General features: G+C 35.8%; 1 long non-coding RNA gene across 1 annotated transcript; it reads right to left on the minus strand.

The window, feature by feature from the left end:
* Positions 1 to 23,288: 23,288 nt before the first annotated feature.
* On the minus strand, positions 23,289 to 87,574 carry LOC129061066 (uncharacterized). Its single transcript, XR_008528052.2, has 3 exons — positions 87,524 to 87,574; positions 78,883 to 79,066; positions 23,289 to 23,434 (listed from the first exon to the last, which is right to left on the minus strand). It is a non-coding gene; the product is annotated as an uncharacterized LOC129061066 (long non-coding RNA).
* Positions 87,575 to 144,179: the final 56,605 nt, after the last annotated feature.

Below are 144,179 nucleotides of genomic sequence, written 5' to 3' on the forward strand. Positions count from 1 at the left end.
TTAAATGACTTTAGTATGCAATAAGATTATAAATTTAAGGATAGCAACATTAAACTCCTACAAATTTAAGGGAAATTAATGGAATAATAAAAGAGTATATTGCAATTTAATGGTATCACCATTCGTCCTTTTCTTCAACCACACATACCTGGGGTAGCAGATTGCTGTGCTACGACTATGATTTTTATATTTGCCAACAAGTCAATGGAGAAACAGTTGATACTGGTCTTGTGTTTCGATTCTTCTTTAACATTGTGCTACAGCTCAATGTTACAGCAAGCAGGATTTCTCTTCTCGTCCTTTCATCTGTCAATATCTATTCCTTTAAAATTAAATCCCAACGACAATCCTATTTTGGGTAGAATGAGAGACATGCAGTTTAGTCTTACAATTTAGTTTCCTGCCAAATGAAAAAAATAATGCCATTAACGTGCCTGTGTTTCAATGACATACCCTAACAAAAATTTCAGACTTGTGTATCCAACATTAATGAGAAAAGCTGATTTTCTCTTTTCCTAGCCCTGATGTTCAATACCACTTTCTGTGTATATTCGTTGTGGAAGAAGTCTTGGCCTCTACTTTTATGCCGTGAAATATTGTTAAAAAATCCAATGACATTTAATAGAATTGATATAATTTATTCTTTTAAGAGGTCATACCACAACATAGTAGATCTCAGGTTTGAGTTTTTCTTGATCTATGGAACAGAAGTGATCCTATGATTTGGCCTGTTTCCCCAGAATCCTGGAATTATGGCTATGTGGTTTACTTCTGAATGAGTGTAAGACAGGACGTGGCCTTTTCCTGACATTTAAAAATTTTAGGCCAAGCTCTCTAATAATTTAGTCTTTAAATGCAACTAGACATAAGCATGTTTATCATGTTTCAAACAAAAAACAGATCATTAAAAATCTCTATGGAAGATTTTGTTGAAAAGTTCAGTATTTCACAATATCAAAAATATTTTACTTTTTTAGAAAGTGGCTAGCTAGGAATGTGCATCCTAGGTATTTTCCTTTTATAAACCCTGATTTTCTCAAAAAAGATGACTTTCCATGTCCAAGTTACATGAATACATTTTCTGTCTGTTCAAAACAGCATCTCATTTTTTACTATTGAAAATTATTTCTCGTTGGTTCTTAGTTTGGATAACTAGTGACTATATCATTGATCATGCCATATTTTTGTTTTCCTTTAGTAAGTAAACCATTAGTTCTAATATATTTGCTGTACTTTAAAAAATCCCAGTCCCCTTTTTAATTGCAAAACCTTTTTTTGTTTCTTGGTTGTTTTCCCAGGAACATGATTTTCAGTCACCTTAGGTAGGACCAGGGTCTCCCCTTCCCTCATGAGGCTACAGAACTCAGGTAAAAGTATCATACTTTGGAAAAAGCATGAGAATTTGGTGGCCAAACAGATCCATCTTTGAATCCCTGTTTCACCTGAAAACGTTAAGAATAAATTCAGTAATACAGGTTGGTGCAAAAGTAATTGCGGTTTCTGCAATTACTTTTAATGGCACAAATCAAAATGACTTTTGCACCAATCTAATATAGGCAAAGATTCTGGCACAATTTTGTACAACAAATGTTATTTCCTTTCTTTTTATTTCTGCACACCATTTCTTCTGTAACATGTGGATTATTATTCAAATTTTTGATTTGAACTAGCAAGTAAAGTATTTGACAGTGTCATTAATATAGCATCATTCAACAACTATTAGTCATTATTAAAATTATGACCTTAACTTTTCCACCCAACTTTTTCTTACTCCATTTCTCATGAAGTTTTTTATGCTTTCAGTAGAAACTATATTTATTATTCTCTTCCAAGTATAATACTGGGAGTATTCTTGTCTAGGAAGTAGCTTTTCTTGATTTCCCTTTCAGTAGGCTGAGTTCCTAAAGGTAAAAAGTAAAAGGCAGGTAAAGTGGAAGAAACAATACTGAACTAAATAGCAAGGAAAAATTGGAAGGGCAAAAAAATGAAGCTACATTTGTCTTATTTGAATAGTATTTAAGAAAGACAGTTTTTGAAGAGCAATGTACACGCTCTAATGAATTGTTATGATATTGATATTTTTAGATTCATTATTTCACCTTTTGAGTAATCTATTATATTAATAGTGCATATTTGTATTTGATCAATTTAATCATATTTGAAAGTAACATGATACAATAAATCTACTGTGTGATTACCATCAAAATATGTTTTTATTTTATGAATGATATGAAATGTTTTGAAATTGGAACTTCAGATTTTATGGGGAGAAAAAAATTGTGGTGATATTTTAGAAGGGATGGGTAGATTTATTGTTCAAAATACATTTTGGAGAAAATGGAATAAACCATGACCACTTGTGCTTTCATTAAACTATATGAAGTTAACAGGTTAGGACTTTCTTCAAAAATAAATCTTGTTTGATATCAACATTCTTGGACACCTGTTTTAAGTCATATAATAATTACTTATATCTTCTTGTATCAGTGCTGGCTGTTACCTTCTCTAATTGTTCTTTTCTATATGATCTGTTGTCACAGAATTACTTTTAGCATTTGATTCCAGCCTATTATAAAATCCTCTCCTTACCAGCAATATAGTATTAATAATGGAAAACCAATATATGAAGTGTGTTATTGAGTCTTCTACATTTTTCAGTATTCAGTCAATTTTCCATGTAAGAATACTACAAGAGTCCTCTCTCTGGAGAGATCTCTTTCTCACCAAGGGCTACAATTGCAATCTTCCAGAGTTCCTGGTCTATACAACCAATTGAGGTGTTTCACCTGAATTCTATGGTGCATTCGAAACTGCTTTATTGCTCATCATTACAGACATTTAAATTATAGCTATGAAGAGTAGAGCTTGTTATTTTTCCTTCAAACAAATATTTTATTAATGAAAGGAGGCACCACCACTCATGTAGTTGCTTCTTTTCTTACTGGGAATCATCCAAATGCCTCCCTCTTCATAAGCAGCTCCCATACCCAATGACTGCATCTTCTGAATTCTACCTTCTTAACTGAATCCATTCCTTGGTCTTCAGCCCTACAGTTCAACCATCCTTAGGCCATCATCATTTACCCAGTTTACAGCAGCATCATCCTATTTGTTTTGCCTGACTTTACATAGATACAAATAAAGGTGGGGTTATTTGTGTCATGTCACTCTCCTGATTAAAACAGGAGGAATGGCTCTCCTCTTCCTTACAATTAAAACAGTTTATGCTCATGGCCTGGTTCCAGTTGCCTCCTCCAGCCTCATCTCTCTGTTCTTCTTCCAACATTTTCTGCGACAGCCCCACTGGACCTTTTCCAGCTCCTGCAGTAGCTAATTCACTATCTTGCTTCAGAGACTTCGTCTTACCATTTTCTTTCCCTGAGACATTTCTCTCTCTACTGTACCTTTTTGCTTTATTCAGGTATTCAAAGGATTGGATGAGGCCTACCACAATGGGGAGTGCAATTTTCTTTACTCAGTCTACTGATTGAAATGTTCATTTCATCTAAATACTCTCTCACAGGCACACATCACATAAACATATGTGATATGCATGTATATATACATATATATACACATACATACATATATGCATAGCAAAAGAGATTTATTATACAGAATTTGCTTACATAATTAAGGAGACTGAAAAATCTGTAGCAGGCAAGCTAGTAATCCAGAGATTTGATGGTATAGTTTCAGTCTGACCCCAAAGGCCTGAAGCAAGACAGCTGATGGTGTTAAGTTCCAATCCAAGTATGAAGGAAGAAGAAATCTGATGTCCCAACTAGAGACAGTCGGCTACAGAGAGTGAATTCTTCCTTACTCTACCTTTTTTCTCTATTGAGGCCTTCAACGTGTGTCTGGAGTTTGTTCCTTCCAATGGGTTCTTGGTTTTGCTGACTTCAAGAATGAAGTCGCGGACCTTCGTGGTAAGTGTTACAGCTGTTAAAGATGATGTGTCTGGAGTTTGTTCCTTCAGATGTGTCCGGAGTTTCTTCCTTCCAGTGGATTTGTGGTCTCGCTGACTTCAAGAATGAAGCTGCGGACCTTTGCAGCAAGTGTTACAGCTCTTAAAGGTGGTGCAGACCCAAAGAGTGAGCAGCAGCAAGATTTATTGTGAAGTGCGAAAGAACAAAGCTTCCACAGTGTGGAAGGGGACCTGAGTGGGTTGCCACTGCTGGCTGGGGTGGCCAGCTTTTATTCCCTTATTTGTCCCCACCCATGTCCTGCTGATTGGTTCATTTTACAGAGTGTTGATTGGTGCATTTACAATCCTTTAGCTAGACACAGAGCGCTGATTGGTGTGTTTTTACTGAGTGCTGATTGATGCGTTTACAATCTTTAGCTATACACAGAGTGCTGATTGGTGCATTTACAATCCTTTAGCTAGACACAGAGCACTGATTGATGAGTTTTTACACAGTGCTGATTGGTGCATTTACAATCCTTTAGCTAGACACAGAGTGCTGATTGGTGTGTTTTTACAGAGTACTGATTGGTGCATTTACAATCCTTTAACTAGACACAGAGTGCTGATTGGTGCATTTTTACAGAGTCCTGACTGGTGCATTTACAATCCTTTAGCTAGACCCAGACTGCTGATTGGTGCGTTTTTACAGAGTGCTGATTGGTGCATTTACAATCCTTTAGCTAGACGCAGGGCACTTATTGGTGCATTTTTATAGAGTGCTGATTGGTGTGTTTACAGTCCTCTAGCTAGACAGAAAAGTTCTTCAAGTCCCTACTTGACCCAGGAAGTCCATCTGGCTTTACCTCTCAATCCCCCCTCTAAACAGGACACCCCAACTGCTGTTGGGAATTGGGTGATGACCACTCTAGCTACTTCCTGCTGGATGGGGTGAAGAAGGGGCCCTGCAGTTGTAGTGTCCTCCAGAGGGAAACTCTCTAGGCCAGCCAAAGGGTCAGTGGATCAGTCCAGGGGTCCTTGGTAGAAGTTGTTAGTTGAGCTCATTTGGGGTTCTATTTGTAAGACCATCTGTAGCTTGATGGCCTCAATCCTAGAGGAAACAAATTTGACAAGGAGTTTAAAAATACAGGGCCCAAAGGCAAGTAATAGCAAGATGGCTGTCACGGGACCTAGAAAGGGGAGAAGCAATGTCACCCAACTCCAGAGGTTGGTATAAGAGTTTGAAAGGCATTGTCTGATTTCAGAAACCTTTTCCTGTAAATGCCGGGCAGTATCTTGTACTATCCCTGATTGGTTAGTGTAAAAACAACACTCTTCCCCTAAGAAGGTGCAGAATCCTCCTTTCTCAGCTGGGAGGAGGTCTGTCCAGGCCTCGGCAGTTTTGGAGAGTCACTGCTTGTCAAAGAGTCTATTTGGGATTATAGAGTAAGGATAGATTCTGTTATTTCTTGCAAATTGTCTGAGAAACCCTTTGAGAGTTTGTGGTAGTAGGATAATGAAGTAGATAAACCTGCTATTCCAGTTTCTGTAGCAGTAGCCACTCCTAACCCTATAAGTAGGATTATTAGTTGTACGGCCCTGCACTGATGGACTTGAGCTTTGAGGGGCACAGATATGGTCTGATTTCCACAAGATTAGAAGTTAGGATAATACATGTTACACTGTTAACTTTAAGCAAACTTTACTTTTGTTGAAAACCTTGTAAGTTTGGGATTTCAATTATTCTTTGCTATTAATAAGACCTCATTCAGGCCAGGTGTGTTGGCTCACGCCTGTAATCTCAGAACTTTGGGAGGCCAAGGCAGGTGGATCACAAGGTCAGGAGATTGAGACCATCCTGGCTAACACAGTGAAACCCCGTCTCTACTAAAAACACAAAAAATTAGCTGGGCGTGGTGGTGGGTACCTGTAGTCCCGGCTACTCAGGAGGCTGAGGCAGGAGAATGGTGTGAACTCAGGAGGCGGAGGTTGCAGTGATCTGAGATTGCACCACTGCACTCCAGCCTGGGTGATAGAGTGAGACTCTGTCTCAAAATAAATAAATAAATCAATAAGTCAATAAAAAATAAGACCTCATTCAGTCCACATTAACTTAGAATTGGTATAGATGGCTCCTTCCTGATTCTGTAAGTACTTTAAGGTTTGACTGAGTGAAAACAGCTTGCACGTTTGAGCAGACCAATTATTAGGCAATTTTTCTACCTGCTTCTACAACAGTTCCTTTATCACTTACTGAATACCCATTGTGTCTTTTTCCCTTAATTGCCTGGGAGAAACCATCTATCCTCCTGTCCTGAAGGGAGTTCCTCCTAGGTTTGGTCGAACCTTAAGATTTAGATCCCCTGTTAGGAAACCTGCTGGGTTAAGGATTTTTGATAGGAAGGCTATGGGTTGTCAGTGGCCTCAGTGCTTTCGGGCTATGCCCTTGTTTACACTGACAACAAGGTGGTATTGGAGTTTTATAGGGTCACAGAGAAGACCTCCAATGATCAATTATAGGTTTTAAATTTACCCTGGCTTTTAAATGATAGGGCACACTGTTTTTTCTTTACTACTTCTATCGCTTTCTCTCTCTTTGACTCCTTCTTTGTCTGTCTCTTCCTCTCTTTCCTTCTCCCTCTTTGTCTCTTCCTCTCTCTCTTTGACTTTCTGTCTCTCTTTTTCTCTCTCTCTGACTCCCTCTTTGTCTCTGTCACTTCCTCTCTCTCTCTCTCTCTCACTCTCTCTCTCTCTTTCACTTTCTGTCTCTTTCTCTCTTTTCTTTCTGCTGTTCTTTCCCTGCCTCTGCCAGCCACTCATGCTGCAGTTCTCCCCTCTCCAAAGGATTGGATAAGGCCCACCACAATGGGGAGGCCAGTGTACTCTACTCAGTCTACTGACTCAGATATTCATCTCATCCAAATACACTCCCACAGACACATCCAGAATAATGTTTAACCAAATATCTGGGCACTCCATGGTTCAGTCAAGTTAACACAAAAAACTAACTGTCATATCCTTCTAGTCTCAGTGCAGACATTCATTTTTCCAGGAAAATTTCCATGACCCCCAAGTCTTGGTGAGACTGCACTCTTCTGATCTCATCTTTTCCAACAATATGTTGTTACCCCAGCATAGCAACTACCACACTATCTTGTCATTGCCTGCTTACCTTTCACATAGGACTTTATAACCTAGTCCTGCATTTGTCTTGCTTATTCTTACCTCTGTACTTCCTAACTTAGAAATTACTCTTTGACACTTAGGAGGTGTTCAATAAATGTTTGTTGAATGCATGAGATATTCTATTAACCTTTATCTTGAATCCTCACTAACATTAAAATAATATAATTATTTTAGCTTAATTGCTTATATAAAATCAACATTTACTCCTAGCCAATTATGGTTGAATATATATGTAACAATATTCAACATTCTGGTTTCATTAACTTTCCTCTGGGATTTGTACACTAAAGTTGCTCAATCTGTGGTTTAGATATTTTATGCTGATTAAAGCTGCGGCTACCTTGTTAGAATTCTCTTTGTTGCTCACCACCAGGGAAAAGGGCGTTCAATTTAGCTGTTTCAAATTAGAAAGTAGCATATGAAAGGAAAAGAAGCTTTGGAATAAAAAGTGTCCTAGGCTAGAAGACTAGTGCTGTTTGCCTTCATTTTGTCTTAATTATTGACTTCTGCATATTGAGCATTTAGAAAACTACCCGGCACAAAACAGATTCTTTCTTTTTTTTTTAAGTTTAAATATTTTTTTTATTTTTGTTATTATTATACTTTAAGTTTTAGGGTACATGTGCACAATGTGCAGGTTAGTTACATATGTATACATGTGCCATACTGGTGTGCTGCACCCATTAACTTGCCATTTAGCATTAGGTATATCTCCTAATGCTATCCCTCCCCACTCCCCCCACCCCACAACAGTCCCCAGAGTGTGATGTTCCCCTTCCTGTGTCCATGTGTTCTCATTGTTCAATTCCCATCTATGAGTGAGAACATGCGGTGTTTGTTTTTTTGTCCTTGCGATAGTTTACTGAGAATGATGATTTCCAATTTCATCCATGTCCCTACAAAGGACATGAACTCATCATTTTTGATGGCTGCATAGTATTCCATGGTGTATATGTGCCACATTTTCTTAATCCAGTCTATCATTGTTGGACATTTGGGTTTGTTCCAAGTCTTTGCTATTGTGAATAGTGCCGCAATAAACATACATGTGCATGTGTCTTTATAGCAGCATGATTTATAGTCCTTTGGGTATATACCCATTAATGGGATGGCAAGTCAATCCTAAGCCAAAAGAGATTCTTAAAATTGGTAGGTAAGTGAGCTTACTTTTGATAAGTTACAAAAGTTATTTTAGTCACAGTGTTCTCATTTAGTAAGTGATGATAATTATCTATTTTACAAAGATTTCTGAGAATTACAGCTAAGTTAAACATGCTCAAATTGAGTACAGTAGGTGAAAAATGAAAGTCTCATATTTCTTATTTTCATAGCATCAGAAGACCTGTGAATGTATTTATAAGCATAACGTATTTATAAGCATAAAGTATTTGTTTCATCCATCTGTCCCCAATCTTGCACTTTCCCTCCTTTATTTTTAAATACTTTTTATGGGCCAGGCATCATGCTAAGTGTCTTAAGTACATAATATTATTTTATTTTAATAAGGTATTGTTATCCTCGGTTGATAAATAAAATCTTGTCTCATAAAGATTTAATAACTTGCTCAAGCTCACACAGCTATGGAATTGCAGACTGTAAACTGGCATCTGGGTTTATCTCACACAAAAATTTGATCGGCATTCAACCATTGTATGACCTTTGGATTTGCACAAGCACAGAGTGTGTGATGTTTAGGGGAGCATGGCAAGGGCAACTTAAGAGCATTTGCATAAGAGTATGAGAAGGTGCTTGCTCCAACTGCTCTTGGTTCTTTCTCAGCTATATTGACTGCCTCTTCCACCCACAGTTGGGCCTTCATGCCCAGAGCTGAGCTGGAACAGTGTGGCTGCCATAGAGGAAGTCTTCTCTGGACAGACTTCGAGTTTCCCTGGGCTGCACTGAGAACTGGCAATGGGAAGATTATTTGTCTTTCCTTCTGCTTTGAAAAGAAGATAAGAAAAGACCCAGCTGGCTACATTCAGTTAAACGGAAAATGCAAAGATGAAACTTACTTTATACAGTATGTCTACACCCATCCAGGGCCCATGTTCATCTCAATATATAAATTGAGTCTCTATATTAACTTTCACTCCTTTCCATGTTTCCTCTTCTCATATTTATTTCCACAGTCATCATTCTTCCATTATATCAAAAGTACCTTTTTTTTGTTATTATTGATCTTTTCTACTTCTCTACCTTCAAGAATCTTATTTTTTTCTTCCTTTAATAAAAATGACATGAAATATTTTGATTATAATTTTCTTTCAGTTACCACCCTTATTTTTTCTAATTGATGCAAAACTCTTAGAACATATAGCTATATTAATTTTTTTCCTATTATCTTCCAAGTTCTACAATTTAAATTTTGTTAAAAGAACACTAAAGACATGTTTGATTGAGTTAAATGAAAATTAATTGAATTACATTTACAATCTTATAAATTAACTGAATGGTAAAAAGTGATTTCATTGTTTTCATCTGATAACTTCATATTCAAAAATGCACATTTTATCAACTATGTTGTTGTATTTTACCTGTGAAGAATTAAAGTTTTTCTTTGTAATTACTAGGGGCCATCTTTCCATATTGCAAATATTTAGCCAATTTACAAATAAGTCTGATTTTCCACTCAGGGATTAATAAATTAATCCTTATAAGAAATGTATTCAATTATAGTGGAAAGATATCCTTAATAAAAATGTCAATAATTAAAAAATTAAATCGGTGAGTATCCAGTTAGTTTGTTCTGATTACCTGTTGTTAATGTGCAAACATATGTAGACACACGCATACACATACACACACATAGATATTTTTGCCTACTTTAACCCATATCAAATTTACTAATAGTGTGACTACTGAGATGTGGAAAATTATTCTATTTATAATTAATTTAGTTTTTTGGAAAAATTTTTAAACACTTGGTTCTGACAAGTGGAAATTAACATTCTAAACACAATGTTTTCAGAGAGTGAAGCAAAGTGTTTGGTTATTTTTTAGCCTCAAGAAACAAAAACTTATTATTTATTTAAATGCTAATGTTTTGCAGATTCTTTTGGTCTCTCTCTTCTTTGTCTCTTTATCCCTCATTTATGAGAGCTTGCATAATATATCCAGTAAGTATATTTTTTGGAAGTATAACTATTTTCAACAGATGATATCCTTAATTTTATTGCTTTACATTTACATTAAACCTTAACATGTTTGCCTGAATGCTTCGCAGATTAACATCTCTTTGTTTAGTTTTGTGATTTTCATTTTAAGTGCCGGAGAAGTCTGTCATTGACAAAACTAAGCTAATGTCAATAACCTTATATTTCAGTATTTTTTGTTGATAAACTATGAAATGTTGATAAAATATGCATGCATATAAATTAGATAATAAGGTAGAAATTGAAGCTTCAGTTAGTTACAAGAATCACTCAGTGTACTCTGTATGGTTAAGCATACTACATGAGAAAATTCAAGCCATTATTTCATGTTTTTCACAGTTTATTGCTATTGTAAAAACCCTTTAACATGTTTATTCCTGTTTCTTCAATTCTTTTAAGAATAAAATTGACCTATTTAAATAATGCAAGGTTAAAATAAAATTCCACTTCAATATTTTTTAACCTAGAATTCCTAAGCATTTCTAAGGGTTTAATTAACTTAGTTGTATAAGGGTTAACAGTCAGATATATATCCAGGTCATCTAAGGCTAACAATTGTCAGATGGTTGCTAGGCAACAGATATCAGGTTTGGCTGATGTGTGTTTCTAGGCAAAGCTTATAGTGTGAAGGAAAGAACAAATTACATGATACCTGCATTTTTGTTATGGTTTTTGAAAATAAAGTTGTATTTGGATTAAAACAAAAGCCTTGACATTTATTATGCATATTGTCTGCCTTCTAAATGTCAGGACTATATCATTTGATAGTTAAGTGATAAGGAACAATAAATTAAAATGACAGATGACATTTTATTTCTTATGTGGTCCTAGATATGGGCCTTCCATATAATCCTGTTTTTGTATCTTGTCACCAAGTTAATTAATTTTCTAAATCGTTGTGATTGAAAAGAAGCCACAGATCAAAATTAACTGAAATATAATTAATTTAAAATATACACATTTCAGTGTTACTGAGGATTAGAAATGAAAATTGCACATTACAATGACTGGCACAACATGAAAAACATGTAATCCGTGATAGAAATGATGCTGAGAGACCGCATTTTAGAAATCTAGAGTGAAACTCTAATTTTTTTCAAACCATTTAAAAAATGCCATTATTACTTTAAAAGACAAAATTACCGCAAATTCAGTTTAACAGTCTTAATTTATTTTTATTCATTTCTCTAGAATCTGGCAGCCCTCAGAACCAGAACAGGTTCAAAGAACTCCAGTCTGCCATGTGATCAGACAGCATTTATGGACAGAACAGGGAAATGAGGCACAGAAAACAGAAGTGACATACCAAGACAGCTCAATTGGTTACAGCACCCTTTGTCTTATTTGAGCAGGTTTGAACAGTTGGCAGCTTGCAATTGACTAAAGCTCGGCTGCTATGATTGGCGGAGATTCAGCTATTTGTTACAAAATTGCACTCCTAGGTTAGGCTTTTAGTTAGCTTATGTACTAAGTTCCATCCCAGTTGTTTAAGGAAGAACACATGTTTGGAGACATCCTCAGGCCAAATTTAGTTGAATTTAACATTATATATTACTAGATTAACTTTTATTTTCTATTGCATATAATACTGGGGCATTAATATGATAAGAAGCATAAAGTGTCTAGCAGAATGCCCATCCAATAGTTATAAAATTGGATAAAGTTAATTGTTTTCTCTCTTTTTTATAGTTCCTAATGATTTATTACATAGAAAGTAGGTGAGAATTTTGGTTTTGGTCAAAGATGGTGCAAGGAATATGAACCCGAAAAAGAAAGCCAAGGTTATTATTAAATGGCTAGGAAACAAAATGATCACTTGATCATTAGCTTTCAAAGACAATATTGGTTTTCAAAGCTAAAATTTCAGAGTTCTGATTTTTATTCCCCAAATGAGCAGTTGTGGCAAAATTCATAAAATATATACTTTTCCTAAGTTTAGTTTTTCGTAGGGAATACTGAATTTAAAATTTAGCAATTCCCGTATTTTATTTAATGTAATTGAACGTAGTCTTTCACAGATTAAGAGACTTCCCAGTAAATATTTAGTATTTAGGGTTAGAACAAAAACATAGAAGATATATATTTATATTTAACATTTTTACAAAAAGGGATTTGGTCAAACTTCTCTGTGTAATTATGATCCTTGTACTTCTTTCTGTTTTCTGTTATTAGACGATATGACCTGTCAAAAGACAAAATTACAACAATTTATTTTAAAGATCTTAATTGGCTTTATTTGTGATTCTAAAATTGGGCAGCGTTTCATTCCATAAAATAGAATAAATGTTCCAATGAGCCATGCAGAGGAGCTTGCTTTGTAAAGAGAAGGGCTGAAGAAAGCAAAAACAAAAACAAAAAAGGCAGATTGATTGTTTCAAAGTTCCCTTTTTAGGTGGGAACAGGAAATCAAGAAAATAGGGAAATGACTGATTGATTAATATCAGGTTACCTTTTTTGGTAAAGATTAAAGCAAAGGAAACTTCATTATCGTGCTAACTGAAATTGGCCTGTTTGGCAAATTAGATGTCATCTCTCTCTCTTGATTTCTTGGGTCAGATCACTTTGTTTCTTTTTGGTGACTTGGAAATTCAGTATGAGTGACTCCATTTTGGTTTTTAGTCTTGTCTGTTGGGGCCTAGTGCAGGAGCTTAGTCCAAAACAATGGCTCCTATAATTTTTATTTAGCAAATCTAAGAGAACTCAACTGAAATAAAATGTGCAAGGAAGATGGGTTAGATGGGGGTGTAAAGTGACAATGATTTATCAAGACAACCAAAAAATAATACCACGTTTTCTTTTTTCTAATTCAAACCAAACTTTCTGTCACACAGCCTGAATTCCTGATTCACTTCACAGAGCAGATATTTGCTGTTAGCATAGACTTAAAATATTGACACTAGGATTTATTTTATCTTTTGGAAAAATCATCCAAGCAATGTTACTTATATTCTTCATGTATTCAGTAAGCATGCCAGACCCCACATGAATTTATTGGTGATAGCATTTTACTAACATAACTGGTTATATCTAATATGAAGAGCAATTGTGTTTATGCTTATTATGTCTCCTCTATACAAATACAACAGCTTTTAAAATATGTGACATTCTTCAAGAGCAAACTTTCTGCCTAACACTTTCTAAAATAAAATAAAAAAATACTCAAATAGATATTGTTACCAAACCTAGAAATGTTTCAACATGTTATAAAATAAGCACATTTAGAAAATCAGGGCTATTACAAATTGAAGACTAGATTGCTGAAAAGGTAATGCTGCTTTTAAAATTATATCTTTTAAAACTATTATGCTCAATTTTCTTTTTCTCTTTGACATGCAGTAGCAGAGGCATGTTTGGATGAAAACAGTTTTATTTAAAATACAAGAAAAGAAACTTTAAAGAGTGAATATAGATGCTTGATGCTGTAATATAAATATCTGAGGCTATTTTGGAATTAATTGTGGTTAATATACCTTTGTTCATTTCTTCCATATTTAGGGCCACAAGAAATCAATGGAACAAGATATACAGAAGAGAATCAAATTGTATAAACCCCACCCCTTCCCCATTAATTTAGTGCTAACTATAATTACCTGTATTTTAATAATGGGACTTTTATTAGTATTAGAAATTTTTTTGTCTTACAGCATCCATTGTGTTGTTAAATCTTTAATTGCTTTCTTTTTCCCATATCATTTCTTTAATAGAACATCCATGAACTTTTATACAGATAATCTAGGAAATAATGATAGACTCTTTAGTCCTGAACTGAGGTAGAGTAAAATAGTAGATTTTTGTTAAGTCAATCAAATCATGATATTCATTGCAATTGTTTCATAACATATTTTGATGGAACCATAATAGGATCTTCCTTTTAAGCCATACTTTACTTTCAATCTACTATAGACACAATCTGCTAGAAGCTGACAGCATATCTATATTGGAGAGCAAACAATTCAACTTATACCAAAGAGATCCCAGATTTCCAAATTTGTGTGTGAATCCTGGCATTACAAAGAAAGATTGGTTTAAACAGATGCCTGCCCAACTATAAATAGAAGAACAGAAAAAAATAATTGAGAAGAAAAAAAATTAAGAAAACATTATCATGTCACTAATTTGGCTTATATTATAGTTGAAGTTGGTTTGATTGCATAATTACAGGACGTAAGCATGAAATATGATCATGTGCTTTATGTTAGAAAAGCTTTTGTCAGGAGACTGAGCCAGGAGTCTCAGGAACCTTACTATACTTGGAAAAGCATCTTCATCTAGGGATTGGAGAAGGAAATAGAATAGAGAAGAAGAAAGAACCAACATTTATTAAGTGCCTGTCACTTGATAGATTCTATACAGAACATATGTTCTCCCGTTTGATATGTATAACCCAATAAAGTAGGGAGTGTCATCTCCAACAGATAGATGAGGAAAGGAAAAAAGAAAACTTTGAAGAATAATATAAGTTGCAAAAAAGTCTTAGGCTTTTAGCCAACAGAGAAAGGACTGGAACTCAGCCATGTCTGTCTGCCAGGCCTGAGTTTGTAGCGGTTGCTGAACCTGATGTTGGCAAAGAAAGCAGCACATGTAGCAGAGGACCCATTATTATGTTTGTCACTTTATGGGTTCATGATAACTGCTAGAGAAAGGAACCCTTGGTAATGCAGGCCCAAATTTAGAAAATATTATTTATTGAAGATTATGTTTTGACATATTATTTAATGGAAGTTAAGCCTCAGCTGACTTTATTTCCTAAACCTTGTGTAACACAAATACTTCTGAAACAGTTATTCAGAAACCATCTGAGGGTGTTAATTTTACTAAGAGACACATGCTAGTGTTATGAAAGCACACAAATGGTGAACATCACTTTAAGAGTGATTTTCAAACTTGCGTTTTTAAATTTATTTTAAAATGTGACTCACAGTAAGAAAAATTCACTTTCTTTCATTACCAACACACACACACAAATAAAAAAGTACTAAACATTAACTACACGTATTGCATATTCTATTCTATTTTTATTTTATTTTATTTTATTTTTATTTATTTATTTCTTTTACTTTTTTTATTATTATACTTTAAGTTTTAGGGTACATGTGCACAATGTGCAGGTTAGTTACATATGTATACATGTGCCATGCTGGTGTGCTGCACCCATTAACTCGCCATTTAGCATTAGGTATATCTCCTAATGCTATCCCTCCCCACTCCCCCCACCCCACAACAGTCCCCAGAGTGTGATGTTCCCCTTCCTGTGTCCATGTGTTCTTATTGTTCAATTCCCATCTATGAGTGAGAACATGCGGTGTTTGGTTTTTTGTCCTTGCGATAGTTTACTGAGAATGATGATTTCCAATTTCATCCATGTCCCTACAAAGGACATGAACTCATCATTTTTGATGGCTGCATAGTATTCCATGGTGTATATGTGCCACATTTTCTTAATCCAGTCTATCATTGTTGGATATCTGGGTTTGTTCCAAGTCTTTGCTATTGTGAATAGTGCCGCAATAAACATACATGTGCATGTGTCTTTATAGCAGCATGATTTATAGTCCTTTGGGTATATACCCAGTAATGGGATGGCTGGCTATTCTATTCTATTCCATTCCATTCCAATTCATGCCATGCCATAATATTCTCCCACATTCTTTTAAAGTACTGTTATAGACAATTAGTTTCATAACACATGATGGGTCATGACTTCTAGTTTGAAAATTACTTATTAAAATCTATCATGTAAAGCTTCCCAGAGAATATAAACTTAAATCCATAAACCTAGAGTAAGAAAATAAGTGGAAGGTAGCTAGGCAAAAAGTGGGGGATATGTGGTGGTGTGCAACTGTGCTCCAGGCAGAGAAAACAAAAGGCGTGGAGCTCCAAAATTGGAAAGGAGTTTGCTGAGTTCAGAAAACTAAGAGAAGGGTCAGTGCAACTAGAGTATACTGACAGAGTTGGAGAGGTATATGAGTGAATCTATATGCATATAGCTCACAGCAATGTAGACCATATTAATAATAACTTTTTTCATGGGTTATATTGGAGGAAAGAGTACTAACGTGATTAGATTTGCTTTATGAAGAAGTGATCCTGAAGGCAAAGTGGAGAAAGATCTTAGAAGGGTCAAGAGTGGATATTGTAAGAACAGTTATGAGGCGGTTGCATTCAGCTTGGCGAGAGATACGGTCATTTAGAATAGGCTGGTACAGGAGGGTTGGAGGAAAGTAAATGGATTAAAATATATTTAGGAAATAAGAACAAAAGTTGGTTGAGGAGACACAGTAAAAGAGAATGACGGGTTAAGGACAAAAGTTATAATAATTGCTAAAAATAGTTACGTTTGTCAGACTCTTTCCAATGCAACCTGTGTGTTAAATTGGGCTTTCAAATATATATATATATATATATTTTCTCTGAATGTAACTCACATTAAGAAACATATGTTATACAAACTTATACATGCATCCCTTTATAAAACAGCACCTCTCAGATTTCTAATTTAACAATTGAGTAAAGTGTAGTGCTAGAAACTGAAATAAAATATAATGGAAAATTCTGTTTTTAGACGGAAAATGGGGGATGATGAGTTTGTTTATGAATATAATAAACTTTAGATGTTTCAGTGTGGATATGAGCTCAGAAGAATTATCTAGGTTATAGATAAAATATTTGGGAGTGTTCCTTGCATAGATAAAAATGAAAGCTTATGGACTGAATGATATCACCTGGACAGAGAAGACAGAATGAAAAGGAAATGATGCTCTGATAGTTAATATTGAGTGTCAACTTGATTGGGTGGAAGGATGCAAAGTACTGTTCCTGGGTGTGTCTCTGAGGGTGTTGCCAAGGGAGATTAACCTTTGAGTCAGTGGACTGGGAGAGGCAGACCCACTGAAATCTGGGTGGGCACCATCTAATCAGCTGCCAGTGTGGCTAGAATAAAGTAGGCAGAAGAAAGTGGTAGGAGCTGACTTGCCGAGTCGTCCAGCCTTCATCTTCCTCCCGTGCTGGATGCTTCCTGCCCTGGAATATCAGACTCTAAGTTCTTCAGCTTTTGAACTCTTGGACTTCTATCAGTGCTTTGTCAGGGGCTCTCAGGCCTTCAGCCACAGACTGAAAGCTGCACTGTCAGCTTCCCTACTTTTGAGGTTTTGAGACTAGGACTAGCTTCCTTACTCCTTAGCTTGCAGGTGACCTATCATAGGACTTCACCTTGTGATCATGTGAGTCAATTCTCCTTAATAAACTCCTCTTCATATATACATCTATCCTATTAGTAATGTCCCTTTAGAGAACCCTGACTAATGCAGAGGCTTAGTTTGGAGACTTGGGCAATTCCAATACTTAATAGCCAAATTGAGGAGGAAGATCTGGAAAAGGAGTCTGAAAGGAGTGGCCTGAGACAAAAGATGAGTGTATCAGGATTGGTAATAAAGCATTTCAAATACCACTGTAAAGTTAAATAAAGTAAGAATAATAAAAATCTCTTCGGAACTTAGATATATGAGTGTCAGTGCACTTGTCAAGAGAGGTGAGAACTGTGGTGGAATGTGCATGGGTGGTAAATATGTGATGTAGACAAACTGTATTTATTCTGTTGTTAGGTGAAATTCACAAGCTAATATGTTTTTATGGAAACAATCCCCTTTTTCAGATAGTTAAAACTCTAGCCAAAATTAAAGCAAGGCCCACTAAGTCTAAGGGTGGAAGTCTGTCAAACTGTGAAGACCCACCCTGTCATCATAATAAGCGAATGCATGTAAGAGAAGCCACAGCACAATGAAGATAGCAGTGAAGTAAGGAGGGTCTTCTGACAGCGTGATCAAAGTGTTTCAGGAGTTGGGAGAAGAGAAAGAGTTGGAGGCATGAGGAGTGGAGCAGTGTGGGGAGGAGAAGCTCTCCTTGTAAGGCATGGACGTACATTTGGCCTCCTCGCTATGCTCTTGAGACTGTAGGGTTTCTCTTGGATGATGTGGCAACTACATCAGAACAAAATAGAAGCTCATACTTTTCTCAGTTGCCTTAGACCTGGCCCCTAATGTACAGGAACACAGGGACATTGTCACCCATGCTATGGAACAGATTTTGAGGTTAGAGCAGATTTAAGAGAGAAATGTAAATAAATACATGAGGACTATTATGTACAGAAAACTCCTTAAAGAGGTTTGCCTGTGAGGAGAAGGAGAAGCTAGATCAATATTTGGGGGGGTTTCTTTAAGGTTGAAAAAATATTTTTTCTTTTTGTTTCTTTTCCTGTCATTTAATATTATTCAATTTGATGTATTTTCTTTTTTTTATGTTGGTTCTTTTTTTATTATTATTATATGAACAGACACTTCTCAAAAGAAGACATTTATGCAGCCAAAAGACACATGAAAAAATGCTCATCATCACTGGCCATCAGAGAAATGCAAATGAAAACCACAATGAGATACCATCTCATATCAGTTAGAATGGCGATCATTAAAAAGTCAGGAAACAACAGGTGCTGGAGAGGATGTGGAGAAATAGGAACACTTTTACACTGTTGGTGGGACTGTAAACTAGTTCTATCATTGTGGAAGTCAGTGTGGCGATTCCTCAGGGATCTAGAACTAGAAATACCATTTGAACCAGCCATCCCATTACTGGGTATATACCCAAAGGACTATAAATCATGCTGCTATAAAGACACATGCACATGTATGTTTATTGCGGCACTATTCACAATAGCAAAGACTTGGAACAAACCCAAATATCCAACAATGATAGACTGGATTAAGAAAATGTGGCGCATATACACCATGGAATACTATGCAGCCATCAAAAATGATGAGTTCATGTCCTTTGTAGGGACATGGATGAAATTGGAAATCATCATTCTCAGTAAACTATCGCAAGGACAAAAAAACAAACACCGCATGTTCTCACTCATAGACGGGAATTGAACAATGAGAACACATGGACACAGGAAGGGGAACATCACACTCTGGGGACTGTTGTGGGGTGGGGGGAGTGGGGAGGGATAGCATTAGGAGATATACCTAATGCTAAATGGCGAGTTAATGGGTGCAGCACACCAGCATGGCACATGTATACATATGTAACTAACCTGCACATTGTGCACATGTACCCTAAAACTTAAAGTATAATAATAAAAAAAAAGAAATATTTTTTTCTTAAGGAATAAGGCTGCCTCATTCATTGTAATGGAAAGAAAGGTGGAAAATAGGGAGCTATTTCAGGTAGGCCCACAGCTGTGGTGGTGCAAAGTTGAGAGGGTTGTCTTCTGAAGAATTTTATATTCTCTGTGAAATATATAGAGAAAATAGGTAGTGAGATAATTTCTTGGGAGAGAGAGAAATGGCAGAAGATGAGTGAACAAGCAAAACCTAACAGAATCCCAGAGAAAGGTTGAAGACCCAGTTTAGCTTATAATGGTTTTAATCTTCTCAGTTGTGTAAAATTTCCCTCAGCTCCACAGCTTGCACAGGGGAGGCAGAAGGATGGATGCCTCCCAGCTTAGGATATTGGCAGAGGTGTAACTAAAGGACAATAGGGGAAATTTGGTTCAGCACATTAGCAAAAGGATGACTAAACTAATGAATCATGAACTCTAATTGGTAGACTGGAATTAAAATGAATTCAAATGCAAAAATGTTTCTGACTTTTTAAATTTCTGAATTCATCTTGAGCTAGACTTCTCATTTCTTCAGGGTGGAAAAACAAATTTACCAATAGAGGCTAACTCAATCTTCTCTTTTAACAGTCTCATTTGGAGCAAATTTTCCATTAATTAGTTAAAAAATTCCTTTTATAAATGTTTCTCCTCAACTCAAGAAATCTCATTTTTATTTCTTTCTTTTTTTTTTTTCCAGAAGGCCTTTTGGTAGAGGAGTTCAATAGCAAATGAGTGGGAGACAAGGACACTTAAATCTGCCTTTTTTCTGTATTCTTCTTATTCTCCTCTTTGGCTTTTTTCAGTAGTTGGAAATGTTTATGTCAGTGTCTTGTCTGAATAGGAATGACTACCATATCAGATCATCTTCTTTCTCCAGGAATAATGAGGTAAAATGGAAATCTTGGCAATAACAAGACTGGTCTGGGGTTTGAGTTATCAACACCAACTTGAAATCATCTAAAACAAGCATAAATTGGAGTGGAGATTGAGACCATGATGCAAAAAGCCTTCAATAGATGAGGCAAGTGTTCCAGAGTGGTGGCAAAGAGATTTTAAATACCATTTCAGTAGAGACACTTTAATCATAAAGTAATAAAATTGAAGGGAATGAATATAATATAGATACTTTTTAGAGGTAGGATGCAAGGGAAATTTATAGCTAGAAGTTGATAAAAGATAATAATCTTGGAATTTTTATGCTAAGATTTGCTGAAGAAGATATGATCTCTGACATACTCTGGAAGTTTTTTCATTGATCTCCAAATGTTACAGTGGCATGGAGAAAAATTTTTTCTTCACTTTTCGATAGATAAGGGGTGGAAAAAGTATATGATTAATTTGGAGGAAGGCATCAAGATGCTCTTCCCTCCTTTGTTTCTTTGCTCGTAATCTAATAGCTTTGCAAGATCTGGAGTCACCAAGGTTACTGCCAAAAGCCATGTCTGCTCTTTATTGGCATTTTAAACAACAGGATATGGAAACAAGCTATGAATAGCAATCACTATGATTTTTTTTGTATTTTGACCAAAAAGAGATACTGAAATATCCTTGGGCAAATGGACCTTGCTGAAGGTGGTTTTCAAATATCTTACCCTGCTGTCTTGGGTATAAAATGCAGGAAGGCAGTGGGGCATTGTGAGGGGGTTGAAGATTGAGACATAAGTGATTCCTGGCTATATGTCAACTGAGACATACTTTGAAATTTACTGTGTTATTGTAATTAACTAAACACTTGATTTAATTTGTAGTTCCTTCAATTATGGAAAAGAATCTGGTGGATAATTTTTGAAATTTCCAAGGTTTCATTGAGTGGTAGATTTAATCTATTATAAAATGCATTTACATGTAAGACTGATTAATTTCTTTTTCGAAAATAATTCCAGACGATGCTATGAATAAAGTTCCATATTATGCAAAGCAATCTTAAAAAATATATGAACCAAACTGTTATGATTAATTCAAAGTTATCATGTGGTGGGTGTCTCTTTATTTACAATCATTAGAATTTACGCTGTTTTCAGAAATTATACCTTATTACATGGCTTATTTTTCTCTAATGCTAAAGGTGTTTCCTAATTACAGAATAATTAAATGTAATTTATCAAATAGAAATAAAGACAAAACCAGTAATCAGAGACTCTTCCTCCATTCACAGATATTCATTGAAGGTGTATCATGTAATTAGTTTACCAGTGTTTACTCTAGAACAAGTAGAATAAAATTGTCTTCATTTTTCCTTTCATCATCTGACAACATGCTTAGAATTCATTTGCATAGCTTTACAATGGAAGTCATTACCCTCATCATAGATCCACTGTTGTGTAATCAGCAATAAAAAAGTGAAGTTTATGAAGAAGATAGAGACAAGAAGATGGATTTATTGTTGAATGAAAGAGTTCAAAGTTTCTATTTTTTTGGAGGGATCAAGAAAGTTTTCTTTTTTTTTTAACAGAATGTTAATTTATTTTATATTGATACAGAAAGAGTAAAGGATTTTGAATAATGCAATTAAAAATCTACTATATGCTGTAAAATAGTGACAAACTTTAGCTTGTATCAGAATCTCCTGGAGGGCTTCTTAAAACAGAGATTAATGGGCTCCATTTTTAATTTTTGATTCAGTAGGTCTTGAATGGGGTCCTTGACTTTGCATTTCTTTTTTTTTTTTTTTTTGGTGAGATCCAATTTCATGTTGTTTTTTTTTTTTATATATACTTTAAGTTCTGGGATACGTGTGTAGAACGTGCAGGTTTGTTACATAGGTATACACATGCCATGGTGGTTTGCTGCACCTATCAACCCATCATCTATATTAGGTATTTATCCTAATGCTATCCCTCCCCTAGCCTCTCACCCCCTGACAGGCCCTGATGTGTGATATTCCCCTCCCTGTGTCGTGCGTTCTCTTTGTTCAGCTCCCACTTATGAGTGAGAACATGCGGTGTTTGGTTTTCTGTTCCTGTGTTAGTTTGCTGAGAATGATGGTTTCCAGCTTCATCCATGTCCCTGCAAAGGACATGAACTCACCCTTTTTTATGGCTGCATAGTATTCCATGATATATATGTACCACATTTGGGTTCAAGAAATGTTAACATGGAACTCTTGTAATCTTGAGTTTAGGCAAATTCCCAAGAAGACAGATTCTATTTACTCCTACACATAAGAAAGTGAGATAGAATACTGAGACATGACTTACAAATGAAATAGCCCCAAACTAATGTTGTCCACTTGTTTCCTCACACATCCTCACCCATCCAAAAGCAATAAAGCGATTAAAGTTGGATAGGCTAGGCGTGGGAGATAGATTTCTTCATACATGGTAGGCTTTATGTTCTTCCTCTTCCCCAGGGTGCTAGTGGGCTGTGTGTGTGTGTGTGTGTGTGTGTGTGTTGGGGTGGTTGTTTTTCTCATCTCCTATCTATTAAGAGGCACTTCATGAAACCTCCTGGAAATCCAGATATGTGTATCTGTGGTTTGGAGAACACAGAAGCTGGGGCAGTATCTGCTTACCAAGCAACTAAATGAAAAGTAAGATGTATTTGCGAAGTAACTACACTCATGCTAATTTTTGTCAAAGGTGTATATAACCCAGTTTTGCTCTTTTGACAAAACTGTTATATTTATCTATATTATATACATTTAATATAGTGGATTAGCTTCCCAATTAGCAACTATCTAACTGGTTTGAGTTCAAGGTAGGGAAACATCCCCATTTATCCACCTCCTCACTACAATTCTTTCTCAACTCTTGGTTTCCTATTGTAATGTTTCTCCATTTATAGTGGTTAAAAGCATAGGCATTGGGATCAGACGCACTTGAAACACACACACACAGAGCACACACACACACCACACACACACACACACACACACACACACACGGCGGGGGGCAGACAGATTTATTATGAGGAATTGACTCCTGTGATTATGGAGACTGAGAAGTCCCATGATCTGTTGTCTGCAAACTGGAGACCGAGGAGAGCTGGTGGTATAATTCAGCTCCAGTCTGGAGGCCTGAGAAACAGGGGAGCCTGTGGTAAAAATAGGACAGGCTGAGGGCAGAAGAGAGTGGGATGAGATGTTCAGCTCATGCAATAAAGCAGAAAATAAGAAGCAAATATCTCCTTCAGCTGTCCTTTGTTTTATTCAGGTCCTTAATAGATGATACCTACCAACAATGGGGAGGGCTATTGGTTTTACTCAGGCCACAAATTCAACAAATACCTTCTAGAGACACCCTCATGGACACACCCTGAAACAATGTTTATCTGGGTATTACATGGCCCAGTCAAATTGACAGATAATTAAAATTAAGCATCACAACCGTTAATCTCAAAAGACTCTTCCTGTGTCCAAGTGTTCTCATTGTTCAATTCCCACCTATGGCGAGTTAATGGGTGCAGCACACTAACATGGCACATGTATACATATGTAACAAATCTGCATGTTGTGCACATGTACCCTAGGATTTAAAGTATAATAAAAAAGAATTATATATATATATATATATATAAATCTCAAAACGCTCTGTCACTACATTTCATTGGCAGCTGTCACCTATTATGTGCTAGCCTCTGTGTTAAGTACTTTTGTCCCTAATCTTTCCTATAATTCTAAAAGCATGGTATTATGATCCCTGGAACATACTAGGAAATTATGGTTCAGAGGATTCACACACCTTGCTTAAGGCTGCATAGCTAGTAAGACTTAAAAAAACATCGAAGTTGAAGCCCATGCTCTTTGCATTCTACCGTGATTGCTCAGTTCAGTATATTTTTATTCCCTGAATAGAGACGACAAAACATGGGCATTTCTTTTGAAGAATTAACATATTGATTTCATACCAGCGCTTAAAGGTATTCCTGGAATGAATTTGCCAAAGGAAAAGGGAGAGTATATAGAAAACCTAGAAATAAATGCCAATTAGGTCCACTTCATATTATGGCCTAGAAATTACACTGGTATATGTGCTTAATATTTAAACACATGGAACACAGATCTATCTGCCAGATATATAGAAACCTTAATATTTCTTCTTAGGGAAAGAAAAGAAAATAATTTATCTAGCTTCTGTCCTATTATTGATGTGCTATGTTATATCGTATTAGGCAATTTATCTAATATCAAATAAATAGTTGACCCGATGAAGAGCCTTTTAAATTTTTAACTCCCGATCAGTTTTGTTTTTATTTTTTTTCCTTAAGATAATCCTATGCCCAAAGTTTCCATGTCCTAAAATATGTCAAAATTTTATTCTGGGGACACTATTTTTTGAATCATAAAATATAAGTTATATCTTACTACTTCATCATGTAACATTGTTGTATTAGTTTTGAATATAAATTTCAGATGCACAGAAACATTTAAATGGTATTTAAATATCAAACAGGCCACATATTTTTGTACTGGTTATATGCTCAGGGCAGAAAAATTAACATTTCTTGTCTTGTCTGTGGTTATCGGATTTTTTTTCCCTAGAGGGTACATGAACTAATAAATTCTTCTCCCACTTTTCAAAACTGCAACTAAATAAGCAGTTGTTGGGCTTCAGGATTGGCTAATCTGTGTAATACTCCTCTGCCCCTCAGGAAGCTATCAGTTGCCTATTCTTGTGTAGATAGAACTAAGGTTTTTTCTTAGTTTATATAAATATCGGAAATATACCTTACAAAAACATAATAAAACATGTATATATAAATTATATCATCAAATATTATTTCTAATTTTTATTTTTCTGTTACCTAAATTACACATGCATTCAAAACTAGTCTATAGAGAATGTTTGTGGAATAAATTCAGAGTAAGATCTAGAATATGCATCCCTGATGTGCATATTCCAATATATTATATTAGACCAATATCTATGATATCCATTCTTAACCTTTAAATTTTGAACTTCATTGATATATTGCTTTTGGAATCTTGAAAATAATTTTTATTTCTCACTTCTTGTTAAAATTTGTGGTGATTCTGTAAAGAAAGTCATTGGTAGCTTGATGGGAATGGCATTGAATCTATAAATTACCTTGGGCAGTATGGCCATTTTCATGATATTGATTCTTCCTACCAATGAATATGGAATGTTCTTCCATTTGTTTCTATCCTCTTTTATATCATCGAGCAGTGGTTTGTAGTTCTTGAAGAGGTCCTTCAGATCCCTTGTAAGTTGGATTCCTAGGTATTTTATTCTCTTTGAAGCAGTTGTGAATGGGAGTTCACTCATGATTTGGCTCTCTGTTTGTCTGTTATTGGTGTATAAGAATGCTCGTGATTTTTGTACATTGATTTTGTATCCTGAGACTTTGCTGAAGTTGCTTATCAGCTTGAGGAGATTTTGGGCTGAGACGATGGGGTTTTCTAGATATAAAATCATGTCATCTGCAAACAGGGACAATTTGACTTCCTCTTTTCCTAATTGAATGCCCTTTATTTCCTTCTCCTGCCTGATTGCCCTGGCCAGAACTTCCAATACTATGTTGAATAGGAGTGGTGAGAGAGGGCATCCCTGTCTTGTGCCAGTTTTCAAAGGGAATGCTTCCAATTTTTGCCCATTCAGTATGATATTGGCTGTGGGTTTGTCATAGATAGCTCTTATTATTTTGAGATACATCCCATCAATACCTAATTTATTGAGCGTTTTTAGCATGAAGGTTGTTGAATTTTGTCAAAGGCCTTTTCTGCATCTATTGAGATAATCATGTGGTTTTTGTCTTTGGTTCTGTTTATATGCTGGGCTACATTTATTGATTTGCATGTGTTGAACCAGCCTTGCATCCCAGGAATGAAGCCCACTTGTTCATGGTGGATAAGCTTTTTGATGTGCTGCTGGATTCGGTTTGCCAGTATTTTATAGAGGATTTTTGCATCAATGTTCATCAAGGATATTGGTCTAAAATTCTCTTTTTTTGTTGTGTCTCTGCCAGGCTTTGGTATCACGATGATGCTGGCCTCATAAAATGAGTTAGGGAGGATTCCCTCTTTTTCTATTGATTGGAATAGTTTCAGAAGGAATAGTATCAGCTCCTCTTTGTACCTCTGGTAGAATTCGACTGTGAATCCATCTGGTCCTGGACTTTTTTTGGTTGGTAAGCTATTGATTATTGCCTCAATTTCAGAGCCTGTTATTGGTCTATTCAGAGATTCAACTTCTTCCTGGTTTAGTCTTGGGAGGATGTATGTGTCGAGGAATTTATCCATTTCTTCTAGATTTTCTAGTTTATTTGCGTAGAGGTGTTTATAGTGTTCTATGATGGTAGTTTGTATTTCTGTGGGATTGGTGGTGCTATCCCCTTTATCATTTTTTATTGCATTAATTTGATTCTTCTCTCTTTTCTTCTTTATTAGTCTTGCTAGCAGTCTATCAATTTTGTTGATCTTTTCAAAAAACCAGCTCCTGGATTCATTAATCTTTTGAAGCATTTTTTGTGACTCTATTTCCTTCAGTTCTGCTCTGATCTTAGTTATTTCTTGCCCTCTGCTAGCTTTTGAATGTGTTTGCTCTTGCTTTTCTAGCTCTTTTAATTGTGATGTTAGGGTGTCAATTTTAGCTCTTTCCTGCTTTCTCTTGTGGCCATTTAGTGCTATAAATTTCCCTCTTGAAAAAAACTACTTTAAAGTTCATATGGAACCAAAAAAGAGGCCACATCACCAAGTCAATCCTAAGCCAAAATAACAAAGCTGGAGGCATCACACTACCTGACTTCAAACTATACTACAAGGCTACAGGAACCAAAACAGCATGGTAGTGGTACCAAAACAGAGATATAGACCAATGGAACAGAACAGAGCCCTCAGAAATAATGCCGCATATCTACAACTATCTGATCTCTGACAAACCTGAGAAAAACAAGCAATGGGGAAAGGATTCCCTATTTAATAATGGTGCTGGGAAAACTGGCTAGCCATATGTAGGAAGCTGAAACTGGATCCCTTCCTTACACCTTATACAAAAATTAATTCAAGATGGATTAAAGACTTAAATGTTAGACCTAAAACCATAAAAACCCTAGAAGAAAACCTAGGCAGTACCATTCAGGACATAGGCATGGGCAAGGACTTCATGTCTAAAACACCAAAAGCAATGGCAACAAGAGCCAAAATTGACAAATGGGATCTAATTAAACTAAGGAACTTCTGTACAGCAAAGTAATTACCATCAGAGTGAACAGGCAACCTACAGAATGGGAGAAAATTTTTGCAACCTACTCATCTGACAAAGGGCTAATATCCAGAATCTACAATGAACTCCAACAAATTTACAGGAAAAAACAAACAACCCCATCAAAAAGTGGGTGAAGGATATGAACAGACACTTCTCAAAAAAAGACATTTATGCAGCCAAAAAAACACATGAAAAAATGCTCATCATCACTGGCCATCAGAGGAATGCAAATCAAAACCACAATGAGATACCGTCTCACACCAGTTAGAATGGTGATCATTAAAAAGTCAGGAAACAACAGGTGCTGGAGAAGATGTGGAGAAATAGGAAGACTTTTACACTGTTGGTGGGACTGTAAACTAGTTTAACCATTGTGGAAGCCAGTATGGTGATTCCTCAGGGATATAGAACTAGAAATACCATTTGACCCAGCCATCCCATTACTGGGTATATACCCAAAGGATTATAAATCATGCTGGTATAAAGACACATGCATATATATGCTTATAGCGGCACTATTCACAATAGCAAAGACTTGGAACAAACCTAAATGTCCAACAATGATAGACTGGATTAAGAAAATGTGGCACATATACACCATGGAATACTATGCAGCCATCAAAAATGATGAGTTCATGTCCTTTGTAGGGACATGGATGAAGCTGGAAACCATCATTCTCAGCAAACTATCGCAAGGACAAAAAACCAAACACCGCATGTTCTCACTCATAGGTGGGAATTGAACAATGAGAACACATGGACACAGGAAGGGGAACATCACACACTGGGGACTGTTGTGGGGTGGGAGGAGGGGGCAGGGATAGCATTAGGAGATATACCTAATGCTAAATGAGGAGTTAATGGGTGCAGCATACCAGCATGGCACATGTATACATATGTAAGAAACCTGCACGTCGTGCACATGTACCCTAAATCTTTAAGTATAATAAAGATAAAATTAAAAAAGATTTATCTATTGCTATATAGCGTACCACCCCAAAACTTATTGGCTTGAATAAAATAAATAAAAATTTTATCTAAAAAAAAATTTGCTGTGATTATTATTTTATTGCTTGGTATCAACCAAAAAAGAATGTAATTGAAAAAAAGCCTAGTGTTCTTATTAATATCTGTATGGGTTCATACTATGTCTAGTGGAATTCATTTCATTGATTTGTATCTTTTTTATATCTTATTTTGCCTGCCTTTTTTTTTTTTACTATTACTAAACAATCCAAACAAATTTATATACTTTGCACTTAATTTTATAATTCTTTTTCCCATTTTTGCTGACCATGGCAGTATAGGGGCAGATGAGAATGGGGGCATTCTGGGAGTAGTAACATTCTGGATTAAGACCATCAGTATTATATCAAAAATATTTGAGGAATTACACTTCCATGTGAGTGTTTTCAAGGATTTGGGGGAGACACAGAGGTACTGCTATGAAGAGAAGGTAATTTCCACAAAGGTCCTTAAAACTGGTGTTTTATTTAAATAGGAATCTTTACATATTTAGGATAATGTGTTGACATTTGGAAGTTCTTTGTTTTTGATATTAATGTTTCAGTTTTAATACCTTTTCCCTATAAAAAATAGAAAAGGATTGCTGCATTTTATGTTTGGTTTATTCTGGGATTTAGAAATACTCTACACCACAAACTGAAACCCCCAAATGTTAATGATGAAGTTCAGCACTGTCTGAGTGAGGAAGGCTGTGAGGCAGTTGGGTGAAGTATGTGGGTGAATGATTATTTCTTTTTTTTTTCCTAGACCACAAGGTGTAGAAGCAGGACATTCTGCTTTTTCTCTTGTCTGGGACAACTTGGGGGCCCAAGCCTCTCAAAGTGAGCACTCCAGCAGACAAGTAAGAGAAAACCAATGAGGGGAATGTCATACAGTGAGCTGTGTCTCTTTAGCTTCTGCTTATTGTCCCACTTGATCTAGTACACACAGTAGTATTTTTACAAAACTCAGAACCAACAAAATTGGCTGGAAAGGGCATTGGAAGCTGAGCTTACCCCTCATGATTCCTGTCTCCCAAATTGAAGTCAAGGTTAAAATAACCCAGTGGTGAACATCATATCATCCAAAGCTGTCTGTACAAGGTGGAAATGTTCTCATAAGCAGTTTTGCAGACAAGAAAAATACTGGCTTGTGTAAATTGCTAGCTCAGCCCTTTTGTGACATGATTACAAAATAAGGACTCTGATTTTATTTCTTATGTCTTTTATACCAAGTGAATGAGGGAGTGAAAAACATCTTACAGAATCTGTCTCAGGGATCAGGAGCCTTGCCCTGAGTTCTCTATTTCTAGGATAAGAATAGGGAAAAAACCCTACACATGCTCAATTTTAACTTTAGTGTCAAGGCTAACTCTTAGTTCCTGCCATCTCTTATCGTTTTTTGTTGTTGTTGTTATCTTACCGTTTTTTGCTGAACCCCTTTTTCTTTGAACTCTTTTTGTCTTCTCTCTCTTTTAAATTGTATACATTAAGGTGTACAACATGAAATTTTGCTATACATACATTAGTGAAATGAATACTGTAGTCAAGCAAATTATTCTACTCATCACCCTCCATAGTTACCTTTGTGTATACATGTGTGGTAACAGCTCCTAAAATAAACTCTCTTAGCAATTTTTCTATATACAACAAATTGTTATCAACGATTGTCCTCATGCTGTACGTTAGCTCTTTAGATTTATGTATCCTACATAGCTGCAAATGTATACTCTTTGACCTCCTTCCCTCCCTGTCCCTAGCCAGATTTACATATGTTGTTTTAAAGGACAGGCTTTACTTTTATAAGACTGAACAATATTCCATTATATCCATTTATTTGTCTATTCATCCACTGAGGAACTCTTAGTTTGATTCCATGCCTTAGCTATTGTGAATAGTGTTGTGATAAACATGGAAATGCAGATATTTCTAGAAGGTGCTGATTTAATTTCTTTTGGGAATATACCCAGTAGTGAGATTGGTGGGCACAAATAAGTAAAAAGGTATGTTTATAGATTGATAGAATGAATGTTGTTAAAATGTCCATACTACCAAGGCAACACACACATTCAACACAATTCCTATCAAAATTCCAATCATATTTTTCACAGAAATAGAAAAAAAGATCCTAAAATTCACACTAAATCAAAAAAGCCCTCGAATAGCCAAAACAATCTTGAGAGAGAAAAATGAAGTTGGAGGCATCATACGTCTTGATTTCAAATTATATTGTTACTGAAACACCAGGGGTTTGGCCTAGCTCCTGCTGCTCACTCCACAAAAAGCCAATCACTGAGACAATGATTATTGCAAAGGAAGAAGACTGTAATTGGGTGCTGCAGCTAAGGAGATAGGAGATCAGCCTCAAATCCATCTCCCTGACTGACTAAAATTAGGGGTTTCTTTCTTTTTTTTTTTTTTCTTTTTCTGAGATGGAGTCTTGCTCTGTTGCCCAGGCTGGAGTGCAGTGGTGCAATCTTGGCTCACTGCAACCTCCTCCTCCTGGATTCAAGCAATTCTTCTGCCTCAGCCTCCCAAGTAGCTGGGATTACAGGCACGCGCCACCACGCCTGGCTAATTTTTGTATTCTTAGTAGAGACGGGGTTTCTATAGCAGGGAAGAAATGTAACTATGTATAGGGAAACAGGAACTGGGAAAGGGCAAGGAATCAATTATGAAGAATGAGGGGCAGGGCTTCTCATTGTCTGGGTGTGATGATCTGGTGAGTTTCAGTTATTTGGTATTTTGAGAGGCCTGGGGGTCCTTTCCTGAGAAAGGAAGTCAGATAAAATGAATGTAAGTTTCAAGCTTTAAGAGCAGAAGAGTCAATTTCTATGTTTATGCAAAAAAAAAAACTATGAGACTATTGGGTTGGTTTCAATAGGGCAAAGCTATAGTAATCAGAATACAGTACTGACATGAAAACCGACACACAGACCAATAGAACAGAATAAAGGTTCTGTTTCTAACAGAAATAAATAAACCTAAGCAAGGGTAACTAATTTTCAACAAGGCCAAGAAGACACATGGGAAAAAGAATAGCTTCCTCACTAAATGGCGTTGGGAAAACTGGATATCCACATGCAAAAGAATACAATGGGGCCCTTATCTCACACCATACACAAAAATATACTGAAAATGGATTAAAGACCTAAAAATAAGACCTGAAACTGTAAAACTTCTAGAAGAAAACACAGGAGAAAAACTCCTTAATATCAGTTTCAGTGTCTTTGTCAGTTTGGGCAGCCATAACAAAATATCTAGATTTCTCAAAGCTCTGGAGGCTGGGAAGTCCAGGATGATGTGCCAGCTGATTTGGTGTCTACTGAGGGCCTGTCCCATTGATGTAATCTACTTGGGGAATCCTTGCATGGTGGAAAAGGGTGAAGGGCAAAAGGCAATGAACACTGTGTCTTCACATGGTGGAGGAGATGGAAAGGCTGGGTAGATTTCTGAAACCTCTTATGTAAAGGCACTAATCTCATTCCTGAGGGAGTACTGATGCCCAGTCACCTCCTAAAGGCCCTCCCTCTTAACACCATCACCTTGGGGTGTAAGTTTCAACATATGAGTTTTGGAAGGACACATAGATTCAAACCATAGCATTCCACCCTTGGCCTCCTAAAAGTTATGTCTTTCTTACATACAAAATACATTCATTCTATCCCCATAGCTCCAAAAGTTTTAACTTTTTTTAGCACCAATTCAAAAGTCTAGAATCCAGAGTCTCTTCTAAATATCAACTAAATCAGATATACATAAGTCCCAAAGATGTGTTTCATCTTGAGGAAATTGCTCTTCTACTATAAATCTGTGAAATCAAATAAGTTATATGCATCCAAAATGCAATGGTTAGACAGGCACAAGACAGACATTTATATTTCAAAAGAGAACAGCACAAAAGAAAAAAGAGGTAATAGGTCCTAAGTAAGTCTAAAACCCAACAGGGCAAACATATTAATCTTGAGGCTTGAGAAATAATTTTTGAGTCCATGTCCTGCTTTCCAGACACACTCTAGTGGGGGTTGGGCCACCAAGGCTTCAGGCAACCCCACTTCCTTGGCTTTGCTGGGTGCAGCCCATATGGCAGTTCTGAGGGATTGGAGCCTTGTGACTGCAGCTCTCCAAGGGTGGCATGCTGGTAGCTCTATAGTTCTGAGGTTGCAGGAGTAGTCCTGCTCAATGGCTATAATGGGTATTGTTTTAGTTAGGGCTCTCTGTGGTGGCTTCACCCTTGTGGCAGTTCTCTCTGTGGATCTTGAGGCTCTCTGGTGTATCCTTAGAAATTTAGGTGCAAGTAGCCATGCCTTCACAGCTTGTGCACATTGTGTGTCTGCAGAGTTAGCATCACATGGACACTGCCAAGGTTTACTGCTTGTGACCTCTGGAAGAGTGGCTGGAGTTGTACCTGGGCCTGCTGGAGCCACATGTAGGACAGCTGAGGAGTCTGTGCCAGAATTCAGGGAGCAGAGACTTGAGGCAGTGTAGGACAGCAAGTGCTGAGGTCTTGCTGGTGTCCAAGGCCCGTCTTTTGATATAGTTCTGCTTCTCAGGTCTTGACACTCTCAGCCAGTGATGGTTATAGAAGCCTCAATAATCTCCAAAATGCTTTTGGGGTCATTCTTCTATTGTCTTGCTGAAGAGCATCTGCCTTCCTTCTGTCCATACTAATGTCCTTATGAAACGTTCACTCGGCATACCCTTGGTGTTCTCTCCTGAACATGCCTTTTCATTCATCACAGACTGACTAGGCTAAAAAATTTCCAGTCTCCAAGTTCTGTTTGCCTTTTGACTATAAATTTTGTTGTGAATTCATTTCTCTCTTTTTGCATTTTATTATAAGAAGCCAAGAGAAGCAATGGCACACCCTCAAAATTTTGCTCAGAGATTTCTTCTGCCAAATATCCTAGGTAGCTGCTCACAAGCTCTGCCTTCCACAGAGCCCTAGGACATGGACAATATTCAGCTAAGTTCTCTGCCACTTTATCATAAGGATGGCTTTTCCTCCAGTTTCCAATATGATATTCCTCATTTTCACTTAAGACCTCATCAGAATGCCCTTTACTGTTTATATTTCTACTAACATTATAATCATGGCTATTTAAGTAATCTCTAAGAAGATTGGGGCCCTTTCTACAGCCTGAATCTCTTCTTCTGAGCCCTCACCAGAATAACCCTTTACTATCCACCCCATTACTCAGTTCTAAAGCCACTTACACATTTTTAGGTATTTGTTACAGAAGCACCCCACTTCTTGGTACTAATTTAGGTATTTAGTCCATTCCTGCTGCTATAATGAAATACCACAGAATAATTAATTTACAAATAATATAAATGTAAGTCTCACAGTTCTAAAGGCTGGGAAGTCTAAGATCAGGGTCTGGCAGATTTGGTTTCTAGTAAAAGCCCACATGCTGTGTCCTCACATGGCAAAGGATAGAATGGCAAATGGGATGCAACTTACTGCCTCAAGCTTTTTTATAAAGCACTGTAAGACTATTGAGATTATAGTATTATAAGGGACTATAATTCTATTTATGAGGGTGATATGGTTTGGATCTGTGTCTGATTACAAATCTCATGTCGAATTGTAATCCCCAATGTTGGAGGTGGGAGGTGACTGGATCATAGGAGCGAATCCTTCATGAATGGTTTGGAACCATCCCTTTGGTGCTGTTCTTGTGATGGAGTTCTCACAAAATCTGGTTGTTTAAAAGTGTGTAGCATTTTCCCTTTCTCTCTCTTCCTCCTTCACCAGCCCTGTGAAGATGCCTACTCAAGCTTTTTCCTTCTGCCATGAGTAGGAGTTTCCTGAGGCCTCCCAAGCCATGCTTCCTGTACAGCCTGTGGAACCATGAGCCAATTAAACCTCTTGTCTTTGTAAGTTATCCAGTCTCAGGCATTTCTTTATAGTAATATGAGAATGAACTAATATAGAAAATTAGTACCAAGAGTAAGGCGTTGCTATAAAAACAGCTGAAAATGTGGAAGCAGCTTTGGAACTGGATAACCAGCAGAGGTTGGAGCAGTTTGGAGATCCCAGAAGACAAGAATGTAAGTGAAAATCTGGAACTTCCTGGAGACTTGTTAAATTGTTATGATCAAAATGCTGGTAGTTTAAGTTACAGTGTATATATTTTGGAGGGAAACATTTAAACCAAAGCAGTTGGCAATAATCATTTGATATCACACCAAAAGCTCAGGCTACAAAAGCAAAAATAAACAAGCAGGACTGCATCAAACTAAAAAGCTTCTGCATAGTAAAGGAAATAATCAACAAAATAAAAAGGTAGCCTACACATTGGGAGAAAATACTCGCAAACCATAGATCTGATAATGTGTTTAATATTCCAAATATATAAGAAACATGACCAAAAACCCCCAACACATAATTTTATTGAAAAATGGGTGAAGGACCTGAATAGACTTTATTTTTTTAAAAAGAAAACATAAAAACGGACAACAGGTTATGAAAAGCTTCTCAGCTTCACTAATTATCGGGGAAATACAAATCAAAATTACAATGAGATATCACTCTATATCTGTTAGGATGGCTATTATCAAAAACACAAGAGGTAATAAATGTTGGTGAGGGCATAGAGAAAAAGAAACTATTGCACACTGTTGGTGGAAATGTAAATTAGTATAGCCATTATGAAAAACAGTATGAAGATTCTTTTTTTTACCTTGTTTTTTTAAATTAATTAATTAATTAATTAATATTATACTTTAGGTTTTATGGTACATGTGCGCAATGTGCAGGTTAGTTACATATGTATACATGTGCCATGCTGGTGCGCTGCACCCACTAACTTGTCATCTAGCATTAGGTATATCTCCCAATGCGATCCCTCCGCCCTCCCCCCACCCCACAACAGTCCCCAGTGTGTGATGTTCCCCTTCCTGTGTCCATGTGTTCTCATTGTTCAATTCCCACCTATGAGTGAGAATATGCGGTGTTTGGTTTTTTGTTCTTGCGATAGTTTGCTGAGAATGATGATTTCCAGTTTCATCCATGTCCCTACAAAGGACGTGAACTCATCATTTTTTATGGCTGCATAGTATTCCATGGTGTATATGTGCCACATTTTCTTAATCCAGTCTATCATTGTTGGATATTTGGGTTTTTTCCAAGTCTTTGCTATTGTGAATAATGCCGCAATAAACATACGTGTGCCTGTGTCTTTATAGCAGCATGATTTATAGTCCTTTGGGTATATACCCAGTAATGGGATGGCTAGGTCAAATGGAATTTCTAGTTCTAGATCCCTGAGGAGTCGCCACACTGACTTCCACAAGGGTTGAACTAGTTTACAGTCCCACCAACAGTGTAAAAGTGTTCCTATTTCTCCACATCCTCTCCAGCACCTGTTGTTTCTTAAAAACATTAAAAATAGAAATACCATACGAACTGTTTTAAATATCGGAACTTATAAGTTTTGTCTTTTTGAGTGATAGGGAAAATCCTTTGCCTAAATTTTTAACTGATCCACAGGAAGACTTTCTTAATTGAAAAAATGTCTGTTTCTTTTCTTCTATGTACTAGTAATTCTTTGCATAGATCCTGTGCTGAATCTTTTTTGATTATTACTCACTTGAAAAGACATGAGATCTTCCCATGTGAAAAATTTACAGGAGGCATGGTGTGTGTGTATGGGTGTGTGTGTGTTGTGTGTGTGTGTGTGTGTGGTGTGTGTGTGTGTATGTATGTGTGTGTTTGATTCAGGTGAAATGGGAATCTGTCTATTCCTGGGTCATGCGTTTGAGTTATGCCATCTTTTTCTGTGCTTTAGCTTACCAAGAAGGGCACTATGGGGTCCTCACTTGCTCTCCTCATCATAGCCTGTGCATAGATATTTCTTTCTTTCTTTTCTTTTCTTTTCTTTTTTTTTTTTTGAGACAGTCTCACTTTGTTGCCCAGGCTGGAGTGCAGTGGTGTGATCTCGGCTCACTTCAACCTCTGCCTCCCAGGAGTGCAGTGGTGTGATCTCGGCTCACTTCAACCTCTGCCTCCCAGGTTCAAGTGATTCTCCTGCCCCATCCTCTGGAGTAGCTGGGATAACAGGTGCATGCCACCATGCCCAGCTAATTTTTGTATTTTTAGTAGAGAGGGGGTTTCACTATGTTGGCCAGGCTTGTCTCGAACTCCTGATATCAGGTGATCTGCCCACCTCGGCCTCCCAAAGTGCTGGGATTATAGGCATGAGCCACCGCACCCGGCCAGTTCAGAACATTTTCTGATCCAGGTCCTATCCACATGTTATCTAGTGGCTAATGTTGTTGTAATTATTGTTATTACATAGTTACATTTTTGCATTATAACAGATAATGATTTTAAAAATGTACTGATTATCAATGTCACTTGGAACAGCACAAGATTAAAATCCTGAGGCTGTCATTTTGTATCAGCCCTCTATTGTCATTTTGTGTTGGTCTGTCATTTTAGGTCCTCAGATAATTAGTAATAGCATTTTCCTGAGTAAAAGTATCCAACTATAATAGAAGTTTCTACTTTTAGGTATCATAAAGACCCGTGACTTTTTAAAAGATAACTCTTAGTTTCCTTTGTGGAAATCTGAAACTTCTGTAGCTAACACAGCAGAAAGTGAATGCTGTTATAAATTAAAATTATTTTCTCAAATCATATGTACACATATTAACCAGTCAATGAGATCAGAAGAACTTGTGGTGAAATGTAAAAATTACTAGGCTCTTCTCTCCTAACCCTTGACCCACTGTTCAGGGAAAATCTTTTTGAATTATTGCTCTGCTTCTGATATTCTTAAGTAACTAATATGGTTACATCCGTATTTTTTGCTTTACCAATTTAAAAAATTATCTTTTGATTGCTTATCATAAAATGTCATTTTTATTGTAGCTGTTATTTTCAGGCATTATTCTGAGAATCTAAATGTAGAGATTGGGGGAAAAGCTAGATTGGAGTATGGCCAAGAGAGAGTACAGGGAAAGGAGTCCAAGACAGTGAATCCAGTCAGTTTTGAGGAGTTTTGCTCTAAGGGGATTGGAAAAATGGGGTGTAGTTGACTGAAGTAGGATATATGGTCAAGAAAAGTTTTTGTTTTCATTTGTTTTGTTACGGTGTAAGAACTTATGTGTGTACATCAATGGGAAGGATCCAGGAAAGAAAGAAAAATGATTATGCAGAAGGGAGAAATGGGAATTCAGAGTAATGTCCTTCTTGAAAAGAGGCTGAGTGGGCTCTAGTGAAGTAATGGAGAGGCTGGCTCAGGCAGTGCAGCAGCTACCCAAAGCATCTGAAGAAAAATAGGAGTATTTGGGAGTAGTTCACTTATGTCTCTTGTTCTCCTCCTACTCTTCTTATTTTATTTTTTATTTATTATTTTATTTATTATTATTATTATTTTTGAGATGGAGTTTGGCTCTTTTTGCCCAGGATAGAGTGCAATGGCGTGATATCAGCTTACTGCAACCTCTACCTCCTGGGCTTAAGCGATTCTCCTGCCTCAGCCTCCCAAGTAGCTGGGATTACAGGCCCACGCCAACACGCCTGGCCAATTTTTTTTTTAAATTTTTTTATTTTTGTATTTTTAGTACAGACGGGGTTTCACCATGCTAGCTGGGCTGATATTGAACTCCTGACCTCAGGTGATCCACCTGCCTCGGCCTCCCAAAGTGCTGGGATTACAGGCGTGAGGCACTGCGCCGGGCCTGTATTTTATTTTTATTGTAATTATTTTCTTCTGTTGGTTGCATTTTAAACTTTAAATAATACATTTATCATTCCAACTTCAGTCTCCACTTTTTTCCCTCTACTTCCCACTTTACCTTTATGTTAACAAGCTGGTAATTTTGATATTTTATCCTGAAGCCATTACTAAGTTTACCATTAGATTGAAATGAAAAGTTCTAAACAATATACATAGTATACATTATTTTAACTAATATTGCCTCCTTGCTACAATATAGACAGGTAATTATTTTTAGAGAAAAACAATCATTCAGATATTTTCCTTTATTACCACCCAAGTTTGGTTCACTGCCTGGATCTCAAGTCATCTTCCCTTTCCTCATATTCTTATAGTATTATAGATTCAAAAAAAATTTCCTATAGCAGGTATATTATATAAACATGTCTGAAAATATCTTGGTTTTAAATCTGCTTAATAGTTTTACACTACTTGAAATTCTAATTTTGAAATATGTTTTCCCTTGAGAAACTTGAAGACATTATTTCATTACCTTTGATTGTCTAGTGTTGTTGATGAAAATAAGAGCTTAAACATATCAAGTGGTTAATTTATGCCAGAAATTATTAGCACCAAAGCTACATTTAGATTTATATTTGTACCTACATCATATCTATATGTATGTAATCATTGAATTCTTACAACAACCCTATGCAGTAATATTGTTATACCCATTCTACAAAAAAGAAACTTGGGCACTGACAGGTTAAGTAACATACTCAAGATCACAAAGCTACTAAGTGGCCATGTCAGGATTCAAATTAGAATGTCTGGATTAAAAAACTGGACACTTAGTCACTGGTGGTCTACAGCCTCTGATATCAATTCAGTCTTAATTCTTCTGTAAGTAGCTTCTATTCCCCCCTTGGGTCATTTTGATTTGAAAACTCGTGGCCTGCTCAGATCTGTGGAATTCTCTATTACCATAATAATCATCATCATCCATCATCATTTCCCTTCTGTTAGCTTTCTATTGCTATGTAACAAATTACCAAATATCTGATGACTTGAAGCAATGCCCATGTATTACCTTACAGTTCTTTAGGTCAGAAGTTCAGGTGGGTTCCAGCGGGTTCTACAATTAGGGCCTCACAAAGCTGAAATCACAATTTAGTTAGTAGGGCTATGCCTTTCTGGGGGCTGTAGGGGAGAATCTGTTTCCTTGCTCTTTCAGATTGTTGGCAGAATTCAGTTCCTTTTGACTGCAGAACTGAGGTCCTTGTTTCTTCGATGGCTATCATCCAGGTACCACTCTCAGCTTCTAAAAGCTACCTGTGTTCCTTGGCACACTGCCACATTCCATCTTAAAAGCCAGAGATGACAGGTTGAATCCCCTTAATGCTTAAAATCTCTCACTTCCTTTTCAGTTATTAGCCAGAGAAGATCTTTTGCTTTTAAAAGCCTGGTACCATTAGATTGAGCTCATCTAGACAATATCCTTTTTGATTAACTTGAAGTTAACTGGTTACATCTGCAAAATCCCTTTTGCCAAGGAATGTAATATAGTCACGGGAGTAAAATCTCATCATATCTCATCATATTCACAGTCTTGGGGTAAAATCTGGAATTCTGCCTGATGCATCCACTTCTCCTTCATTTTTCTTTGTTCCCTTCTACTCTCACGTGTTGGATTTCTTAGAAGATTCTTCTGTTTTGTTTATTCTTTCTTTCATATTTTCTCTTTCTGCATTTTTTTAAATATTTTAGGAACTTTCTTCTACTCTATTTTGTAGTTCAATTTTATTCTTTTTTGGAGAATTTTTTTCTAAGAGCTTTTTCTTGTTTATGTTTAAATAAATATCATTCTGTTATTATTTTACTATTTTGACATATTCTTAAAATCACTGATTATATAACTAAAGCTTTTTTTTTTCTTTTTTTATTGTACTTTAAATTCTAGGGTACACGTGCACAATGTGCAGGTTTGTTACATAGGTATACATGTGCCATGTTGGTTTGCTGCACCCATTAACTCATCATTTACACTATGTATTTTTCCTAATGCTATCCCTCTGCCTGTCTAAAGATTTTTAAAGGCTGTTTTCTGTTCTTGGAGTCATATTTTTTTCCAATGATCACTTTTACTATGTTTATTTTAAATTTTAACTTTGATGCTTCTAATATTACATATAGTGATTCTTAATTATCTGTACATATTTAAGACAGCTATTATGAAAGTGTGACTTCCTTGGACTCTTTTTATGTAGATCTGTTTCCTTGGACAATTGAGAACTTTAACTTGAAGCAAGGTATGGGATGGAATGGGGCATATTGACTGATAGATCTGGAGGAATAGATAGTTGTCTGGTAAACTGTGGGCCACACAAATAAAATAATAAGCCTATTTGGAGAGTGCTTACTTTAGTGTCATACTTTGGCTCTTTCCAAACATATTATTTCATAATCTTAGTGCATGCTATCCAGTGTCATAGGTGGGGAAATGTCTGCCTGTTTTTGCTTTGGTTCTGGAGAAGAAATTAAGTTACTAACTGGTAAATTTATTGTATGTAAATATTTTTAATGAATCTTCTTGTTTTCAGTCTTATTTTTCACTTTGGCCCTTTGTTCTACCAGTTGACTTTGAGCCCAAATCCTCCTTGGGCAATTTTCAAGAGAATATGTTCAGCCTACTCAGCAATATTTTTATGACATATTCTGGCCTTTGGTTTTGTTGTATTCCTGCTTTTCATCTGAAAATCTACCTGCATATACCTTCATCTTTGAAACATTTGCTGAAATTTATTCCATTCTCTGATACACCTCTCATTCTTTTCTCTGGTATGAATTAATTAATTACTTTATTTATTGAGACAAAGTCTCACTCTGTCACCCAGGCTGGAGTGCAGTGGTGCGGTCTTGGCTCACTGCAAACTCTGCCTCCCGGTTTCAGGAGATTCTCCTGCCTCAGCCTCCTGAGTACCTGGGATAACAGGCTCCCACCATCACTCCGGGCTAATTTTTTGTATTTTTAGTGGAGACAGGATTTCATCATGTTGGCCAGGCTGGTCTAGAACTCCTGACCTCAGGTGATCCACACACCTCGGCCTCCCAAAATGTTGGGATTACAGGTGTAAGCCACTACACCTGGACTGAAATTATTTATTTTGTATTTCAAAATCCATCAAGAGTGGTTGGGGCAGGTAGGGACAATAAAGGGCAAATACGTTTCCCTCTTGCCATCAAATATTCAAAGTGAGAGTATGCATTTTTTGTTAACACATAGATGTGTTGGCTTACAATCTTTTGAGTTTGCTGATTTCAGCATAGTGATTAAGAACACAAACTTTGGCCTTAAAAAGGTCTAGTTTAGAACCAGCTATATGGTTTAATAGCTGTACTCCCTTTAACTGAATACTTTACCAGGGTTACCTTGAGAGTACAACTGTTGAAACTACTAATTGAGTTAACATAGGACTGAAATTAAGCATAGAGTATATCTCGTGCCAAGGGCTTAAGGAAAACTAATTACTATTTTTGTTAGATAATAACAAAACATTGATAGAGAAATAACTGTGTGATCAAAGTAACATGGAGTACTTAGTATGGTCATTATCATTATCAATATCAAATGTTGATTGAAGCCTCCTAAACCATGGGCAATGAAATAGAAAGCTATACTGATTTTAAATGTTTTTAAATAAACATATTTAAAAATAGTTGTTGCATGTAACATGTAGCCTCCCGAGTAGCTGGGATTACAGGCATGCACCACCACGCCTCGCTAATTTTTGTATTTTTAGTAGAGACGGGGTTTCACCATGTTGGTTTTGAACTCCTGACCTCAATAGATCCGCCTGCCTCGGATTATTTTTTATTCTACTAGGGATAAGACTTTCCTTTGAGGACACATTCCTGATTTTTATAATCCCATATATAGTAAGATGTTTTATTAACAGAAATCATTATTTCAGTCAGATATTCTGAGGTTCTTTGTTCTTTTCCTGTGGGTAAACAAATATTATTCTTATTTATATGGTCTTTTTAAAGGGAATACTGCTTAATATAATATACCTGAAACATAAAGGTAGCTTGAATTTTACATAATTGTCTTTTAACATATATCTATAATCTGTAATATATTCTAAAATATATTATTTTAATATACATATATGTCTATGTATATGTGCACACACACACAACCTAGGCAAAGGGGCTTGTTATTCACCATATATCTGCTTCCCTGTTTAGACAAAATTAATTCTAGTTAATGGGATGCTAGATGATTATTAGCTTTGAGAGTAGGACAACCTTGCTACTGTGAAGTCTTAAGTCATGTATCACTAAGTGCTTGCAGACAGCTCTCAGACTACATATATCAAATTCAAAAAAATAGAAATACAAAGTAAATGTGTTCTGTTTAGAAAAAGCAGAATGTGTAGGTATAGAACAGCAGCCAATTCATCTTTTGAATTTCAATTGTGCTATTCAAAACATGCTAGGTTATCATTTCAATTTACAGGAACTCTAACTTTATTATGACATATCATGTCCATACTGGCATTGGAAATACTTCATGGTTAATGTTACTGACTTTTAGAATTTTCAATTTTCATCTGGGAAGTATGAATATTTTTACACAACTTAATGGCCATAAATAAAATATTATATTAATTTACAAGTTGGAAATCTTACAGTTTTCTTCTTACTTTATCACTTTGGTATTTGTCACATTTGACTTTTGTTTTAGAAATATCTGTTTTTGAACCAACTTTGGGTTCTTTCTTTACTTTGTCTAAATCATTTCTATTGCTAGATCTTCTTAAGCTCAGTAATTTTATTCTCATTCTATATCCCATTTTTGGGAAACCTTATCCACAACATTCAGCTACGACTAAAAAGCATGAATACCTTCCACCTCTGTCTATCCTGCCCAAATCTATTTTCTAAACTAGATTTTTAAATATGAACCCCCTATTATGTCACAGCACATGCACTTTAAGCCCTCAATACAATTACCCTGATTGGCACAAGCACAGAGCAAAGCCCACAGGTGAGAATGGGGTGATGGGGGGATTTGTTTTCCTGGAGGCACATGGGCAAGGATTCCTCCATTTCTGGCCCCCAAACCGACCAGCTATGAGGGGCTGGACTTCTACTTTGCTCAGCTATTTTACTGGATAAGTTTGCCTCAATATCCTGGGGGTATTAAGATTTACCATGTCACAAACCAAGCTTATTTATTAAAATTTTTTAAAGCATATTATTTATTGTTGCCTTTGCAGGTGCCTGGACTGTCCACCTTCCCTTCCTGTCTGCATAACCTGTCCTTCAAGGCTCACCTCAAATATGACTTCCTTAGTGAAATTTTCTGGAGAGAATTAGGGTCTCCATGCTCCCATATCCCCTTCATCTCTAGAAAACACCTCTATTAAAACACCTATCACATTGGAAGTCAACTATTTTTTACATGTTTCTTTATCCAACTAGATTGAGTTTATTCAAGGTTGAGGCTGAGATATTTATTTCTGGCACCTAGCTCAGTGCCTGGCTTAATAGATACTTAATACAAGTTTGATGAATGGATGGATGAATGGGTGGAAAGATGAATGACAAAATATGTCCCTTTTTAAAAATAATTGCTTTGAATATACTATTAGTCTTGTTCTTATTGTAATGCCAACAGTTTAAAGAGATTTCAATGACATGACTTTGCTGACCCTGGAAATAAATTTCTATATTGTATAACTTTAACACAAAGAGCTAAAAAAGGCTTAAGTTGCGTATTACATTATTTTACATTTCTAAGATTTGAAGAGTGCAAGGAGAGCTTAATGGAAATTCAAAGTGGGTTTGAAGGACATCTCAGTAGTTACTTGTAAATGCAAACGTTCTGTGTATCTTCTTCTAGCTCACTAAGGAAAAAAAATAAAGTCAACAACACTGGGGAAAAATAGATCCTGCATTTTAAATCACAACAAACAAAACTAATAAACAGAAAACTACAGAGACCTGTCAGCTGAAAGGAAGATACAGCATTCATTTTATAAACAATTCACTACTGTGTCAACAGTCTGACGGAAAAAGAAAGTGAACAATATTTTTCAAGAAATATCTGTTTTGTTGAATAAATCTTGAGCAATATATTGTGTGAGCTGTATTGATTGGGAGTAAGGGCCGTGAAAATAAGAGACCGTATGTCCAACATGAAAAAATTTTTTTGTTGAGATACATTTCCTTTGAAACTTGAAAATTATTACAAAATAGTTCATATTAAGTTCTTTTCTAAATAGAACATTTGAATAGATGTTTTCTGTTCAAAATTAAAAGATTCTTTTCTTTGTAATGATGAAAAAAAGATACGGTGCTGGAAATAGTAAGATGCATGTAATTTTCTTTATATTAACAGCATGATTGTGGTTCTAAGTAAAGGAAGTCATGAATCTGAAAACAGATTAGGATTATTGACAGGTAGGGAGGCCAACTGATGTGATTACCCACCCAATTTATTTAAAATGCTTTTGAATTATAAAGGTGATCAGATTAAAAATTTTAATGTAATGGGATTCTTGTCATAGTTTGGATTATGCCAAAAGCAAATCCTTGGATTCATATTAGGAACAGATTACTTGGGGGTTGATCCCAGAATGCTGGAGTGAAGGAGTAGGGAGAATGAGACAGGATGGATGAAAAGCTAATTAAAATGGGTTATTGAGCAAAATGGGTTATTGAGCAGATTGTTACTCTAGGCAGTAACAGTCCTGCTGTGGATCTATTGGGAAACTATGTAGAAGGAATCTCAGAATTGTCCCGCTAAAGAATGTCAGTCTGGGGCATCCATCCATTCACTGAGACCCATCTCTGACTGACTGAAGTTGCTTCTAATGTTTATCTACTATACTTATGGACTGTGCCTTTGGAGTAAGATGCCGTAGGAGCTAGGGCAGGGAAGTCTACAGTATGTCCAAGAACTGTCTGCCACAGCTATAGATTAAGGTAGAGCTGCTCTAGGGAACCCCTTGGATACCTGCTAGGTGTGGAGTACCAATAATGACTAATATACATGTATGTGTGCATTTAATGTATATTTTTTTCCAGCTACTACTTTAAATATTAAAATGTATGTTTTTATAACTTAAATTGCTCCAAGGTTTAGGGATGAACTGAAGAAAATAACCCAGTATTAAAGAATTTGTAAAATTTAAAGCAAATCTGAAAAAGTGATTGATAGAGAAGGAGCACCATCATCTCAGACAAACACCACCACTTTAAGTTACAGCTCCCTTTCTAGCCTCATGCATTTTAAGGAAATTACTTCTCTTCTAACTACAAGCAGCCAGAAAGAGCAGACAGTAGAACACAGATAAGACAGCTTTGGCACAGAAGGAGGTTGGGGGAAAGTCTCTTGGGTAACTGCCAAACTTCACCCTCATATAATGGGCCCCAGTAAAACAGTGGGCCTTAAAAAGCACATTCCTTTCCCTTCAGGTGCACTAACATAGGAAAACTAAAAGCAGGCTACAGAAAGATGTATGGGAACAGACACACAACTCTCCCTTCCAGATAAGCACAACAAAGAGACACAGAAGCAGTCCAAGCCTCTGATAAACATTCCCACCCTGAATCCTTAAGAACTCTTAGTCTGTATGAGAGTGTGGCTCTGACCTAACTCGTCCAGCCACCCCTCTCAGGTTTGTTTAAAATAAACTTGTCTCTGTTGACTGAAAAGCCATCCTTCATGTTTCTCTCCTCTTTCTTTAATTCTTACAGTCATAATGCACTAGTAATGAAATAAATACATATAGTAAGGATGTTCTATCATCTACTATTGTTGCTGTTACTATTATTGTTAACAGCTGGAGATATTTGTCTTTAATATAATTGTGAAGATATCATTCCAATAAAGATCTCCTCTTGTCCTTTTTTAAGACTGTTTATTTTGAGCTAATAAAATGGAAAAAAGCTTGTGACATTTAAAGGAGTATCTTTGCTACTCCGTTCTTTTGTTATGGATAGAGCAGAGCTTGTTTTGGAAATTGGAAGTCACTAATTTTTCTTTTTCTTTCCTTTCCTTTTCAATACTAAACAATGTCTTAAATTTTCTACAAATGTTATGTCAGCCAACATTTAACTCATAATAATTATGAAAATTTTCAAGAAATATCTATTTCATCTTGAATAAATCTCAGGCAAGACATATGTGAGCAGAAGGTGCTTACCATGGTTCAAGCACCATTCTAAGGAAAATATCTATATTAACATATTTAACCTTAATTAAAACTCTATGAAGTAAGGAGAATTATTTTCTTTATTATGTACATAATGAAGCTGAGGCACAGTGAGGATAAATAGCTTCCCAAAATCATAGAGAGTAAGCATGTGAACTAGGTATCAGATTCAGCAGTCCAAATCTAGTGTCTGTGCTTGCAACAAAGCTGCAATGGAAGCTTTGCAAGTTTTGCAATAGCATTGCAAGAGGTAATGTCAGGATTTAAATCGGAGTGTGACTTAAGCCTGGATAGGTCTGATTCAAAAGCCTATGTTTTAATGGTTATTCAGTATCATGTTGCTTCAAATTCCTTATTTCATTCCTCCACCTTTTGTCCAACAGTACATTTTTTCCAAGTGCATGTAGTGTCATGTTTCTTCTCTCCATCTGTCTACTTGAAAGCCTTTAGTCATTCCCTATTACTTAAAGGATTAGGCTTATGTAGTTCCTTTTTTACTTGCCAGCTTCACATTATTGCCAATCTTTGAATGCCATATTTCAGTTATATTGATTTTTTTTTGCAATTACTCATTTCATACTTTTACCTTGATGATTTGCACATGATGATATACTCTCTGTTTAGAATGCCCTTTTCTTACTTTTTCATTTGGTTTTACTCCATTTTTCTTAAAAGCATTAACTAAGATATAACCTTCTGATGAACATCATTTATCATCTGAGTGAGGACATGTTTAAAGTGAATTAAGACTATTAAAAAATATATCAGGACAACAAGTGTAAACAAGGACTATTCAGGGCAACTGGGACTCATGGACATTACACTGATGAAGGTTTTCCTATCTTCCAATTTGAGTAAGGTACTCTTTTCTGTTGCTGTATCTTTATAAATGATATGTGATTTAAGTGACCCACTAAAATTAATGCCTTTTGGATGTTCACTGCAATAGAATATGAAATTGTTGAAGATTAGGGCTTTATTTTGTTCCTCTTTGTATCACTTCCCAAGTTTAACTCATTGTAACACTCTACAATAATTTGTTTAATGAATGAACTCAACATGCATTTTCAACAAGCTAACTGTAGCAGGAGAGGGCAGGTTTATGGGACCATGGTTTAGTATGTAAGGGTGATAGTACTTGGTACTGACACCTGACACAACTTATATAAAAGGGATGGCCAAATTAGTGGAGGTTAATTTACTGGCAAGGCTAAGAATTAGGGTTTGGTCTCAGAAGGAAGATTATCTGGTTTGAGATATGGTTTTATACTTGTATTACAACTGGATTAATGGGAAGAACTTACTGAGGTTACAGTGATGAGCAAAGGGAAGAATAAGACGAACATGCAGTCTAGAAATTTTGGCCAGTGTCTGAGCTAGTATTAGATCCTTCTTATAGTAAATTTAAACATTTCAAAATAATAGCATGAAAGAATAACAAATTCTTGGAGAGGTTGGGGGAAGATGGCAGATAGGAGACAGGAGTAATGTGTAGTCCTCACATGGACAGACAGAACAGCATGTGGATACTCACACCATGATCTTTGCTCCAAGAACCACTGCAGGAATGTACCAGGAAAACCAAAAAATTCAAGATATTTTGAAAGAAATGACACATCACTGCAAATTCCATGAAACAGGCAAGTCCCCAAAGTGTGAGATGGGGAGAATCTACCTCTGAACACACAGCCCTACTGGGGAATCTTAAAGTCCGGATTATGGGAGAAGGATTTAACCTTACCTACAGATTAAACAGATTTAGGGAGTCACACTAAATATAAAAGTATAAGCAGCAGTAGGAAGTGCTTTGGACACACTCTCAGTCTCCAGCTCAAACCCAGGGAAGCTGTCCCTGACTATATCTCACAGGGGCCCTCAGGGAAGGCAGCCAGCAGAATTGGGGAGGGGTTGCCAGGTGAAGGAAGCTCCCAACTGGAATTGGTAGTGGTTCCCACTTGGCACAAATTTCCTTGAATGGAGTCTGGGGGACTAGCTGGAGCTGCTGTGGATATGAATGAGTGCAGGAGTACAGTAGTGGCCAAACAGGGAGAGGCAAGGTCTAAAAGCTGTGCTTGCTTTCTCAGCAGGATATCTCACAGCCTGGGGCAAGGTCTGAGTGGAGCACTGCCAGAACAAGACTGGCCTCACCACCTGCATGGGAGATGGGTGAGGCCTCTCAAAAATGGTTATCCCGCACTTCCCTGGCAAACTATATGATACAGCAGAGACAGCCAAGATCCCCTCTGGAACATAACTGCATTGGCCTCAGAAGCATCCCCCCACCCCCACAGTAGCCACAGAAAGTGCCCCACCCAAAGAGAGTCTGTGCCAAGACTCGCCTAATCCTGCCCCCATCTGATGGTATTTCCCTGACTGCCCTGGTAGCCAAACACAAAGCGTAGGGACCCTTGGGAGCTTTATGGCCCTGCCCATTGCCTGAGAAACCAAAATACTTACCTTGGCTGTCTTAGGGCAAGCCTAGAGCTCCTGACTACTACCACAGCTGGTTCTCTCTTGAAAGTGCCACCTCCTGGTTGGAGGCCAAGCAACTCAGGCCATTGTGACGCTTCATGACAGAATGATCCTGATCTCAAGAAGGAGAAAACAACACCTAATTCTACTGTCTGCAACATCTGGGCTAACCAGAGGTCCTGAGCATGTCCACGTGACAACTTCACTGCTATCATAACCAGCATTCAAGAAAGCCAGACCACTAAGCATACCTACAACCAAGGACTCTCACAGAGTCTAATTCACTTCCCTGCCACCTCCATCAGAGCAGGTGCTGGTATCAGTGGCTGGGAGACCTGAAGATGGATTACATTATGGGAATCCTTGCAGACATTCCTCAACACCAGCCCAGAGCCTGGTAGCCCTGCTGGGTGGCTAGACCCACAAAAGCAATAACAATCACTACAGTCCAGCTCTCAAGAACCCCCATCATAGGGGAAGGGGGACAGCACCACATCAAAGGATCATCCTGTGGGACAAGAGAATCTGAACAGCAGTCCTTGAGTTTCAGACTTCTCCAGTGAAATGGTGTGCCCAAATAAGAAGAAACCAGAATAGTAATTCTGGTACTATGACCAAATAGGTTCTATAACACCCCCAAAAGATTACACCAGCTCCCCAGCAATGAATCCAAACAACAAGAAATCTCTGAACTGCCAGAAAATGAATCCAAAGTGTCAATTATTAAGGTTCTCAAGGAGATACCAGAGTAAAGTAAAAACCAAGTTAAAGAAATTTTTAAAAATTACAGGATATGGATGAAACATTATCCAAAGAAATCAATATCGTAAAGAAAAAACAACTTCTGGAAATGAAAGATACACTTAGATAAATACAAAATGCAGTGAAAATTTCAGCAATAGACTATAACAAGTAGAAGAAAGACATTCCAAGTTTCGAAACAAGGTTTTCAAATAAACCCAATCAGGCCAAGACAAAGAAAAGGGAATTTAAAAAAACCAACAAAGCTTCCAAAAAATTTGCGATTATATTAAATGGCCAAACCTAAGCATATTTGATGTTCCTGAGGACAAATAGAAATCTAAAAGTTTAGCAAACTTATTTGAGAGAGTAATTGAGGAAAACTTCCCTGGCCTTGTTAGAGATCTAAAAATCCCAACACAAGAAGCTCAAAGAAGACGTTGGAAATTCATTGCAAAAAGATTATAACCTAGGCACATAGTTATCATGTTATCTTAAGTCAAGACAAAGGAAAATATCTTGAGCTGTGAGACAAAAGCATCAGATAACTGATAAAGGGAAACCTATCAGATTAACAGAAGATTTTCACCAGAAACCTTACAAGCCCAAAGGGATTGGGGTCCCATCTTTGGCTTGAATAATTGTCAGTCAAGAATTTTGTATCCAGCAAAACTAAGCTTCATAAATGAAGGAGAGAAAAAGTCTTTTTCAGACAAACAGATGCTGAGAAAATTTGCCATTACCAAGCCAACACTCCAAGAAATGCTAAAAGAAGTTCTAAATCTTGAAATGAAACTTTGAAATATACCAAAATAGAACCTCCTTAAGGCATAAATCTCACAGGGCCTATGAAACAGTTACACAATGGAGGAAAAAAACAAGGTATTGAGGCAACAACTAACATGATGAATATAACAGTACTTCACATCTCAATACTAACGTTAAATGTAAATGGCCTAAATGCTCCAGTTAAAAGATACAGAATAGCAGAATGAATAAAAACTCACTAACCAAGTATCTGCTGTTTTCAAGGGACTCACCTAACACATAAGGACTTACATAAACTTAAGGTAAAGGGGTGAAAAAAGATATTCCATGCAAATGAAAACCAAATGCAAGCAGGAATAACTATTCTTATATCAGACAAAATAGACTTTAAAGCAACAACAGTTAAAAAAAAAAAAAAAGACAGAGGGGCCAGGCGCAGTGGCTCACACCTATAATCTCAGCACTTTGGGAGGCTGAGGCAGGCAGATCACAAGGTCAGGACTTAACAGATACTTACAGAATATTTTACTCAGCAACTTCAGTGTATACATATTTTTATTCAGCACATGGAACATTCTCCAAGATAGACCATATGATAGGTTACAAAACAAGTCTCAATAAGTTTAAGAAAATCAAAATTATATTATATATCCTCTCAGACCACAGTGGAATAAAACTGAATAATAACTTTAAAAGGAATCCTTAAAACTATACAAATACATGGAAATTATATAATCTGCTCTTGATGATTTTTGGGTCAACAAGGAGATCAACATGGAAATTAAAAAAATATTTGAGGTGAATGGTAACAGTGACACAACTTACCAAAACCTCTGGGATACAACAAAAGTGGTGTTAAGAGGAAAGCTCATAGCACTAAATGCCTACATCAAGAAGTCTGACAGAGTGCAAATAGATGATCTAAGGTCATACCCCAAGGAACTAGAGAAACAAGAACAAATCAAACCCAAACCCAGCAGAAGAAAAGAAATAACAAAGATCAGAGCAGAACTACATGAAATTGAATACAAAATACAAAAGATAAATGAAATGAAAAGCTGGTTCTTTGAAGAGATGAATGGAACTGATAGACCATTAGTGAGATTAACCAAGAAAAGAAGAGAGGAGGTCCAAATAAGCTCAATTAGAAATGAAATGGGAGTTATTACAACCAATACCACAAAAACAGAAAAGATCATTGAAAGCTACTACAAACACCTGTACATACACAAACTAGAAAATCTAGAGGAGATGGATAAATTCCTGGAAAAAATACAACCCTCCCAGATTAAATCAGGAAGAAATAGAAACTCTGAACAGACCAATAACAAGTAGCAAGATTGAAATAGTAATAAAAAATGCCAAGAAAAAAAGTCCAGGACCAGACAAGTTCACAGCTGAATTTTATCAGAAATTCAAAGAAGAATTCATACCAATCTTAGTGAAACTATTCCAAAAGATAGAAAAAGAGAGAGTTCTCCCTAAATCATACTATGAAGACAGTATTACCCTAATACTAAAACCAGGAAAGGATGTAACAAAAAAAGAAAACTATAGACCAATATCCCTGATGAACATAAATGCAGAAATCCTCAGCAGAATACTAGCTAATCAAATCCAACATATCAAAAAGATAATAAAGCGTGATTAAGTGGGATTCATAACAGTGATGCAGAGATGGTTTCATATATACAAGTCAATAAATGTGATACATCACATAAACAGAATTAAAAACCAGAATTATCAGATTATCTCAATAGATGCAGAAAAAGCATTTGACAAAAATCTAGCAACCCCTTATGATTAAAACTCTCAGGAAAATTGACATAGAAAGAATATAACTTCAAAGCAATACAAGCCATCTATGACAAACCCATAGCCAAACTTAACAGGGAAAAGTTGAAAGCATTCCCTGTGAGAATTGGAATAGGACAAGGATGCCCACTTTCACCACTTCTATTCAACATAATACTGGAAGTCCTAGCCAGAGTAATCAGACAAGAGAAAGAAATCAAGGCCATCCAATCAGTAAAGAGGAAGTCAAACTGTCACTGTTCACCAATGATATGATCGTATACCTAGAAAACCCTAAAGATTCATGCAAAAAGCTCCCAGATCTGATAAATGAATTCAGTAATGTTTTGGGATACAAACTCTGTGTACACAAATCAGTAGCACTGCTATACCAAGGCAACACTCCGAGAAATGCTAAAAGAAGTTCTAAATCTTGAAACTTCAACACCAAAAACAACCAAGCTGAGAATAAAATCAAGAACTCAATCTCTTTTACAACAGCTGAAAACAAACGAACAAAAAAACTTGGATATATACCAAACGGAGGAGGTAAAAGATCTCTACAAAGAAAACTACAAAATACTGCTGAAAGAAATTATTGATGACACAAACAAACAGAAACACAAATGGAAATATGAAATCAATATTGATTCTACCCATCCCATGCTTATAGATGGGTAGAATCAATACTGTAATAATGACTATATTGTCAAAAGTAATCTACAGATTCAATGCAATTCCCATCAAAGTACCATCATCACTCTTCACAAAACTAGAGAAAAACAATCCTAAAGTACATACGGAATCAAAATAGACCCTGCATAGCCAAAGCAAGACTAAGCAAATAGAAATCTGGAGGCCATCACATTACCCAACTTCAAACTATGCTACAAGGCTATGGGCTATGGTTACCAAAACAGCATAACACTGGTATAAAAATAGGCACATAGACCAATGGAACAGAATTGAGAACTCAGAAATAAAGCCAAATACTTACAGCCAACTGATCTTTGACAAAGCAAACAAAAACATAAAGGGGGGAAAGGACACCCTATTCAACAAATGATGCTGGGATAATTGGCAAGCCACATGTAGAAGAATGAAACTGGATCCTCATTTCTCACTTTATACAAAATTCAACTCAAGATGGATCAAAGACTTAAATATAAGACCTGAAAGCATAAAAATTCTAGAAGATAACATCAGTAAAACTCTTCTAGTTGTTAGCGTAGGCAAAGACTTCATGACCAAGAACCCAAAAGCAAATGCAGCAAAAACAAAAATAAATAGATGGGATCTAACTAAACTAAAAAACTTCTGCACAGCAAAAGAAATAATCAGCAGAGTAAACAGACAACCCACAGAATGTGAGAAAATATTTGCAAAGTATGCATCCCACAAAAAACTAATATTCAGAAACTGTAAGGAACTCAAACAAATCAGCAAGAAAAAAAACAAATAACCCCATCAAAAAGTGGGCAAAGGACATGAATAGATAATTCTCAAAAGAAGATATACAAATGGTCAGCAGACATATAAAAGGATACTCAACATCACTAGTTATTAGGGAAATGAAAATTAAAGCTGTAATGTGATACTATCTCACTCCTGCAAGAATGGCCGTAATTTAAAAATTAAAAAAAAATAGATGTTGTTGTGGATGTGGTAAAAACCAAACACTTTTACTCTGCTTGTAGGAATGAAACTGATACAACCACTGTGGAAAACAGTGTGGTAATTCCTTAAAGAACTAAAAGTAGAACTACCATTTGATCCAGCAATCCCACTACTGGCTATCTACCCAGAGAAAAGGAATTAATTATATGAAAAAGACACTTACATGCACGTGTTTATAGTTGCAAAATTTGCAATTGCAAAAACATGAAACCAGCCCAAGTGCCCATCAATCAATGAGTGCATATAGCAAATGTGGTATATATACACCATGGAATATTATTCAGTCATAAAAAGGAATGAAATAATGGCATTTGTAGCAACTTGGATGGGATTGGAGACCATTATTCTAGGTGAACTAACTCAGGACTGACAAACCAAATATTGCTTGTTCTCACTTATTAGTGGGAGCTAAGCTATGAGGATGCAAAGGCATAAGAATGATATAATGGACTTTGGGGATTTGGGGGGAAGTAGTGGGGGAGGATGAGAGATAAAAGTTTACACATTGGGCAGTGTACACTTCTTGGGTGATGAGGGCACCAAAATCTCAGAAATTACCACTATAGAACTTATCCATGTAACAAAAAACCATCTGTTTTCCCAAAACTATTGAAATTAAAAAAAAAATTTCTCTGTATTCTGATTTTTCTATATGTACATACAGTAGAGATAAAGTACAAAGGGCTCTATTATATGTCCTTGCTATCACATCATACTATAGGTGTGTGTGTTGACATCTATGCCAGTTTTTCCTATTAAGCCATATACTATGCAAAGGATAGGGAACTCTGTCTTGTACATGCTTTTTACTCTCTCCACTGAATCTATTGTTATGTCTAACATATAGTAGGCATTAACTTCATTAAATAAATAAATAAAAAAGTTCTCCTTATTTAAGTCAGTTTACTTTCTGTGTTTTGGCCCACCAGACGATTGATTGCATTCTGCTAAATATGATTATGTGTTCAATGAATAAAAATAGAATTATGTCTGTTTTTGGTTAACTGATCAATTAATATTTCTATTACTGTATTATAAGCTTTATGAGGGCAAAGGTTATGTCTGTTGTGTATTTCTATGTCCCTTGTGGTGAATACAGTAATTATGAAAAACGTTGAATAAATGAATGAATAAATTGGAATGCAGGAATTTTGGGTTGGGCTTTCTAAATTCTTTGTGGAGTCCTCTTCATGCGATATTTTTCTTCTGGGATGTCCTCTATTCTTTGAACAGTTCTAGTGGCTAAAAAGTCAGTTCTTGCCTATAGTACAGAAAATGCCCTACTTTCCTTGGTGCCACTTTTATGACTGGCTGTTTTTTCCTCTAAGGTGGTGTTTGTGGAGCCTTCAATTCAGAGTTAATTAATTCATATTTTATAGATTGAGAATAATCCTGCAAGTATTATGAAGTGGATTATTTTTAGCATTCTCTCAACTCCTGGGCTTTGTATCTCATTACTCACATCCTTATTCTAAAATCTCAGTGAAGTGACTAGTACCCTCTCTTCCTCCCACACCTGACCTACTCTCTCCGATAAACACTTCACATTTTAGAATTATGGCTCCTTGATTTCATAATTCTCATATATTGGAATTATCGCTCCTTGATTCCCAGTGAGAGTGTGGGAAGTGGGATGCAAACCTCAGGTTTGAACCTAAGCTTTTAAAAACAGATAGAAACACAGTATGTTTATTGGATGAATGAATGAATCAATGGAGACCAAAATAAAGATAAATGATGAGTAAGATCTTAGACAGAATTTATCAAGTAGCACTCAGGAGTGAAAGTCATACTTTCCTGAAGCTGTATATTTCTAGCTAGTTGTTTGGTTTGTGATAGATAATGAATTTCTTTTTCTTTTAAGAAGCTAGTTTCTACTCTGGATACCCAAAAAAGTATAGAATTAATTTAAAAATTACACATTGGTTTTATTTCTAATAGTCTTTAGATCTAAGAATCTGTGTTTATGTCTAACTCAAGTATGAGTGATTGTCTTCCTCTTTTCCTACTTTTCGCTATTTTAAAGTCACTCTTCACACAGTTTCTCAGTTAGATCACATTGTGAAGAGAGAAAATACTTGAGCTCATCTAGAAAAAAACATACATAATACTCAAGTACTTAGTTCACATACAAATGACATTATTTTCTAGTACAAAAATTATAGGACATTATTCAATCTAATGATTTATTCAACAAGTATTCCTTCAATGCATATAATGTTAGGATACTATATCATGGTGTTGGATATAGAGGAGGATGTAAAGTTGAACAAGAGTTCTTTGAGAAACTTTCATCTGGTGAAGAAGACAGATACAATTCAACTGCTATTAAAGGAGCAGGGAAGTAGGATTTTTTTTTTCTTATTAAGAAAAGACCACAGACAGAAAGATGTTCATCATAATCAGAAGAGAAGTAAAATTATTTCATTCAGAGGAAACAAAACACAAATAAAGTTAAAGAATATATGATTTGCCGGGTATGGTAGCTCACACCTGTAATCCCAGCACTTTGGGAGGCTGAAGTGGGTGGATGCTTGAGCTCAGGAGTTTGAGACCATCCCGGGCAACATGGTGAAACCTCATCTCTACAAAAAATACAAAAAATAGCTGGACTTGGTGGCGCATGCCTGTGGTCCCAACTACTTGGGAAGCTGAGGTGGGAGGATCCCTTGAGTCCAGGAAGCAGAGTTGCAATGAACTGAGATCATGTCAGTGCACTCCAGCCTGGGCAACAGATTGAGACCCTGTCTTTTAAAAAAAGAAAAAAAAAAGAATATATGATTTGTTTGAGAAGCAATAAGAAAGACTGAGTGGCTGGAAAGTAAAGGAGTGGGCCATGTGGGGGCAGAGTGGTTTCATTTGGAGTTTCAAAGATGACTGACAACATGAATAACAATGATAACGTGATGTGATAAAGGATTACCTACAGTAAGGGAAGACTGAAGAAGAGTGACTCAGTTAATACTCGATCCAGGGCATGATAAACATTTGAGGAACAGCACTGGTCATGAAATGGAGAGGAAAGGGAAGTGTGGAATTTGTTTCTGAGATAAAACCATCTCGTGTGTGTGTTAAAGGTGACTGAGGATTTCAGGGTGGCTCCACCAGGCCTGACTTCTGGGCTGCTTGAATGCCATGATCTTTTTGGCAAGATGCTTTTTCTTTTACAGTGTATATCTTACAATAATATACAGTAACTCTAGAATATTATCTAGGCATATTCACACCTAAGGGAAGGTGTGATAATTTTACCCATATTGGTAGTGATAGTGAAATTTTCAGCCTGGAAAAGATACATTTCCTTCATGAAACTCATGTATTAAGTAAAAGTTACTAGTAGTCAGTGATATTTCATGTCCTTGTTTTTCTGATAATAACTGGAAAACAAAAGTCAATTTGTTTTTAGAAATCATCAAATAAATTCTATTCACATTACAATACAGTTCTCACTGTTATGGTAGTTTCAGTTGGGCAGGATGAACTATTCTATGTTCATATGGAATTCCCTTACCAGAAGCCAAGCAGATGCTGAAGCCATGCTTGTACAGCGTTCAGAACTGTGAGCCAAATAAACCTATTGTCTTTATAAATTGCCCAGCCTTGTGTATTCCTTTATAGCAATGCAAAAAGGATTAACACAGGAATATACATATATTAGTTCGTTAATTCATTTGTTAGTTTGTTCATTTTTTAGCATCTATACTATCTCCAAAAAAACAGTTAATTAGGAATCAGGACCTGAATTCTGTTCAGCTTCTGCTAGGAATTCTTATAAAGCTTGCCCAAGTTATCATTGTAGCTGAAGTTGTAGATAATCTATATATCTATCTATCTATCTATCTATCTATCTATATATATATATATGTATATGTAACTTTTTAGCCTAAACCTTACCTCCTACCTCTTCTTTCTCTAGGGTGCATATATATATATGAAGAAGAGGTAGGAAGTAAAGTTCAGGCTATGACACCTATGGATATCAAAATTTGCAGATGCTCAATTCTCTTATATAAAATGATGTTACATAGTATTTATTTATAACCAATGCACATCATTCTGCATAATTTAAATAATTTCTATATTACTTAAAGTATCTAATACAATGTAAATATTATATAAATAGTTGTTATACTATATTGTTTTTCTATTTGTATTATTTTTATTGTTGTATTTTTTTCTTTTTCAAATACTTTCAAATATTTTTGATCAGCAGTTGGTAGAATCTGCAGATACAGAATTCATAGATATGAAGGGCTGACTGTATATCTTATGGGCTAGGCAATGTGTTCATGTATTGTTTCATATGCTTTTTCAATAACTCAGGAATTTTGACTATCTCCACTTTAACGAAAAGAAAATGAGTTTTAGGGATTTCAAGCAAGATATTTCAAACAATAAGTGATAGAGCTGGGATGTGTATATGTGTGCACGTGCACATGTGTTTATGGTCATATATGTATATTTATTGATTTTCTTATCCCTAGAAAAATTAATTGTCTAACATATAGATGCCCAAACAACCTTTTTCAAATTAAATGATCTGAATAGTTAGAAACAGTATTGTTCTTGGACTTGTTGGGTATATGTCTGGGACTCTTGATAGACAGCCTACATTTAGATTGTTATTTGGGACAAAACCAGCTTTACTGGTCCAGGATGGTGGTTTAGGGGACAGCTCAGAAATGAAGAAAAAGAAAGCAATATAATCTGACCACCTAACCAAGCACTGAGGTGTTAGAAGAATAATTATATAAATGTGTGTTTTTTTAAATCAACTATACTGTTGTCCAGCCAAATATATATTAATTCTGAGCCTCTAAATTTTATTCTTTACAGAAAACTACCACTGATCATCTTTTGTTTGTTGATTATTTTTAGTATACTAAAATTCAAATTTGGAGGCATAATTAAGCCTTTTGAATAATCAAGAGTTAAGAGTTAAAAAAAATAGGAAAAGTCACAGACTCTTATTTACAATTTCTCTCCCTATTTCCTATTGCTATCATGGATGTAATGTTCATGTTTTAATTATTATGCCTACTCTTCCTCCCTTTTTTTGAATGTCACTGAGATATGTATCCCCAGGTGGTATAAGAAAACATGATAGTCTCTTTCCTACTACTTACTATTTTGGGAAAAAGAATAATTTTTGAATTGATTTTGTAGTAACATCTGTCACAGCTTCCAATTCAGCTCTGCTTTAGAATTCTTGTTATCTAAAGAGTTATGTAACTTTTAAATGCTTTTTCCAAGCAAAACTGGAAAGTCACACCTGTCTTTATATGGTACTTCTTACCATTAGTGTCTTTTATTTTCACATTTTTCTTCTGTTTAAGGATTTGCCTTACTCAATTTCTTTAGGCATTTTTCAGGAAGCTGCTGGAGTGCTTTTCCTACTTTTTATGTAATGGCTTCCTGCTGTCAATTTTTGGTACTAGAAATAACTCCATTGTTACTATCATACATTTTTCACAAATTTATTCATATATCATGATTGATGTGACAATTATAAATCTGGGAACCTTGGCTTAGTGACTGGGCAATTTTTGTTCAAATATTTGTCTTTTAATTTGTCCTTAATTTCTTTGGAAATAAAAAATGCACATAATAAAGTTGCCATGAAAACCTTATGTCATTAATTGTCTTTGGATTAAATGTATTGTGTATGGTTCCGGAAAGGAAAACAAAAGTCCATTGGGTGAATGCTGTATGTAGAAAGAGTAGATTTATAGTGGGAATAACTCTATACAATTACAGCAGACAGAATTTTAAATGATAATCAATTTTACAACCTTAGGGATATTTAAGAAGATATTTAATAATCTCTTGCCTGAGATATGATAGAGGAGGTTTATATACATATAATCTAAGCAGAGTTGAATTAAGTAATTTAAGTAATTGAATTAAGTAATTAAGTAATTTAGGATGTATTTCTGACTATATGTAAACATATTTGTAGTCACATACCTATGTGTATATATACACATATTTATCTAAATTGTGTGTGTGTGTATATATACACATATACATGTATATGTGTATATATACACATATACATATATACATATACATATACATGTTTTATATATACATATATGTATATATATATACACATATTTGTAGTCACGTACCTATGTGTATATATACACATATTTATCTAAATTGTGTGTGTGTATATATATAGATACATGTATATATAGATGTATATATGTGTATATATACATATATGTGTATATATGTATATATACATATATGTGTATATATGTATATATACATATATGTGTATATATGTGTATATATACATATATGTGTATATATGTATATATATATATATATACACGTGTATATACACACACACACATATATATATGCACACACACACACACATATATATATACACACAAGGGTTTGGGCATAAAATGCCGAGTAGAGAGAGAAACTATGGCATTCTAATAAAAAATGAAACTGAACTGTTTGAGAGATACTTCTGTACCCAATACAGAGTAACCCATAGATACACACTGAACACACTGTACCACCACTGACACTCAATGAACATCACTGAGACTGAATTAATAACTAACTGACGTCGTGCTAAAGAATAAACCAGGCAACCAACAGGCTCATTGTGATTTGTGGATTCCTAGAAGTGGGAAGTGATAAAATGGAAACCCAAACACTGAGGAGGCAGTACAGAAAATATGGTTCTTCTATTGGAACAGATCGAAAGGAATCTCCTCATCGTTTCTAAGGCAATACATGTGAAGTTTCTGTTGAGGTTTAGATTGAGAAGGAAATAATTTCTTTTTTATAAAAGATTTTTTCTTTCCCCAGAATGATTTTAGGAAAAGAAAAGAAGTTAGTGCACGTTCTTAGAAAACTGGAGATCAGACACAAATCTTGTATGTCTACCTAGTGACGACAGAGGAAAATGCCTGGAATGAACTAGGTTTGTACTTTAAATCTATTACAAAATAAATGTGATGCTTAACTAGTGATATAGTACAACGTGCTCCACAAAAGACATAATTTTGGTGTTTTTGAGGATACTGCCTCTGTATGCTTATAGGTGGAAATCTGGGAGGTGTTATAGCATCACATGTGTAAATTTCTATTTTTTAAATGTGTGAATGCTGGTATCCAACATGGAACTCTTGAATTAATAAAGCTAAAATGAGGAACTCTTCTGAAGTACAGAAATGTTCCTGGTTCAACTATGTAGCAGTCTGTAAAAAAGCATTTATACAGTGTACCAATTTATTTTTTAATGTGGAATCTAATAATATCCACATCTTCTGATCACTTTAACCATGAAAAAATGTTGGAAGCAAATTATAGATAAAATTAGTAAATCACAAGTTAAATGTTTCTTGCTTCTTTTTCTACCTCCTTCAGTTGATGATTGATGGATGAATCAAAAACTTGTACTAGAACAAAAATTAGAAAGTGGCTACATTGGATGAATGAGGAAAAGCATCTAATTTCAACATAAAAGTATACAGAATAAACAAGTGACAATATAACCAAATTAATTTAAAAGCAGCAACAACAGAATAGGTTTATATTTTTGGTTTAGTGGGAGCTGCACTACCAACTTCTGTATTAGTATCACCATGGAAAAAGTAGCATGGACACCCATAGATAATCTTCATTTTCCAACTCTGAAGTGATTACTATCATATAACAATAGACATTAAAAAGTCTGTGCTAAGAAGCCTTGGTTAGGAGAAATAGCTGGTCCTATTGTTTGAGGCCAATGCTGGGGTAAAATAAGCGTTACAGCAATTGGGGTAGTGCTTCTGCTGATGGCTCTGGGCATTTTCTGTACAGAATAGAAATCTGTGCTGCCTCTCACAACAGGCAAGTTTTGGCAGGACACATTTCTTTTTTTTTTTTTGAGATGGAGTCTCGCTCTGTCACCCAGGCTGGAGTGCAGTGGTGTGATCTCAGCTCACTGCAACCTCCACCTCCCGGGTTCAAGCCATTCTCCTGTTCAGCCTCCTAGTCGCTGGGATTACAGGCATGCACCACCATGCCTGAGAATTTTTTCATTTCATTTATTTATTTATTTATTTTTATTATTATACTTTAAGTTGTAGGGTACATATGCACAATGTGCAGGTTTGTTACATATGTATACATGTGCCATGTTGGTGTGCTGCACCCGTTAACTCGTCATTTACATTAGGTATATCTCCCAATGCTATCCCTCCCCCTTCCCCCCACCCCATGACAGACCCCAGTGTGTAATGTTCCCCACCCTGTGTCCAAGTGTTCTCATTGTTCAATTCCCACCTATGAGTCAGAACATACAGTGTTTGGTTTTCTGTCCTTGCGATAATTTGCTCAGAATGATGGTTTCCAGCTTCATCCATGTCCCTACAAAGGACATGAACTCATCCTTTTTATGGCTGCATAGTATTCCATGGTGTATATGTGCCACATTTTCTTAATCCAGTCTATCATTGATGGACATTTGGGTTGGTGCCAAGAATTTGCTATTGTGAATAGTGCCGCAGTAAACATATGTGTGCATGTGTCTTCATAGTAGAATGATTTATAATCCTTTGGGTATATACCCAGTAATGGGATGGCTGGGTCAAATGGTATTTCTAGTTCTAGATCCTTGAGGAATCACCACACTGTCTTCCACAATGGTTGAACTAGTTTACAGTCCCACCAACAGTGTAAAAGTGTTCCTCTTTCTCCACATCCTCTCCAGCACCTGTTGTTTCCTGACTTTTTAATGATTGCCATTCTAACTGGTGTGAGATGGTATCCCAGTGTGGTTTTGATTTACATTTCTCCAATGGCCAGTGATGATGAGTATTTTTTCATGTGTCTTTTGGCTGCATAAATGTCTTCTTTGAAAAGTGTCTGTTCATATACTTTGCCCACTTTTTGATGGGGTTGTTTGATTTTTTTCTTGTAAATTTGTTTAAGTGCTTTATAGATTCTGGATATTAGCCCTTTGTCAGATGGGTAGATTGCAAAAATTTTCTCCCATTCTGTAGGTTGCCTGTTCACTCTGATGGTAGTTTCTTTTGCTGTGCAGAAGCTTTTATTTTAATTAGATCCCATTTGTCAATTTTGACTTTTGTTGTCATTGCTTTTGGTGTCTTAGTCACGAAGTCCTTGCCCATGCCTATGTCCTGAATGGTATTGCCTAGGTTTTCTTCTAGGGTTTTTATGGTTTTAGGTCTGACATTTAAGTCTTTAATCCAACTTGAATGAATTTTTGTATAAGATGTAAGGAAGGGATCCAGTTTCAGCTTTCTACATGTGGCTAGCCAGTTTTCCCAGCACCATTTATCAAATAGGGAATCCTTTCCTCATTTCTTGTTTTCATCAGGTTTGTCAAAGATCAGATGGTTGTAGATGTGTGGTATTATTTCTGAGGGCTCTGTTTTGTTCCATTGGTCTACATCTCTGTTTTGGTACCAGTACCATGCTATTTTGGTTACTGCCAGGATTCTCTTGGCAATGCAGGCTCTTTTTTGGTTCCATATGAACTTTAAAGTAGTTTTTCCAATTCTATGAAGAAAGCCATTGGTAGCTTGGTGGGGATGGCACTGAATCTATAAATTACCTTTGGCTGTATGGTCATTTTCACGATATTGATTCTTCCTATCCATGAGCATGGAATGTTCTTCCTTTTGTTTGAGTCCTCTTTTATTTCATTGAGCAGTGGTTTGTAGTTCTCCTGGAAGAAGTCCTTCACATCCCTTGTAAGTTGGATTCCTAGGTATTTTATTCTCTTTGTTGCAATTGTGAATGGGAGTTCACTCATGATTTGGCTCTCTGTTTATCTGTTATTGGTGTATAGTAATGCTTGTCATTTTTACAGTTGATTTTGTATGTTGAGACTTTGCTGAAGTTGCTTATCAGCTTAAGGAGATTTTGAGCTGAGACGATGAGGTTTTCTAAATATACAATCATGTTGTCTGCAAACAGTGACAATTTGACTTCCTCTTTTCCTAATTGAATACCTTTATTTCTTTCTCCTGCCTGATTTGCCCTCGCCAGAACTTCCAACACTATGTTGAATAGGAGTGGTGAGAGAGGGCATTCTTGTCTTGTGCCAGTTTTCAAAGGGAATGCTTCCAGTTTTTGCCCATTCAGTATGATATTGGTTGTGGGTTTCTCATAAACAGCTCTTATTATTTTGAGATATGTCCCATCAATACTTAGTTTATTGAGAGTTGTTAACATTAAGTGCTGTTGAATTTTCTCAAAGGCCTTTTCTGCATCTATTGAGATAATCATGTGGTTTTTGTCTTTGGTTCTGTTTATATGATGGATTACGTTTATTGATTTGAGTATGTTGAACCAGCCTTGCATCCCAGCGATGAAGCCCACTTGATCATGGTGGATAAGCTTTTGGATGTGCTGCTGGATTCAGTTTGCCAGTAATTTATTGAGGAGTTTTGCATCAATGTTCATCAGAGATATTGGTCTGAAATTCTCTTTTTTTTGTATGTCTCTGCTAGGCTTTGGTATCAGGACGATGCTGGCCTCATAAAATGAGTTAGGGAGGATTCCCTCTTTTTCTATTGATTGGAATAGTTTCAGAAGGAATGGTTCCAACTCCTCTTTGTACCTTTGGTAGAATTCGGCTGTGAATCCTTCTGGTCTTGGACTCTTTTTTGGTTGTTAGGCTATTAATTATTGCCTCAATTTCAGAGCCTGTTATTGGTCTATTCAGGGATTCAACTTCTTCCTGGTTTAGTCTTGGGAGGGTGTATGTATTGAGGAATTTATCCACTTCTTCTAGATTTTCTAGTTTATTTGTGTAGGGGTGTTTATAGTATTCTCTGAAGGTAGTTTGTATTTCTGTGGGATTGGTGGTGATATCCCCTTTATCATTTTTTATTGCGTCTATTTGATTCTTCTCTCTTTTCTTCTTTATTAGTCTTGCTAGTGGTCTATCAATTTTGTTGATCTTTTCAAAAACCAGCTCCTGGATTCATTGATTTTTTGAAGGGTTTTTTTTTTGTCTCTATCTCCTTCAGTTCTGCTGTGATCTTAGTTATTTCTTGCCTTCTGCTAGCTTTTGAATGTGTTTGCTCTTGCTTCTCTAGTTCTTTTAATTGTAATGTTAGGCTGTCAATTTTAGATCTTTCCTGCTTTCTCTTGTGGGCATTTAGTGCTATAAATTTCCCTCTACACACTGCTGTAAATGTGTCCCAGAGATTCTGGTACATTGTGTCTTTGTTCTTATTGGTTTCAAAGAACATCTTTATTTCTGCCTTCATTTTGTTATTTACCCAGCAGTCATTCAGAAGCAGGTTGTTCAGTTTCCATGTAGTAGTGTGGTTTTGAGTGAGTTTCTTAATCCTGAGTTCTGGTTTGATTGCACTGTGGTCTGAGAGACAGTTTGTTATAATTTCTCTTCTTTTACATTTGGTGAGGAGTGATTTACTTGCAACTATGTGGTCAATTTTGGAATACGTGCAATGTGGTGCTGAGAAGATTATATATTCTATTGATTTGTGGTGGAGAGTTCTGTAGATGTCTATCAGGTCTGCTTGGTGCAGAGTTGAGTTCAATTCCTGGATATCCTTGTTAACTTTCTCTCTCGTTGATCTGTCTAATGTTGACAGCAGGGTGTTAAAGTCTCCCATTATTATTGTGTGGGAGTCTAAGTCCCCAGCCTAGCAAGGCAGGCCAACATTCAAATTCAGGAAATACTGTGAACACCACAAAGATACTCCTCGAGCAGAGCAAGTCCAAGACACATAATTGTCAGATTCACCAAAGTTGAAATGAAGGAAAAAATGTTAAGGGCAGACAAAGAGAAAGGTTGGCTTACCCACAAAGGGAAGCCCATCAAACTAACAGCTGATCTCTCGGCAGAAACTCTACAAGCCAGAAGAGAGTGGGGGTCAATATTCAACATTCTTAAGAAAAAGAATTTTCAACCCAGAATTTCTTATCCAGCCAAACTAAGCTTCATAAGTGAAGGAGAAATAAAATCCTTTACAGACAAGCAAACGCTAAGAGATTTTGTCACCACCAGTCCTGCCTTACAGCAGCTCCTGAAGGAAGCACTAAACATGGAAGGGAACAACCAGTACCAGCCACTGCAAAAACATAGCAAATTGTAAAGACAGTCGATCCTAGGAAGAAACTGCATCAATTAATGAGCAAAATAACCAGCTAACATCATAATGACAGGATCAAATTCACACATAACAATATTAATCTTAAATGTAAATGGGCTAAATGTCCCAATTAAAAGACACAGACTGGCAAAATGGATAAAGAATTCAGACTCAACAGTGTGTTATATTCAGGAGACCCATCTCATGTGCAGACACACATAGGCTCAAAATAAAGGGATGGAGGAAGATCTACCAAGCAAATGGAAAACAAAAAAAAAGTAGGGGTTGCAATCCTAGTCTCTGGTAAAACAGACTTTAAACCAACAAAGATCAAAAGAGACAAAGAAGGCCATTACGTAATGGTAAAGGGATCAATTCAAGAAGAAGAGCTAACTATCCTAAATATATATGCACCCAATACAGGAGCACCCAGATTCATAAAGCAAGCCCTTAGAGACCTACAATTTTTTTTTTTTTATTTTTATTAGAGATGGTGTTTCAGCATGTTGGCCAGGGTGATCTAGAACTCCTGACCTCAGGTGATTTGCCCGCCTTGGCCTCCCAAAATGCTGGGGTTACAGGTGTGAGCCACCGCACCTGGCCAAGAGAAGTTTCAAATAATGCTGAAATGTTGGTTAACCTCATTCTAAAAAAACCCCTCAAATTCTTATTAATCAAAAATCGAAATTCTAGGCCAATGAATCTAGTGGTATTGAGGGGAAGTGATTGAAGGAGATAAACCATAAGCAGGTGAGAGCCAGGTAGGCTCTGTATTTTACATTCTATTCATAATGATGTATGTGTATGTATGAATTATGTTGCTTTTGACTTCTCCCTAATTTTATACTTTATAAATCCACTATCTTTGACTTTTCCATTTCCCAAATAAGGTTAAGCCAACTTAATTCAACTCCCATTTACCTCAAAAGGTGCAGAGATGAATAGCCTTATACATATGCCCTAATGGATTTGATAACATTTTCTCTGACTCATATTCTCAGAGGGGAGATTACTGAGTCATTGGGTACATGTCTACATAATTAGTTCTGCCAAATACTGGATAATGCTTTTCAAAATGGCTTATCAGTTTAGCCTCTTATTAATGGAGAATGAAGTATTCTGCTTTTGCGAGAATTCTTGGAATTACCTATTATATGTTTGCCTAACATATGGATTAAAAATTGTATCTTATTTTAATTATTAAAAGTAATTTGATTACCTGTGAAGCCAAGCATATTTTAAAGAATACATTTCTAAGTCATTTGGACTTCTGTTTTTGATATGGTTTGGCTGTGTCCCCACCAAAATCTTATCTTGAATTATAACTTCCAGAATTCTCATGTGCTGTGGGAGAAACTTGGTGGGAGGTGATTGAATTAGGGGGGCAGGTCTTTCCAATGCTGTTCTCATGATAGTGAATGAGTCTTGTGAGATCTGATGGTTTTAAAAATGGGAGTTTCCCTGCACAAGCTCTCTGTCTGCCGCCATCCATGTAAGACATGATTTGCTCCTGCTTGCCTTCCTCCATGCTTCTGAGGCATTCCCAGCCATGTGGAATTGTAAGTCCATTTAACCTCTTTTTTCCTTCCCAGTTTTGGGTATGTCTTTTTCAGCAGCATCAAAATGGACTAATACACTTTTGTATGCTGGCTATTTATAGCCTTTGCTGATTTTTCTTAGATTTTCTGTTTGTTATATATTTATCAGCAGGATCTTTCATGTTGCTGATATTAATTACAGAATGATTTTAGACATCGAAAATGCCATTTCCCATCTGACAATGCTTGTTAACCTTGTATATGATGTTATTTATTGAAATGAAATGTTAATTTCAATTTAGTCAAAATTTTTGTGATTGCTTTGAATGCTTGAAAATGATTGTTGGGAATAACCTTCAAAATCTTAAGGAAATTGAACACTCAAACAAAGGATTCTTAGCAAAGTAATTTTACTTCTGTGCAGAGGGGTGCTTCTCCTTGGCCAGTCACCATGAGAGCACACCTGAACAAAGGGGCACAAGAGCCTTTATTCCTGATGCAAGCCCTGCCCCTGTACCCTTTCCCCATTGGCCTGGATCAGGCCATACAATCTAAACTAATCCCAGTTGGATAAACATTTGAACTTTTTTTAGATAAGGTGGGCATATAAGGGAGAGAGAGGAAAGGGGATGGGGTGTCTGCAATGAGCTAGAGAGCGAGTCTTCTTTCTAAATAAGGAAAGAAATGTGAGCTGGTACTGAAAATGCCTGGTACTTTGGCATGTCTGGGTATGTGATAAAGGCAGAAAGGAAGAAAAAAAGAGAGAAAGGAAGAAAAAAAGAGTAAAAGGAAAAAGGGGTGGGAGATTACTATGAATTAAAGAATAAAGTATTGATCAAGCTATTTGAAGAGAAACCTCATCATATCCCACATGATGCATTGTTTAAATACAGCTTTTATGCATCTATTAGCTCACAATTATTTACCAGTTATTTAAATCTTTTCTGTTTTTGTGTATTTTGTGTTCAGTTTCATCTGTTTCTGAAAGTGATGTGATAAATTCTTTAGTTATAATTGATTCAAAGTTTCTTTGTAGTTTGCTTACTTTTATAACTCTATTGCAACAGTTTTGCTTTATTTTATTTTATTTTTTATTATACTTTAAATTCTGGGGTACATGTGCACAACGTGCAGATTTGTTACATAGGTATACATGTGTCATGTTGGTTTGCTGCACCCATCAACTCATCATTTACATTAGTTATTTCTCCTAATGCTATCCCTCCCCATGTCCCCAACCCCACAACAGGCCCTGGTGTGTGATGTTCCCCGCCCTGTGACTAAGTGTTCTCATTGTTCAATTCCCAGCTATTAGTGAGAACATGCAGTGTTTGATTTTCTGTCCTTGTGATAGTTTGCCAAGAATGATGGTTTCCAACTTCGTCCATGTCCCTGCAAAGGACATGAATTCATCCTTTTTTATGGCTGCCAAGTATTCCATGGTGTACATGTGCCACATTTTCTTGATCCAGTCTATCACTGATGGACATTTGGGTTGGTTCCAAGTATTTGCTATTGTGAATAGTACTGCAATAAACATATGTGTTCATGTGTCTTTATAGTAGCATGATTTATAATGCTTTGGTATATATCCGGTAATGGATATTAAATAGGGAATCCTGTCCCCATTTCTTGTATTTGTCAGTTTTGTCAAAGATCAGATGGTTGTAGATGTGTGGTATTATTTCTGAGGGCTCTGTTCTGTTCCATTCATCTATATCTCTGTTTTGGTACCAGTACCATGCTGTTTTGGTTGTGCAGCCTTGTAGTATAGTTTGAAGTCAGGTAGTGTGATGCCTCCAGAATTGTTCTTTATTCTTAGGATTTTCTTGGTAATGTGGGCTCTTTTTTGGTTCCATATGAACTTTAAAGTAGTTTTTTCCAATTCTGTGAAGAAAGTCATTGGTTGCTTGGTGGGGATAGCATTGAATCTATAAATTACCTTGGTCATTACCGCCATTTTCATGATATTGATTCTTTCTATCCATGAGCATGGAATGTTCTTCCATTTGCTTGTTTCCTCTTTTATTTCATTAAGCAGTGGTTTGTAATTCTTGAAGAGGTCCTTCACATCCCTTGTAAATTGTATTCCTAGGTATTTTATTCTCTTTGTATCAATAGTGAATAGAAGTTCACTCATGATTTGGCTCTCTGTTTGTCTGTTATTGTTGTATAGCAATGCTTGTTGAGTTTTGCACATTGATTTTCTATCCTGAGATTTTGCTGAAGTTGCTTATCAGCTTAAGGAGATTTTGGGCTGAGACGATGAGGTTTTCTGAATATACAATCATGTCACCTGCAAACAGGGACAACTTGACTTCCTCTTTTCCTAATTGAATGCCCTTTATTTCTTTCTCTTGCCTGATTGCCCTGGCCAGAACTTCCAACACTATGTTGAATAGGAGTGGTGAGAGAGGGCATTCTTGTCTTGTGCCAGTTTTCAAAGGGAATGCTTTCAGTTTTTGCCCATTCAGTATGATATTGGCTGTGGGTTTGTCATAAATAGGTCTTCTTATTTTGAGATATGTTCCATCAATACCTAGTTTATTGAGAGTTTTTAGCATGAAGAGCTGTTGAATTTTGTCAAAGGTCTTCTCTGCATCTATTGAGATAATCATGTGGTTTTTGTCATTGGTTCTGTTTATGTGATGGATTACATTTATTGATTTGTGTATGTTGAACCATCCTTGCATCATAGGGATGAAGCCCACTTGATCGTGGTGGATAAGCTTTTTGATGTGCTGCTGGATTCAGTTTGCCAGTATTTTATTGAGGAGTTTTGCATCAATGTTCATCAGGGATATTGGTCTAAAATTCTCTTTTTTGTTGTTGTTGTGTCTCCACCAGCCTTTGATATCAGGATGATGCTGGCCTCATAAAATGAGTTATGGAGAATTCCCTGTTTTTCTATTGTTTGCAATAGTTTCACAAGGAATGATGTGAACTCCTCTTTGTACCTCTGGTAGAATTTGGCTGTGAATCCATCTGGTCCTGTGCTTTTTCTGGTTGGTAGGCTATTAATTATTGTCTCAATTTCAGAGCCTGTTATTGGTCTATTCAGGGATTCAACTTCTTCCTGGTTTAGTCTTGAGAGGGTGTATGTGTCAAGGAATTTATCCATTTCTTCTAGATTTTCTAGTTTATTTGTGTAGAGGTGTTTATAGTGTTCTCTGATGGTAGTTTGTATTTCTGTGGGATTGGTGGTGATATCCCCTTTATCATTTTTTATTGCTTCTATTTGATTCTTCTCTCTTTTCTTCTTTATTAGTCTTGCTAGCGGTCTATCAATTTTGTTGATCTTTTCATAAAATCAGTTCCTGAATTCATTGATTCTTTGAAGGGTTTTTTGTGTCTCTATGTCCCTTGGTTCTGCTGTGATCTTAGTTATTTCTTGCCTTCTGCTAGCCTTTGAATGTGTTTGCTCTTGCTTCTCTAGTTCTTTTAATTGTAATGTTAGGGTGTCAGTTTTAGATATTTCCTGCTTTCTCTTGTGGGCATTTAGTGCTGTAAATTTCCCTCTACATACTGCTTTAAATGTGTCACAGAGATTCTGGTACGTTGTGTCTTTGTTCTCATTGGTTTCAAAGAACATCTTTATTTCTGCCTTTATTTTCTTATTTACTCAGTAGTCATTCAGGAGCAGGTTGTTCAGTTTCCATGTAGTTTTGTGGTTTTGAGTGAGTTTCTTAACCCTGAATTCTAATTTGATTGCACTGTGGTCAAAGAGAGTTTGTTGTCATTTCTGTTCTTTTACATTTGCTGAGGAGTGCTTTACTTCCAATTACATGGTCAATTTTAGAATAAGTGCAATGTGGTGCTGAGAAGAATGTATATTCTGTTGATTTGGGGTGAAGAGTTCTGTAGATGTCTATTAGGTCCGGTTAGTCCGGAGCTGAGTTCAAGTCCTGGATATCTTTCTTAACCTTCTGTCTTGTTGATCTGTCTAACATTGACAGTGGGTGTTAAAGTCTCCCATTATTATTGTATGGGATTCTAAGTCTCCTTGTAGGTGTCTAAAGACTTGCTTTATGAATCTAGGTGCTTCTGTATTGGGTGCATATATATTTAGGATAGTTAGCTCTTCTTGTTGAATTGATCCCTTTACCATTATGTAATGGCCTTCTTTGTCTCTTTTGATCTTTGTTGCTTTAAAGTCCGTTTTATCAGAGACTAGGATTGCAACCCTTACTTTTTTTTTTTTTTTTTTTTTTTTTTTGCTTTCCATTTGCTTGGTAGATCTTCCTCCTTCCCTTTATTTTGAGCCTATGTGTGTCTCTGCACGTGAGATGGGTCTCCTGAATACAGCACACTGATGAGTCTTAACTTTTTATCCAATTTGCCAGTCTGTGTCTTTTAATTGGGACATTTAGCCCATTTACATTTAAGATTAATATTGTTATGTGTAAATCTGACCCTGTCATTATGATGTTAGCTGGTTATTTTGCCCATTAATTGATGCAGTTTCTTCATACCATCAATGGTCTTTACACTTTGGAATGTTTCTGCAGTGGCTGGTACCAGTTGTTCCTTTCCATGTTTAGTGCTTCCTTCAGGAGCTCTTATAAGGCAGGCCTAGTGGTGACAAAATCTCTTAGTGTTTGCTTGTCTGTAAAGGATTTTATTTCTCCTTCACTTATGAAGCTTGGTTTGGCTGGATGTGAAATTCTGGATTGAAAATTCTTTCCTTTAAGAATGTTGAATATTGGCCCCCACTCTCTTCTGGCTTGTAGGGTTTCTGCTGAGAGATCCGCTGTTAGTCTGCTGGGCTTCCCTTTGTGGGTAACCCAACGTTTCTGTCTGTCTGCCCTTAACATTTGTTCCTTCATTTCAACCTTGGTGAATCTGACAATTACGTTTCTTGGGGTTGCTCTTCTCAAGGAGTTTGTTTGTGGTGTTATCTGTATTTCCTGAATTTGAATGTTGGCCTATCTTGCTAGATTGGGGGAGTTCTCCTGGATAATATCCTCAATAGTGTTTTCCAACTTTGTTTCATTTTCCTTGTCACTTTCCGGTACACCAATGAAACATAGATTTGGTCTTTTCACATAGTCCCATATTTCTTGGAGGCTTTGTTCATTTCTTTTTAGTCTTTTTTTCTCTAAACTTCTCTTCTCACTTTTTTTCATTAATTTGATCTTCAATCACTGATATCCTTTCTTCCACTTGATTGAATTGGCTGTTGAAGCTTGTGCATGCTTCCTGAAGTTCTCATGCTATGGTTTTCAGCTCCATCAGGTCATTTAAAGTCTTCTCTACACTGTTTATTGTAGTTAACCATTCATCTATCCTTTTTTCAAGGTTTTTAGCTTCCTTGTGATAGGTTAGAACATGCTCCTTTAGCTTGGAGAAGTTTGGTATTAGCGACCTTCTGAAGCCTACTTCTGTCAACTTGTCAAAGTCATTTTCTGTCCAGCTTTGTTTCATTGCGATGAGGAGCTGCAATCATTTGGAGGAGAAGAGATGCTCTGGTTTTTAGAATTTTCAGCTTTTCTGCTCTGGTTTCTCCACGTCTTTGTGGTTTTATCTACCTTTGGTCTTCGATGTTGGTGACCTACAGATGGGGTTTTGGTGTGGATGTCCTTTTTGTTGATATTGATGCTATTCCCTTCTGTTTGTTAGTTTTCCTTGTAACAGTCAGGTCCCTCATCTGCAGTTCTGTTGGAGTTTGCTGGAGGTCCACTCCAGACACTGTTTGCCTGGGTATCACCAGTGGAGGCTCAGTTGGAAATGCAGAAATCACCTGTCTTCTGTGTCGATCACACTGGGAGCTGCAGACAGGAGCTGTTCCTATTCAGCCATCTTGGAATGGACTTCTCCTTCATTTTTATTTTTGCTTTATTTTTTGAAGGCATAAGAGAGAGGATTGCAGATATGCAAATCATGGCACACCAACATCTACAGTTTATGTAAAGATCATTTTTTTAATTCATTTTTCCATTTTCATTACTCATTCCCACTCCTATACCCATTCCTATGTTGACCACAGACAGCCACTCCAATGTATTGAGCATCTAGTCATGGATATCCATATATACTTCAATGATCTATATTTTTTGTTTTGTTTATTGAGGTATATCTCTTAAACTTAATTTCATTGTATTATTGTGGTAGAGATGACATATTTCTTTTTGAATTCTTTTGAGTTTTTTTTTTTCTCAAAAGCAGTTTTTAGACTGATTCTATGGTGTCTAAGGACATCTTTATCTTGTTTTTGCCTTTAAAGGTCGTTCAGCTGGACAATAAAATGTTATTTCCAATGTAGTTTCCTTTAGCAACTGTTAATATTATTCCTTTGCAGTCTTCTATTCAGAGTCAATTTGTGTTCCTTTATAGGTAATTTGCTTCTTTTGATCTCTTTTGCTCACTCTTTGTTTCTGATCCTTTAAAAATCTGTCTATGGGTCTGTTTTCTCTTTTTGTGGATCATACTTGTTTTGTGATAAAATCTTTCATTCTCTAGGTTTACATTATCTTTTTCTTTTCTCAATTCTGGAATAGTTTGAATCATGATTTTCTTCCCTCTTCTATTTTTTTCTTTCCATTTGAGTTTCCTGATATGCGATGATACTTTTACATCTTGTCTTCTTTATATCCTATATTTTTTTTCCTTGAGAAGTTTCCTGTTTGTGTTTCTCATACATCTCCTTATTTTCCCTAATGCATATTTTCTTAAAATGTTAAGGTAATGAATACATGGGAAAATAAAAAATTTCCAGCCAAGCCTTGGTTTGTGCCCTTCCTGATGAGTTTTAAGAAATAAAGAAAACCTATATTCAAAAAACAGAGAAACAAATAAATTTTAAAATGGGCAACATATGAAAACATGCAATTAATAGAAGGAAAAAAACAGTAGACAATGAAACAAAAGATGCTCAATCACATTGCCAATCATGGAATGCTAATTAGAACCATAATGAGATATTACTATATACCACCAAATTAGCAACATTAAAAAATAAGTGACAAAATGATGGTGAAAATGTGGAGTAATAGAAACTCTCATACACTTTTAGTGGGAGTGGAAATTGGTATAGCTATGTCAGTAAGCAGTTTGCCAACACAGTAGCTCTATATACATATCCTAAAACTAGCAATTCAAAACTCCTAAATGTCCTCTGAGAAAATTCATGCACACATACATTTTTTCTAGTAACACTTTTCTGAGATAACTTACAATTCTTCCCATCAAAAATGTCCACTTGCAATATAAAAAATTTCTATAATCATGCAATGAACTATTATACAGCAATGAAAATGGATGTATTACACCTTCACAGAGCAGCAAAATCCCTACAACTCAATGTTGAGCAAAGGAAACTTTATACAAAAGAGTTCAAATGGTATGATTCCATTTATATAAAGTTCAAAAATGTGAAAATATTACATTGTTTAGGAAATTAATACATAGTGGGTAAGCACAAGTATTGAATAAATATTAAAAGCATGTTCTACAAGTGTATCAGAGGAGAAGGCAAACAAATGTGGAAAATTCTGTAAGACCAAAAAGAGAACACAATAAATCCTGACAAATGAGTGAGCACAGAAGCCTCTGGGTTTCTGGTCAGCCCAGAGGCTCACTTCAAGTGGGTCTTTACTCTGCAAGGAACAGGAGACAAAACCTAGGGCTCAAACACAGAAAATCAGAAGACTGAAAATCTCTAAAGATTAGTCAACTTAGTAAAATGGGTAAACTAAACAAACATACATATATAAATAAGCAAATAAAAAAATTCTACCCTGCCAATAAAATATGCTATTTATGGCCTTTGGCTGTAGGCAGAGTAGGGAAATATTTCCTCCTTCAATCTGTTTAGATTGAAATGTAAACTGTTTCTAATGTGGCAATGAAACTGAATTTCAATAACATATATGGCTGAAAACTCCAAACTTAGGACTTTATTCTAAAGTAGCTCTGGTTTTTTTAGTTCACTTAGGCTCTTGGGAGAGGCAAATGAAGATCATTTCTGGAATATTGCAACTTAGTGCAGGACTAAAATAATTCCCATGGATAAGTTTCGAGAAAATTAATTCACAAAAGAATATCACAGAAACAGGAGAAAATTTTGCTATGAGGAAGAGTAAGCAGAAATAAAAAGCAACAGATTGAGATTAGAAAATAATATAGTTGTAAAATAACTCACTAAGTTAAAGAAATAAAAGAGAAAAACACCTGTAAAAATATTTTGTACAATTTAACAACAAAAATGATAAAATTCTGGCAAGCTAAAAATAGAAGTGAGCTTTTTAAAAATCTAATAACATGCATATTTACTTAGATTTAGATTTAGCTATACATGATGGCAAACTCAAGATTACTATCTTAAATATGATAATATTTATGTCTCTTTCATAAATGAAGTCCATAAATAGGAAGTTCATAGATGCTCTAGATGCTCAATAATCATCAGTTGTTCAGAAAGGTGCCTTCTCTTTGTATCCTCACATAGCAGCGAGACAGAGAGAGAGCTTGGCTGTCTTCATCTTATGATAAGAATATCAATCCCACTACTGTGTCTACAACTGCATAACTTCATTCGAATCTAATTATCTTCCAAAGGCCCCATTTCCGAATACTATCTGATATGGTTAAGCTTTGTGTCCCCACCCAAATCTCATCTTGAATTGTAATTCTCATAATCCCCACATGTCAAAGACTAGGTGGAGGGGGTGGTTTTCCCCCATGCTGTCCTCCTCCTAGTGAGTGAGTTCTCATGAGAACTGATGGTTTGAAAGTGGCACTTCCCGTTTTACTCTCTCTCTCTCTCTGGCTGCCATGTAAAATATACCTTGCTTTCCCTTCCCTTCTGCCATGATTGTAAGTTTCCGAAGGCCTCCCCAGACATGCAGAACTGTGAGTCAATTAAACCTCTTTCCTGTATAAATTACCTAGTCTCAGGCAGTTCTTTAGAGCAGTATGAGAACTAATACACCATTTAACTGGGAATTAAGACTTCAACATATGAATTTTGGGGAGACCCATTTAGTCCATAGCAGGAGCTATTTGTTAAACTAAACTAAAATGTGGGCCTTCTGTTATTATCAAATAATACAGACATTTTTATAAAACAGCATTTAGCACACCTAATGGAAAATAGAGAAACATTAAAGAATACACTTTAAATAGAAACTGGATAAGGAAGGCCGCTGTATCACCCCTGTTCAGTGTTGTAACAGAAATCTGAACTGTATAACAAAGCATATAAATTATAAATTATGAATGAAAGCATCAAAACTACAAATGTATTAATAAGACTGTATACACAGACAGCCCCAATGAGTTCTTGAAATGATTATCGTAATTAAAGAGACAGGCAAAGTTTCTAAATATAAGAATATGCAAAAATAAAATGTATTTCTCTACATTAGAAAATAGCAATTAGAAACACAATTTAAAAACTGACACTAAAAAGGATTTCCAAGAAATAAATACAAAAGGAAGTACAAGATCTTAATGGAAAAATTTACAGAAGTTGGTAAAAAATGCAACAGAATAGCTAAACAAGAAATATAGCTAGTTCATGACAATTCAATCCAAAATAATCCATTAATTCAAGGCAATTTAAATAAAAATTTTAATAATAAATGTAAAGGAAACAGATGGTCCAATAAAGGTATTATTTAATACTATATCAAAATTTAAGACAGATTAAAAATTAAATGTGAAAAGCAAAACTTGTAAAATTCGTGAAGTAAATGTAGGTAAATCTTGCAATTAAAAGTACGTTTTGTTTTTTTTGAAACAGTCTCACTCTGTCGCCCAGGCTGGAGTGCAGTGGCGATCTCGGCTCACTGCAGCTGTGCCTCCCAGATTTGTGCCATTCTCCTGCCTCAGCCTCCCAAGTAGCTGGGACTACAGGTGCCCGCCACCAGGCCCGGCTAATTTTTTGTGTTTTTAGTAGAGACGGGGTTTCACCGTGTTAGCCAGGATGGTCTCGATCTCCTGACCTCGTGATCCACCCGCCTCGGCCTCCCAAAGTGCTGTGATTACAGGCATGAGCCACTGTGCCAGGCCGAAAGTACATTTTTTTTTTTTTAAAGAATGAAAAGTATGAACAAGAAATAAAAGGCTTTATAAACATCTTTACTTTAAAATTGAGGTTATAGCTTCATCATAAACAGTTATAGTAAAGTGAAATGCTAAGCCTCAAGTAGAAGATCACTTAAACACATAAAATAAATAAGACATTTCTATTTTAAACAAAAATATTTCTGAAAACTCTTAACAAAAGACCAATAATCACTTGGAAAAATTGGCAAGAAACACATTTGAAAGAGGAAATGAATGGCTAATAAACATAAGATGCCCCACCTAATTTGTAAACAGGAAACTACTAATTAAAATCAATAAGATTATCATTTTAAACCTAACAGCTGAGCAAAATTTTAAGTCTGCTAATTCCAAGTATTGGTCAGGATGTAAGCTAATACTCCTAACTGTACTTGCTGTGGCATTACCTTGTATAGTTAAGCAATTTCTCTCTAAAATAATACTTCTACTCCTTTGATATGTCCTACAGAAAGTCATTGTAACATGTGAACGAAAATATATGTATAAAAATATTAATGGCAACATTTTTCAGGACAGGATAAAACTAGACACAACTAAAAAGTTCAAAGTCAGCTGGATAAATTGTGTTATATTTGTAAGATAGAATACAAAACAGTTGTGAGAATGAATAAGTTAGTATTTCACACAATCACAAGGGTGAATTTCACAAACACAATGAAAACAGTAAGTTGCAAGAAAAACCATTTAATATTATTCTGTTTCAATACAATTAAAATAATACTAATCATAAATATTATCTTGCAAAACATAATTATGTGTAAAGGAATGATAAAATAAAAAATTCAAGATAACACTTACTTCTAGGTTGAATGTAGGCTACGCCATCCAGGACAGGTGCATAGAGAACTTCAAGGTGTGAGTACTCATGAATATTTTAAAGCTGAGAAGGGAGTACATTAATATTCATTTATTATTATTATTTAATGTGAATAAAATATTTAATAACAAAAGAATAAGAAAAATGAATGCAGTAAATCTGCAAATACAGATATGTAAGGATTTAGTTTCAAAAGCAAATAACCAATTGAGAAAATATGGAATATACAAATGACATATTTGTCATGTTCATATAAATTGTTTTAGTCAATGGGACACAAAACCTTAGGACGCAGATTTTTGGTACTATTGGAATACAGAACTGGAGCTCTCTGGGAGGAAAATCATGAAATAGATAAAATAATACTAAAATTGCTTTTAGTATAATTTTATGGTCAGGTACATATATTTTTGATTTCATTTAAAATAATAATGGTAGTTACCTGGATGATGGAATAATGAGCCGTTTTATGGTGTCTTTAGGTAGAGTTGAATTTTTAAAATCTTCTGAAATTGTTATTTAAAATGGTTTTCTCTAGGTAGTTCAACTGGAGAGAGTAAAAGGACTTAATTTTACATTTATACCCTTTAGGTTTTGTTTTAGTTTATTACTTTTTGCAGGAATTCCTGTTAACAGAAAACAAATAATAGGCACTCATGCTGAGAGAAACCTGTCCTGTTGTTAATAAAATTTTTTACACTTGAGAGAAGTAAAGTACCTGAACTTTCAAAAACAAAAGAAGATTTTATTCCCCAGAAGCCACGGATCCAGAGCAAAGAAAAATTATTATAGAATAAATTTGGCTGGCCACAGGCAAACAAATTGATTACAGGCTTATTGGTGAGCAAGTTAAAGCAATTCTTTTTTTTTTTTTTTGAGACAGATTCTGGGTCTGTCACTGGGCTAGAGTGAAGTGGTCCATCTCTTCTCACTGTAACCTTCGCCTCCTGGGTTCAAGTGATTTTCCCGCCTCAGCTTCCCGGGTAGCTGGGACTACAGGTGTGCGCCACCATGCCCAGCTAATTTTTGTATTTTTAGTAGAGACGGGGTTTCACCATGTTGACCAGGATGGTCTTGATCTCTTGACCTCGTGATCTGCCCACCTCAGTTTCCCAAAGTGCTGGGATTACAGGCATCAGCCACCGCGTCCAGCTAAAGCTATTTTCTAAATAAGATTTGGTAAATGATTGTTAGAAAAATTTAACATTAAGAAAAGTGGTTTTATGGTGAAATTCTTTAACAGACTTAATTTTTCAGATTAGTTTTATGTTTATAGCAGAATAGTGCACAGTACAGAATTTCTCATATACTCTTTGCCTTCACATAGGCATAGCCTCCCTCATTATCAATATCTCCACCAGAGTGGTACATTTGTTACAATTTATGAACCTACATTGACACATAATTACCACCCAGAGTCCAAGACCATAGTTTGCATTAGGGGGTCACTCTTGGTATTGTACATTCTATGGATCTGGACCAAAGTATAAGACAAGTATCTACCAGTATAGTATTATACAGGGTATTTCCATTGCCCTAAAAATCCTCTGTGTTCTGCCTATTCATCTGTCTTCCCCTCTAAGTCCTAAAAGCTACTGATATATTTTTAGACATTTTTGCCTTTTCCAAAATGTGATATAGTTGAAACCATGTAGTAAGTAGCCTTTACAGTCTAGCTTCTTTCAATTAGTAACATGAATTTAGGTTTCCTCCATACCTTTTCATGGCTTGATAGTTAATTTTTTTTTCTAGTGCTGAATAATAGTCCGTTATCTGAATATACCTTAGTTTATCCATTCACTTACCGACGAACATCTTGGTTCCTTTCAAATCTTAGCAATTATGAAAAAAGTTGTTATACAAATCCATATGCAGGCTTTTGTGTGTACCTATATATGCATTTTGGGAGAAAAAAACAGGGAACGTGATTTCTGAATTGTATAATAACAGTGTGTTTGTTTATTTTATTTATTTATTTATTTCTAGAGAAATTGCCAAACTGTTTTCTAAAGCGGCTTTACCATTTTGCATTCATTCCCACCAGCAATGAATGGTAGTTCCTATTGCTCCCCATCCTTCTCAGCATTTGATATTGTCAGTACGCTGAATTTTGGCCATTCTAATAGATGTGTAGTGTTATATCATTGTTGCTGTAATTTGTATTTGTATTTCTCTCATGACATATGAGGTAGAACATCTTTTCATGTTTATTTGCCATCTGTATATCTTCTTTGATGAAGTATCTCTTAAGGTCTTTGGCTCAATTTTAAAATTGCTTGTTTCTTATTGCTGAATTATAGGAATTTGTTGTGTATTTTCATAGCAATTCTTTATATGATGTCTTTTGCAAATATTTTCTTCCAATCTGTGATTTGTCTTTTCATTCTCTTGACAGTGTCTTTCATAGAGTTTATTAATTCTTTCTTTCATGGATTGTGCCTTTGATGTTATTATATCTAAAAATCATTGTAATTGCAATGTCATCTATAGTTTTCCTGTGCTATTTTTCTAGGAGTTTTATGGTTTTGTGTTTCACATTTAGGTCTGGGATGTATATTGAGTTAATTTTAAGGAAGTGTTTAAAATCTGGGTCTAGATTTATTTTTTGAATATCATGTCCAGTTATTTCAGCACTATTTGTTGAAAAACTATCTTTTTTCTATTGTATTGCCTTTCCTTCTCTGTCTCTAAGATTGGTTGACTTTATTTATGTGGATCTATCACTGGGCTCTCTCTATTCTGTTCCATTGATCTGTTTATTTTTTCACTAATACCACATTGTCTTTTTTACTTATTTATTTATTTATTTATTTATTTATTTATTTATTTATTGAGACGGAGTCTCGCTCATCACCCAGGCTGGAGTGCAGTGGCACGATCTCGGCTCACTGCAGGCTCCGCCTCCCGGGTTCCGCCATTGTCCTGCCTCAGCTTCCCGAGTAGCTGGGACTACAGGCGTCCGCCACCACGCCCGGCTAAGTTTTTGTATTTTTAGTAGAGACGGGGTTTCACCATGTTAGCCAAGATGGTGTCGATCTCCTGACCTCGTGATCTGCCCACCTCAGCCTCCCAAAGCACTGGGATTACAGGCGTGAGCCACTGCGCCCGGCCCACATGGTCTTTATTATTGTCGCTTCATAGTAAGTTATGAAGTTAGGTAATGTAAGTCTTCCAACTTTGTTCTCCTTCAATACTGTGTTGGATATCCTGTCTGTTTTACTTCTCTATGTAAACTTCAGAATTAACTTGTCAATATCCACAAAGTAACTTGCTGAGGTTTGGACTGGAATTACATCAAATCTATAGATCAAGTTGGGAAAAACAAGCATCTTGACAATATTGATCTTTCCTGTTCATTAATATGGGACATCTCTTCCTTTATTGATTTCTCCTTTGGTTTCTTTTATGAGAATTTTGTGGTTTTCCTTACATAGATCTTGTACATATTTTGTTAGATTTACACCTAAGTATTTATTTTTGTGGTGCTAATGCAAATAATATTGTGTTTGTAATTTCAAATTTTACTTGTTCATTGCTGGTATAAAAGAAAGCATTTGACTTTTGTATATTAACCTAGTATTCTAAAAAACTTGCTATAATTAAGCAATTAGTTCCTGGAGATTTTTTTTGTCGATTCTTTTGGATTTTCTACATAGATAATCATGTCACCTGTGAATAAAGACAGTTTCATTTTATACTTACCCATCTGTATACCTTTTATGTATTTTTTTGTCTTATTTTATTAGCTAGAATTGTCAGTGATGCTGAAGAGCAGTGGTGAGAGGGGACTTTCTTGTCTTTATTTTAGTAGGGAATCTTTGAGTTTCTCACCATTAAATATGATGTTAGTGTAGATTTGTTGTAGATACTTTTTAAGGGAAGAAGCCTCCCTGTATTCCTAGTTTAGTGGGGAAGTGGTTTTAAAAAAATGAAAGTCAAATGATTCTACTTCCAGAGGAAAATCTCCTTGACCACTTGGCCCAAACCAATGCGTATTATCTTATAGAAAATGCAAGGGCACAGAGCCTGAAAAGGCTGAAGTAGCACCTGGAAAATATCTCTAATCTTCTTCATCAAAATTCCAGAGGTTTTGTTCTTCTTTCCTTCGCTAAGTCATAGTTATACATCCCATTACTCATTTCAGTAAAATGCCCCATTTTTTCCGATAAATAACATTTTTTATTTCATTTAGAAAGAGGTGATCTGTCTCCTTTAGTCAAAAGAAACGTGCCCAATTCTCAAAGCAGTATCATATTCTTTCAGAAATAGCTTTGTTGATGTATTATTCACGTACTATCCAATTCACCCATTTAAATTGTACAATTCAGTGATTTTGAGTTTGTCAGAGGGCTATGTAAAAATTACCCCAATCTGATTTTAAAATATTTTTGTGTCCCCTAAAAGAAACTCCATTAGCACTCGTTATTCCCCACTACTCAAGCCCTATGCAACTATTAATCTTTTATTTCTATATATTTGCATATTCTGACTGGACCTCTTTGCTTTTAATAGTTGTACATTGTTGCCATAACTTTATCACAACTTTAGTAGCTTAAAACAATTTTTATCTTACAGTTCTTTAGGTAACACATCTGATATGGGGTCTCATTGGGAAAGATCAAGGGCTGTGTTCCTTTCTGTAGGCTTTAGGGGAGAAGAAGTTGCTTTGCATTTTCCAGCTTCTAGGGGATGTCCACACCTGCTGATGGTTCTCTTCCTCCATCTTTGAAGCCAGTCTTGGCAGATCAAGTTCTTTTTACATTGCATCCCTATGACTTTTCTTCCATCATCACACTGACATCTAAATGATTTCAACTCAAGAAATGGTCTCTACATTTCAAGACTCATCTGATTAGATCTGAGTAATCCAGGATAATCTTGTCTGAAGATTTTTTATTTTACTCACTTGTAAAATCTCTTTATCCATGTAAGGTAACGTATTCTCAGGTTCTAGGGATCAAGATGTGGACATTTTGGAAGGAGTATTATTCTGCCAATCATATTTTTAAAAACCTTTTCAATTTTATACACATTGATTTATGCAATTGCTTCTTAAATTAGTCAAGGGGACAAAGGTGAATAAATATGCAGTTATAGTGTCCTTTATAATTACTTACATAATTACCTTTACTGATACTCTTTTTTAAATATGTCTAGATCTGAGTTACTATCTGTTGTTGAGTGCTTTCAGCCTGAGGAAGTACATTTAGTGTTTCCTGTAAGGAAGGTCTGTTAGCAACCAGTTCTCTCAGTTGTTGATTATTTGGGAACATCTTTTTTCACCTTCATTTTTGAAAGATATTTTGCTGAATGTAAGATTCTTGACAGCCATTTTTTTTCTGCACTTTGAATATGTCATCCAACTGCCTTTGGTATCTATTGTTTTTGATAAGAAGTCCAAAGTTAATCTTACTACAGTTCCCTTGTACATAAGTCATTTTTCTCTTGCGGCTTCCAAGATTTTCTCTTTCTCTTTGTCTTTCAACATTTCAATTATTAGGTGTCTCTCTCTAGATTTCTTTGAATTTATCCTACTTGAAGTTCATTGAGTTTCTTTAATGTGTACTATAATATTTCCAATAATTTGGAAAGTTTTCAGCCATTATTTCTTCAAATATTTTTTGTCCTGGTCTTTTGTATTCCCATTACTATATTGGTGTATTTAATAGTGTTCCTTATTTCTCTCAGAGTGTGTTCATTTTTCTTTATTTTCTTCTCTTTCCTTCAGATTTCATCATCTCCATGTATCTCTCTTCAAATTTATTGATTCTTCCTTCCACCAGTTCAGATCTGCTTTTCAGCCCCTCTAGTGAAGTTTTCATTTCACTTGTACTTTTCAACTCCAGAATTTTCTTTTGTTTCTTTTCAATAATTTATATCTCTTCATTAGTATTCTGTATTTGATAACATGTTGTCTTTAAATATCTTTTAAATTCTTTAAACATGGTTTCCTTTAGTTCTTTGGACATATTTATGATAGGCGATTTGAAATTTTTGTCTCCTAAGCCTACCACCTAATTTTCTGTAAAGGCAATTTTTAATGCCTACTGCTTTTCCCCCAAGTGGGATGGGTCATATTTTCCTATTTCCTTGCATATTTCCTAATGTTTTGTTGATAACTATACATTTTAGATAACATATTGATATAACGTTGGATACTGACTTTCTTAGGAGTGTTGTTTTTGTTTTTTTACATAGTCATTTATCTAGGGACTTATTTTAATAAATTCTGTAAAGCCTTTTTCCTCTGCCATGTACAGCCTCTGATGTATCTGCTAGAATTGTTAATTTTTTCCTTTTTGCTTATCTTTTATCCTGGCTCACTGGGAGAAGCCTCTGGTTTGACAGCCTGTTTATTGATTAAAATTGTGTTTACGACCCCCAGTTGGTTAGAATTTTACCTATTACTGTTTTAAATACATGTGTAGCATAAAGTCTATTATATCAGTTCAGATATTTTATTTTATTTCATTTTATTTTGTCCTGTCTTCAGCTTGGAGGTTTTTGTCTCTGATTTCTTCTGGGAAGCATAGTCTTCCAGACTCTCAGATGACTGTGATATTATTTTAAATCTTGGCTTCCCAGGTATATTTCCTAGATCAGAGAAGATCTTTGTTCACTCGGTATCTGGTCAGAAGTTATGTTTAAGCACTGTCATTTTTTTTTAATTTTTAAAAATCCAAATTTAGGTAAGGAGAGACTTTTTTGAAGGATTATTGCAAAGGGGAAGAAGGGACTATTGCAATACAGGGAATAAAACAACCATAGCAAACATCTTAAGGATTATGTGAAAAGAGTTATTCTTTTGTAGAGAGGAATAAACAAGGCTAGAAAGAACAGGATGTTCAGATGTAAGAAGAAAGGGAGGCATGATGGGATAACAGATCAGAGAATGTTTTATCCTGATGTCAGTTTATTTTCAAGAGGAGAAATTTAGGAAAGGTTGCCTGCCGGCTGAGGCTGAGAGTAAAATTCAGAGATCTGTAGGAAGGAGAGAAATCTAAAGTTTGCTTACAAGTATTTGGTTCTGATTGATTATGGGGACAAACAGTTCAGCAAATATATATGAGGCAAAGAATAAGAATTTAGAGTGTTTGTATCTGGTCTTGTCGTAGGTACACAAGAGGGCCATCCGTGAGTCTTATCTAAGTCATATGAGAAAGGGTACTTCTTTGCAGCAAGCCATTTCCAGAACATAAAGTGTGATGAATTTCTTTAACTCCCCTCCTTCTGGTATTTATTGCCGTTTTCTAGGATCAGAAGAGCCTGGTGTAATTTAACCTTGTTAGTTCCTGGTGCCATTTAGACTTCCATCCTATGCTGATGGGTCTATCTGTGGTTTGGGAAATGTTTTTAAGTCTGACTCACATTCTGTTCTGATTGCCTCCTGAGTGGATGCAGCATAGTGCAAGGAGAAAGCCTTTCCACCCTTAGAGCTGATGATAATCACAGAGAGACCCTTCTTGGCTGTCTCTTTTCTTGGTTCTTTTTATTGAACTTCTGGTTTCTCTGTGACTTTACTTGTTTCAGAGTTACTGCCTCTTTGTAATTGCTTTCCACAAAGATAGCTATTGTTTCTGGCAACACTCCCATGCATAGAGATCTCCATCCACTGTTACAAATAAAGCCAGTCCCCTCAGGCAGAGCTGAAGAACTCCTCATCCTTATTACCTGCCTTTCTACCTGGGCAGAACCATTGTGCCACTGCACCACAGTCGGGGGCAGAAATCTGTTTCTCCCAGATCCCTAGTCTACCTACTAGTTGGCACTAGAGTGTGTAAGGGGCAGCCCTTGATTGTCTTAGCTTGCCCTGCTTGTCACAGAACCTCCATGCTACCAGTGTGCTGGGCCCCAGTATCATCCGCCTTCTTTACTTGAAATAGAGCTTCCACACTATGAGCGGGGGTGAAATAGGGGAAGAAAGTCCCAGGTCTTTTTCACCACATACCTTCCTAGAATAGAGCTTGTGGAGATAGGAGGAGAAATGCTAGCAGGCTGCTCCTCCTGAGACAGAGAGATCCTTGTCTTCTTGACTGCACGTGCCTGGGGTAGAGGTCTTGTAATGTGAAGTTGGGAAATGGAGGTTGGTAATTAAAGAATCTTGGCTAGAATTCCACAGACTCTACTTGTTCTTAAAAACATTAAATAGTATTTCTTGAATGAATTTTTATGCATTTTTTCTGGTGTTTCTAGGACAATTTCCAGATGTTACATTATTTTTAAATAATTTTCATCTTGAATTGCTATTTTTCTGGAGAGAATCTGCCAAGATCCTTTTTCATTTTTTTAGAATTACCCCAGCAGCTTATTCTTACTTTAGTTTCTTCTACTTTTTCCTTCCTTTAGCTTCTCTATTTTTAAGTATTTATTTAAATAGTTCATACTTTTTCCCCTTTCAAACTCTTCCCAAATTATTTAGAGGTCTGACAACTGCACTTTGCAAGGTCTGAACACAGCTTACCCTCAAATTTGTATGTTAATTATTGTTGGTGATTTATAGGCCACTGGGCTTCTAACTTTTCAGGATTCCACATGAAAATACAGTAGTCCCTTATCTGCAGGGAATATGTTCCTAGACCCCTGTTGGATGCTTGAAACCACAACTAGTACTGAATCTTATATATACTATGTTTTTTTCTATGCATTATATACTTGTGATAGAGTTTAATTTGTAAATTAGACACAGTAAGAGATTAGCAACAATAACAAATAATAGAATAATTATAACAATATGCGGCATCACTACTCTTGTGCTTTGAGGCTACTATAAAGTAAAATAAGGGTTATTTGAACACAAGTTCTGCAATACCACTACAGTTGATCTGATAACCTAAACTGCTACTAAGTGACTAACAGGTGGGTAGTGTAGACAGTGAGGATATGCTGGATAAAGGGAACACTCATGTCCCAGGCAGGACAGAGTGGTGATAGCGACAGGAGACAGACAAGTTCCTAGGCAGACAGAGACAGGTCTCAGATGAAATCTGACCTTCAAGCCAAGGACAGCTTATAGCCTGAAAACCCGAGCTGACAGTTACGAATAAAATTCATGACCACAGTAAGAACTTCTATCCCCTTCTTACCCCCTCTCTCTTTATTGGTTCCTTCTGAATGATGCTTTTCAACCAATCAAATGGTACTTGTTCCAAGACCACCCATGGACCAATCAGCATGCACCTCCCCATTCTAAGTGCATAAGAACCCCGGACTCAGCCTCACAGATGGCTATTCATTTTCACATCCCCTCTCAGTGCTGAGAACTTTCTTTGTGTTGCTCAGTAAAATTCTACTCTGCCTTACTCATTCTCTGGTGTCCACATACCTTATTTCTTCTGGTTACAGGACAAGAACCTGGAACTCCCCGAACTTGCGGGAGCAAAAGAGATGTAGCGCTCCAGCTTACTGAGCAGTGGGTGGTGGGAGTCAAAGAGCTGTAACACTCCCTCCAACTCCCCCAAACAACGGTATAGAAGAAGCCGCTGGGTGCTACTCCCTCCCGCTCACCGAACTACGGGAGTAAAAAAGCCTTAACAGTGGGATAGTGTGAGATTTCATTGCATTACACAGAACAGCACACAATTTAAAAGTTATGAATTGTTTATTTATGCAACTTTTCATTTAATATTTTCAATTATGGTTGACCATGGGTAAGTGAAACCTCAGAAAATGTGAATACGGAGGACTGCTGTATTTATCTTTAGTCCTAAATAGAATCATTTGTTATCTGTAATCTCAAATTTTCATTTAAATACATTTTATTCCTGTGTGTGTGTGTGTGTGTGTTTCACTCATATGCCTGCCTCAATGTATTCTAGTTAAAATGTAAGTTCCTAGGTTACAGAAGCCAGACCTACACATTTATGTTGGTTCAATGGCTTGCACACTGTCATGAAATAAAATCAGTGCTAAATGCCTGATTTAGGTGATGACAATGTTTAAGCTAAAATGGAGTATGAGGTAGAATCTTTACAAGAATCTTTAACACCAAGTCACAAGACTCAATCTCAAGAAGAAGTAGATCCAGTATAGTAGTCAACCTCCTCATAAAAAATGAACAGTTCACTCGTTTCCGATTATTCCTTTAACATAGATTTATGGAAGAAACGTTTCCCATGGGAAGGATCATTGTTTCACCTTCCTCACAATATTGTAGTGATTTTTCAAATGATATAATAATGACTGTAAAAGTATTTTTAAAAAACTATTAAAATGTATAAATATAAGGTCATGTTATTCATCACAATTATTTTAAACAGTATATATTTTTCATGACAACAACTAAAATCAGCATTTGTCTGGTGCACTCAGTTCACTATTTCTACACACAGCTTGAGATTACAAAGAAAGTCAAACTATTAGAACCTATATACAAAACAAAACTCTCAATATGTGAAACATTACAGGAATGCTATGAAACTTCTCTGTCCTTTATAGATGAGATACTATTTTGCTAAGAAAATTTATGATTATATTTTAGAAAGGACACTGGAGTGATAGACAGCTCCAAGTCAGACCTTTAACATTCTTCATAGCCTTGGGTAAGTCATTTTAGCCTTACTTTCTCTGAGTGCAAATAGTACCTGTTTAGTCTAATTTGCAGGATGCTTTGAAGGATCAAATGAAACTCGTGTGAAAAGATATTAAAGTTAAAAAATATTATATCCTAAATCTTTGGTGTTAGTCACTAACAGAATATATTCAGTTGAGTTATAAAATTCTCAGAGAAAAGCTGCAAACTAAATATAAACTGTATTAGAAGTCTAGAAAAGTATTCCCTTGTTCCTGAAAGGATAAACTCTTGGTTTCTGGGTGATAATAAGTGGAAATGTTAACATCTATTGGAAGATGTTTCTCATAGAACAATTGCAGGCATGAAAAAAGGAGCCACAGGCAAAGCACTTAGAGATAGAGGCATTACCTTGTTGCTTTGGGAGCACATTCAGTCCATAGTGGAGCAGGATTTTGGCAGAGGATAAGGAGAAGAGATTACTTTGTATACATTTTCCTGCTGGATATGTGACATATTGGTTCATTATTCACCCACTTGGATAGTTTGATTACTACAGTGGCCTGAGAATCTCTGGAGAAAAAAAAAGGGAAAATAGATGAGCCAAAGATCTTTGATATATTAGAATACAATTAATAGCAGCAGAAAGTAGTCTGCTGTTAGGGGATGTGGAAGAATAAATGGTTAACACATGCCCTGAGAAGTTCTGCTGCTGCTTGAAGAATTCCATGCTGGCATTATCAGAAATGCAGAGAGTCATTGATTTCCGGGAGGAATAAGATTTTTGCACCATTTTTTTTTTTCAAAGAAGAGTTAGATAATTAGGAGGACTGATACAAGTCGTTAATATATTAATTATAATAGTTATTAAGTAATAGTCGTTTAGAACTTCACATGTAGTATCACTTAATTGTTATGACCGTCCAGCAAGGTATTCGTCTCCATCTTAGAGCTGAAAGAGTTTAAGTACCTTGAGTACAGTAATAGGTAGTGGGTTAGGATTCAGACCTAAAAGCTTGCGTTGAAGTGTAGGGGTAGCATATGGTGATTTGACATGCAATTCTAATTTTTGGTTGTTATGTTCTTTGCCTACTTATTTGATTTCCAAATGCTAATTGTTAGACCTATGTTTCTTCATGTCAAAATTTTCACTGGTTTACTGAGTATCTTTCAGAAGAATTCATGACTATATGCTGGAAAAATCTGCATGGCAAAATTAAGAGCTGGAACATGCATATCTGTTCTTCCTTGTGCCAGTCTAAATTTCTGATTCATAAAATTTGGACATCTTTACACCCTATTGCCAATATGAGTAAATGGATAAACAACTATTAAATGATTATATCGTTTCATCTCTGAAAAAATATTAGTTAGATCTGGAGGCCAAGTTTTTCTTTTTTATCTAAATGTTTAAGTCATTTATAATCTTAAAATGTGCTAAAACAATAAATATGTCAAAAAATATGAATGAGGACAGTTTAGCATTAAGCTTCACTTTGAAATTGTTGATATTTCAAGCATCTGCCATACAGTACAACTCTCGTTAATTATGAAGACCAGAATCCACCTGCCACATGCAGATATCCCTTGAGGAAGCTTGCCTACTCTTCCTTTTTGTCTGAGCACAACACAGTATTTTTTAAGGTTCTTTCCATGAATTCTTCTTGTGTTCTTTCACTGGGGCCCGCTTCCAATTTGTGGCTGAAAATATTAGAGTGGTTGCTAAGAAACGCTGAAGTTGGAAATTTATGAGTTTTCAGAAGGTTGCATTGAAGTGTAGGGGTAGCATATGGTGATTTGACATGTTTTGTTCCCTAGCCAAGGAGAGGGGTAGCCTTCTCTGATCTCTGTAATTATTTCACAGCACTTTAAAATGCCAAGCTGAATTTAAAAAACAGCAAGGCATCAGGGCTAAGGAAAAATAGAATGTACTTTTTGTTTCCAATATTTAGGACCCAAGTATTTGTTGTTCATTTTTTGAAAAAATTAATTGGAATACTTTTGAAGCTCTAAAAGCAGATAAGTTTTACCTAAAATATAGACATAAAGGCTCATTTATTTAGCTAAAATAGAAAGGAAGAAAGAATACATATTAATGTGGAAAAAAGGCAGCACTGGAATGAAGGTATTTAATAAGAAAGAGTTATAAAATAAAATTTTAACATATCAAAATTTATTTAATAACTATTTATTGGAAGAGAATTCAATTTTTCTACAACTCAAGAGTATTTGTGAAAATTAGGAGACAGAGTAAGGAAGACAGATACAAATAAGGAATCAATAAATGAGTAAGGAATTGAAACCCTCATACTGCATAGGTTTTAATTTGTATTATGACATCCACTTGGTCTCAGGGGAAACATCACGAAAATTTTGGATGAATGAATGGAATCATTCGTTTGCTTTATCATTCTAAAAATGTTCACCAAGGGCCAACTCATGGTTTCTGGGGCCATGTTAGGAACTAGGGATACAAAGAAGAGAGAGACATGGACTTTGCCCACATAAAATCTATAGTTTGTGAGACACAGGCAAATAAACCAATATGGAACCACATGTGGGAAAGTATAATGATACAGATATGCCAGAGGGCTTTGTGAACACAGAGGGGCACTTAACATAAACATGAAAAAGTAGGAATATTTCAGAGCAAGATAATTGCTGTAAGAATTCTAAAACATCAGAGGTTAAAAATGGTAGAACTTTTTTTTGCTCATGCATTTCTATATATTTGATGTGTTTGGCAGGGCCCCTTTCACTTGCTGTTTCAGAGACTTACATCCTATGGCTCTAGAATCTCCTAGGGCCTGCTGGATTCTGCATCAAACAGGCTGGGGGCAAAAGGGAGTAGAAGTCTTCTTTATGGGCCAGGTCTGAAAGTGGTACACAGTTTACTGGCCACAACTTAAGTTACAGGGCCACATTTAACCTCAAGAAAAACAATGAACTAACTAGGAGGAATGAAAAACAAGTTTGTTGAATCACTAGCCTGGTTATGACGCAGTTCTCTGGAGAAAACGTAATCTCAGCTGTGCCTGAAAGATGTAAGCCTAGTATCCAGGTAAAGAAGATGGGAGAAGAACATTCCAAAACGAAGGAATATCAAGATAAAATATGTAAGTATAAAAAACAAACTTATGAGGCTGGGTGTGGTGGCTCACGCCTGTAGTCCTAGCACTTTGTGAGGCTGAGGCAGGTGGATTGCTTGAAGTCAGGAGTTTGAGACCAGCCTGGCCAATGTGGTGAAACCTCATCTCTACTACAAATACAAAAAATAGCTGGGTGTGGTGGCAGGCACCTGTAACCCCAGCTCCTTGTGAGGCTGAGGCAGGAGAATCACTTGAACTCGGGAGGCAGAGGTTGCAGTGAGGTGATATCATGCTATTGCATTCCAGCCTGGGTGACAAGAGTGAAACTCTGTCTCAAAAACAAAACAAAACAAACAGCAACAACAAAAATCTTATGAGACATTTTAAAGACCAGTGTTGCCGGGGAATAAATTGCATGTCAGGATTCATGAGATTTGAAGTTTCACTTCTGTTGATTTTTCCTCAGCTACACTTGCCAGTATATCCAGTTGCTTATTTGACATTTCTTAGGGTGACTCAAAGACACATCAAATTCAACCCGTAGAAAATCAATTGCAGGATCTTCTACTCTGCTTCCTGGCCCTTGCCCTAGATCCTCTTTAAACTTAATCTGCCTTCATCTCATCACACGAATAAAAAATTTGTAAATGATTCTTGACATCTCCTCTCCCTCATCCTATAAAACGAATCTATCACCAAGTTCTACATATGCTAAGTCCAAATCGTTTCTTGAATATGTTCATTTCTCTCCATTACCACTCTACTCCAAACTAACATCATCTCTTGCCAGATCTATCACAACATGTGCCTAAGTTAATTCCATCCTTGCTATTTATTTCTGCCCCCTTTGAGGCTCTTATTCACAGTGATCCACTTGAAATCAAACCTGTTACCACCATGATCATCTGCATTTATTGTATAATCACAGTAGTCAGCATTACTCTACATATAGTACATTGATTGTCTCATTCAGTCCCCATAGATGCCTATAACATTGGGCCCATTCCCATTTCATTTCATCAATAGAAGCTTAGGCTTAGAAGGCTTAGGGAGCATATTCAAGCTTACTCAGCTATTAATCAGATTAACTCTTAACAAAATGTAGACTGTATGTCTCCTGAGCCTATGTTCTAAATCACTATGCTATATTTTCTCTCTCTGTAGGCATTTAAAATATTTATTGAATGAATTAATAAATGAAGAAAAAGTGGCATATTAGTCAGTGTCATGTAAAATAGAGGGTCATGTGAACATAGCTCATCTTGTCCATGTGGTGAAAAAGAACCACTAAAATATTTTCAGAAAGCAGGGACAGAGTCAAATCTGGAGATTAAAGATGTCTTCACTACATGCACAAGAGATGGAAGGGAAGAGGAAAAGTTTTAAAGCAGAGAATATTTCCATTGGACTATAAAATAAAATAAATTGTGAAGTGGGGGATAAGATTATGTCAGAAAGAGTTTGAGGTTCTTTCAAGTTCTTGGGGGCATTTGGGTACACCTTCTTTCTCTCCTTCATAGCCTCATTTCCTTGCTCTGTATGTCACCTGGTCCAGATTTTATAATGGTGAATAAGACATTTTATGTAGATTGACTGCCTAAATAATGTTATTCAAGAACAGTAAATTTGTTTCATTACCTTCTTGACAGTCAATCCCATGGTGATCAGGATATGAGAGAAATGAATGTAAAGTTAATATAGCCTTGAGTTTAAAAGGATAAATATAGTCACAAAAATATTAATAGAGAGATAAAGTAGCCAAGCTGGGGGAAACTTACTTTGGTGATTGCAGACACAGAAAAGTCAGTAAACATGTTTTAATTTTGGCTAAGTTTTACTTATTCTGCTGAGTCTGAAATAATGGTTCTAAATAATCTCAAACTCTAAAATGTGGTTAAATATAAGCTTACATGCAAAAGAGAATAGAATGACATGCAGTTTTAACTATTTTTATAAATGATAAGTAAATATAGCACATAAAATTTATGTGTATATGTAAGAATAATTAAAATAGAATTCTTAAACTATCTATCTTGAAATATTTATTTACTCTGACATCTATGTATGTGACTCAGTTTATCAGATAGAGTTAAATAACACATGATAAAATATGTTTGGCAAAATTTCTAGTTTCTACTTTTAATGTCATAAATCTATTCAGGTAAAGGGTTTGATATAAGATTAAAATAGAAAACCTAATATACAGTAATAATATGCAGTGAATATATCAGAAAATGTAATCAGAAAAAATACTAAATATACAGTCTTTGCAAAATGTTATCCAGTTTTCTAGCATATGGGTCTTGTGTTGTCTGAAAATGTAGAGTCCCTCTATGCCTTATATGACTTTCAATGCAAGGAATTATAAGAGCTAGAGGTATAGATGAATTATTTGTAGGAGAGAATCTAGAGAGTGACACAGAAGGAGAAAGTGGCAAATGGAAAGGGAAATTTCTTTTATTCTCCTTTCTATAAATGCACATTTTTTAGTTCAGGGAGAGGTTTGAACTGAATAATCCTTAATTATTCTATTAGCTTGAGGTTCATCAGAGAAAAACAAATGAAAAGAAAGCTTGGATACACTGTTACAATTATTTCTTTGTATTTTCTATTTACTTTTGACACTTGTATTTTTACTTCTAGCTTTGGAGGGTTTATCTACTATTAATAACATATAAGTGAATTCCAATAATTAAAAATTTTTCATGATTCCAGTATCATTTGATTAAGAACAAATATATATCAATAGAGATAATCACAATGATTTACATAAGAAAAGTAAAGGAAGATAATTTTTAGACCTTTGCCATTGAATAACGATCAATCTATTTCTTAATAGGTAAGGATGAACAATAAAATAAAAAGAAGATAAATTTTTAAAACTATAGCAAGAGCTACTGGATTCTGTGTTGGCAAAGTAAAGCAAGGATACTTGTGAACATCTCATCTTTGTAAAAGTTTCAGTGCCCAAATATTTCATCCAGATACTATAAACATACATATTTAATTCCTTTGAAAACTGTTTTTATAAGAACAGATAACTCTGTCGGATGAGAAGCTCTGTTTTTGCTGAATAGACTGGCCTTGTACAATGACTGAATCAAATGATCATTGGCTTAAATATTTCATTCTAAAAGTCAAGCATGTTAATACTTAATTTCAATCTTTGCAAGCAAGTAAGAACTTCTTCTATTTTAAAAATGCATTCAACAAATAAATCTTTGTTGTGTTCTTCCTCGGTGCCAATCTCTAGAGATCTGTGATGAGTTAGAAACAGTTTCTGCCTTAAAAAGCCCACAATATTTCTGCATAAAAACAAAGCTAATTAAGTAAGAAATTGGAGACCTCAGGAATTGATTACAAATATAAATAAAGTCTTGTTAAAGTATAGATGTTACTTTTTCTGGTGGGATTTAGATATATTCTGTAGCTGCTAAATTTCATAGGGGAATAAAATAATAATAAGCCTGTTCTATAAGGGATTGTACAAAGCAGAAGTTGCTAATATATATTTCCTGGAAGAGTAATTTTTTAAATTATACTTTAAGTTCTGGGATACATGTGCAGAATGTGCAGGTTTGTTACATAGGTATACATGTGCCATGGTGGTTTGCTGCACCCATCAACCCATCATCTAGGTTTCAAGCCCCACATGCATTAGGTATTTCTCCTAATGCTATCCCTCCCCTTGCTCCATAATCCCCGACAGGCCCCAGTGTGTGATGTTCCCCTCCCTGTGTCCATGTATTCTGATTGTTCAACTCCCATTTATGAGTGAGAAAATGCGGTGTTTGGTTTTCTGTACCCGTGTTAGTTTTGTGAGAATGATGGTTTCCAGCTTCATCCATGTCCCTGCAAAGGACATTAACTCATTCCTTTTTATGGCTGCATAGTATTCCATGGTATTATATGTGCCACAATTTCTTTATCCAGTCTATCATTGATGGGCATTTGGGTTGGTTCCAAGTCTATGCTATTGTAAATAGTGCTGCAATAAACATACGTGTGCATGTGTCTTTATAGTAGAATGATTTCTAATCTTTTGGGTATATACTCAGTAATGGAATTGCTCGGTCAAATGGTATTTCTGGTTCTAGGTCCCTGAGGAATCGCCACACTGTCTTCCACAATGGTTGAACTAATTTACACTCCCACCAACAATACAAAAGTGTTCCTATTTCTCCACATCCTCTCCAGCATCTGTTGTTTCCTGACTTTGTAATGATTGCCATTCTAACTGGCATGATATGGTATCTCGTTGTGTTTCTGATTTGCATTTCTCTAATGACCAGTGATGAGGAGCTTTTTTTCATTTTTGTTGGCTGCATAAATGTCTTCTTTTTAGAAGTGTCTGTTAATATCCTTTGCCCACTTTTTTCATGTTTATTTATTATTTTTTTCTTGTACATTTGTTTAAGTTTCTTGTAGATTCTGTGTACTAGACCTTAGTCAGATGGATACATTGCAAAACTTTTCTCCCATTCTGTAGGTTGCTTGTTCACTCTAATGATAGTTTCTTTTGCTGTGAAGAAGCTCTTTAGTTTAATTAGATCCCATTTGTCAATTTTGGCTTTTTTTGCCGTTGCTTTTCATGGTTTAATCATGAAGCCTTTACCCATGCCTATGTCCTGAATGATATTGCCTAGGATTTTTTCTAGGGTTTTTTGTGGTTTTAGGTCTTATGTTTAAGTCTTTAATCCATCTTGAGTTAATTTTTGTATAAAGTGTAAGGAAGGGGCCCAGTTTCAGCTTTCTGCATATGGCTAGCCAGTTTTCCCAATACCATTTATTAAATAGGAAATCCTTTCCCTATTGCTTGTTTTTGTCAGGTTTGTCAAAGATCAGAGGGTTGTAGATGTATGCTGTTATTTTGGAGGGTTCTGTTCTGTTCCATTGGTCTGTCTATCTGTTTTGGTACCAGTACCATGCCCTTTTTGTTACTGTAGCTTTGTAGTATAGTTTGAAGTCAGGTAGCGTGATGCCTCCAGCTTTGTTCTTTTTTGCTTAGGATTGTCTTCACTATATAGGCTCTTTTTTGGTTCCATGTGAAATTTAAAGTAGTGTTTTCTAATTCTGTGAAGAAACTCAGTGGTGGCTTGATGAGGATAGCATTTAATCTATAAATTACTTTGGGCAGTATGGCCATTTTCACAATATTGATTCTTCCTGTCAATGAGCATGGAATATTTTTCCATTTGTTTGTGTTCTTTCTTATTTCCTTGAGCAGTGGTTTGTAGTTCTCCTTGAAGAGGTCCTTCACGTCTCTTGTAAATTGTATTCCTATGTATTTTATTCTCTTTGTAGCAATTGTGGATGAGAGTTCACTCATGATTTGGCTTCTGTTTGTTATTGGTGTATAGGAATGCTTGTGATTTTCACACATTGATTTTATATCCTGAGACTTTGCTGAAGTTGCTTATCAGCTTAAGGAGTTTTAGGGCTGAGACGATGGGGTTTTCTAAATATACAATTATGTCATCTGCAAACAGAGACAATTTGACTTCCTCTCCTCTTATTTGAATACCCTGTATTTCTTTCTCCTGCCTGATTGCCCTGGCCAGAACTTCCAATACTATGTTGAATAGGAGTGGTGACAGAGGGCATTCTTTTCTTGAGCCGGTTTTCAGATGGAATCCTTGTAGCTTTTGCCCATTCAGTATGATATTGGCTGTGGGTTTGTCATAAATAGCTCTTATTATTTTGAGATATGTTCCATCAATACCTAGTTTATTGAGTGTTTTTAGCATGAAGGGATGTTGAATTTTATCAAAGGCCTTTTCTGCATCTATTGAGATAATCATGTGGTTTTTGTCATTGGTTCTGTTTATGTGATGGATAATGTTTATTGATTTGCATATGTTGAACCAGCCTTGCATCCCAGGAATGAAGCCAACTTGATCGTGGTGATAAGCTTTTTGAAGTGCTGCTAGGTTCGGTTTGCCAGTATTTTATTGAGGATTTTCACATCAATATTCATTAGGGATGTGGGCCTGAAATTTTCTGTTTGTTGTGTCTCTGCCAGGTTTTGGTAGCAGGGTGATGCTGGCCTCATAAAATGAGTTATGGAGAATTCCCTCTTTTTCTATTGTTTGGAATAGCTTCAGAAGGAATGGTACCAGCTTCTCTTTGTATCTCTGGTAGAATTCGGCTGTGAATCCATCTGGTCCTGGGGTTTCTTTGGTTGGTAGGCTGTTATTACTGCCTCAGTTTTAGACCTAGTTACCGATCTATTCAGGGATTCGACTTAGAAGAGTAATTTTTATACAAAATTAAATTATCCTGAGGCATGAGTATCTTGTCATAGATATTTAGGTTAGAAATATATTCATTAATAATTATTTTTATTTGAGGTGAATCTTATCTTGCCTCTGGATATCATTATTACTTTATAGGAACAGCATGCAATGGGATGACATATTTATATGTAGGGAGAAAAACATGCCACATCTACTTTTTGACAAAAGACAGAAGATTGGAGATGGAAGAATAAAGGAGTAATTGTGATACAAAGAGGTCACATCCTACCATCTCTTGAATCTAATTTTGGAAGCTAATCTTTTTGGATATGTAGGTTTACTACAGTGATGTTTGTTGACACATGCTTAAAATAAGATTGAAAATTTATGTACAATCATTCGAATATGGATACATGTATATATGGTTGAATATGTAGAAATATATATCTAGGCTGCAACTTCAGAAGTGATATACAAAGCAGTATAATTACATATCTGATATTAGACATTTTGTGCTAAAATTTTTCCAAATTCCAAGTAAATTATTGTTTTCAAAGGCCTATAAAATGTGAGAGAATGTGTGATAATTCATGAGTTTATTGAATATAAAATATTAAAAACATTTATGAGAGGATTTGGACTTCTAAACATCCCCACTGCTATCCTGCTACTTCTCACCAGTTAACTGTTCTTAGTGGTTTTGTAAAGTAACTCTTCATCATTCATTTGGCCTATCTGAGTATCCTTAAATATGTTTCATATTAGAGAGACAATGTAAATGTTTAATATATTTTTATCTTTAATAACCAATTTTCCATTTTCAAGGTAATGAATTATTAATACTACCTTTGTAACCAAACATTGTGTCCAAAATATTTTATTTCTCTATTTCTCTGTCTGATCAGCCCACTGGTCACTTTTAGATCCCTAAGAGTGAAACAGCCAGACTTGATGTTCCTATAGTATGATGTGATATGAAGTGTACAACACCAGCCATAAAGTATTCTTTCCCCCACAAATAAATTAAACATGAATGTATATAAGCTTTTACATCCAACTTCTCATCAGTACAATATGTGAGGGCTAAAAGTAATTAACATGTGCAGAATATAGGACATTTTCTAGTGCAATTGGTTCAGTTCCAATAGATTTCTTGCAGAAAAATATTTTAAAAGAGGAGAGTGGGTCTGTTTAATAAAAAGGACTTGAGAGATATAACAATCATATACAGTGAGTGGATTTTGTTTAGTTCCTGATTCAAATGACTCAACTATATAATGACCTTTTCATGACAAAATGGGATTTTGAAAATGGACTAGCATTAAATGATAGTAAGGGGCTATTTTCAATTTTGTTCTGTGTGAAAGTGCCATTGTGGTGACATAACAAAGGGTACTCATTGATTTATTTTTATTTACTGCAACTTTTGGAGAAGAAATGACTTAATGTTTGGGATTTGTTTTAAAACAGATCAACACATATAAAAACTGTGAAGAATAGGTGAAATAATGATATAAAAAATGTTGATTGGTGTTGAAGCTTCATGTTGGTTTTGTTACATTTTCATATGTTCAGAAATTTTTATATTGAAAATCGTAAATTTTAAAAAGCTTAACAATGGTTAGAGTTGCATAATCTTCCATCAATATGCATACTATGCAATCATATAAATGATGTTGGTGATTAATGTAACAAAATTGAGAAAATATGACAGAGAAGAAAGAGCAAAACTTTTGAGACATATCTGGATGTGATTGTTTGCTTTTTTATTTGCCTACCTAGTGACCTTGGGTAAGTTTATGAACCTCTTAGAGTTATAATTGCCCCTTATATGAAGTAAATATATTTTTCTATAAGGCTAAAATAGAATAGGCATTAAAAATGGCCAAGAAAATGTGTGGAATGTATATTAAACCCTATAAATGTTTCCCATAATAATTGTTTTTGTGATGATGATGTTGCTCTTGTTATTATTCTCATTTCAGAATTCTTATTGGTCTTGGTTTAAAACTCTATTCTGGCCGGGTGCGGTGGCTCACTCCTGTAATCCCAGCACTCTGGGAGGCGAGGCGGGCGGATCACGAGATCAGGAGATTGAGACTATCCTGGCTAACATGGTGAAACCCCGTCTCTACTAAAAAAATACAAAAAAAATTAGCCAGGCTTAGCGGCAGGCGCCTGTAGTCCCAGCTACTCAGGAGGCTGAGGCAGGAGAATGGCCTGAACTGGGAGGCAGAGCTTGCAGTGAGCCCAGATCGTGCCACCGCACTCCAGCCTGGGCAACAGAGCGAGACTCCATCTCAAAAACAAACAAATAACAACAACAACAACAACAACAACAACAAAAAATCTCTATTAGGTCAAATGACTCTAACACTTTATCTTAACTTTATTGGCATTGGTGTCTTTAGAAAAGGAATCATTTTACACTCCCTTCCACCAAAGCTAATGGTCTCAAATAGTCTTTTGTTCAACAAATGTGTTTTAAGCATCTACTATACACAGGCACAACCCTGCTTTAACAGCTGAAAATACAACACTGAACAAGATACAGAATGCTTCTGTCCTTGAGCAATTAATATGCTACTAGGAACATTACACTATGATTGGAAACATATGAAGATTTGTGATAATCTGTACAAAAGCATTGGGATGAAAAATTTGAATATGATCTATCTATACTAAAGTCAATATTCTCAACTTAAATAGTATACTCCCTGTATTTTTCTAAATATCATAACCAATAAAACTCATTTTCTATTTCTTTTATAATTTTTTATTACATGGTCTAGTATTCATTTCTACATGTTCCATAAAATAAATAAGTGCAGTAAACTCTTTGTAAAATATAATAGATTTTAGTTATTTGGTGAAAGTGGATCACTTTATTTTCATTTTTTATTTTCTAATCTTATAAATAACTTTTTACGAATATTGCTCTCTGTGTTCAAAAAACCTGAGATAATATCGCATAGTTTTAAAGAGATATATAATTTTAAACATGTGTGTTTAGATAGGCTATACATATTTACAAGTAATTAAATATTAATAAATTAATAATTTATTAAATTTTCAAATCCTTCACATCTAGTATAGTCAGATAGATAAGCAAACCATCAGTTAGACCAGAAAGCTCTGTGTTATCATTTTCAAATTTCTGCAGCAAAATTGTTCCAATTCTTTAGCTCTGCTTATGTCACAGCATTTCTGGAGTAAGAAGGGAGGCCAGTATTTAAAACTCTGACCTATGGCAAGCTATTAAATTATTAATGTAACCTACTGGATAATGTGATTTTTTCCCCCATAAAGTAATTTCTTCCTGTCCCTCCTACTCCTGCAAAATTTTAAGAAAGCCATTATATTTTCTATTTTAAAGGTAGGTGTTACATAGTTTTTGTTGTTGTTATTGCTGTTTAATTATAAGCCTGAAAGACAAATGTATTTTAAAAACCCTCTCACATTCATTTTCAAATTACTCACATTATGATCCTGACTAATAGTATATTATGAGCCTTACTGATATGTCTTTTTTTTTTTCTAAATTAGTTTTTATCTTTATAAGTACAATTGTTACTCTAAGTCTTTATCATTACAGGCAGTTATTTATTTTTAAATTTTAAATAGATGTTGTAATGATCTTTTGCTACATTGACCACTCAAGGGTTTTCTGTCTTTGGTGATTTTCAGAAGGCTATTTTGTTTCACCTCCAATTACAGACTAGATAGAGAATAATCATGACATCAGTCCATGTGCTCATCAGTTCATCTTATTTATTATAAGTTATGATAGACAAAAGTAGTAAACTAGAAGAAAGAGTACAAGTCAATGACTTTTAGAAGTGCTATGGTAACAATGTTTTGTTTTATCGCAGACTCCCAAGAATAAAGATATGGTTATAAGAATATGAAATTATTACATTAATTCATAAACTATTTATTGAGTGACAGGTGCCAGCACTAAGCCTGAGGCTGAGAATTTAAAGATGAATAAGGAAACATTTGCCCAAGATAGCTCACAGTTTAGCAGAGATCACAAGACTCAGATAGAAAGGTCACAGGAGAACTAGGGGAAACTATAGATAAAAAGTCTTTTTTCTGTCTCTGAAATTGAATAGCATGTAGTGCGGCCTTATACATAAAGTTTCCTATTAGCTCACAAAATAGTTAAAGCCTCTGCCCTTTCTGAAAATATTGTTGGAAATATGTTAGATTCAAGGATCTAACTATGTTTTATTCTTTGCTCAAATTCTTTGAAGGGGGACATCTCTCTTTCTTAATCTGCCTTTTATTCCCAAGAAAGGCTGAAAAGCCATGTCCATGCTGGGAAGCCAGGAATTCAAGGGGAAAATAAAATAAGATTTTCATTAGTGGGCATGGAATCTGATAGGCTGCAAAGCTGTTCATAGACTTGCATACACCTCACAGCATGGGTCAGCAGGTCAAGTTCAGCAAGGGCCTGAGCTGGCACAGACTGTGCTTTCCCTCTCTGCATGTGCTCAGCAGAGTGACTGTGCTGGGACTAGGACAAATGCACAGGACTGTTTTGGTGCTTTAAAAAAAATATATGTTTACCAAAGTTATGAGAACGTTCAAATAGATGTACCAAATACTCTAAAGAGAGCTGTGTATGCAATTCTTAGAACATTTTCCTGTACCGATGTATATTTGCTCTTTCAGTACATAGCTTCAAATTACCTATATGTGCCAAAAGACAGAGTAAAATATAGTAAATACCTTCTACCACCACTCAAATCAAACCTTGAAATAACAAATACATTAAGAACTGTCCTGGATAACTGAATCCTTCATTATTTCAATTCATAAACCATACCAAGGGGACCACAGGCTTTCTAACATAGCCCCCACTCGTGCCTCAGGCATCACATTTTCCTGTAAACACAGACATTTCAAAAAAAGAATGAAAAAATAGTCCCAATTTAGCTGAAAAACTGAATATGTAATGTTGATTTTAGAACTATTAAATGTAAATGACCTTTAAACGGCAGTATAATATTTACCATTATACATAGATTATTTATAATAAAGTACCAACTTCAGAATGGCCAGGAGGACCTTGCAGATGAGATGAGCTCTGGACTGCACTTTGACAAAGACTCTTATATACACTAAGGTGTGTAAATGAACTTAACTCCTATTTTCAATTTGATATTCCTAGAAGAATTAGAAAGGAAAAATAAACCACCAACATAAAAATTTAAAAAATTAATCAGCTGTGGCCAGGCACCATGGCTCATGCCTGTAATCCCAGCACTTTGGGAGGCCAAGGCAGGCGGATCACCTGAGGTGTGGAGTTCGAGACCAGCCTGGCCAAAATGGTGAAACCCTGTCTCTACTAAAAATACAAAAATTAGCCTGTCCTGGTGGCATGAACCTGTAATCCCAGTTACTTGGGAGGCTGAAGCAGGAGAATCGATTAAACCTGGGAAATGGAGGTTGCAGTGAGCCAATATTGCACCATTGCACTCCAGCCTGGGTGACAAGAGCAAAACTCTGTCTCAAAAAAAAAAAAAAAATTAATCAGTTGTCATAGTTGCCTTTAAAGGGTAGCAGTGAAAATGCTACACAAATGAAATATTTTACATATTATTTAATTGACTATTCCCATTTTCAAATTATTTCAAAAAATTATGTTCAAGAATATCAAGAAAATCATGAGCTGCTGAAAGTATCAAACACTGCCTAGCCATTCAAAGAATTGTTTTTCATATTTTAACTGCCACCTGGCAGTACAATTAAATTATTTCTCTGACTAATTGAGTGTCAGCTTCTTTTTCTATTTTAAATTGAAGCAATGATGAGTTAAAGTATGCAAATACCTTAGCGTTCTTGGAGGAAAATACAATGTACATATAATCATAATTTAAAAATCGTTAACATTTTAATGTAATAAAGTGTCTTGCTTTAAGCTAATCCTTAGAAAGTTATTGATTTGACAAATGATACTCTCAGATTTTTTTTTAAATCAAACATTTCGGATTTGGTGATCATTTGTAGTTTTAATTACAATTGAAAATGGGTCCTAAAATTTAGCTCACACTGTACTCAAATGTATAAAGAGAAATATATATTTATTTTGTGTTTAAGCTAATTTGGATTTTCTGATGGGAGGAAATATAACCAAGTGCTAAACCTATTTTAATTTTGTTTTAAATGCAGTGTTAGAATCAGTCCCTTCATGTAGTGATCTAGTCTTCTGCTTGCCTCCCCCTCCCCTTTTAAGATAACCTGCAGATGCACCAGTCAGTGGAAGCGGCTTACATGGTTTTTGACATCAGAGGGAATACTGGGAATACAGAGGGAATACATCAATACTGGGACCCCTATTGTGTCTTTGTGGTGTCCTTTGGTAGGTGATGATTTCCCTTGTCTGCCTGGTTGCTAGGGACCTCTTAAGGGCAAAGCGTGGAGAGGGAAAATTAGGGACATACATATCACTCTCTTACTCTCTTTTTCCTGCCAGTCCTCAAGCTAGAAAATGGATAGCCTTTTTGTTTGTTTTCTTTATGGTATCTTCCTTCCACTATGCAGCAAGCCCTATGCATTCAAGCTCTAGGTGAAAGAGTTAGCAACCCTTTTGAAGAACACTAAGATCTGGAAACTCCAGCTTTGGGCTTTCATATGTTAAAAAAGGCAAAGTGACCACAAAGATACTTGGGGAAAAACATCGTAACACAATAAGCTGATCTGCAAGACTATCATAATCTTGCTAAATAATTCTGCCTCGCAGAAATTGAATACTAATATATTCTTTCTCTTTTCATTTCTCCTGTAAGAAATCTTGTTTTCCCTGTAGATAAAGGATGCCTCAGGCCAACAAAGTGAAAGTCAAGTACACAGAAAAGTAAAAGAGAAAGCATATTAATATTTTTGATATTTTTAATTTTTTTCTAGCCAACTCTTAGTGTCACACAATTCTTTGTTGTTGTTGTTTTTAAAACTTAGTTTAGTTGTTGTGAGGTATACTATATTGAAAATGTTATAACATAGACATTTAATTGAGGCTGCAACAGTTAACATGTATGTACTCATTTCTCTGTACAACGCATGTCTCTGAAAACCATATTCTTTATTATGTAATTCAAATTAGTATTTATATTTTCTTTTTGAACACATTCTTCTTCCTCTCCTACTTTTCTCCCTATGGTTTTACCCTTTTGCTTGAGGGTCTAAAGTCTGCATTGTTCTCTCTGCTTTACATACCATCCATCACTTAGGGTAGCGTTAAAAGCCCAGTGACATTTTTTCCTCCTCTATGTATACTCCTTTGTAGCAATACCTTTAAAATTTAGTCTGGTGAATGTATTGACATTTATTACTTACAGTGTCCTTTTCTGTATACAATGTCGTAGTTTCAGGTTTTGTTTTTTACATTCTTGCATTCTCCTTACCTTTATTCAGCAATCTATGATACAAACTATACCAAATTTATTTCTAATCTCACTTTCTCCAAGAAGAGTTCACCAATTAACACTAGTCCATTATGATCTTACTTTTATTCTATTTACCTGTATTAGCTATCTGATTCATTAATTGTTTCAGAAGATAAGATCCAATTTATCTTTTAATAATTTTGATGAAGTATTTTTAATTAGTCAAATTAAGATCTATTTCCATAATTTACAGAAAGACATACTATTTGCATATTGGGTGTATTTCTATTAAATACATTCCTATTTTTAAAATATCTACTTGCAACTTGCTTTGGTTTGATCTTTGTATATTTTCATTTACTTCATTCTTTACTCAGCACCCCTCACTTCGTCTTATTGTTTCTCAACAATTCTAAGAACTTTTTGTGATAGCAAAAATTCTTTTCGATAAAACAAATGAATGTGTTTTCCATTTGAGCCTCTCTTTTGTGATTCTGCCCTGCAATGCTCATGCTGTTTTCTCTATCATCCCAACTCCCATTATTCAGTTTGTTTCATTCTTTTCATTTTTCATTCAATCTGTGTTGTTTGGTTTCTTATTCATCTCTTGTTTATAAATCTTCCTTATGTTTTTATACATTTTTAGATAGTTTATTATAATCTCACTCCAATTTATTTTTACCATCCCTATACTAATAATAGGATTCTATTTGACATTCAAAATTTTGATATATAATTGGTATTTCTTTATAGTTGTGATATATGTTATTGCTGATTTAAGTAGAAACCTTATTAAGGCATTCATATCATCTATTTATTTTACACATTCACAAACATTCATGGATATCTCAAATTGCTTTTCAGAATGCCTGGAAATATTTGCTGCTATCAACAAAGCAGGCACTCTGGGGAGTTAAAAATTCATCATCAGGCCGGGCGCCGTGGCTCATGTCTGTAATCCCAGTACTTTGGGAGGCCAAGGAGGGCGGATCACGAGGTCAGGAGATTGAGACCATCCTAGCTAGCACGGTGAAACCCTGTCTCTACTAAAAATACAAAAACAAAATTAGCCGGGTGTGGTGGCACGTGCCTGTACTCCCAGCTACTTGGGAGGCTGAGGCGGGAGACTGGCATGAACCTGGGAGGCGGAGCTTGCCATGAGCCAAGATTAGGAGGCTCCGCCTCAAAAAAAAAAAAAAAAGAAAAGAAAAATTCATCGCCATTATCAAGAACAAAATACAAAGATCATTCAGATTCACAGTTCCTAGTTTCAAAGAGCTCTTCCCATGTTGTTGTTTCTTTCTGAAGTGCCTTTCCAGCCATGCAAATATACAATTATCCTTGAAGACTCAGGACAGTGCCATTTCCTTCACAAAACCTTCTGTTGTTCACCTCTCTCCCATCAACCAACCCATGTTTTGTATCCTACCTCTGATTAATGTCCAATGCTTGTCAAGGTTTATCCCCTAATATTGTATATTCTGTAATGAAATGCATTTTTCTGAATGTGGATCTTCTCTTCCTCTGAGACTAGAAACATAAAGCCAGACACTGTAGTGTTAATTCATCTTTATATCATTAGTGACCAGAGAACAGGAGATATATAATAAATACTGAATAAATCATTGGAACCCACATAAAATGATTTTTACAAGGCAGGATTTGGTTACAGTAAGTGGTCAAACAAACTCTCCAAAATGAAATCTACTGGGGATTTTGTCTCCTCATGTGTACAGCTGGTCTCCTTTACTGAATCACATTTATACACACTCATTGTACTATTTCATGCAGAGTTTGCCCTTAGCTGTATAAATCTGTTTGGAAGCACAAAGTAGTACCATGATGGTGGGTAAAATAGTGCTCATTATTTGACTCCCTTTTATGGTTGACATATTCTTGGTGAGATAGTAACATGAGCTAGGCAATTCTCTATGGATATTTAAAATGTGCTGCCTGGTCACTGTGGAATACCTGAAAATATATAGATAGAGTTTTCTGGCCTTTAGAAATTCAAAGAAGAAGATTATGTATAAAAATCAGGCTCAACACTTTTTTTGAACTTTATTATAAAACTTACATATTAACACTTATAAGAAGGATTAAGCTATAAATGCTAGCTATAAAATATTTTTGTAATTACAAAGATTTTTTTTGTAAAAATAAAACAGCAATATTAATAATATTTAAAGTTTGGATGTAGAAAAGATATCTATTTTCAACAATATTGCAAACTGGATTACCTGAAGATTTTTTTTTTTTGAGACAGAGTCTTACTTTGTTGTACAGGCTGGAGTGCAGTGGCATAATCTCGGCTCACTGCAGCCTTGACCTCTTGGGCTCAAGTGATCCTCCTGCCTCAGCCTTCCAAGTAGCCAAGACAATAGACATGTGCCACCACGGCTGGCTGATTTTTGTATTTTTTGTTGAGACCAGGTCTCCCTATGTTGCCCAGGCTGGTCTTGAACTCCTGGGCTCAAGTGATTCGCCTGCCTCAGCCTCCCAAAGTGCTGAGATTACAGGCATGAGCCACCACACCCAGCCAATTACCTGAAAATCTACCCAAGAAAACAGAATGATAGACAAAATATAATGTGTAATATATACGAAATAAAATGCCCAAATATTTAAAGAAAACCGTGACTGAATTTACTAGGACAGAAGGGACAACCCTAAGCACCAAAAAGAAAAAAAAAAAGAAAATAACTTGAGAAGAAAATATGTAAGTTGATGCTGAGGCTGACTTGTGCTAGCCAGCCTAGGTAACTAGGAGGTTGGGTCTAAGACCCATAAAGAAACAGAAAAGAGAATTATAACTGAGACCCAGTTTAGTTTACTTAAGAAAGCCAGAACTCTCAACTAGCTACCTGTCAGTGAAGTGGTGTACTACAAAAGGCCCAACCTCTGGAGAGAGAGATGACTTAAAATATTGACTTTTGGGCCAGTTCTACAAATAGATTTTTTTTTCCTGTGATAAATATAGGTTTGGAATTTGAATTTACTCTACCTATGTGCTTTAGCAATATCCAGATAAGGAATTAACATAAAAGTGTTCACATTTCATAATACCCATAGGAAGACTTTTAAAGGAAACAAAAAAAACTTTACTGAAGATTTGTTTTCAACCCATGCTATTGAAAGCACAAAAGATAAAGCCCCACTCAAGACTGATTGAATCCAAACTACAAGACACAACACAAAGAAACAATCCCATATAAGCAAGAATCAGTAGATACAAACAAAGTAGCACAAGTCTTCTGATCTTGTTACATAATAGAAATATTGGAGAAAAGGGACTAAATAAATATTTTTTAAATGATAAAAATTATAAGAAAATTATTTATAAAAAATGAGAAGTGAGCAAGATACTATGACTAAAAATCAGATAGTTTGGAAAAAAATCAAATAGATCTGAAATTTTAAAAATATATTTTCCTTAATATTACACATTGATAAGATACAATTGATAATTAGAATTGTATGTTTGAAGATATTACTCAGAGAAATATTGAGGTAAACACACTGAAAACCTAAGGCATATATAAGATAGACTAAGAAATCCAGCATTCAGTTCACAAAAATTTTATGAAGACAGAAAATAAAAGTGACTATTCAAAAGATAATATCTGAGAAAGTTGAAATATCATTTGAGTCTTCTGATTTAGGAAACAGAAGCAGGATAAGTGATATGGTTTGGCTTTGTGTCCCCACCTAAATCTTATCTCGAATTGTAATACCCAGTTCTTGAAGGAGGGACCGGGTGGGAGGTCATTGGATCATGGGGGCAGTTTCCCCCATCCTGTTCTCGTGATAGTCAGTGAGTTCTCATGAATCTGACGGTTTTATGTGTTGGGCAGTTCCTCTTTTGCAAGCACTCTCTTTCCTACTGTCTTGTGAGAAAGGTACTTGCTTCTTCTTCACCTTCTGCCATGATTGTAAGTTTCCTGAGGCATCCCCAGCCATATAGAACTGTAAGTCAATTAAACCTCTTTCCCTCCTAAATTACTCAGTCTCAGGTATGTCTTTATAGTAGTGTGAGAACAGACTAATACAATAAGTAAAATAAAAATTCACATCCAGGGATTCAAACAGAAGTAAAAGAGAATATAAGAGAAAGAGAAGGTCAGAAAGCTGGCTAGAAGAAAAATACATTGTTTACTGAAAAAAAACAGCAATTAAACTGATAGCATTGAAAGAAGCCGGACTATGATGGGATATTCAAAGTGACGGTACTATCACTATAACTAAACAGAAACGATAACTGCAAATTTAGGTACCTAAGCTATCTTTTAGAATGAAGACAAAATTAACATTTTCAGACAAGAACAAAAAATCTTCCATGATCAAAACCTTGCTGAAAGAACTTTTTAAAAAGAATATTCTTCAGAAAGAAGTGAAAATGACCCAGAAGTATGGTGTGAGATGCAAGATAAAATGGTGGTGTTGGCATAATATTTGACAAATAGAACAATAAGACCAATAGAATAGAGAATTAAAAAAAAACACATTGCAGGAATATACTCACCTGATTTATGATTAAGGTGACATTGCAGTACAATAGAAAAAGTGCTGAATCAATATCCATACGGAAAAATTGTACTTGATACCTACTAAACACCATACACAAAATTCAATTCCAGATTAATTGCTCATGTAAAAGGTATAATAATAAAGTTTTTGGAAAAAAATAGGAGGATATCTTTATGACCTTGGAGTTGGCAGATTTATTAAACAGAACATAAAGTGAAAAAGGATAAACTAGACTTCCTTAAAATTAAACATTCCTATTCAACAGAATTTTACTCTCTTAACATTAAGAGAGTAAACAGACTAGGAACATAGTAGAGGAAGTAATTAGCAATACGTATTATCTGGAAAAAAATCTCATATTCAGAATCTATAAAGAAACTTTATAAGTCAATCACAAAAGACAGAAAACCCAATAGAAAAAATGGCAAAGGAGCACTTCCATAGAGGATCTCCAAATGATCAAAAAAGCATATTAAATGTGCTCATCTTCAGTAATCATAAGTTCACTCAAAATTAAAGCTGCAATGAGATACCATTACATAAATCCCCAGAATAAAATGAATAAGACAGATATAGCAAGTATTGGAAATAACGTGAAGCAACTAGGACTCTTACAGTGCTGGGGGCAAAATAAATTATTGTAACTACTTTGGAAAATTGTTTGATGGTAGCTATAAACATATAAATATAAACAAGCTGAATATATGTATAACTTAGGCACCAGTAATTACACTGTCCAATATATACCCAATAGAAATGATTACATATAGTCCCTAAAGTAAATGCACAAAATTATTTCCAGTGGCCCTGTTGCTAACAGCAAAAAACAACAATGAAAAAGAGGATCAACCTAAATTTTTGTTTACAAGAGAATAGATAAATTGTGGAATACTTATAAAATACCATACAGCAAAGAGAATAAAAGAGCAAAAGCTACTCTCAAAACCAAGAATATGTCCCTTAAACACAATAAAATAATATTGAAAAAATTAAAAACAGACACGAAATAATAAATACTGCATGATTCCACTTATGTCTAATTCAATGAGCTAGAAGCAATTAAAACAGTGCTTACCTTTGGGGAATTGAAGGGATCAGAAGATAGATGAGAAAGCTTCTAAAATTGTTCATGTGTTTTAGTTTTTGATTTGGGTGCTGGTTACACAGGTATGTTCACTTTATCAATCTGTACACTTATATAAACTTCAATAATATTTGCCAAAACAAGCAAGCAAGCAAGCAAGCAAACAAACAAAAACGTGGTAACTGGGCTTACATACTTAACTACTGTGCATTTCATAAAAATACAGAATATATTTATTTTAGAACATTGAAATTTTAATATAGAACAAGTTCAGCCAATGGTCTCTTGAGTATTAATTGCATTTCATTTTCAGCTCTATCTGTCCTTTTGTCTCCTTCCTCAAACTAATCATTAAAACTTAATTCTTTCTTTTATTAGAATCACATAAGCCTGCTTCCTACACACTGCATCTTGCTTGTTGGCATCTTTCCTGGTATAGGAAAATTTGTTTTCTTATCAGTAAATCTACACAGATGTTTTTGTTTTTATTTTGTTTTTCTTTTAAACTATGAAAGACCTGTAATTTCTTCAAAATTTTTATGGCATACCTTTTCTGATTAAGCTATACCGTTTTGCATCACTTATATATGTGTTATACCTATGTGTGGCCTTCTGCAACTTTATTTGTATTATTAATTTCTCTTCTCCAAAAACAATAGAATCTATTTCTTGTGTATAGACTTGGGTGTAGACTACTGGAGCAAAGTATAGGTTCAAGGGAGGTCCACACTTGCTGCTTTCATTTTTTTTTTTTTACTTTAATTGATATATAATGGATAAATAAAATTGTATGTATTTAAGACATACTATTTAATGTTTTGATATTTGTATGAACTGTGCAATAAGTGTCACAATCCTATCTTCCAATTTTAAAGCTTTGTGATTGTGAATAAGACTTAGTTTTCTTATTGCTAAAATGAGGATACTTCATTAGGTTAATGTAAATATAAAATTAAAAGTGATTATACGTATAAAATAGAAAAGCCCACAGTATTAGTTTGCTTTACTATCCACCAGCGTAATTACAGATTTTGCAGACTCTGGGTGCTTGAAGCTTGATTCAATCAAATAATTTCTAAATATTTAAAGAAATTTTTTTCTTCTATTAAACCATGGAAGAGACAAAACAAAGTTTCCCATCTGTAAAAAATGGAGTGAAAGTTACTAGCAGCGCAAGTCTCTCAACTATTATTTCCCAGTGTCATGATTATGTGCCTGGAACTTAAACTGGATTCAAATCCCAGCTCTGAAACTTTCTAGGGTTATGGTTTACACCAAGTTACTTAATCTTTCTGGGCCTCTTTTTTCTTCTTGTCTCTATAATAGAGATAATTTGGATACACATTGTAAGTATTCAGCCAATATTAATTTTTATCTTATTGGGGTAGAGATGACTATCATAAAGTTTTAAACTTCCAGGTTTATTACAAGAAGAAAAAATAAGTGTCATAATCAATGAATAAGCAAGGAAACAAACAAAAAACCAGAAATACATTGCAGTATTGAGATCAGATTCCCAGAAATCATAAAAGATATACAATACAATACATTCAACTTTAAATTATATTTAATAATAATTTATAAACATTCAATATATGCATAAAGACATCTTTAAATGGGTACTTCTTAAATGTTGATTTTTCTTCTTGTTTCAAATCAGAGATTTAATCTAATTCACAGTATGTTTCAGTAAAGAGCTACAGGTTTTTTGTTTTTGCTGTTAGTGTGGTTGAGTGGGTCATAAACTTTAATTAATTTTTAATAAACTATGTTACTGCCTAAACTTTTTACCATCAAATGGAATCATTGTCATGTAACGGTGGCTTTCAGATTTGCTAATGTAATGCCCTGGTGGTAGAAGCACAACTTTTGAGGAAGCTATTAACTAGTGCTCCAAGAAGTTCTGTGAAATTCATTTAAACACTGAGTGGGGAGGGGTTGGAGAAGCATGGGCAGAGTCTCAGTGCTCACTCTCAGTGCAACTAAAATGACTAATACTCTGTTTATACACTGAACTTTCTTAAGTAATAGGAGATGGGGAGATGTTGCTAGCTGCTTTTTACAGTACAATGTGTTTAGGAACATTCAGCAGCTAAGAGAAAAAGAATGCTTAATTATTCTGTATAATGAGCAAGATACTTTTGTGCTATAGAACAGTCTGCTAAGGATGGATGAAAGATGAAAAGGAAGGAGAGAGGAGCAGAAGAGAAGCTAAGATTGTGTGAAAGAGGGTCAGTACAGCCTTTCTGTCATGGAAAGACCCAACGGTCATGCCTCTGCTTCCACTGGAGATTGTGTTGTTTCTGTAACATGACTCTCCTTTAGCTCTCCCCCATGTAGTAAATAGAATTTGTTAAGTCATGAATGCTCTTTATATTGCTAACAGGGCCGAATAAAATGTTTGAAAGCATGATTAGAAGCAGTTTCCTTGGAAAGGGGCATTGAGGAGATAGAAAATTGCATAAAAATATCATCACAGAAATTTCTATAAATCCAAGGCATAAGGCCCAGCTTTCATGAGATCTAGAATTTTGGGGGTTGAAAAGTGCTGAACCAACAGGTTTAGAATGCCCAACTGGAATCTGGAATGCGTGGGTATTATTTCACTTACAGAAAGGATTTGTACTTAGTTTGAAAAGCATTCCTGTAGGTGATTGTATTTTAAATTTATATCTTGTTTAGAGTGCACAAATGGCTGTATCATTTCCCATACACCATGAACATTTCTGTGAAGTTGAATCTACTACAAGAAAGACAAAAAAAAAAAAAAAAAAAAAAAAGAAAAAAAGAAAAGGTTTAACCCAACCCTGGATTGGAGGCAACATCCATGTGGACAGAGTGGAAATCACAATTACAAAGAACAATTGATTTCCAAAAGCTAACTCAATGAGGCCAAAGAGGGCCCTTGGCAGGGGAACCTTATCTACTTCACATTTCAGTACATGTTTTCTATATATTATGCCTTTCTCTAGGATGCACTATTAGTCAATACATGGCTTCACCATTCTAAGCCACTTAATTGATCAAAACATGATTCCTTTCTAGAAACCAACCAAGGTCTAACAAAATACCACACAAAAATTGTCATCAATATTCTTATTTTTGAATCAATAAATGAATGAATGAATGCCCATTTAGAGGTTTTTAAATACCGTTTTCTCTATTGCTAAAATTTTTCAAATCTATTTTCCAGATTTTTTATCATGAAAGGAGAAATAAAAATACCAATCTTATAATAATAGTACTTTATGAACTGTGAAGGTAATAATAATAATTACTTAATAATGTCATCTTGTAGTAGTAGAATTTGAATCTAAATAATAGTCACACAAAGTCACCTGTGTGTGATTATGATTGGAGAACCTGTAGAGCCTATTCACGTGAGTATCAAGGAGACTTCCAAGGTGAAGCTCATTCTAACAGACAGTCAGAAAAGTAATCTGAAAATAATAGTCTGTGGTTTAAGAGCTATGGTGCAATTTGGGCCTTTGTTGATTGTATTAAATTTTAGTCCTAATTGCTTCCCTTTCCCCTGTTTCTTCTTCTTAAATATTTGTGACAGAGTACAGAGGAGTGAAAATATAAAAAAAAATTTAAATAGCTACTTCATTAAAACATCTGTTAGGCATTAGTTACATAAGTCAGCACTATCCTGGGATCCATATAAGAGAAACATGGGCAAAAAAAGGATAGTGTTATGCTAGGAACAGACCTTTTTACTCAAGGAAGTGTTGTGCCAAACAGGCAAGTAGGTAGATAATTCCACAACACAGTGAAATAAATAATTCCACAAAACAGTGAAAAAGGAATGCACTCTCATTTAAGATCATTTGTGTGGGCACAGGAGATTATTCAGAGATTTCTCAGATCAGAGTAATGATCTGAGCATTAAAGAAGGAGCAGAAGCCAGTTAGAAGAGCAATGTTTCATGGCAGGGAGAATATGAATAAGGAAGCACACAGACATGAGATGAAACTCAATTCGCGTGACACTTTGGCAAACTATATGCAATCATCTACTAAATTATTTAGGTTTATCTAAATAGATCATTAAAAGGTGTTAATTCTGAAGTACTCAGAAGAAATAGACTCATTTATTCAAGTTGGCTTGTTAGTTCCTCTGTACTTCTTATGCCTCTTACATTGCACTTTTTAATGTTGACTCTGGTTACTTCTATTGGTTGTCTCTCTTTTCAGCTGGGTTTTTACAATATCTTAGGTCAGATTTCATCGTGCCAAGCAATGGCTACGAATCCTTTCCTCGATTATACAAAAGCTCCAAAAATTTTGGCCTCATATCACCTCAATCACAGTCTTTGTATAACAGAAACCAAGTTCTATATTTTTATATAAACTTTCCTAGGACAAAGGTTCACAAATCAAACTGGGTATTCTTTTTGCTTAGATGGTCTTGGTAGCTGGATGCCTCAATCCACCACCTCACAAGTGTGCAGTTTCTCATGATAAACTAAAAAAAAAAAAAAACTTTCATTTAAAAGTTTACGATGTGCTCCGATATCCATTCCAGGTGCCTGTGGTTCAGATAGATATTTTTGGCAATGTTCTGCAAAGTGGGAAAAACATTTCTCTGTAGGTTTCTGTGAAATACTTGTGATTTTTTTCATGTGCATCGTGCTAATAGCAACTTCTAATCAGCAGGAAACAGGGGGCATGAGCAAATTATCCATTAAGCGAGTCATGTAAGGTAAGCAAGAGACAGAGAGGTTTGCTGATGCTTAAAAGTGATATTTTTACATTTTTGTCAAAGACTATTTCTCATAAATGTTTTAACATATGCTAAGCTGAAAGCGTTTTGGTTCAATTGTTAGTGAGGTAACAAAATCTCAATATTTTTAACATGAATGTTTTTAAAGAACTCAAAAATAGCTATGGGGTTTTTCCAAGGCTTACTTAAAAATCACTTTTGAGCTGAGATGCCAAAACTTTAAAATCACTTTTGCAAAACAGGAAATATATTTAAATTTACCAATTAATACAGAAATAAAATTTAAAAGCCAAAGAATAAAACCAGAAAAAACCCTAAATGTTAGAAATAGTATCATTTTTAAAGAACTTTAAAAACTAAACTGTTAAAGTACAATTCTATTTATATTACTACCTAGTTTTCTGATTTTTTAAAATTTTATTCAAAAAAATTTAAATCTATGTGAGTTGTAAGAATAGCGTGCTCACCAAAGGGTAACAAATTTTTCACATTTTCTTTGACTTTCTCAAATACTTTAGCATGTACCTTCAAAAAATTAGGATACTATCCTATATTAGTATAATAAAATTATCACACGTAGGAAATGCAACATTGAAAATATAATTTTTATCATATAGTTTATATTCAAGTTCCTCGATTATCCCAATAGAATCCTTAATAGATATTTAAATATCAAGAATACATTAATAATATATTTAGCAGTTATTCTCTGTAGTCTGTTAATAAACATAATAAATTGTTAAAATTAATTGTTAAAATTTTGCAGGAGTGTCCTACTCTAATATTTGGTTCTGTGGCATTAGATGGCCATATTTCATTATGAGGGGTAGAACGTTGTTGAAGTTGTAGATTCATTATTTTCTTTGCCTTTCCATTATTGGTCTTAGAAAATGTTTGGGATAATTGCTTAGCCAGATTAATTAAATCAGTGGTGAACACTGTTAACTTGGACAACTCTTTAGCTATGCTTCTTACATTTGATTCTTGTTCAGGGTGCATGGGGAGTGTTTAAGAGAGTGCCCTCATTATTTAGATGGAGCTTAAAAGGGTGAACAGGCTTGGAGGAAACAGGGGAATCAAGGCAAATTTTGAGTTCAGAAGAGTAGAAAGGAAGTTCAGCAAGTATAGGTTATAGAGGTAGGAAAGCAGAAGTAGGGGAGTGAGCGTTGGGGAAAGAAACCTGAGACTTTTTAAAACTATTCATTGACTCAATGGTCATTCTGAAGCATGTTATTTAATTTTTCACTTATTTTTACAGTTTTCAGTGTTCCTTTTGAAATTGATTTCTATTTTTATTCCATGTTAGTCTGAGAAGATACTTGATATAATTCCAAGTTTTAAAAATTTGTTAAGAATTGTTTTGTTCAGCCATCTTTTATTTTGATATAATTTCAAACTTAAAGTAGGGAGATTAGTGCCAAAAAATTATGTAGTACAATGGTGTATACACTATATATTACAGTATAATTATAGAAATCAGGAAACTTAACATTGATACAATACTACAATAGCCTTCCGTTATCCATGGTTTCACTTTCTGTGGTTTCGGTTACTCATAGTCAACTGTGATCCAAAAATATTAAATGAACACTTCCAGAAAGAAACAATTCATAAGATTTAAATTGCATGCTGTTTTGAGTAGTGTGATAAAATATTAAGCCATCTCACTCTGGGGTGTGGATAATTCCTTTGTCCAGAGTATCCTTACTGTACACACTACCTGCCTGTTAGGCATCTAGCAGCCATCTCAGTTATCTGATTGAAAACACCTAATAGTATAGATAGGGTTTAGTACTATCTGAAGTTTCAGGCATCTACTGGGGGTGTTGGAACTCAATCCCCATGGATAAGAGGCAACTCCTATGTTATCTAACATGTAGTCCACATTTAAATTTCTTTGATTATAGTAATAATATCTCTTCTAGCTACCTTTTTCCCCCAGTCCAGTCTCCACTTCAGGATCACTCGTTATATTTACTTGTCATCTTTCTTTTGTTTAATTAAAGGTGGAATTGTTCCACAGAATTTCTTCAAGCATTATAAGTAGGAGCAGGAGACATGAGAAAGAGGAGAGAACACACATTTTTAGCTTATAGCTTGATGCAGGATTGACAGCATGGTATGTCTTGACTTAAGTCGTGTCTGTATTTGACAACCTTCCATGGTTCTTTCTGGTCGCTTACTCTGTTTCCTGGTGATCCTCTGTCTCGGTGGTCTTCAACTTGTGACATATAGCAGTTATTTTTATGCTTTTGTGTCCCAAATTGGTGGGTTCTTGGTCTTACTGATTTCAAGAACGAAGCCGTGGACCCTCGTGGTGAGTGTTACAGTTCTTAAAGGTGGTGTGTCCGGAGTTTGTTCCTTCTGATGTTCGGACGTGTTCAGAGTTTCTTCCTTCTGGTTGGTTCATAGTCTCACTGGCTTTAGGAGCGAAGCTGCAGACCTTTGTGGTGAGTGTTTCAGCTCTTAAGGCGGCGCGTCTGGAGTTGTTTGTTCCTTCTGTCAGGAGTTGTTCATTCCTCCCAGTGGGTTTGTGGTGTCGCTGGCCTCAGGAGTGAAGCTGCAGACCTTCGAGGTTAGTGTTACAGCTGATAAAGGCAGTGTGGACTGAAAGAGTGAGCAGCAGCAAGATTTATTGCAAAGAGTTAAAAAACAAAACTTCCACAACGCGGAAGGGGACCCAAGTGGGTTGCTGCTGCTGGCTTGGGCAGCCTGCTTTTATTCCCTTATCTAACCCCACCCACATCCTGCTCATTGGTCCATTTTGACAGGGTGCTGATTGGTGCGTTTACAAACCTTTAGCCAGACACAGAGTGCTGATTGGTGCATTTACAATCCTCTAGCTAGACATTAAAGTTCTCCAAGTCCCCACCAGATTAGCTGGATACAGAGTGCTGATTGGTGCATCCACAAACCCTGAGCTAGACACAGAGTGCTGATTGGTGCATTTACAATCCTCTAGCTAGACATAAAAGTTCTCCAAGTTTCCAGTAGATTAGCTGGACACAGAGCACTGATTGGTGCGTTTACAAACCTTCAGCTAGACACAGAGTGCTGATTGGTGCATTTACAATCCTCTAGCTAGACATAAAAGTTCTCCAAGTCCGCAGCCAACTCAGGACCCCAACTGGCTTCGCCTAGTGGAACCTGCCCTGGGGCGGCAGGCAGAGCTGCCTGCCAGTCTGGCGCCGGATGCCCGCACTCCTCAGCCCTTGGGCGGTGGATGGGACTGGACACTGTGGAGAAGGGGGCGGTGCCAGTCGGGGATGCTCGGGCCACTTGGGAGCCCACGATGGGGAGGGGCTCGGGCATGGTGGGCTACAGGTGGTGAGCCTTGCCCCACAGGGAGGTGGCTGAGGCCTCGTTAGAATTCAAGCACAGCGCAGGCAGGCAGTGCTTCGGGACCCAGCACACCCTCCACAGCTGCTGGCCTGGGTGCTAAGCATCTCACTGCCTGGGGCCAGCGGCACCTGTGGGCTCCTCCGAGTGTGGGGCCGCCCAGCCTGCACCCACCCAGAACTTGCGCTGGCCTGTGAGGGCTGCCTGCAGCCCCGGTTCCCGCCTGCGCCTCTCCCTCCGCACCTCCCGGCAAGCAGAGGGAGCCGGCTCCGGCCTCAGCCAGCCCAGAGAGGGGCTCCCACAGTGCAGCGGCGGGCTGAAGGGCTCCTCAAGCACGGCCAGAGTGGACGCCATGGCCTGAGGAGGTGCCGAGAGCCAGCGAGGGCTGCTAGCATGTTGTCACCTCTCAGTTTCACTGCCCTGTAATATTCCCATACAGCTCTACTTTCCTCTTGGGTGAAGAACTCAGGTATTTTTAGGGTAGGTTACTCTGCCAGTAGGGTATTTTGAATACTTTGTTAGATATCTTAATGAATTAAAATGAATTTTTAAAAAATTTTAAAATCATATATTTGCTATTTAAAAACCAAATGGGCTATTTTCCAGGCTTTCTGTATGGCATATAAGTTTTTGACAAGTTTGGGCCAACTTGTATTCTGAGGTAGTGTTCTCCAGGGTCCCACTATCTCTAAGCTGACACTGCTTCTCATGTCTTCTAAACTTTCTCTAACTATGAAGATCTAAGTATTGTTGGTGTATTTAGCCACAACGCTCATGTAGAGGCCGGAAGCAGAAAGAATGGAAGCATTAATCAATTCATTGCCTGCCTGGTGAAAGCATGGAAGTGGGTTTTGGGAATTTTAGGAAGACAAAGGGCTCTAACACCAAGAGACTATCTATCTCAGAAAGTGCCTGTGGCAATTTTGCATTGGGTAATTTAATTGAAACAAAATTTTCTATTTATTCAAATGTAGGGAGACTTGAATTAAACACATTTAGGTTTGTTATTGACTTCTGTCAAAGGAATGAAAATAAAAGGCATGAAACAAAAAACAAAAAAGTACAAGTGAGACATTATTTCACATGTGAGTAGATAGGGTTATTTGCATATTTTTTCTCTGCAAGTTTCTGATCATTTAATTTTTCTCTTAACTCATATTTTTGCTTTCTATGAAGTTATTAATCTGTCATATCTATTTGTAACAGAGTCACTTTTTATAAAACTGATTATTCAGATGGCTTGCAATTTTGAAGCCATCTTTTTGTAGTATTCAGAAACTATTTTTTTATAGGATGATGTTATGATTTTCTAACACCAATGTACATTATTTCTTATATTTTTGAACTGACTTTTCTTTACATTTGCGATTGTCATTCAGACACATTAAAGTTAAGTGGCTGGGACATTTGAAAGAAATTGGAGGTTATCATAGAAGGGCCTTTCTACTGGTGAAGCACTCAGACACTGGAGACATTCTTTTGAATTTATTTAAAAGTTAAAAACACAGTATTGCTATTTAAATAATTTTTCCATATAATAATTCCTTAAAATGTTGTAATTGCTTAAGTTTTACTACTGATTGTAGTCATTTGTGTGATTGTATCTATGATTGATACACTTTAATGTTGCAATTGTCTGGCATTTTTCTATGATTATATCCATGACTGGTATTCTTTATGGTGCAATTGTGTGGTAACAGTCTGATTATGTTGCTATTAAGATTTTTACATAACTTTCTCTCAGGACACATTTGAAGAATAGAGGCTTTATTTCCCAGAGTGTAAGCTCCTGTGTAAAGCAAATCAGTTCACCTGGCTTGATAAATTGTTTTTTTCCAATTCAACAGGCTGAATGATTTTCAGAAGAAAACCACCATGTTCACTTTTCGTATTATAAATTAAGAGAATGTAAGTTAGAAATACATATTTTACTAAAATTCTTAACTTCTTAAAATGAAATCAGAGAAAAAGTTCTAGTAATAAAGAATACAAATGAATGGCCAGAATATTTGGGAATATTCTGATACTGATCAAAATCAGTACCCTTTGACTCCATTGAGAGCAGATTCAGTAGAGTTATGGGGATAGAAGCCAGGAATCAAGGAGAGACAAAGAAAGGCACACAGTATGGGGAGACTATTTTGCAGGGGGGCAATAGTGAAGAAAAGGAGAAAGATAGGATAACATACACAGGGTAATACATGTTGGGAGGTTCTTGTTTCTTTTATTTTTTAACACGGTAAATGATTATAAAACATATATAAGAAAATTAAAGAAAAGATAAAGGTCTTTGAAGAGGATCAGAGCTTTACTGATGTTCAAAGTTTACTTTGGACAGACACCTAGGCACTTCTTTTACTGAGATACAAAAGTAGGAGGTAAGGTGATATGTAGGGACAAATTCATTTGTGAGTGGAGGTACAAAGTTGAAGAAATGTCTGCTTCTTGGTCACTCCATTTGCTGTAGTTTATGAAGATACATTTTTGTCTATCAAGGAAGAGCATAGAGGTGTGCATGAGCATGAGGATGGACTGGAGAATTAGAAGAAAATATTGAAGTATAGGAGACCTTACAGTGGAGAGGCTGATGGCATTTGCAGTTGGGAACAAATAGAAAGATTGTTGACTGACATTGGACAGAGAAGATTTGGTTTGGGACAGAGGTATTTTTGTTGTTGTTGTTCGTTTGTTTTTCAGTGCTAAACATCCTGTATGTAAAAGCAGGGAAAGCAAAGGAGTGATTTCTTAATGGTGATTTGTGGATCCAGTGTAGTAGAAGGAAAAAATAAAAGTGATTGTGAGTAATGGCTGAAGAGTACTTGAAAGTGATGGACTACAGTGTCTGTTTCAAACAGGGATAAAAATGTAGATGGTAGGAGGCAGATGACCAAAGTAAATAAAACGACCAATGTTCTGGGGTCTTGATAAAATTTACTAACTTGTATTGTGAGAGTAAGAAAGCAAAAGTGTTTAAATTGTAAGTGTTTTAAATAAGAACATGAAATTTTAGATTGAAATGCCCTGAAAGAACATTTCAATCTTGGCAGGATGACAAGAGAATTGATTTTAAGACCAACAACATGGTTCACAATTACTCAAGTTAGTTTATATATTCTCTTGAGTTTTTTAAAGTCTGAGATATAACTACATAATTCATTGGTTCTCAACAGTGTCTCCATGTTGAGGGAGATATTTTCCTGATCAAAAATATATCTTGGACCAACACATTTCCAGTAGTAATATGCAACCTCCATTGAAAACCACTAAGTTTCATCATCAAGGAGGGTTAGAACTGTGTTGTCCAGGATGTTAGCTACTAACTACATGAAGCTATTGAGCATTTAAGACATGGCTAGACCAGTGGATAAATTAATTTTAATTTTACTTACTTTTAAGTTTAAAAACCAAACCGTTGTAAACCTGTTTCTATTAATAAATCTTTACTGTTTTGGTGTGGTTACATTTCTCTTTAACCATCAAACTATGTAAAATATTATTATTTATTACATTGAGTATGACAGGTATATCATTCACAGTATTTCATCAGTAATTTTTTATGTTGATTGCATACCAAAATAAAAATATTTTACAAAATATATTATTAAAATTAATTTCACCTGTTTCTTTTTTGCTCTTTAAAACTTGGTTACAAAAATATTTAAAATTATGCATATAGTTTGTGTTATATTTCTATGGACAAAGCTAACTTGGAGTTTGCATGATTATAGCTTACTTTTGGTAGCTAATAATCAAAGAAAAATAATACAAATATCTTTGTCTCTACAAATATGTAGAGACAGAATACATTTGCATGCATTCCTTTATGTTTAGGAAAGCAAACATTTGGAAATATAATATATTTGAGGAGAAGCTGATGACTCAGAATTTTTGTTGTCAAATTTTACTTGTACATTTAGGAGAATAATTATATTTTTTAAAAATTATATGTTACTAGAAAAACAAAAATTATGGCAAATGTGAGAGGCCAAGTTTCCAAGGAGTACAGAAACAGAGTTTGGCCTCAACATATTGCACATTGCTTTTCGCTTCACCTTTATTCCCCAAGGGACATCTGCTTATTTTTGGTGGAAGAGGGCAGACTGACACAAAAGGGAAGCACAGAGCAGTAATCCAAACATTACACGTTTTATCTTGAGGCATTTTCTGATAGCTAAGCGCATCAGGACAAGCAGCTAAAATTAAGATGCCTCAATCTCCCCAAATTCCCATCTTTGTATCCAAAGTCAGCAAGCCTGCTATATTTTGCTTAGGTCCCCCTTCCAGAACTGGGTTTGCTAAATGCTTTCCTATAAAGAGCTTAAGTGATATTAAAATTTTATTCCTTTATTTTTTTTTGTTTTACCAAGGATCACAGCCGTTTCTAATACCTGAAAAGCGTTGTGGGGTTTTTATTGCATTATTTTTCAGTTTCTTTGTAAAAAGATGTCTTGGTCCATTTTGTGTTGCTATAACAGAATGACACAGAATGAGTAATTTACAATAAAAAAAATTGTCTTTCTTATAATACTAGATGCTGGGAAGTCCAAGGTTGAAGAGCCACATGTGAGGGCTTTCTTTTTTTTTTTTTTTTATTATTATTATACTTTAGGTTTTATGGTACATGTGCGCAATGTGCAGGTAAGTTACATATGTATACATGTGCCATGCTGGTGCGCTGCACCCACTAACTCGTCATCTAGCATTAGGTATATATCCCAATGCTATCCCTCCCCCCTCCCCCCCACTCCACAACAGTCCCCAGAGTGTGATGTTCCCCTTCCTGTTTCCATGTGTTCTCATTGTTCAATTCCCACCTATGAGTGAGAATATGTGGTGTTTGGTTTTTTGTTCTTGCGATAGTTTACTGAGAATGATGATTTCCAATTTCATCCATGTCCCTATAAAGGACATGAACTCATCATTTTTGATGGCTGCATAGTATTCCATGGTGTATATGTGCCACATTTTCTTAATCCAGTCTATCATTGTTGTACATTTGGGTTGGTTCCAAGTCTTTGCTATTGTGAATAGTGCCACAATAAACATACGTGTGCATGTGTCTTTATAGCAGCATGATTTATAGTCCTTTGGGTATATACCCACTAATGAGATGGCTGGGTCAAATGGTATTTCTAGTTCTAGATCCCTGAGGAATCACCACACTGACTTCCACAATGGTTAAACTAGTTTACAGTCCCACCAACAGTGTAAAAGTGTTGCTATTTCTCCATATCCTCTCCAGCACCTGTTGTTTCTTGACTTTTTATTGATTGCCATTCTAACTGTTGTGAAATGGTATCTCATTGTGGTTTTGATTGGCATTTCTCTGATGGCCAGTGATGGTGAGCATTTTTTCTTGTGGTTTTTGGCTGCATAAATGTCTTCTTTTGAGAAGTGTCTGTTCATGTCCTTCACCCACTTTTTGATGGTGTTGTTTGTTTTTTTCTTGTAAATTTGTTTGAGTTCATTGTAGATTCTGGATATTAGCCATTTGTCAGATGAGTAGGTTGTGAAAATTTTCTCCCATTTTGTAGGTTGCCTGTTCACTCTGATGGTAGTTTCTTTTGCTGTGCAGAAGCTCTTTAGTTTAATGAGATCCCATTTGTCAATTTTGGCTTTTGTTGCCATTGCTTTTGGTGTTTTAGACATGACGTCCTTGCCCATGCCTATGTCCTTAATGGTAATGCCTAGGTTTTCTTCTAGGGTTTTTATGGTTTTAGGTCTAACGTTTAAGTCTTTAATCCATCTTGAATTGATTTTTGTATAAGGTGTAAGGAAGGGATCCAGTTTCAGCTTTCTATATATGGCTAGCCAGTTTTCCCAGCACCATTTATTAAATAGGGAATCCTTTCCCCATTTCTTGTTTTTCTCAGGTTTGTCAAAGATCAGATAGTTGTAGATATGCGGCGTTATTTCTGAGGGCTCTGTTCTGTTCCATTGGTCTATATCTCTGTTTTGTTGCCAGTACCATGCTGTTTTGGTTACTGTAGCCTTGTAGTATAGTTTGAAGTCAGGTAGCGTGATGCCTCCAGCTTTGTTCTCTTGGCTTAGGATTGACTTGGTGATGTGGGCTCTTTTTTGGTTCCATATGAACTTTAAAGTAGTTTTTTCCAATTCTGTGAAGAAAGTCATTGGTAGCTTGATGGGGATGGCATTGAATCTGTAAATTACTTTGGGCAGTATGGCCATTTTCACGATATTGATTCTTCCTACCCATGAGCATGGAATCTTCTTCCATTTGTTTGTATCCTCTTTTATTTCCTTGAGCAGTGGTTTGTAGTTCTCCTTGAAGAGGTCCTTCACGTCCTTTGTAAGTTGGATTCCTAGGTATTTTATTCTCTTTGAAGCAATTGTGAATGGGAGTTCACTCATGATTTGGCTCTCTGTTTGTCTGTTGTTGATGTATAAGAATGCTTGTGATTTTTGCACATTGATTTTGTATCCTGAGACTTTGCTGAAGTTGCTTATCAGCTTAAGGAGATTTTGGGCTGAGATAAGGGGGTTTTCTAGATATACAATCATGTCATCTGCAAACAGGGACAATTTGACTTTCTCTTTTCCTAGTTGAATACCAATTATTTCCTTCTCCTGCCTAATTGCCCTGGCCAGAACTTCCAACACTATGTTGAATAGAAGTGGTGAGAGAGGGTATCCCTGTCTTGTGCCAATTTTCAAAGGGAATGCTTCAGTTTTTGCCCATTCAGTATGATATTGGCTGTGGATTTGTCATAGATAGCTGTTATTATTTTGAGATACATCCCATCAATACCTAATTTATTGAGAGTTTTTAGCATGAAGGGTTGTTGAATTTTGTCAAAGGCCTTTTCTGCATCTATTGAGATAATCATGTGGTTTTGTCTTTGGTTCTGTTTATATGCTGGATTACATTTACTGATTTGCGTATATTGAACCAGCCTTGCATCCCAGGGATGAAGCCCACTTGATTATGGTGGATAAGCTTTTCGATGTGCTGCTGGATTCGGTTTGCCAGTATTTTATTGAGGATTTTTGCATCAGTGTTCATCAAGGATATTGGTCTAAAATTCTCTTTTTTGGTTGTGTCTCTGCCAGCTTTGGTATCAAGATGATGCTGGCCTCATAAAATGAGTTAGGAAGGATTCCCTCTTTTTCTATTGATTGGAATAGTTTCAGAAGGAATGGTACCAGTTCCTTCTTGTATCTCTGGTAGAATTCGGCTGTGAATCCATCTGGTCCTGGACTCTTTTTGGTTGGTAAGCTATTGATTATTGCCACAATTTCAGCTCCTGTTATTGGTCTATTCAGAGATTCAACTTCTTCCTGGTTTAGTCTTGGGAGAGTGTGTCAAGGAATTTATCCATTTCTTCTAGATTTTCTAGTTTATTTGCGTAGAGGTGTTTGTCGTATTCTCTGATGGTAGTTTGTATTTCTGTGGGATTGGTGGTGATATCCCCTTTATCATTTTTTATTGCGTCTATTTGATTCTTCTCTCTTTTCTTCTTTATTAGTCTTGCTAGCAGTCTATCAATTTTGTTGATCCTTTCAAAAAAACAGCTCCTGGATTCATTGATTTTTTGAAGGGTTTTTTGTGTCTCTATTTCCTGCAGTTCTGCTCTGATTTTAGTTATTTCTTGCCTTCTGCTAGCTTTTGAATGTGTTTGCTCTTGCTTTTCTAGTTCTTTTAATTGTGATGTTAGGGTGTCAATTTTGGATCTTTCCTGCTTTCTCTTGTGGGCATTTAGTGCTATAAATTTCCCTCTACACACTGCTTTGAATGCATCCCAGAGATTCTGGTATGTTGTGTCTTTGTTCTTGTTGGTTTCAAAGAACATCTTTATTTCTGCCTTCATTTCGTTATGTTCCCAGTAGTCATTCAGGAGCAGGTTGTTCAATTTCCATGTAGTTGAGTGGTTTTGAGTGAGAGTCTTAATCCTGAGTTCTAGTTTGATTGCACTGTGATCTGAGAGATAGTTTGTTATAATTTCTGTTCTTTTACATTTGCTGAGGAGATCTTTACTTCCAAGTATGTGGTGAATTTTGGAATAGGTGTGGTGTGGTGCTGAAAAAAATGTATATTCTGTTGATTTGGGGTGGAGAGTTCTGTAGATGTCTATTAGGTCCGCTTGGTGCAGAGCTGAGTTCAATTCCTGGGTATCCTTGTTGACTTTCTGTCTCGTTGATCTGTCTAATGTTGACAGTGGGGTGTTAAAGTCTCCCATTATTAATGTGTGGGAGTCTAAGTCTCTTTGTAGGTCACTCAGGACTTGCTTTATGAATCTGGGTGCTCCTGTATTGGATGCATATATATTTAGGATAGTTAGCTCTACTTGTTGAATTGATCCCTTTACCATTATGTAATGTCCTTCTTTGTCTCGTTTGATCTTTGTTGGTTTAAAGTCTGTTTTATCAGAGACTAGGATTGCAACCCCTGCCTTTTTTTTGCTTTCCATTTGCTTGGTAGATCTTCCTCCATCCTTTTATTTTGAGCCTATGTGTGTCTCTGCACGTGAGATGGGTTTCCTGAATACAGCACACTGATGGGTCTTGACTCTTTATCCAGTTTGCCAGTCTGTGTCTTTTAATTGGAGCATTTAGTCCATTTACATTTAAAGTTAAAATTGTTATGTGTGAATTTGGTCCTGTCATTATGATGTTAGCTGGTTATTTTGCTCGTTAGTTGATGCAGTCTCTTCCTAGTCTCGATGGTCTTTACATTTTGGCATGATTTTGCAGTGGCTGGTACTGGTTTTTCCTTTCCATGTTTAGCACTTCCTTCAGGAGCTCTTTTAGGGCAGGCCTGGTGGTGACAAAATCTCTCAGCATTTGCTTGTCTGTAAAGTATTTTATTTCTCCTTCACTTATGAAGCTTAGTTTGGCTGGATATGAAATCCTGGGTTGAAAATTCTTTTCTTTAAGAATGTTGAATATTGGCCCCCACTCTCTTCTGGCTTGTAGAGTTTCTGCCGAGAGATCCGCTGTTAGTCTGATGGGCTTCCCTTTGAGGGTAACCCGACCTTTCTCTCTGGCTGCCCTTAACATTTTTTCCTTCATTTCAACTTTGGTGAATCTGACAATTATGTGTCTTGGAGTTGCTCTTCTCGAGGAGTATCTTTGTGGCGTTCTCTGTATTTCCTGAATCTGAATGTTGGCCTGCCTTGCTAGATTGGGGAAGTTCTCCTGGATAATATCCTGCAGAGTGTTTTCCAATTTGGTTCCATTCTCCCCGTCACTTTCAGGTACACCAATCAGACATAGATTTGGTCTTTTCACGTAGTCCCATATTTCTTGGAGGCTTTGCTCGTTTCTTTTTATTCTTTTTTCTCTAAACTTCCCTGGTCACTTCATTTCATTCATTTCATCTTCCATTGCTGATACCCTTTCTTCCTGTTGATCGCATCGGCTCCTGAGGCTTCTGCATTCTTCACGTAGTTCTCGAGCCTTGGTTTTCAGCTCCATCAGCTCCTTTAAGCACTTCTCTGTGTTGGTTATTCTAGTTATATATTCTTCTAAATTTTTTTCAAAGTTTTCAACTTCTTTGCCTTTGGTTTGAATATCCTCCCGTAGCTCGGAGTAATTTGATCGTCTGAAGCCTTCTACTCTCAGCTCGTCAAAGTCATTCTCTGTGCAGCTTTGTTGCGTTGCTGGTGAGGAACTGCGTTCCTTTGGAGGAGGAGAGGCACTCTGCTTTTTAGAGTTTCCAGTTTTTCTGCTCTGTTTTTTCTCCATCTTTGTGGTTTTATCTACTTTTGGTCTTTGATGATGGTGATGTACAGATGGGTTTTTGGTGTGGTATCCTTTCTGTTTGTTAGTTTTCCTTCTGACAGACAGGACCCTCAGCGGCAGGTCTGTTGGAGTACCCGGCTGTGTGAGGTATCAGTCTGCCCCTGCTGGGGGGTGCCTCCCAGTTAGGCTGCTCGAGTGTCAGGGGTCAGGGACCCACTTTAGGAGGCAGTCTGCCCGTTCTCAGATCTCCAGCTGCGTGCTAGGAGAACCACTGTTCTCTTCAAAGCAGTCAGACAGGGACATTTATGTCTGCAGAGGTTACTGCTGTCTTTTTGTTTGTCTCTGCCCTGCCCCCAGAGGTGAAGCCTACAGAGGCAGGCAGGCCTCCTTGAGCTGTGGTGGGCTCCACCCAGTTCGAGCTTCCAGGCTGCTTTGTTTACCTAAGCAAGCCTGGGCAATGGCTGGCGCCCCTCCCCCAGCCTGGCTGCCACCTTGCAGTTTGATCTCAGACTGCTGTGCTAGCAATCAGCGAGACTCCATGGGCATAGGGCCCTCTGAGCCAGGTGTGGGATATAATCTCCTGGTGCACCATTTTTTAAACCCGTTGGAAAAGCGCAGTATTTGGGTGGGAGTGACCCGATTTTCCAGGTGCCGTCTGTCACCCTTTTCTTTGACTAGGAAAGGGAACTCCCTGACCCCTTGTGCTTCCCGAGTGAGGCAATGCCTCGCCCTTCTTTGGGTCGTGCACGATGCGTGCACCCACTGACTTGCGCCCACCGTCTGGCACTCCCTAGTGAGATGAACCCGGTACCTCAGATGGAAATGCAGAAATCACCCATCTTCTGCATCGCTCACGCTGGGAGCTGTAGACCAGAGCTGTTCCTATTCGACCATCTTGGCTCCCGACCCAGATTTGCTTTCTAAGGACCCACTGCCACTATAAATAACCTGCTTCACAGTAACAACATTAATCCATTTATGAAGGTTCTGCCCTCATGACCCAATCACCTCGTATTAGGCCAGACATCCCCACAATGTTGTATTGGGGATTAAGTTTTTACACGTGAATTTTTGGGGAACAGTTTAAACCACGGCTTTCCACTCTTGAGCACCCAAATTCATGTCCTTCTCACAATGCAAAATACATTTGTTCTATCCTAATGGCCACCAAAGCCTTGATTCATTCCAGCATTGACTCAAAAGTCCAAAGACCAAAGTCTCATCTAACATGTGTGACAGCGTGACTGATTTCACCTTGAGGCAAATTTCTTTCAGCTGTGAGCCTTTGAAATTGAACAAATTATTTACTTCAAAAAGTCAGTGGTAGGTCCTGGCTAACATGGTGAAACCCTGTCTCTACTAAAAATACAAAAAAATTAGCCGGGCGTGGTGGCGGGCACCTGTAGTCCCAGCTACTTGGGAGGCTGAGGCAGGAGAGTGGCGTGAACCCGGGAGGCAGAGCTTGCAGTGAGCCAAGATCAGGCCACTACACTCCAGCCTGGGCGACAGAGTGAGACTCCGTCTCAAAAAAAAAAAAAAAAAAATGGTAGGACAGGCACAGGACAGGCATACTCCTTCCACAAAGGAGAGATAGGCAAGAAGAAGAAAGGAATTACATACGCTAAGGAAGCCCAAAATTCAGCAAGGAAAACAACATTAAGTCTTAAATCTGGAAAAGAATCTTATTTGACTCCATGTCGTACATCTTGAGCACTGGTGTGGGGGTTTGACTACTAAGGCCTTGGGCACTTCAGCCCATGTTTTAGCTCTCATGTTGGCCTGGAATACTGGTAGCTCTACAGTTTTTTCTGTTCCAGTAATTACTTGGTCACGTCATTAGTATTCTGTCCCAAATATGTTTTTTTTGGTCTTTATGCACTGGGCTGTGAATTTTCTAAATCTTTCCATTCTGTTTCTCTTTTAATTATAATTTTTGTCTTTAAGTCATTTCTTGCCTCTCACATCTCATTGCATGTGGTCAAACATAACAACGCAGCAGCCTGATTGCTTTGCTACTTAGATATTTCTTTCACCAGATATTCTAGTTTATTGCTCTTAAATTCTGCATTTCACAAACCATTGGGCCCAGACACAATTTAGCTGAGGTCTTTTTTTTTTTTTTTTTATAATAAGAATGGCCTTTACTCCACTTTCTAATATCTTATTGTTTATTTCCCTCTGAAACCTCTTCAGAATGTCGTTTACTGTCCATGTTTCTACAGATATTCTGGTTATAGCCACTTAAGTAATATCTAAAAAGATTCAGGGTTTCCTTTGCTCTGAGCCCTCACCAGAATGCTCCATTCATAGCAATACAGGTGTTTTCTAATTTGCTTCTCCCAATTCTTCCAGCTTCCAGCCCACTTCCAAAGCTGCTTCCTCATTTTTAGGTATTTATTGTAGCAACAACTCTACTCCCAGTACCAATTTTCTGCTTCAGTTCATTGTATGTTGCTATAACAGAATAATGCAGGCTAGGTAATTTAAAAAATATTTCTTATAGCTCTAGAGGCTGGGAAGGCAAAGTTAAGGGGCCAGCATCTGGTGAGGGCCTTCTTGCTGGGTCATGACATGGAAAAAGGGCAAGGGAGCACATGAGACGGAGGGAATGGCAGCAGGGTTGGACTCACTTTATAACAGCTCACTCTTGAAATAACTAACCCATTCTCAAGATGATGACATTAATCCATTTATAAGTGCTCTGCCTTATGACCCATTCACCTTCAATTGGGCTGTACCTCCCAACACTGTTGCATTGGGAATTAAATTTCTAACACATGAACTTTTGGGGGACATATTAAAACCATAGCAGAAGGCAGGTAGAGTACCAAGAAAGGTTCGACATGGCTGGAAGTAGAAATAATTTTTTATTTAAAAGTTTCCATAATTAAAATAATTTTTCCATGATAGTTAATAGAGCATCTTTGAAAATATTTTTGTGTTTTTTCAGATTTTAGTTAGAAATTACCATAATCTTAGGTTCTCTATAGTTATTAAAATTTAAGCTCTCAAACTTGAGATGATTCATAAATTAACAGATATACACAGGTAAATTCAGAGTAGTTTAAGCATTCAAGGGAGTTTATCAATGAATATCCAACATAGTTGTGAATAGTAGCCTTTCAAAAGGAAGTTATTTTCAAGAAGGCAACAAATATTTGAAGCTTTCTTATCAGGAGGAAGAACAGGTCAGCATATCTGATACTAATTTTATTTTAGACCCCAAAATATTTTTTTAAGCTTCTGGATCAGTTGCAATCTTATTTGTCATGTTTTAATTTGAATATTTATTTATTAATTATTTAATTATTAATGTATTCTCATACATTAATATAAATAGGTACATATATCGTGTACACGTATATATGTATTCAAAAAGCAACAAGTATGTGTTGCCTGATGGCATTTATACCACTCTTTCATCACCTAGTAGCAAAGTAGTCAAAGCACAGGAATAATGTGTCTAACGGATGAGAATCAAGATTTAGAGTTTCTGAAACTGGAGATTTAAAGTTCGCCATCCTTTTAAATAAAAGTAGAGGAATTTCCTGGATGTAAGACAGTACAATGAGAGAAATAGAAGGGAAAGATTTACTATTTCCTTAACAGAGCACCACCTCAGAGCTCCTCCACTTATATTATCTGGTTTGTTCTTATACCTATTCTAAGAAGTATAGCATACGAGACAAAGAAGAAAAAGAGGCTCTAAGAGATACCAGTGTTTGGCCCGAAATATGTTATATCAAACACATCCTTCTAAAACCAAACTCAAAAATACAATCTGTAAAAGATACAGGCATTGGTATGTATCTGTATCCATATCTAAATCTAAAATTGTATTTTATCCACATCCAGAATGGAAACATGCTGAACTAACAAATAATTATACCAATTCTTCTTCCCCAATGCCGATATTCTGTTAATTTCTATCTCTGATAGATGTGATGATGGGAACTAGTAATTCAGATAAATGGAAGTTATAACTTAGTAAGAATGAAGAAAAATGATGACTAAATTTAAGAGGCAATTATGACTGACTTATTGCCAATTTTAAATTTATTTTTTAATAAAGAAAATTTCAGAAAGCATATTTATACTAAAGGAAGTGATTTATTTCCTAAAGTCTTCTTAAGAATTGGCTAAAATGGCATAAAGTGTTCTGAAATTCAATAAGAACTGCATTAAAACTGTTATGAAATCTACTGCTACTATGTTTTGCCAAGACAATTGTATCGAATTTAGGTTTCTTTGATTTATTGCAAGAGCCATAAGGTAACAAAAAATGTTTAAATTAACAGCTCTGCATTTTGGGTTAAAACCAAAAGATGCGTTAAAAATGTACTGGCCTTCTATTTTAAGAGTCATAAAAATAGCATCAGCAAAAAAGTGCAATGTAGAATTATACTCTTCCCAGCATGTTTACATTCTTGTTCTCATTGTCCTGCTTTTGAAAACAAATCTGGGCACCACATATTAAAGTATTTAATTGTTAGGCAAGCATTTAGAAAACATCCAACATAACAAAAATAATTGTTTAACATCTGTTTCTTTTTCAGTGAAGTTCCAAGTTTCTTAGATAATCTGTAAAATATCATAAGCTGCTCATATTGAATTTATATTATCTTTTAATGATGTTACTGTTTAATAATCATTCTTTTAAAATCATGTCTTATTTTGAATAGTAAGAGAAGAAATCTGCTTTAGGTCTTGAAGTCTTATTAGTCCATATTTCAAATCCTGCCTCCTTCTTAAATGTTCCCTGTTTTTTTCTATCCACGCTAATCTTCCTCTGTTCTGAATTCTTATATCATTTTTCCTCTTTGCATAGTCTCATTTACTCTTCACTTTTGCATGGGGTTATACTAACTACAGTTTAACATCCTTGAGGATAATAATTTTATTCTTTTATATCCCTCAGTACAGTGTTAGATATATAGCAAGTGTTCCAAAAATATGTTTATTCACTGTTGGCTTTCAGTAACAAGTTTCTCCTGGTACCTGAGTTATTGATATGTGGTGTTCAGAATATCTACCAAGGAATTAGATGCCGCTGTAGTCATATCTTACAGCCAACCCTGTCTAAGCAATTGCTAAGAGAATCTACATGGTAAAAGTGAAGTTGAGAGCTCTGGGATGATCCTTGGTTGTCATAGGTGAGGTATCTTGTTCTCATGGAGGCCCTGCCAGGACCCCTTTATTTCTGCACTTGACTGTTGCATTATTGTCAGATACATATCTAAAACTTGTGATCTAAGATATTTTGCAGTGTAGTGACTGAGAAGCAGGTTTTTTTTTTATAGCAGCTTCTGTTGTTAAAGGTGATCATAACATCTAAAACATGTCAATGTTTGAGGAATATGATAGGCCAAACATGACCAAAAGAACCAAAAGGAGAGAGGAATTTAGAGGAAAATTTTGAGGAGAAAAGAGATAGAGCACATTCTTCCTTAAACTTTAAAAAAATTGAAGGAAGAGAAGGTCTAGATAAAGAGATATCTATAAGTCTATACAATACCAATACTATTCCTTAAGCACTGCCCTTCTTAGCTTTGATCTTCATAACCCTTTTAAGAAACCAAAAAAGAGTTCACATAGACAAGATAATGCTAAGAGAAAACAACAAAGCTGGAAGCATCGTGCTACCTGACTTCAAACTATTCTACACAGCTACAGTAAGCAAAACAGCATGGTGTTGGCATAAAAACAGACACATAGACCAATGGAACAGAATCAAGATCTCAGAAATAAGACTGCACATCTACAACCATTTGATCTTCAACAAACCTGATGAAAACAAACAATGGGGAAAGGATTCTCTATTTAGTAAATGGTGCTGGGAAAACTGGCTAGCCATACGCAGAAAATTGAAACTGGACCCCTTCCTTATACCCCATATAAATATTAACTCAAGATGGATTAAATACTTAAATGTAAAACCCAAAACTATAAAAATCCTAGAAGAAAATCTAGACAATACCATTCAGGACATAGGTATGGGCAATTATTTCATGATGAAAATGTCAAAAGCATTGCAAGAAAAGCAAAAATTGACAAAATAGATCTAATTAAACTAAAGAGCTTCTGCACAGCAAAAGAAACTACCATCTGAGTGAACAGACAACCTACAGAATGGGAGAAAATTTTTGCTATCTAGGACAAAAGAGTGATATCCACAATCTGCAAGGAACTTAAACAAATTTACAAGAAAATAAAACCCCATTAAAAATTGAGCAAAGGACAGGAACAGACACTTTTCAAAAGAAGACATTTATGTGGCTAACAAACGTATGAAAAAAGCTCAACATCACTGATCATTAGAGAAATGCAAATCAAAACCACAATGAGATACCATCTCATGCCAGTTAGAATGGTGATTATTAAAAAGTCAAGAAACAACAGAAGCTGGCGAGGCTGTGAGAAAGAGAAACACTTTTACACTGTTGGTGGGAGTGTAAATTAGTTCAACCATTGTGGAAGACAGTGTGGCGATTCCTCAAAGACCTAGAACCAGAAATACCATTTGACTCAGCAATCTCATTATTGGGTATATACCCAAAGGAATATAAATCATTCTGTTATAAAGATACATGCATGTGTATGTTCATTGAAGCACTATTCACAATAGCAAAGACATGGAATCAACCCAAATAGCCATCAATGATAGACTGAATAAAGAAAATGTGGTACATATATACCATGGAATACTATGCAGGGACATGGATGGAGATGGAAGCCATTATCCTCAGCAAACTAGCACAGGAACAGAAAACTAAACATTGCATGTTCTGTCTTATAAGTGGGAGGTGAACAATGTGCACACATGGACTCAGGGACAGGCCTGTTGGGTTTGGAGGGAGAGATCATCAGGATCAATAGCTAATGCATGTGAGCCTTAATGCCTAGGTGATGCATTGATAGGTGCAGCAAACCACCATGGCACACGTTTACCTGTGTAACAAATCTCCATGTCCTGCAGATGTATCCCAGAACTTTAAATTAAATTTAAAAAAGCATTTAAAAAAAGAAAACATTTGCAGGGAACATCTTACTTGTTGTTATATTCAGTTGACTTAATTTTACAGATACAATTTTGATATATTTATCATGTACACAAAGAGCTAAGCAATATAGTATTTCTAAATTCTACACCTAGAGGTATACTCTATGGGTTTCCATTAGTCACCAGTTCCTTTTGAAAAGGAGCAGCAAATACATCTTAATGACTCAATCTGATAATGGAGTTTAAAGACTTCTTCATTTTATGATGGCTGTCCTTTTCTCAAGATTATCTTCTCCAGCTCAATGGGAAGTAAAAAGGCCTTTATTTGCTCCTTGCAAAACAGTACTTTCAATTGGGTTAGTGTGCCCTATTTCATCTTTGTAAAATCTTGGGAATACTGTACTAAGGAATTTCATCATTTTCCCTGATAGCACAGTTCCTGAACTTGACGAATAACCTATTGACTTGAGAAATGCATTACTTTTCCGGATAATCTAAACTCATGGAACAATCAGAAAATTTCCTTTAAATTATGTTCCGTAGTGATATAACCTCCTCCAGTCTGTGCAAGCATGTGTGGAGTTTTGTTTCCATGGTTACTTGTTACTAGTCCTAAGCTCTTTGTGGGTCTGTGCTGGGCTGGACCAGAGATCAACGAGCCTAGAGTGTTATTATAAGGAAGCAGAAACTGAAAAGAATGCTTTACTTGATGGCTTTGCAACAGTTTAAAATACACACAAAATTAAATTTACAATTGTAAAAAAAATTAATAACATAGGATAGTTTCCCCGTAAGACTAACTGCTTGTTTAATAATGCCACAGAAACAAAGAAGAAGAAAAAAATGGAAAGTATAACTATACTGATTATCTGTATATCTACCTATCTTTATTTTCCTTATGTGACTAAAAGAATATATTCATCCAGAAAGCTGAATTTTTCCAAAAATATGAAATAGTTTAAGTACAAAATTATAATTGATGTGTTTGTGCGTGTGTGCTGAAAAAAGTTTGAGTTTACTAGGGTGTAGTAAATATTTTGACCTAAGGTAAACAAAATAATTTTACCTCCAGGTAAAATGTTTAGTAACACAACTTCTATTAAAAAAAAAAAAGTCAACTAGGCACATAAGGAAAAAGAAGATCTTCAATGATAGAGACAAAAGGAAGAAGAAAAAACAACACATTATCTGTAAAAGAAGTACTCTAGCCTCAAAATTCTCTGTAACATTAACTGCCAGAAGTCAGAGGAGGATGTTTATGAAACTTGAGATAATTTTTTTATCCAAATAAATTTTCTTAGAAATAGAACAAGTGCTCAAAAATACAAAAGTTACACTGTATTAGTCCGTTTTCATGCTGCTGATAAAGACATACCTGAGACTGGGAAGAAAAAGAGGTTTAATTGGACTTACAGTTCTACATGGCTGAGGAGGTCTCAGAATCACGGCAGGAGGTGAAAGGCACTTCTTACATGGCGGTGGCAAGAGAAAATGAGGAAGAAGCAAAAGTGGAAACCCCTGATAAACTCATCAGATCTCGTGAAACTTATTCACTGTCACAATAATAGCACGAAAAAGACTGGTCCCCATGATTCAATTACCTCCCACTGGGTCCCTCCCAGAACACATGGGAATTTGGGAGATACAATTCAAGTTGAGATGTGGGTGGGGACACATCCAAGCCATATCAAGTAATATACAGATTACTTTGAAAACTTGAAACAAGATATTTGTCTAGTTGGGTCAATTATATCTGATAAAGAGATTACTTTGAATTTTCTCAACAATGTAGTGAAGCGATTTAGTGGTTTAACAGTCTTGTATATCATGGACCGAGGTGGTTTTTTTTTTGTTCTTTTTTTTTTGTTTTTTTTTTTACAAATGATGAAATTATGTTGACATTGATGGTCTTCAGAATTATCTAGGTCACATTGATACACTGGCCTCAGTTCAAATTAACCAGAGTAATAAAATAATATTTTTAAAACTTCTTAAAAGTAACCAATAATAAAATTAACACCATTGTGATCTTTGAATGTATAATTACAGCAGGATAAATATTTTTATGTTTGTTTAATGAGATTATATACCTTTCAAAATATTAAAAATTTTTTCAAAAAAAGTAAATGCTTAGACTATGAACTATGTTGATAAAAAAGGACTCTCAGCTTGAGTAAAAGTAGCTACATCCTAATATATGATGTTTACAGGAAACATACATAAAATAACAACAACAGTAAAAATACTTTAATGGACAAATGTTGAAATGGCAAACACAAATTTGAAAAAAAAAATCAACACTTATTTAAGACAAAGTAAAAGTCCTGGAAGGGCAAACAAGTAAATTTTAACAGAAAAAAGAAACAGTCCTCAAATAATAAAATTGTATTCCTTATATAGTAAATAGTGCAGAATGAAAATTTATAAACGAAAGTTTTAGGAACATGAGAATATATAAACAAAATGGCAATTTAATATATCAACAATTCAGCCTTTATTAGAATAATCAGAAAAAATTACATGTAGATTTTCAGAATTATAAATAATCTACTACAAGTTTTAGTTATTGGGGAAACATGATTGCATGCTCATTCACCAGTATCTCAAGCAAATTGTATAAATAGAGAAAGCAAAATTATATGGGAAATATCATATTATTTGATTGCAGTGCAGATGTAATTTCTTTAAAAGTTTAAACATTGTCAGTAACAACAACAACAAATTACAACCATTATTTTATTAAGTTAAGAACTATATAAACTGTTCCCAAATAACTTTTGAGTCAAAATAGAAATTACAACATTTAAAAACATCATTAAAAACAATGAGAACACCATTAAGTTTTCATTAATTAGCACGTAAAATTAAAGACAAATTAACTAATCAGTTGTTTGAGAATTCAGAATAAGGCAAATTAAAAATAAAATTAAACCAAGCCAGAGAAGGCGAATGATAAAGATACACAAGGAAAATTATGATTGTAAAATAGATAAATGGGGGAGTAGTTTTTGTAAATATTTTTCAATGAGTATTATGTCAAATATTTGCCAACTACATACCGTGGATCATGCAAATTAGTCCTCACATCCACCCTTGTTGGGAAAAGGGCTTGTGGGGTGCCTGTATAAACTGGCCATAAAAATATGGGACAATAAGTTGTGGAAACCCACAAGAGGCCTGAGGAGGAAAGCCTTCTTATCGCCATTATGTTCCCATGCTCTCAGTGAGACTTGCTCTCTTATCCATTAACACTGTGTTCAAGGAGAAGGACACTCTTTTGAAGCACTGAAATGTGGCCAGACATGCAGGCTCCTAGTTAAGCCCGCTCTCACTAGCTACTCTCCGGTAAGTTAAAGGTAACGCTGTTTGAGCACAAAGGAGATTCATTTAAACTGCTATTGCTATAGAGTACGCCTACGATGCACTGCCTCCCTTTCACTGTTCCGCCCTGAACATCTGCTTCTTAGATCTAAGTGATTGTACTCAATAGTGTAGAGACCAAAACTCTGGGCCTTTTCAGCCTCTGATTTGTTCTGGCCCCCTGTCTCCCACCTTTATGAACTCTTAACCTGTCTCTTCTCATTCATTTGTCGCCACCGGACTTCGGGTACCCTACGGGTGGTGTTGAGGCTGGTACCCAACAGCCGCCAGGGGGCAGTTACTATTATGCTACTTTGTAGATGAGGAATCAAAACCTTGGAGAAATTATACTTTTGTAAGGCTACACAGTTTACACAGAGTGAAGTTGTAATTTGATCATTGTTCTCTGACTACAAAGTTCATTCCTCAAACCACAAACTTGATTTCAACACAGACGTTGTTTACTTTTATTGTTCTGGAGGTCAGAAGTCTAAAATGTGCCTCATTGAGCTAAAATCAAGGTGTTGGCAATGCTGTCTTTCTCTCAGAGGCTCTCTGGGACAATTCATTTCCTTTCCTTTTCTGGTTTCTAGTGGCCTATACATTCCTTGGCATCTGGTTCCGCTTCTGTCTTTAAAGCCAGCAATGACCAGTCTTCTTCACATAACAGTGTTTTGATAATGTTCTGCCTGTCTCATCTCCTTATAAGGATCCTTCTGATTACATTGGGTACACAAAGATAATCTGATATCATTTCCCTACTTTAAAGTCAATTGGTAAGCAACGTAAATTCTATCTGCAATTCTATCAGATTTCCTCTTGCCGTGTTAACATATTCATAGGTTCTAAAGATTAGGATGTAGATATGTTAGAAGGGCCTACCACAACAAGCATGCTATATTGCTTTTCCACATATTGACCCTTCATATGTGAAATATGCAATTAATCATGGTGTGAAAAAATATTGAAATTAGAAATGAAAATTTCTAAATTAGTAAGCTAAAATTTCTAAATAAGAAAGTGTTATATGGGTAAGGTTCTTGGTTACATAAAGCAGAAGGTACTCTAGCCTGTGTAGGTAGAAAAAGATTTAGTAAGGGATAGGTCTTACAGAATCTTTGGGAGGGTTATAGTCATACAGCCAAACAGAATTGTCCCAGAGAAGCTGCTTCATCTCAGTGACGTAGAAGCTGCCTGCAGTTATGCTGCCTCTAGACCATTCGACCCTGCTTTTCTTTATTCTAGTAAGATAGGGTTTCCATGCCTTGCCTGGGTTATCATGCTTCTAAACCCTAGCTGGGTTACAACTTCTGAACACAAAAATAGTGTGTTTAGTTTGATTATGAAAGGTGAAATCTATTATCTGCACCACAGTGATACAGATGTGAATAAACTTAGTGATCATATTTATTTGTTTGTTTGGTTTTAGAAAGTGAGATCATTTGTGGAGATTATCGCACTGTAGGAAAGATATTTAATATATTTTAGGCAGTCGCAAAAGAAAAAAGTGTGTAAAAGAAATATGAAAATAAGTGCATTTTATTAAAATCTCATTAATTTAAGAATTTGGGGAAAATTAATGAATCATCAAGAACTTATTGAAGTAGACTAGAGTCATTATGAAAAACCTGACAAAGTTAAAAGTAAACAAGAATGCTGCCTTCTTCCCGAAGAGAGTGAATGCAGGTTATTTTATAGATTTTCTTTTAAATAGCTAAGGAGCAATTTTTAGCCTATGTAACTGTTTCTAGAACATAGAGGAAGAAGAAAAGCTACCCAGTAATGCTAATAACAAACTTAACAGAGACAGCATATAAAGAAAATATCAATCTTAATTATGAATACAAATGCCAAAATAGCAAGTAAATTATCAGCAAATGATATCCAGTTGTAAAGTACTTAATCCATCATGGCCAGGGGGATTTACTTCATGAATGCGAGAATGGATCAATACTAAGAAATCTATTAATCAAGTCCTTCACATTAACAACTCTAAATGGAAATATATTTAACTATCCCTATGTGAAATTTCATTGAATGTAATAATCATTTCTGGCTCAAAGTAAGAAACTAGTATTTTTGCTTTGACAGAATGAAACTATCTATAGCATATATCTCAGACTCACAATCTGCATCATGTTTTGTGTTTAATCTTAATTTGATTAGTTAGCTAGTTCATTAAGAACAAATTAATAGCTACATATATTCTAAAACAGAGGCAACATTTTCATTATTATAGACAGTTATTTATGTCTCTCTGGGCAATAGAATTTCCAGAAAAACTAAAAGACATGCAGCATACAGAGAGATGAGTATGTCTTTGGGCTCTGACATGTAATGGAGCCATTTAGTGCCTCGAACAATTGTATACTCTTGGACAATAGCTTAACTTCAGCAAGTCTCACTTTGTATAGATTAAAGTGGGATGCTACTTGTGTCTATCCTTTATGTTGATAGGATCAAAACAGATTACACCCGTCGAGTACTAAGCATGAAGCTAACACAGTGTGAGTGCTGGTGCTGCTGTTCTTTATTATTTCTATTATTTTTAGGGTACATTGCATAATAGTTAAATTTAAAGTAGGTATAAAAATCAGTAGATTCCTTATATACCAATAACATACAGTCTGAATTTTAAAAAATCAAATTCAGCTTTCTTGTTTTATTCATAAACACATAAAAATATAATCATTACTTCAATCATCAGAAAAGAAACCCATAAATTCTATATTAACTCATATAAGAAACAAACTAAAATAAAACATAAAATAAGAACACAAAGACATCTTGATTTTTTTGTTTGTTTGTTATGTTTTGTTTTTGAGACAGAGTCTTGCTCTGTCACCCAGGCTGGAGTGCAGTGGCGCAATCTGGGCTCACTGCAACCTCCGCCCCATGGGTTCAAGTGATTCTTCTGCCTCACCCCCCAAAGTAGCTGGGACTACAGGTGCATGCCACCACACCTGGCTAATTTTTATATTTTTAGTAGAGATGGGGTTCCACCATATTGGCGAGGCTGGTCTTGAACCTTGATACCTTGATTTACAGTTTGATTGGCTTGAAATTGAAAGACTTAATTGACTAAAACACCTTTTTTTTTTTCCCACAAGTTTTTACTTAACGTTGGCAATTTTGTGGAAGAGTAGGCGGTGACTATTTGACTTCAGATGATTATTCTAAGTAAATCTGTATTGGCACCATAACTAGCATCATTGTTGAAAAATTAAGGAGTCACATATAATATCTGGGACCTCTGAGTTCATTCAGTTGATCCTCCGAGGCTAGGATGTCCTGTACATCTCTCTAGTACAAATCAATTTTGTTTTGTGATTTCATACAAGTGAACAATATATAAACATATTAGAAGGCAGTCCAATACAAATCTTCCTGCTATTTCTTCTGTCATTTTTCTTTAATTTCATGCATATATTATTACTTCATAGATATCTTCATTAAGATTTTGAAATTGATTTTATCTTTCTGATTCAATTGTCCCAATATGAATAAAAATGACTTCTAATTCACTTATCTATTCAGTACTTCATTTAGATAACACATCTTTACTGAGTGCCTACTCTATGTCTGGCACTGTACTAGGTGCTTAGAATACATTAGTGATCAAAAATGACTTTATGTGCCTTATATTCTAATAGCAATTTTCTTCTGTTGCTGATATGTAATTCCTGGGGCTTTTATGGATTAGAAAAATAAATTATGGTATATCTGACAATCTCTCATTAAAAGAAGTCATTATTACTTTGCCAGTAGAGGTCACATTTGAATATTTTTAATATCTTTCCCCTATTTCTTATCACACTAAACTGTCCCTGTGCAACAGACGATAATAATAATAAAAAAACAGTGCATAACCTGTGTCAGATTCAATTTAGAAGATTAACCATAGATCTTCATCTCCTAGACCATTTTCAAAAATCGTAACCATGGTTGTGATTATCCTACCATACTGTATAATAATATGCTTTGACTCATGACAGCATTTAAATTTTCTCTTCATTATAGCAAAGTGAATATTCAATTCAATTCAATGAATACTTTTGAACAGGTACGATTGTGTTAGGTCTTATTTGGCTTTGAGAGATATTTATCTAGAAACTCTTTTCTCAGAGACCTTACAGTTTCCTGGGTGAAATTATCCAAAACTAATTAACTTTAATTTAAATGAAGCAACATAGGTGAAGAAAAAACAAAGAAAAAAAAGCAAAACAAATAAGGGCTAAGAACATAGTCATGAAGTTCTTCCTTAAAAAATAGGCAAATTAAATGAATAAGCAGATAGAGAAGAAAGGAAGAAAGACAAGTCCAGTATGAGGGAACCAGATTAAGTCACAGAGGTAACTGATTGAAATATATATTTGAAAATTGAAAAGTGTGGAGAAGTTCGAAGTGGCTGAAAAGCAGAGTAAATGGAAACCATTGCAGTAGATGAATCTGGCTGCATTAATGATGAAAGGCCTTAAACAGTGGGTAAAGTAAGCATTGTAAACTTTATCCTTTCAGTAATAGAATATGGTAAAAATTTTTTGAAGGCATGAATAGCAAGACCTAACCTGTTTTCATTTACTAATGGTTGATATCATGGAGTTAATTTGGGAAAAGGTAGAGATCACAGGTATAGGACCCAGTCAGTAGGCAGTTACCATGGTTCATTTGAAATGTGATTGGACCTGAACTAGGGTATTGGAAGAAGGAATGGAAAAGGAGTTGTGTGTCCATTTTTGAAGTAGAACTTACAGATTAGATGTGGATAATAGAAAGAAT

This window comes from Pongo abelii, chromosome 7 (genome assembly GCF_028885655.2).
Source record: "Pongo abelii isolate AG06213 chromosome 7, NHGRI_mPonAbe1-v2.0_pri, whole genome shotgun sequence".
NCBI classification, from domain to species: Eukaryota; Metazoa; Chordata; class Mammalia; order Primates; family Hominidae; genus Pongo; species Pongo abelii.